The 125204-nt window shown below is 39.3% G+C and overlaps 1 protein-coding gene across 1 annotated transcript; it reads right to left on the bottom strand.

Moving 5' to 3' along the window:
• Positions 1-12401: 12401 nt before the first annotated feature.
• Positions 12402-117602, bottom strand: LOC140241350 (nucleolysin TIAR-like). Its single transcript, XM_072321085.1, has 12 exons — positions 117571-117602; positions 117338-117434; positions 109624-109722; positions 43196-43247; positions 36882-36969; positions 28383-28458; positions 23427-23553; positions 20123-20206; positions 18476-18560; positions 17966-18113; positions 13813-13982; positions 12402-12908 (listed from the first exon to the last, which is right to left on the bottom strand). The coding sequence occupies exons 1-12, from the start codon at positions 117600-117602 to the stop codon at positions 12743-12745; spliced, it is 1224 nt and encodes a 407-aa protein (XP_072177186.1). The 3' UTR covers positions 12402-12742.
• Positions 117603-125204: the final 7602 nt, after the last annotated feature.

Here is a 125204-nt window from a genome sequence, read left to right as displayed (position 1 = left end):
TCTCGCATTCTAGAGTAACACGCGGACAATGGTACACGTATTGATTACCTGGGTACGTTCGCAGTTCGCCGTTACCCAAGCGACGACAAACATATTTCATTACGTCGCGGAGATGAGTTTATAGTGTGCATTTCGCTTTTATTAATATGAGCAATCTAAACGAAGTGGATAACAGTGCACTTAAAATGGAGCTTCCAATGTTGTCATATTACGTCTCCCGACGCACTCAAGTAAATCAACATCAAGCGCATTTTTTTTTTACCTCCACATTATAACCATTTACAGAAACCTTCAGCAGTTTTCATCTTAAGTAGACGAGGATCGATGATGTTTTGGCGAGGAACGAAGAATACACCAAGACGTGCAACGCGTGAAGATGCGCGTTAATATTTCTCCAGTCGGTTAGCTTCCAGTCTTTGAGTTACAATTCATGTGAAATTATTTTTACACACAGACAACACTTTTTCATCCAACAATGCAATTCAATAAGTGTTATGATTTTGACTTAAAAGGGTGTCAGTTTAATAGATTGTAATTCTCATTTGGGTGGGCTTAGGGCCTAAGCAGAAAAAAAAAAAAGCTTTACGGTGTTTTTTTTTTCACAGCACATGTGCACATGCACATTAGTGCGCACGCACACGCACACGCACACACACACACACACATACACACACGCCAATTCCCCCATATACATATATATACATAGGTCTATATGGAATAGATATATTACCAGTGGTTATTGATGTCGATATTAGATTACTAATTGTGACTTTCTTTCCTAAATTGAATTGATTCCCATGTTTTCACCTGATTCTCTTCTATTTCTCTTGTCTTGCTCCTTTTTCTTCATTTGCAATTAAAGCACATAATGGGCAACATTCTGTGGTGATATATCATTTTGATGTATGTATATATATATATATATATATATATATATATATATATACCTTTTGAAGACAGACTTTCATGTCTTTTTTTTTCTTCTGCTTCTTCATCTTCTTCTATTACGATGATGTACTTGTATCTTCAGTCTGTTTGCTCTGATGTACAATTGTAAAGCGCCTTGAGCATGTAATCAAAGTGGAGAACGGCGCTATAGAAATTGTATGTATGTATTATTATTATTATTATATATATATCTCTCACGTATAATTATAAGAAGAATGAGTCTCAAATACGCCATCTGTAGATCCAACAAGAAGGTTTTTATTCACAAAATTTTCAGCATGCCTCGGGCCTTCGTCAGTGTGGTGTATGCTAGGACAATTTATAGTATACACCACACTGACGAAGGCCCGAGGCATGCTGAAAATTTTGTGAATAAAAAACCTTCATGTTGGATCTACAGATGGCGTATTTGAGACTCATTCTTCTTACAGTTATAACATGCGAAGTCCAACATGTGGACAACTTCAACGTTACTGAGTCTTCTCGTCTACTTTCTCTTTTCCATTTTCTGTTCTGATTCTGACGCTGTTCATGGCCGTCAATTCCTCTCGTATTCTGCCACATTTCGTTGGCTGGCTATTTGCTCTTATCATGAATTGATTCATGTCAATCTAGTTTTATATGTAAAGCTGATTCTCATATATACATTTACGCCCCGTATCTCTAATGGCTGATTGCAGTAATGCGCCATTTCATTCCGTTTCAAATGATGACCTCTCTGAACTATTCAGGCATACAATGTCAGAATCTGATTCATTTAGTGGGACAGATAGTACACGAATCACCCCTTATGATAATCTTGTCGCTGATAATTTGAATTCATCTGTTAATGAACTTCCCCATGATTTTAGTTCTGACTTAACTCAGAATGTTTTGTGTAATTATATCACTGTGAACCAATGTAAAGATATGTATAATAATTTTTCTAAAAATACGTTTTCTTTGCTGCATTTGAATATAAGAAGTATAAATAAACATTTTAATGAGTTTAAATTTTTGCTGGAATCTGATATAAATCAGCCATTTTCAGTCATTGGATTAAGTGAAACCTGGCTAACTTCTGATTCTGGAAATTCTTTTGCAATCGATGGGTATAATATGTTTGTCAATAATAAACCAAATAGGAGTGGTGGAGGGGTCGCGTTGTATGTATCACGTACTTTTGAATGTACTATTCTTGATAATATTTCTAGAATGGATGATTTTGTCGAATCACTCTTTCTCGAAATCTGTATTCCAGGAAATAGAAATATTGTGGTAGGCATATTGTACAGACCACCCAACTCAAGCATCAACGATTTTTTTATTCATCTTTCAGATTTGGCGCAATCCCCGGTTCTTCGAAGTAAGGACTGTTTTTTACTCGGTGATTTTAATATTGATTTATTGAAATTAGATAATGATAATATTTCAAATGAGTTTTTCCAAACATTTTTGTCTTCTTCGTTTCTTCCGCTCATTTCAAAACCTACACGTGTTACAGATCACTCTGCTACCCTTACTGATAACTTTTTTTGCAATGTTCTACCCCTCCCCGATTCTTTTATAATTCTTTCAGATATGACTGATCATTTTCCAATTATGACTTATTTTACTCTTAAAGTCTCACCTAATATTGGTAAATCTTCTGTATTTCCTTCATTTAGCCGCAGAGTGTCGAATGAAAATTTAGCTAGTTTGGACGCGGCCCTTGATAATACTGACTGGTCGAGAGTGTTAGACAGTGATGATATTAATTTGTCGTTCGATAATTTTATAATTACCATTTGGACGAAATAATCCCTAAACAAAAGAATAAATCGGATTACAAAAAGATACCTAGGTTACCGTGGATTTCAAAATCTATTCTCCGTTCTATTGATAGAAAAAATCGATTATATTATAAATACAAAATGGATAGAAATGAGTTATCTAAGAATAAATATACATCTTATAAAAATACTTTAACAATGATTTTACGATTTGAAAAGAAAAAATATTACACTAAGTTATTATTGAGATATAAGTTTGATATGAAAAATACTTGGAAGGTTTTAAAACAGGCTATGAATGTTTCTAGTAAAAATTCAGATATTGATAGCATAAAGATGAATGATGAAATAATTCATGACTCTGTTTATATTGCAAATGTTTTTAACTCTTATTTTTCAAAAATAGGTGAAACGTATGCCCAAAATATCCCGGTTACACAGAAGCATTTTACTGAATTCTTAGGTCAGTATAATCCCAACTCTATCTTTTTTTTTACTCCTACTAATAGATATGAGATAATTGACATGGTATCTTCATTAAAGAACAAACGAAGTTCTGGTTATGATGAGATTGATAATGTTATTTTGAAAAGTGTTGTAGCTTGCTCATATATTTAATTTGTCAATGTCTCACGGTGTGTTCCCCGATAAAATGAAATTGGCAAAAGTTATCCCAATACTCAAAAAGGGCGATAAACTTGAAATCAATAATTAACGTCCAATTTCGTTATTATCTTCTTTGTCTAAGGTCCTGGAAAAACTTATTCATAAGAGAATGATTAATTTTTTGAAACAGCATAAATTTTTACAAATTCTCAATTTGGTTTTCGTGAGAGGCACAGTACTACTCATGCTCTCTTAAGTTTCGTTGAAAAAGTAGCTCATGCAATTGATGACCATTCCCATTTCATTAGTATTTTCTTGGACTTCTCCAAGGCCTTCGATACAATTCATCATGATATCTTACTTTACAATTTATCACATTATGGAATATGTGGGAAGGCCTTGGAGTGGTTCAAGAGTTATCTATTTAATAGAAGACAGTTTGTCACAATTAAAAGTGATAAGTCGTTGACTAGAGAAGTCAAATGTGGGGTTCCTCAGGGAAGTCTGTTAGGGCCATTGCTATTCATTATTTATATCAATGATTTTTGTCAAGTATCTGAAACTCTTTCTTTTATTCATTTCGCTGATGATACTAATGTATTTTATTCTCACAGTAATATTGATGTTCTTGTTCGAAAAGTTAACAGTGAATTGAAAAAAGTAACAAATTGGGTTAGAGCTAATAAGCTCTCGTTGAATGTTAAAAAAACGAAATATATGCTTTTTAGTAATACCGTTAGCACTTTAAATACAGACATAGTTCTGGACGATACACATTTAGAGAGAGTTTCATATTTCAAATTCCTTGGTATTATTGTAGATGACAAACTTTCTTGGAAATTGCATATTGATTATATTTGTAATATAATCTCTCGTAATATAGGCGTCATTAATAGACTAAAATTGTGTTTCCCACAAATATCATTACTTATGTTATACTCATCATTGATATTGCCCTACCTTAATTACGGAGTGTTAGTTTGGGGCAACACCCATCAAAATTTGTTGGATAGAGTGTTCCTTTTACAAAAGAAAGCTCTCCGCATCATTTGTTATTCTCCCATACATTCTCATACAGATGTATTGTTTGCTTCTAATAAACTGTTAAAAATCAGAGATTTGTTTTTATTTAATTTAGGACAATTTATGTATATGTATAATAATAACTCTCTTCCTGATATTTTTCATTCCATGTTCCTAAAAAATCAGTCATTTCATGAATATCCAACTCGACGTTCTAATGAGTATCATTTACCTCTTCTTCGTACCATTTTAGCCAAGAACACATTTGTTTATACCGGCCCAAGTTATTGGAATTCATTGCATTCCGATATTAAAAATGCCCCCTCTCTATACTCATTCAAAAGGAAACTGAAATTTGTTCTACTGCAATCTTATAATTCTACTGATTTAAATTAACCAGCTGTAAGAAAAGAACCACGTATTGATTGCTACGTGTATTCTCTTATTGTAATAAAGCTAGGATATTTCTTCGATAATATCTCTAGTAGGCCTACATTGTTCTTTCTCGCGTCACTCCCCCCCCCCCCCTCTCTCTCTCTCTCCCTAGACATACTTCTGACGAGATCGCTGTTTCTGCTAAACGTTTTCGTTTGTTTTGTTTGTTCCGTTCTGTTCTCGTACTGTTATGTTAGTTTTGTCTCATCTCGTAGTCAACTGTCTGTTGTGTACTGCTACTCCTATTCAGTCCCGTTTCATGTTTTTTACGTGTGTACATGTGTCTATTTTGTTGATCTGTTTCTATAGTGGGCTTCCAGACCTTCTCTTTACTTCTAATTGATGTTTTTCATCTGAGGGGCCCACATTCTACAAGACTTGTCTTTTTAGTGGGTCCCTCCATTTTTCGAATTATTCACAATGTTTACTTACTTCAAATCACTTGAGTTTTATGATAATGTGTAATTATTGCAAGGTGCTACAATTATTGTATATTCTTTTCATCCTACATAGTTTTACGCACCTGATTTTCTCACAAAAAAAGAAGTGATGTTTGTATTATGTTCTTGTCGAAAAATGAAATAAAACATTGAACTGAATTGAATTGAATTGAATTGAATTCCAAGATGAACATTATATATGCATACATATATACACACATATAGGCCCGAGATAATATATGTGTATATGTGATACATGTATACATCCAGCTGGCATCGTGCAACATCTATTGTGTTGATTGTCACAATTGTATTATCCTCCCAAATTGACAAGTGTTTGGCAAAAGTATCAGCATTATACCACTATTCTAATACAAGTATATAATACATACATGATTATAATATATATCATATATATTTTATGGGGAGGGTGAGGTAGGGGGTGAGAGAAGAAATGGGGTAACTTACTATATTGTATTACAATCATTTTGATGAACCAACTTTCTAGAGGTCACTGAAATGATTGCAATACATAAACAAAGCCAAAAAGTATCAAAACTTTAAATTTCCTCAATTATATTTAATCACGACTGTGCAAATGCAGAAAGATTAAAGAACATACAGTGAATATTTTAAGGAAAATCAGACACTTCTGATTATAAGGTACAGTACTTTTAAAGATTCCTTAATTTGGGAGCTTTTTGCCAGCCCCCAGTAAGAAAAGGGGTCGGGCATAAGACCTGACCCATTTGAACAAATTGTTGTCATGAACAAGACTGGAACCAGGTGGTCACCGACAGTACGTATTATTATTATGATATCTACAGAAGAACAGAGAGGCTGTAGAGGGCAGCAGAGCAGATTTGTGTAGGCCAGAGTTTGGGGCCAGAGGAAACGACAGCTCGACTCATATGACCAGCTTCACGTTGCATTACGAGGTCCTTAATGGGGCCCCTTGACTTCTCTCTAGGAGGAACCCAGATTCTACGAGAACTTTTGATAAACGTTAAAGGGATGATATAGTTTTGGTTGAGAAGAGGATTCAGCTTTTGATTTTTTTTTTCTTAGATGATGAGAAACCACTCGCAAAATATGAAAGAGCATACAATTCCATGGGAGGAATTTGAAGTTTACATGATGAAAATTGGTTTTGAAATGTGCAAGATATCCACAAAGTAAAACACAACAATCCTTGTAAAAGGTGGATCTCACCTCTCAATTGGGATCCCTTTGTTTTGGATATTTCAGCCATTTCAAAACCAATATTCCTCAATACATGTATAATAAACTTTGAATTCATCTTGGAATGGTATGCTCTTTCATATTTTGTAAGAGGTTTCTCATCATCTCACAAAAAAGGTTGGGAACCTGACACTCCATCTCAACCAGAACTAAAACATCCCTTTAATCCACCTGAGCTGTGTAATGACATTGTTGAGAGAGATTCCTCTACAGAAACACCACACCATGTTCAACTTGACTTTAACAAACAGAAGAACTCCCATCAAAGTCAGAAAAAACTGATGGAAAGCCTTGTATGTTTGTGCCAAAGAGATACTGCTTGCACGTTAGCCAAGGTGAGGGTGTCATCCACTCACAACTCTCCAATTTGTTTGCAAGGGATGCAAGTTTTTTTTTTTTTTTTTTTTGAGCGATTTCAGGCAAAGAAACATGAATGAATGAAAGAATGGATGGATGGATGGATGGATGGGTGGGTGGATGGATGGATGGATGGATGGATGGATGGATGGGTGGATGGATGTATGGATTGATTGATTGATAAATGGATGGATGAATGAATGAATGAATGAATGAAGTGAAGATTTTTGTATATAATCGCACAGCAGCACACCAAAAATCTATTTCTCTCACAGTACATGTAGCTGTATGCACGAGTGAATGCCCATGAATATGCAAATGAGCTGGAGCAGATTTGTTTTCAAACCCCAAATTAACTCAGAAAATCTGTTTAATTAACTAAATATGATCATCTTCAAGGAATCATGTCCAGCTTTCCAGGTAGTGTATATGTCATTATGACCTTGCTGTTTTACAAAGATATCTGAGTGAAGGTTCAAATATGATTGAAATTATGATTAGAAATTTTGAACAGTTGAAAGTGTGGTTAACCCAAATCAGGCTGGGCTTTATTTGGCTATGCTATATGTGGAGCCCCCACCCTAGAAAAAAAAAAAGTGGATTCTTACATAAAAATTCTATGCCCGTCTTATTCAATGTCTGATTCTGTAGAATACACTTTCATTCTGTTTGCATAATTTTACTCTATTCATTAAAGGTAGGGGATACCTTTTACAGACCTCCCAAAATGCAGCAAAACATTAAATATGAACCTCAGGGGACTTGTTTAGGCCACTGCTGAGAAATTTGGAAGTCAACAGTTATCTACAATTTGAATGATGCACAAAACTCAACTACTCAGTAGTTCTGTGTGTCAGCCACACTTAAGCCTTTTTGTTGCAGTCTTCTGTATTTTTTTATCTATAAACACAAATCTAAAAGTATAAGAGCTGATGTAATAACATATAGAGTGTGTGGCAAGAATGTATATAGAAATGTTTGTAAGTTTTGATGAACTTTCTTCACAAAATATACATGATGGACACACATGCAGTGCATGGGTCTGCAAAGGTAGCCTAGTAATGTACTGGAATTTACGGTGAGCCCCGAAAAAAATTCAATTCAAAATCTAACGGTCAATAAAAATGTACTAAACATTACCTTCCACTTTCAATACTTTATGGGAGTTTCTAAAATGATATTCTCTTCAACATACCACTGTATTTATACAACTCTTCATTTAAGGCATGCAAATGGGATTCCCTACCTTTAAAGCAAACTTGAACAAAGTTATGAAATTACAGTTAGAGTTCGCCCCGTCTGGTCATGAGAAGGTCCATTAGATAGTGGATGGGGTGCAGGAATGCGTGAATCTGGAGTGGGACACTCCAGCCTGGCCCTATATGAAGTGCTTGGATGGGATGGTCCATTGGGGTGGGGGGGGGGGGGGCTGGCGTTCATGGTGGGTTTGACTGGTTGCATCCATTAAAGTATAGCTCAGCAGTGCATCCTGGCTGCTATATCTTCCCTTTTTTCTGCCCCCCCCCCCCTTTACTCATACATCAGGCATTTGTCTAAAATGCTCAGAGGCTCATAAAAACAAAACAGATTTGGCCAACAATTTGGGAGTAAATGAAAGAAAGATATTATTCAGAGGGGTGAAGGTTCATGAGCGAGTTTCTTCACTTTGCCTCCCTCTACAAATTAAATTACAGATCAACAGTTGCGATCTTAACAAATTTAATTTGCACAAAGTGAAGAAACTCGCACATGAATTTGGGAGTATTCAGCACAACATCTGGATCTTGCCACATCTTGAGAAAGATGTGGCAAATGCGACCAACTAATTGAGCTACATTGTAAATACAGTGGACGCCCATTATAATGAAGTCCTCGGGACCAGCAGTTTTCTTTCGTTATATCAAAATTGCTTTATCACCAAACAAATAAACACTAAAAAAACATAGAGCGGATAGTGTTGTAGCCTAAATTTTTATTTCGTACGTGTAGTAACTTGAATTTTGCTATAACTGTGTTTGTTATAATGGGAGTGCACTGTAATTGAGCTTTACATATTTTTATGTGACAGGGGTTTTGTAAATGTGTGCAAAACATACATGTACAGCAAACAAATTACAATGACCCGTGGTTACATTTTTACAAATTCATTTTATTATTAGATCTTTTTTTGTTTTTGATTCTCTACAAAATCCCCATATGTCTATAACAGCACATTCCATTTAAACATGGCAATTTTTTTCTTCTTCGTTACACCTAATCACATGGCACTAAAACAAATATCATAACATCATTGGTGTCTACAGTGCTGTGCTACCCACCATGTGAAATACTTTACACATTTTTCATTTTAGTGACTTGATATGAACAGAATAATTTGCAATAGCATCCAGTTTAATATCTTAACTATGTGCTTTACACTGATTATGAACTACAAGTTTCCATAAATCTCTTGCTTTCCTCACACTTCCCATTCACACTATTTTTTTCTACATTTTCTACAAAGCTGTGGATACTTATTGCGCAATTCTACACTACATATTTCAATCTACTATGCTACAAATTACTGGATCCAAGCGCCATATTTACAAACAAATTTGTACAAAAAGGCATCAGCAGTACAACAGACCCTCATATCACGAAGCAATTCACTTTTCTACCGTACCCTTTTCAATTCTTATTTTGGCAACACAATTTATAAATAGGCTAGCAGTAAGCATCAATCGCTCTAGGATACAAAGCACAAACGTTAAATGGTTGATTTTGAATCGCACAGGATGTAGCCACGGACATTTTGTATTGAGTCTGTGTTTCACACACTAGTTCTGATGACAGCTGTATAAAACATTCATAACTTGGGTCACAGAGCCAATCCGTGATGTATCATTACATACAACTACTTTAAGAACACTTTGAAAAAAGTCACAATGTACACACTAAAAGCAGTATTTGTGTCATCACTATTACACAATTCCGTAAGAAAACATCGTCACTTCCTGATATGAGGGGCTTCGCCTGCACTGACTGTGTCATAGTTTTGATACATCAATATCACTGGAAAAAATGTCATGAGAGATTACACTTCTGCGTGCTGCATTGTACTCGACAGATACTACACTCTCTATGCTGTACATAAATTTGCAACTATGAAGCTAAAACTTGCCAACTGCTTCTCTCTCCATAACTGATCAGAATAAATTATTTATAACATCAGCACATTCATGGGGCTGAGCCATATTTGAACTCATCCCTTACAGTACTGCTAACTTTTAAAACAAATGTTCCAAAGTCTGGTTGATCCATATATCTTTGCATTTCAGTCCACATGTCACCTCTGAAGCAGTTTCTCGCGCCGACGCTTGCTTCCGTCACAAAAATATAACATTACACAACTCTTCCAGTCACTCTTTGTTCTATTTGTGTGTCATGAGCTAAAAAGTTCTACATCACAATTTACATGTCATTCACAATTACAGTGTTACTTCTTGTACACAACCAAAAAACAGAACAAAAAAAAAAAAAAAAACCCACACAGCACAGATTCTACTGTAAAAGTGATTATGCAGAAACACATCAATATTATTATCTGCAGATTCTGAGTGTTTTGTGAAAGTGAAAAAAAAAAAAAGTTCATCATCAGATGGGTGTTGTTCTGCCTAAAACATAAAAGAAAAAAAAAAGGAGAAAAAACTTGAAGTGAAAACTAGAACAAGGCACAAAAGTTGAGGAGTCCTGAGAAGTTTTTGTTTTGTTTTCTTCTTTTCTTTTTTCTTGAGTGGTATCGCGAACATGAGCCGGACAATTGTGAGTTGACAACAAACAGATCAGGCTATCTACATCTTACACATGGACCATAAATGGCAAATTTTACAATAAAACATGAAATGAGGCAGCAACACTCTTGACGCTGTTATAAGCTGTTACAAGCAGTATTGTGCCACTCTCATGCCCATACTCACTAAGAAACAGCTCTTACAAATTGAAGAAAAAAAGAAAGAAAATGCAGCAAAAGAAAAAAAAAATAACAAAAGAAAAAAACAGCAAAAGATATGCATATGAAAATATCACCAAAAAATTTATAAACTCGAGTAAAAGGGTAGGGGAAAAGGGCTAGGTTTGGGTTGGTCTGTATCCATGACATGCAAAGATGTACAAATTCTGAATTTTCTCAGTAAAGAAGAGACAATCTACTCACAAATATATTATTTCTCAGGGCTTCCTGTCCCTTCTCATTAAGAACTATTTCTGATGCAGCAGTAGATACCCAAGCTCCTTCAAAACATAGCACAATCAACTATGCATTGCATTCAATATCTGGTATATTCCTAAATCTCCCTTTTTCCTGTGTGTATGTGTGGTCTCGCCATAACACTCATGGCAAATCTATGTGACAAACAGACAGACAGACAGACAAACAAACAAACAAACAAACAAAAACAGAAAGGGACAAGTGAAAATTAATCACCACTCACATAATTGCTCTTTAATGTTTCACAGGACATGGAGGGTAATGCAGTCTTTACTGCACATAGCATCTCGTGATAAAATATCACTATATTAAAATGTTCAGACTATGCTGCACGATTACCACTAGAGAAGTAAATTATGAAAAAAAAAAATGAAAAAAAATAATCAAATATACCCCAGAGTAAGTATTTTGAGAGAATTTATCAATGTGTTTTATGAAACAAAGTTCCACAGTGGACAAAACACACACACACGCATGCACACAAAATGCATATACACTGTATGTATGATGTACACTTTCAATTTTGCTCTGCTTGAAGACACATAATATTCCTTGCCTTATCTCATCTCTTTTGAGCGACATACATACATATGCACGCATGCACACACACACACACACGCACATACACAAAAGAAACTATTACTTCCAGTGTAAAGACATGGAGGCCGGGGTGAACGCCTGACATGTTTTGACAATAACACACACAAGCAACTAACACATGGTTTTACAAGCTAACAATACATTTTGAAATGTAGGAATATTAAATGTTGAATGTATTGGAATTGCATGATATATTCTTGGTTTGATCTAATCTAATAAAGCCACAAAACTTAATTGTTACTGAAGAACATCAGGATGCACAGTTTAAATCTCTGAATACAATGTGGGATTAAGTTTAAAACCCCAAAGGTGAAATAATATTGCCATCACAAGCAGCTGAAATAACGCTTTCAAGAACTCAATATCGTACATAATGTACATTGTATTTCAAATGAAAACTGGAGATTAATATCTGCTTTCTCTCTAAGAGGTTTATACATCCTGAGGTATATTTTTGCTTGTCTAAAATACTTTGTATTTGTACTATTATTCAGTGCACAAGTCAGATCTTTCTGTAGAATGTCTCTCTTCTCTATTTTTCTCTTATTTTTTACACTACAAACATTGCATCAAGCTGTGACCTCAATATGGATCCACTGACAAAATAATTCACTTGGTTGCCCAAATGCAATGTAATTTCTTCCTTATAAATGAAGTCCCTCTTATCTGAACCCCACCCCACCAGAAAATGCTACTTCTTCTTCATCATTTGTTGTCTTTTATGATTAGTAAAAAAAACCAAAAAACTGTCACACTCTGATCCAGCAACATCTCAAAACATTTGTACACAGTACATGCCACACTATAAACCTGGAAAACACAATCCTGCTCTGTAAATCAATCGCTCAACACGTCAACTTAAACAAGCCATTCCTTCCTGGTCTGCCACGGCAACATGCCAATTTTGACAACGTCTCATTCTCTCTTCCATTGGAAAATATCAAATTCCCTTCCATTCTCTGAGACGTTTATTTTATTTTCTCCCTATATATTACATTTTCTCATAGAATATCTGATTTTTGTATCTAGGTACTGTCACTCCCATCTCTCGCTGATGCTGGTGCCGCCACGGCCAGTCTCGACCCTGGGCGGCGTCACTGGTAGCCGGACTGTATGTAGCTGCCGCCTCCCTGCGTCGAGTTGGGGTAGATGGCGCCCGCCGCCGCGCCCTGCTGCATGACGTAGCCGGTCTGTGCCCCCATCTGGCCGGCCCCATTGTAGCCTCCCACGTAGCTCTGCTGCATCACCATGTTGGGATTTCTGCCGTGGGAGAAGTACCCATAAAAGGTTTGTCACGTCAGTGATTTCAAGATAACGTTCAAAGATACCATACGCTGAGAGGCTCTAGTTTGAATCATGGATTCGGAGGTGGCAAGAAAATCAGTATAATTTCTGTCACGAGGAATCCATCACTTACGAGTGCATGATAAAATTTGTGTTTTCTATCACCCCATTGACTCTTATATAAATATATAGTAAATTGTTCAAATGACAATCTTTGCATATTGCAATGCACACGAAATGTCTACCACAGTGGACAGGATTTACACAGTGGTCTATGAGGCAGATAATGGTAGAACTTTAGACATGCCATCGGTGAAACAAACATTGATTGATCGCATATGTATGACTACATACACATCACAGTGCACTATACCATGTCGTCAAGGTTTAGCACATTTTTCTCCACTGACACATTGTTTCAAACACCATCAACATTATAGCAATGTTCTGTTTGGTAACATGGCACTAAGCAGACCAATCACTAAACAGGATTTCTGTAAAGGGGGATTATAAAATGAAACCTAACACATAATTGGTCTAATAAGCATCTCTAATTACGTAAGGGGCCCAGAATTTCACAAATTATAAAGTTTTGAGTGGATTGTCAGATTTTCACCACGCTTCACTAATGTATGCTACTAACATTTCTGCATTTACTGAATCCGTGTGCATACAGGGTATTTGACGTACAGTTTCCTTTTAACCCACGGAGGATGGGCTGATTTTGCTATATAACACGCATTTCCCATGGACACTTGCCATAGTGTACTCGGGACTACTCTTCAATGAGTTAAAAGGTCAACATGAATGCAGAGCGCATTTTTTTTTTTTTACTATGGAGGAGGAGGAGGAGGAGGAGGTACAGAGAAAGCACACTCACTGGAAGTAGCCGAATTGCTGGGGTACATTGCTCATCATGTAGGGCTGGGTGGGTCCCACCTGGTATTGGTAAGGGTACTGGTTGTACTGGTTGAAGGTCTGTTGCTGCTGCTGTTGCTGGGGTGGCTGGTAGAACTGGCCCATGCTCTGCTGCAACTGTAGGTGCTGCGCCTACCGGGGATCAAGCCACAGCAAAATGAACAGACCATAGTGCATTTCTCACGAGCACAAATGAAGAGCTCAGTTGCAAAAGGCACTACATCCATTTTCCATCAAAATCCATTTTTTTGGTCTTGATGTACTCATTTTTAGGACCTCTTTACACCTATACTAACGAAAAGCTGAATTTCCAACCAGAAAGTGTTTAAAAATTACATTTAAAAATCAGTTCGGTTTCAAAAGGTACTACATCCATTTTAGTTGGGTTTCAAAAGGTACTACATCCACTCCAATAACATCATCGGGAAATTGTGCGTTACCGGTAGGGTGTTGAGTTTGAGCCATAAATTGTCCCCAGAATTATTAGTACAAACACTTTGTAGGTATGGACTAAGTGACTATGCCTTTAAATGGCTTCACAGCTAATAAGCGTGTGACAACTAGTCTGAAAGCAAAGTTACTTTGTTAAATGTATACAATGGCATGAAATTCTGACATCCCTACCAACAGTGCTTTACCTCTGGGTATGCTGTGCTATTCTATACGTGCCTAATGTTAAGTACCAGGGCTGGAAAGTACGTAGTGGCATAAAGTTTTGAACACTAGATTTTCATTCTTGTAAATGACATCTTTTACTTATACAATGTCACAAAGGTAATACCAAATGTGTGTTTAGTATAGGTGGTCATATCACTCATAGACAGTCTTCATTGTATCAGCTTTTAGATTACCAGAAATTCATGTAATACATTTAATTACAGCATTGAGAAAATACGGCGCATTCAGATGCTGCTTTTCCACCTTTTCCCTTCGAAGTTCCATTGAAAAAAATGAGGGAAAAAAAAAGAGATAATGAAAACAGTATTCTTGAGACATGTGAAGGGAGAATTCACAGAGAGAAAAATAGCCAAAAAAAAAAATACAAAGAAGAAAAAGAAAAGAAATCATGAGATAAAGCTCGTGAGAGAAAAACGAAAGGAGAAAAGGGAAGAGAGAATCACCCGGTGAGATAATGTGACCCCTCCCCATCTATAACCGTTCACGCATAATGGACCCCCTCCCATATGCTCGATGGATCCAGAACATTCGAAGCATGTGAAGATTGACTGAATGCTTATGACCAATGACAATAATCCATTCAAAATATTGGTCAGCAAGGGAGAACTGGGGCTTAGCTGCGCACATCGGTTTGTTATTCTTGCTGCTAAATAGGGCAGGGCATTGTCAATTACCTAGGCCCCCTTGACCTCGTATCCCATCCCCATCAACACCATTGCTGGAAAAAATGAATCTGCAAAACATGTCATAACATCACACTAAATATATCTCTGGTGTGTGAAATTTCGGTTTCAAAAGGTACTACATCCAGTTTTGGTTTCAAAAGGTACTACATCCACAAAAATATAAGAATGATTAATTCATTAAAAATAAATGTATGGACCTGGATTTTCTTAGAGAGTGGTTTTAGTATTGTATCATTTGGCAGTATAATAGGGGGAAATATCATTCCAGTCTGAGCTTGCTAAATTTGATAATCAAAAATTCACGTTTTTCTCAGAACTTGAAATTATGGGTGTAGTACCTTTTGAAACCGAACTCTTCAAATATCCTTGAATGTACACCAGCAGTGCTGGCCGGTCACTGCAAAGCTCACAAATTGCTTGAATATTTAAATCTCCACTAGCTTATACCAAATGAGATGCCTAAAACATCAGAGGATACCTGCAGCTCAGATGACTCCAATATATCAAAATCTCAAAATTGACAATTTTATAGCAAGCTCTGCCCCAATCACATATTGCGAGATCCACATTACGTAATGTTTGCAATTTTGATTGTCAATATACTCTCATCAGATGTGATTGTGATACATTTATTTCTTTAAAACTGAAAAGATGAACTTTGCACAACAGGGCATGTATACATAATCCCTTCCTGCTGCATACATCAATGGAATCTTATTGACCTCTTATGTGCTCAAGCTAAATTATCATTCCAACACTTTATGACAGCCAGTTGAATAATTACAAGTTGTTTCTTTGAAACTGCCAAACAGCAACCAATAATTACTGCACATGCCAATCGTAACCATGAATTTGTGTGCACTTGTGTGTGTGAGTATGTGTTATGAATGCACACCTGAGGCCTGTTGCATAAATTGTTTTAACTGAGAAAACTCAGGTTATCTTTAACAGAGCTTTTTCCTGTGTTAAAGTCAATGGCAGAGTAAGGCTAACCGGAGTTTTGGATGCTTAACAGAGTTGTTCTCAGGTAAATACTTTAAAGAGGTAGTATAGTACTGGTGGAGATGAGGATTGGGCTTTTACTTTTGTGAGATACCAAGAAACAACTTATTAAATAGTATAGAACATACCATTCTCAGAGGACTTCAAAGTTTATTTGACCGGAAATCAGTTTTGGAATGGCTGAAACAGCCAAAAACAAAGAAAAACAAAGCGATCGTACTACAAGGTGGGACCCACCTTTTATAAGGATCACTCTTTTTGGGTATCTCAGCCATTTCAAAACCAATTTTCATCAAATAAACGTTGAATTCCACTTGAAATTGCATGCTCTTTCATATTTCATAAGAGGTATCCCATCATCTCTACCCAAAAATTACAACAAGAGACCCGGGGGTCACGCGCTCACCCGAGTATCGCAATTTCACCTTCCATGCATTCTTGCACACTCATACCTGAGAACATTGGAAACTTAGGTCTGCATATATGGATCCCCCCTCCTCAACTCCAGGGTGGGAGGGGGGGGGGGGGCAGGCAGCCCTGGATCTGCAATGAACAAACTTGGAACTAAAGTCATCAATGTACAAACTCATGGTATTAACTTTGCTTTATCATTTCTGGTTCTAGAGTAGAAGATTTTAAATATTCCTTAATGTGGGGGGGGGGGGGGGTGGGCCCCCTAGGGGCCCCCAAGAGGGACATGGTGCCCATTTGAAGGAATTGAGATTCAACCCCCTAGGGATGCTACCTGCTAAGTTTGGTCAAAATTTATCATGAGGTTTTCAAAAAGAAGATGAACATGTACAATTCAGGTCCCATTAGGACCCATCCCCATCCCCTCTCCTGGGTCCCAAAAAGGGGGGGGGGGGGGGGGGGGCACCCCTGATTCCGCCAATCCCATGAACAAACTTGAAACTACAGTCATCAATGTACTAATTCATAGTATTATCTAAACCCTGTCACTTCTGGTTCTAGAGAAGATTTTTAAAGATTCCTTAATTTTAGGGGGTTTGGGCCCCCTGGGGGCCCCAAGGTGGGCCATGGTGCCCTATCCCCCTAGGGATGCTACCTACCAAGTTTGGTTAAAATCAGACATGGGGATCTCAAAGTGAAGATGAAAATGTACAATTTAGTCCCCATTAGGACCCCTCCCAATCCCCCTCTCCTGGGTTCCAAGGGGGGCACCCCTGATTCCCCCATGAACAAACTTGAAACTACAGTCATCAATGTATTAACTCATAGTACTAACTAAGCCCTATCACTTCTGGTTCTAGAGAAGAAGATTTTTAAAGATTCCTTAATGTTAGGGGGTTTGGGCCCCCCTTGGGGCCCCCCAAGTGGGCCATGGTGCCCATTTGAACAAATTGAGATCCTATGGGGTTCTCAAGAAGAAGACGAAAATGTAAAAAGTTTACGCACGACAGACGACGGACGACACACGACGTACGCCGGACGCCAGACGCCGGACGAAGGGCGATCGCAATAGCTCACCTGAGCCGAACCAGCTGAGCTAAAAACCTGAAGTTAGATCTCAACCAAAACTATACGATCCCTTTAATGCAATAGGCCCCTGGATGTCTGCTTAATTTACAAAGAACTGAAGTAAGCCATTACATTGCAAAATCCAATATCTACCATTAGCAGGATCCTGTCAGAAGCATCATCTTAGCTATGTCATGACACAGGTGTAATTCCGGAAATGGGACAGCATCCCTTGTTGCCTAGCAACCAACAGTTACTACCATCTCTCACCTGAACATGGGACTGGTGGAGTCCTGCTGAGGATGAAGATGAGGATTCGTTACTCTCCTTCCCCCATGAACACTTGACCGTGTGACCCTCGATCTGGGACCCGTGGACCGATACTATTGCATTGGTGGCACTTTCGTGATTTGAGAATCTGTACATCGTTGAGAAAACAAAAATATCATACCTTTATTTCTGAGATATCTGAACTATCTCAGCCATTTCAAAACCAATTTTCATCAGATAAACCTTGAATTCCTCTTACAATTATATGCTCTTTCATATTTTCATAAGAGGTTTCTCATTATCTACAACAACAAAAAATCATCACCAAAAAACGTTGGAAACCTGTAGCTCCGTCTCAACTGAAACTGTACCATCCCTTTAAAGCCTATTTGTTTCAGTAACTCTCCTGCTTTTCTGGAAGTTGTGGCTCTTTTCAACTGAAGCAATGCAAAGAGACAGATGAGACGCTGTCATCATTTTCAATATTATTACAGCAACTAGATCACTCACCTAACAAATGCGTATGCCTTCTCCGGAAATGTGCGGACCTCCTGGATGGCACCGAATACTTTGAAGACGTTCCGAAGTAAGTCCTCTGTAGCACCCAGGAAGGGAAGGGGAGAGGGGAGGGGGAGGGGAGGGGAAGGGGGGGGGGGGAAATGAGGGGGAGAGAAAAAGCAAACACAATATAGTCAAGCAATCAATAAGCCTTCATCAAACAAGCCATTCTCTGGCGTTTGCAACATCTGGCAGATGTATTACCACCTCCAGATATGACTGATGCTATATCATGTGACATACAATGTAAATTCACTTAAAGGTAACAATTGCTACAGGACATATGTTTCAGTTGTAATTCTCCATTAAGTGCTTTCCTTAGATTCAAGAGGGGAGGGGGGGGGGGGGAGCAATCTATTATGTGGGAACCAACCTTGTGCTGGGCTTACTGATGAATTACTGAAATGCACACACTTTCTGTTTAAAATTGGAGTTGCTTTGTTTTTTTCATGACTCCCAACACCACAATCACTGTATGACCTTTGCAGGAGTAACTGAGCTTATGCAAAGGAAATCTATGGAACATCTCATACAGAATACATGCACCAGCCAAACACATATGGACATACTCCAGAAGCTTACAATCTGGCAACTACAACCATCATGCTATTTACAAACATAATTATGTCTTAGGCACCCCCTGGAATCGGGTAGGCTGGAAATAGACTGTGATGACCCTTAAAGGCATAATTTACTATTTGTAGATGAAACAAAAACCCAGCATTAGTGCTTTAAAATACTTCTAAAATGTGACTTAGGGATAGAAACAACCACTGTAAAAATATGAATCAGTAAAATTGATGTTAAAGGGACTGTACAGTACTGGTTGAGGTAGGGATTCATGTTTTGAACATTCCTAAGTGAGATAATAAAAAGCCTCTTATGAAATATGAAAGAGCATGTAATTTTAAGAAGGATTCAACGTTTATTTGATGAAAATTGGTTTTCAAATGGCTGAGATATCCAAAAAAGTGCTAATAATAAAAGGCGACATGCCCCAACTTTATTAGTATCTCTTTGTTTCACCTTGTTTTTTGATATCTCAGCCATTTCAAAACCGATTTTCACCGAATAAACTTTTGATACCCCTTAGAACCGCATGCTCTTTGACATCTCATAGAGTGGTTTCTGAATATCTCACAAAACGTTAAAAGCTAAATCTTCAACTCGACCAGAACTGTACACACCCTTTAAGTACTGTTTAATATACAAAATATGAACAATAATTATTATAAAAGTGTTTCTCTAGACTAAACTGTCTACAGTTACGGTTTATTGAGAAAAATACACATATCTCCATATATTCTAGGCTTTAGTGTAAAAATTGTATATGATAGGCTGTTTTGTGGTTCAACAGACCTACACATATGCATTAAATGTCATATCTTGAAAATTTTATAAATCACTGTTCCGAAAGGTAAACAGGACCTTAAAGGTTGCTCAAATCACTTGATACCCAAAGTGGTTGTCATAGTAGCATAGTTCACCCAGTAACTTCTTGTGGGTCTCAGCACTCAACATTCCTCAAACAGTGAGTGTCCCCTCTACAATTTTGCCCCTTCAGTCCGGCCGGCCACACACTCGCAAGGGATTTCTCACCTGTGAATTTAAATTGTAGACCCCCGATGTACACTGTGCAGTTGTTCTGGCTGGTCTCATTCAAAACCTTCTCGTATGACTTGGCTAGAGATAACGGGATGGAGAAGAGAAGAGGGGAGAAACAATGAGATGACATCGTCATGACGACAAGATGAAGAATTGTGCTGCAGAGGGCACCACATGCATCTCAGCATTTGGAATTACACAGGTTGCAAATATCCAGATTAAGATGAAGATTAAAGCTGCACTACCAACTAAGCACTACTCGTCACTTATTTACGGATTTGATTGTGTCGCTCGTGACAATAGCATGGGCCTTTAAACTTGTCTCTGACTCCCAGAGACAGTCTAGTGAATGGTCTCACATCTTTACCACCAGAGGGCTCATATTTGTCCCTCCCCCCTCACAAAAGTGGGGGGAGGGGGAGTTCTAACAGGGTTGGTTCACAGGTCTCCATTGTATGGTCAGTCTACAATAGAACAGACTGATGGAAGAAGTGGTCACAATTGACAGGAAAGGATTTTTCCTAAAGTGTTCGCACATAGAAATTTAGATGGAGACATCTTTCATCACAGGATTTTCTCCTAAACTTTAATAGGGGCTAATAAAAAGTTTCTGATTTCTTGATTTGTTGAGGGTATTTGACGAATGGGCGAATGTCTAAGTAGTTCAGTTTCACGACCGCACTTGTCAGATGTCTTATTACAAAGGTTGTCACATCTCCAGTCATATATTATCTATGCTAATTGCCAATTGAATGTCTAATAATGTCTTGATATGAGACTCATGTGACAGATGACTTTATTCATTGGCCACTTAAAAAAAAAAAAAAAAAAATCTGTGAACTGCAATAGGAGATTCAGACTTCTCCCAACCTTTAGTGATTTGCTTGCTAGCTTTCATCCACTCCTGTGGACTTCTTCAGGCCAAGTGATTGCACCATTTTCTCTAGCACTGCCTTCTTTTTCTTGACCAACCTTCGGTCCAATGATCAAGAAAAAAAGCAGGTAGTGCTAGAAAAACGGTGCAATCACTTGGCCTGAAGAAGTCCACAGGAGTGGATGAAAGCTAGCCAACAAATCACTAAAGGTTGGTAGAAGCCCGAATCTCCTATTGTACGATCTCCTCAACCGATGAAAGTTTTCTGCATCTGTGAATCCTCCCTTTCTCTTGATCCTCTCTCTCAGAGGGCAAACCCAACATCCTTGCATTCTGACTTCATCAATGACCCCTTTTTTAGGAGATAAATGCAAGCTAAACTCCACACATTGCAATGACAGGCAATGGGACAAATATCCAAAGCCTGTCTACTGGAGGAGAGAGTGAGGGGGGGGGGGTTAAGTGGACAGACTGGTCAATTCCCAATGCTGTCCTGTCCCACACATCTACACATAGTTGTGAGATGTCAGCACTCACTACCTTCAAGCAGTCACTACACAGAGGGTTCAGGTGGTTAACTGCCTGACTTAAAAGCTCTCAGCAAGGTAATCAGTTGAGAGTACCAATGAGTAGTTCCGAGGGCAGGGTGGTGGGGAGGGGGAGGAGATCCACTTAATGCTACACACCAACTCTTTTTTTTTGTGTCAGAGCCCATTAAATGTAATGACATCTCACATGCACATGATCTGAGCTCTCACGGTGGTACACGACTTGAAGTTCGAGCATGTTGCAAGCACTGAATGTAAGAAATTGTATGTGCGTGCAACGCTCAATATTTCATCATTTATTGCCTGTTGTGCTGCTCACATTTGATTTTCTGTCTAACGTTTTGTGCACAAATTTTTAAAGTACCAATGGTTTCTCAAGTTTTGCACATTTTTGTAAACGTTTTATTACATTTTATTTAGAGCACGTCGCAAATTCTCGAGGATATTGCTGGCTTCTGAGGATGTTGCACAAGAATTTGAGCATGTTGCAGCAACAAGCTCAAACCCCTTGTGGAACATCCTGTAATTACATCATTGTAATTCACTGAACTTGTTTTCTTCCAGTGTTAGCTTGTTGACTCAGAGGTGACGGAAATCTTTACAATTACAATACTGCCTCTAGAGGTCGAAAGTTTACACTTATTACTAATGAATAAGAGAGGCATTTAGGAAGATTACACTGTGAAATGGACAATATACAAATACATCTGCTTTCAGTCCCACTGTTAGTAAAATGACTATGTAATAATGCATCACTGTCCGGTGAAAGTGACAAGACGTTTTTCACCCATTTCTGTTCATGGCCATTTGACTATCTACCGATCTATCAATTCGACAATCAATATCCATGAAAGCTCATTATTAGCATGTAATAACTGTATCATATGGCTAGGAACAGAAATGGGCAATCCCCCCCCCCCCCCCCCCAAATATTAATGCAGCAACTCTGCAAATGCTACAGCAATAGCTACTGATTGTTAGTTTTGCTTGTTTCATATTTCCATCTAAGAAGATGGCTGGATAGTCCATATTACACTGTACTTGGGGTGGGACCACTTTACAGGGTTATGCACCCTGCTCTTTGCGATAAATTAACGAAGCACGATCTTTTTATCTGCACGAATTTTGACTCTCTCACATAAGGGACCTCTATCTTATGTCCTATCCGAGGGAGAGTGTTTTGCCTCTTACTACAGGCGATGTTTTGACTACATACAACATTGATCAGCTAGACTTGGGAATCGAACCCGGGTTCTTTGGATCTGGAGGGAGATGCACTACCGACTGAGCCAGATAACAAAGATACTGCTCTTCACAGTACATGTACTTCGTTTCACTGAATGCCACTTATGTCCTTATACTTTAGGCGGATCTTCATTTTAACACAGCCATATGGGCATTCCATTAACTTCAAGAAATCCCCAAGTTGTGATTGAAACTTGTAGAACTTGTTCTTTTCCAACATTTAGGCACTACTTTTGAGCTATTATCATTTCCCTGTCTCAAGCACCGCTTAAAAATCATTAACAACAACACCATCGTCAGTATGACCGATTACTTATCAAACCGGTCAGGTGCCAGGAAAAATACTTCATTGTGTGTGGACTCTTACCTTGCTGCATGTAATCCTTAGACCCTCAGTCTGCTCACCATGGCGAATACGAAAAAGTCAGATTTTTTACTTACGAATTGTTGCTGCATGTGACATAAGATTACAAACATACAGAAATGGGTTTTTTGTGTGTTCCCTTCATGTTTGTGTCAGTGTAATCAACGGCCAGCAAAGCATCACGTCTATGGCAGGTCCCAATACCAAAGATATTCAAGATGGTTGGAGGGGCTGGGGTGCTGGAAGTAAGAGGGAGGTACTACTTACTACCTTCAATCTGCTGCTGCCTCTGAGAGGTGGGTTTGCGGGTCGCCCAGCCGGTGCGGATGGCTTTCATACCCGGGTACTGCGGCAGGATAGCGCCATTCATCTCCTTGATGGCATACTGAGCGTCCTGGATACGTGGGGGAAAAAAAATCATGTTTAGACAAGTGTGTTGTATAGTATCATAAGTGGGAAGTAATTAATTTTCAATTTTGAAAGTGCAGACCATCTCCACGACTTCAACCACTCTACTATTTGTAAGTTTCACTGAGCATGCTTAAAATTCTGAAACTATTTCTCTAGGGTCAATATCATTGAACAAAGAAGAATTGCATTTTAACAGTTGACAGTGATGTCATATCAAATCTGTAAATGTTGAGCATTATTTCGGACGATCTTATTTAAGTCGATACGGTCACTAGGACCAAACACTGCACTCATCAAAAGCAGCATTTGACCATCACTTGTCCAACATTTGTGGTATCCCATTCCATTGTCAACCAATACAATATGAATTTGATAATCGAAAGCCTATGTGCAGTTGGCTACCTTCTATTAGTTGTTTGACAAATAGTAGCCCCTCTTGTTTGCAATGAAATAATGGCTCTTTAGATGTCAAATGGAAAGTGCACTTGAGATGGGATCTTTAATAGAGAACAATGTTGAATCCACAAGCGATTTTGAAACATCTTGTCCACTGTATGTTGCCTGCACTGATTCCATTTTACTGCACGACCAAGCACTGCAAATAGAAATTGTGGTCCACTATGAGTTCATTCGTACAGACTTGAATTATAGCTCCCTATTTAACTTTCCATAGCTGATTGAAATACCTTCACATGACAAAAATCAACAGATCTAACTAGATATTCTGAAACCTACTGAAATGTAAATGAAACCACAGCACCAATGAGCCGACCCCCAATGATAATTTCTTGTAGTTGCCACGGTAAATTTATGAGCCACGTATAAAAGTACCGCTTTTAATAAGATATCCATAAACAACGAACAATATCGGAGACTTTCAGTTTCTAAGCATGATCAAAAGGTTCTCGTAGAAGCAAGACACAAAGAGACGCCAATTAAAGTGGACCACTCACTAATGTTACTGCTCTCTACCGGCAGTTATGCCCCTGTACAGCCGTGAAGACATAAGAAAATGGCACTAGGTACTGTGTGCAGCTATCTATACATAAAGTGACCAATTCACACAGCAATGTTTCTCCAGGTTGTGTAAATCATAAATAACTTCAAGACGTGTTTGAAATTTTTAGGCCAACACAAAGAGTAGCAGGTGGAGGTCTCTATGTATATTACTTGGAATTCAGCCACTAAGTTTATGTATAAATGTATACATATATAAAACATGGGTTTTTTTATCAAACAGATAAGCCCTCAAAACACATTTCCAATGCCTGACCTTCCACCGCTTGTAATGCTGCTTACTGTTCAATCCGCACGTGCCCTGACTACAATACAATATGTATGTTTATTCATGTCTCTTCCTGAAGCTTGAAGTAGTTGTTACTCTAAGCCTTTTCATATCTTTACAACAACAAAAAATAGATTCTTGACACTTCATTACATTAATTCAGTTTGGAATTTTTGGCCCAAAGAAATGCCAAAGACACAGAAAAGGAAGAAGAAGAAGAAGAAGAACAACAACAACAACACCAACAAAAAGAATATGATATAAAAGAAATTGTAATAATCATAGATAGTGATAAGTAACGAAGTTGATACCATAAACTCATTACAAATTCATGTATAGAGGTACAAAAGATTTATATTTCCTTTATCTAGAAATATGGCATCATTCTAGTTCTCAGCTAATGATTTATATCATGTTTTTTTTTTTGTTGTTGTTGGGTTTTTTTTTCAGCATATACGACATGATGTGGTATAGAGCAATGCTAGCCCATTCTGAGACTGGGCCACAGCACTTGGGCAATTCACAGAAACCAGGAAAAAATAGAACAAATGTTTGCTCCATCGACACATCATTAATTCATATTTATACTGCATACGTTATGATTGATATGTGGCAATGTGTACTCTTTATTTCTGCAAATAGGCGGCACTAAAAACTGCTTTCTCCCAATGCTGCCAGTGTGTGCTTTCAGCAGTTCTGGATGGGAACGCTAGCGGTATGTGGTCAGAGATTTGTACTGTGGCATGTTATATACTTCCACTCATATATCACCAAAAAGACAAGTCATGGAAGCTTCAAAGAGCTTTTTATCAACTGCCATGAAATACTAAGGGCCCTGTTGCATTTGCTGAAACCCCATTTCGATCTCATTTCATACAGTTGCAAAATAATGCTGATCATAGACATTGTACGACAAAATCTTTCAATCAAACTGTCTGACAAAGTCTTCAATCACATTGTCGATCTCATATCATGATTTGATAATATTCCTTATAAAACTCTAAGCCTGATGTTTGTTCTCAAGTCAAACACATAATTTCAAAATAAAATAAAAAAAGGCAGAGAAAAGTGAAATGCAATGATGTGTCTGCAACCCCTCCAAAGTGGAGGCATAAAAATTGAATATGATAATCATTCAAGTGACTAAGAAGTAGACTAACGCCCAATTTCTTTACAACATCATCTATAAGGACTAAGGCACATGTGCTACATGTACATTAAATAGATATCATTAAAAAGTATGGATTTTACAACATGGATCCTACTAAGAGCCTTGTTATAAAGTGTTTTCACAGGGTGTAGATCTTACATGTAGGTATTACAATGCAGGAACAGGACTTTTTATTTTTTACCTCCAATCTATGGCACTCCATCCACCAAGGTACAGACACTTAGTGATACTTTTCACAATGGAGTAAAATTCTATTTTTGTACTTTTGCTTTGTTTATGTCTATGACAGCAATTTCTTCCCTAGTAATCTGGCGATTATGAATAAAAGTGGTGCAGAGATACACCATATAAAATACACTGTATATCTCTGTTAAACAACTTTTTACACAATATATTTAACCTTTCCTTTTTTTAAAAATATATTTATACTTTCTATTGAAATCTACTTTATAACAATATATTTTCTCTGTAAATATTCTATAATATGGCAAAATTCATTATCCTTCATACTGTGCATGTGAGCTGCCTACATCTGAACCTAAGTGTGACTTAAGAATCTACCAGGGCCTCGGGATATGTTGCCATTCATCTCTGCATAATCACATGAAAATATCAAACACATACAACCCCCCCCCCCAAAAAAAAAAAGGAAGGAAAAATAACATGATATACCAATATAGCTCTGAATTGTTGTTGGCCAAACTTCCTACGCCTTTTGACCAGGACCCACACCCACTTTGGCAGAATATGGTTTGCACGAATTTCATTCCAGTCGTAGTGTGGATCTCGGACAGGTTTGAGGAAGGCTATAACGCCTACCTTTAAACGTTAAAACTGGCAAACATTCTGGCAGAGAAACCCCCCCCCCCCCACACACACACACACACACATGCACACATACAACCATTCATAGCACTTTCCACAGCTGTTGATACTACCACACATTCCTGACTGACCTAATTGCATTTTCTCACCACAAATATATTGGACGCCATGGCCCAGTCTCAACGCATACTACACAAATTACTGTAGGCTCTTGCTATACAGCAGATACGGAGAGACCTCCCCACATTTTACCCAGCAACAATATTTGAGACATATCTGGTAACACCGAGTCAAAACATGAAAGTTAAAAATGTTGTAATATCTATTTCCCCCTTTTGATTTCTTGTTCTATTTTGCTTTGTGTGTTTGTTTGTTAGTTGTATTTTTCTTGGGGGTGGGTGGGTCATGCATGGCCCAATAAGCAAAAAAGATGGTGGTAGTGTTTGAAATGGAGCATTCACTGGTCAGCTGACCTTCTGTAGAGCTGCACTGTGCATGAAAGGGTCAAACCATGGAACACAGGTAGCTTCATGGTCAAACTCTCTCTTTGGAAATTACTCAGAAGGGGCAGCGCAAAAGAAAAAAAAACTCTAATTTTTGAAGTCCCCCTTTGGCATTATTCCATTGCACAGGCATGAAAACCTGCAACAGTAGCACAGCTGGTAAAATGTAATATCATCATAAGTTAAGTAATATTACCTGATGTCTTCTTGACATGGTTTAGATACAACACCAAATAATAATGCAGGTTAGATGGGTGCGATATTGGATGATTACTCATCTGTTGGGAATCCATAACAGGAGAGTACCGATATTTACTATATGTGTCACTTTTCCACAGCATTTTCCTTGAAATTTGTGTCAGCAACTACTGCAGAAAACATCCCCCTTCCTTTTCCCATTGTGCATGTTACTCTAGCATATTAACCCTAAATCCTGGTTTCAAAAGCTGCCCTTTGTGATTCTACGGCACTTAAGGCACCCCAAAACAGTAATCTTCTAGCATCATACCACTCACCAGCACAAAATATCCCACTTTCAAAGGGTTAACTCATTCTATAGTAAATTCTGAAATGTCCATAGACTTAATCTACGCAGGCCACCAGGTTCCTGTATGGAACAGGTTAACTCTGCTGTCATTGTTGCAATTAAAAAACATACTGAAGGATTACAACCATTACACTTTGATTAATGCAGGTGAGTTTGAAAAAATTAACTCGCTTGGATTTCCCAGTTACAGTGCTGCAAACCTTTGCAAATCAATAATTTTTATATATTTTTTTCCCCAGTTTTTTGGCATTTTCTTTTGCTTAAAATGACATTCCCATTCTTTTCTACAGCCAGGGGTTGGGGGAATAGAAGGACAAAGAGGGGTTTTACGAAGAGTACTGGGGGGGGGGGGGTCAGTATAACATGGGGTGGAAGAACCAGTGGTGCCTCCCTCAGCAGGTTCTGCACCAGGGCTCAGCACACCACGACCCCCACACCCATGATCCCACGGCCGCGGCCTCAGCTAACGTCTCATCCTCACCTCTTCTCTCTCGAACGACACGAAGCCGTAGCATCGCGACTTCCCCGTCTCCGGATCCCGCACGACTCGAGCATCACTGTAAGAAAAGGGCAGAGCATTCAACATATCAGCACACGAAATTATTGCGGCGGCTACATAGCTGGATTTCTCGTGTTCTCTCTTTCAAAAATATAGAGCAATACAGTTTTTCAAACCATTTCCATTGACCAAAAAAAAAAAAAAAAAAATTGAGGCAGAAGGATTTCTTCTTGGCTTCTTATCAGTGTCTTCCCAAAGCAAAGTTGCAGTCACAGTATGATTTATTACTGACAATTTCCCGTCACCTACGTTGCCTTTCTTGCTGAAAATGCTGGAATCATCTTACCTTTTGAGTCCTTGGAATATTATCGTTGAGACTTGGGATAAATATTTTGGTATATCACTGATTTCATGGAATATTTCATAACTTTGGTAAACATGAAAGTTGTTTGCTGTCTTCAAAACATTCCCTTTTGATCAGTTGCCAATAAATTCTTTTTCTGTAATATCACATCTAATCTCTTTTTGGGTTAGGGATTTGTTTGGATTCTTTTCTTCTTCTTTTCTTTTCTTTTTTTTTTTGGTACGTGTAGGCAATAGTCTGTCATAATGTCTCATGATAGTTTGAGGGGGCATTAATAGCTTGCTTCTATCCTCACAACTGGGATATCCTGAGATATTCATCACTGCAAACGTTCACATACAAGCCCTACGTGCTTTGGACTGCAGCTTTTCTTTTCAACGTCCTCTAGTCATCAAGACCTTTGCAAGAGAGAGACACACACCATCTAAAGTCAGAGAACTTACGATGTTGCATTCAAAAACAGAAACAAACGAGAAAATAATATGTGTATAAGATAGAAACAATAATGGAGAATCATACGTGGCTCGCTTTATTTTTCTCGGAAGGGCCTTTCACTGTCTCCACCAAGCCTGACTGGCTGCACCACTGAAAATTCGGAAACCGACAGAAAACTTTGCTCAGAAGAGATAAAAAAGTACTACTACTTTTACACATCACACTAAAATAAAATAAAGAAAAGGGACAAGCTACAGATAATTTTGGCATATGGATACTAAACTACTTCACAGATGAAGGTGAATAAAAAAGAGGAAAAAATGTATTAGATGATATGTCATTCATTTCTGATTGATTAAAAAAAAGAAAGAAAGAAGTAAATAAATAGTAATAAAGGTCAGATGAAAGAATGCATCTGAGAACACCTTGCATGACGATTGAAGTTCGGAATGCCATAACCTTATCTTGATACACCACGGAATATTGATATTATGTCGATCATGATAATGTGTTACAAGGAAATCTTCAGCTACGGGCGTAAATTCGCCACTGGAGTGGTAACATCGAAGGGTAACAGATAGCTACTACAGTATGTGTGTTACACACGAATACTTGTACACAACACTGCACACAAGAACTTTGCTAGGGACAACCAGGGGCTGTGAGGTATACCATGCAACATGCTTACATGTAACAACTATTTTGACTCGTGTTCAACTCTACACACGGCTAGCCTACAGAGCAGACACATAGAAGCAGGGTATGGGCAGTGTAATATCACACTGGGTAACTCTTTTCACTCATCTTGCTTTCACACAAACATAGCCCTCGTGTCGCATGTAGATATATCAATCTATTTACTCTCTTCTTTTTTCTTCTCTTTTTTTTTTGGGGGGGGGGGGGGAAGGGAGAGGGAGGTAGGGGCTAACTACTATTGAAGCTTTCAAAGCACGTTATTTACAACAAGTATCCAAAAACTAAGGACAACATCATACAGTTGCAGAGAGCTATCACATCCAAGTGTGTACATTTATGGAGGCAGTTCATAATTTTAAATATTCCCATTAATGAATACATTTGTTCACTAAAAGTATTATTTTATAAATACATTATTTCATAATCATTTCATTGAAAAGAAAATAAGTTTGGCGTATTTAGTCCTTCCCCAAAACATCAACAAATACAAGTGCTATTTCCATGCGCTTTCCCTCGTTGACACTGAGCTCCACAAGGAAACTAACAAACTGCAGTACTGCAATAACAATCTAACTTTGTGGGGGAGGGGGAAAATGGCAAAAGAAAAAAAAAAAAGAGGAGAAAATTCTCATTAGCAAGATCAAAGCATTACTATTATTTTTACCCCTGAGGTCATGAAAGCCATAAACAAAACCAATACCTCTACCCACTCACGTGAAGTTTGAACAAACATTTTGTTGTGTATGTCGTTTACCATGAATGCAACAGTAATTTCCCATCTCTATGTGTGTATCAGTGTTCATAATTTGAGTGGTGGTTAAAAATCACGATAATATTATAACGAAAATTAAATAATGAAATGTAAAACCAGCAGGGAAGAGAACTGATTACTTTGATTTCCCATTGACACTTCACTGTAGCAATGCAATATAAATTGCTAACAGCAAACACCTTGCACTAAAAGTTAAATGCATCCATTTCCAATTCATAGCATTCCATTTCTTTGTTTTGATGGTTTTATTTTTCATGCTGAATTCCTATTCTCAAGGATGTTGCATTCTTCAAACTACATTGCAGGCAGTACTAGATGAGAAATTGACTGAAGAGAGACTACAATTTATAGAACAGTAATTGACGAAGAATGGCCAATACATGATTGACATGATCAAGATTATCATTAGTTGATTGCTAGTGCTTGTCACTTTCAAAGATGAGTCCTTACTATCAAAATTTGATAAATTGCCCATAATAATTTAATGGCGCATGCCTTACCCTCTCAGCAAATAAAACATAACGCACACGAGGTGTGGTCATATGGGCAAAGGTTGAACTTCTTATACAAAACGGCTAAACTTGAACCAGTGACCTCCACTAACTCAAAATGCAAAAGGAGATTGTTGCCACTACTTTCTTGGGATTACCTGGGGGGGGGGGGGGGGGGTGTTTCGTTATTTAAAGAAAACTGTTAGATGTTATCTCAAATCTGTCGGTACACACAATGATATTATTTTTTTTTTCCCCCTGCCCAGGGCTGGGATATTCTATGTCATACATTGATATGATAGTCATTTAAACAAACTTTATATGTATCAGCCATTTAGATTTAAATCTGAGTGCAAGACATCTATGGACTTTTTGTTTTGTTTTATGTTCGTTACGTAAATATTACAGATTTACTTGCATCAGACAAAGAAGTAAATCCTGTCTCCATTTTTCCATACTGGTTGTGGTTATACATGTACTACCATCCAACAGCCAACTTCCTACATGCTGAGTTTGGGCAGGGTCTGGTTTTATATGATGATATACCTAAGGTTAAGGCCTCATCTAGAAGTAACAATGCCAATCTCTATTGCTGCACTCTACCAACTGTGGTGTCAATGCAAATGATTTCAATTCAAGGTCCTAGAACTACAAATTTGATTTAAAAAAAAAAAAAAAATATATATATATATATATATATATATATATATATATATATATATATATGAGTGAAAGAAGAACTAACCCCATGACATAAAGAAATCCAAAATAACAGAAAGGATCTGCATAAATTGAAGCTGGCACATCTACTACCATTAATCATCATCATTTTCTTGGTTAGGTACCAAACTACCATGCATCAAACAGAATGGGTAAAATTGATCTTCCCTCTCTTAAATCACCGACATTATGTCTCCTACAAAATGTATGTAGATTTAAGAAATGATATCAATTGAAACAATTACTGTGAAATTTAAATAAAATTGAATTGCACAAAAATGACACTGCATTCAAGTTTGTCTAAGATCCCCACTCTATCTCAATTCCCAAGATCCGTGTGGTAAGGTATTAGAAGACAGGTCAACATTCATACTTTCATACAAACTGAACAGATAACACACAAATTACATGATTTGGCACCCTCCTCACATATCTATATGCCACATACATGGCTTGTACAAGTATGGTATAGAAAAGGTACCGATACTTGTATTAATCAAGCATCCTACCTTTGAACAATTCTGAGGCTTATTCCTATAGATACTACGTGCAAGCCTTCAAATGATCCTTAACTCAAAACAGTATCAGACCACCCCTGCCAAGAAAGAAGTGTTACTTCAGAATATGGAGAGGCACTAACTCTTGCATGCCAAGATGAATGTGGAACATCACCTTGTAATTATTGCAAAATAAAAGATATTTCATCACTTAAGAATAGTTTTGGAGTAGAGATCGCATGATACCAGTAGGAAGCTCAATATATTTCCCATCTCAGTGCAAGACATCCCAGAAGAACAAACTAGAGCGCAGAAATATTGCTTAGCAACTGGTACAATATCTCAACTGTAACGTATTATCTCCCAATAGGTATATATGTGATATGTACAGTACATCTTGCCTGTGTGAGACAACAGTTTCATATGACTGGCATAACAATCACTATCTGGTAGTCACACAATGTATGGACCAATACCAGTTTTTATGACAATACTTTGAGCTTTATTCAAGATATGGAAAAATATTAATATTTTAGTATTTTTACATAACCTTCTTGACTCCATCGATCAAAACTTTTCCTACAGAATTTCTATCTAGTAATACATGTGTACATAAAGTTTTATGAAAATACTTTCAGTAATTGCAGAGATATGGGGAAAATAACTAAAAATGTTTTAAAGACTTCATGTTTTTTCTCTTATTGTCAGTCATTTCTAAATTACAGATCTCACGTGGTATTACATAGACAACACAATTACAAAGTTGCCGTGTGCATCTTAAAATCACAACACATGACAAACAAACAAAATGCACCGAACAAACAGTGAAATTTGCTTCCCCCCCCCCCACAAACTAAACAGAAGCAGCACTAATCCATTTATGAACAACGGCAACACAACAATATTAACCTCTATCTTGGCAACATATTCAATCAACACTAAACATCGTAATTTCAACTTCATTTGCATATTTTTTGCAACTAAATGAACACTGCCCTACGACTTCACGGAAGTATAGTATGCTGCAAGCATATACTACATGTAGCAATCTAGAAAAAGAGTTTGACATTAGATGAAGACTATAACAAAATAAATGGTTGAATAAATAAAATTTGTAGAGAGAGAGGTTTCAGCAAAATTGGACACAAAACTTGTGGAATTTAAGTTCATATGTTTTCACCTAAGTAACAGGAATATAAGTAGCAACCACATTTTTGCCAATCAGCTGAAGCAATGTCACCAACGAAAAGCTTTCCCACAGGTTTTATGGATACAAAATTGTGTTTATTCAGTGGATAATATATGAACTACAACTCTTTCCGCCTGAAAGTCAAAAGTGCTACATGTAGGATAATGCAACATAGCAATAACTGAATGTGGAGTACTTGGTCCTTCCTTATGATTTTGTGTAAGGAAAAGGAATTCAGCAAAGATATGTGTGTATGCGGGTCAATGGTAGACTCCTGAGGCCTATACCTGTCATCCCCACCTTATTTACTTTGTGTACTGGCTTGCTACTAATTTTCTAAAAATCTCTGAAACTTTGATGTTCCATAACTTTCTTACTTTTAAGCCCAATACTGGAGAACCTCACCCACTGTTTGTTTGTTTCTACTCTGATCTTTTCATCCCAGCCAATTTAAACATGTATAGAATTGCACTTGAAAAAAAAAGAAAAAAAGAGGGATTTTTGGCACTTGCGACAGCTGCATTTTTGCAAAGGCTGTTGAGGTGCGTTTGTGCTCACTACTCCACAATTTGTGCAGGGGAAGATCTTCCAGTGCTTGCCTTGTGCTAGCCAAGTTCACATTTGTGGACAAAAAAAAAAGAAGAAGAAAAAATGACTTTCTGTTTGATTTCATGAGCACAGACTTTCATGTCACAGTCAGGTGAGAGGTATTGGGGGGGGGGGGCTGTCATATCATGGGTGGAAAGGTTTGATGTGCTTACAAAAATGGACAAGGTGTTGATTACATTTTTAAAGAAACTACTTCAGAAGCATTTGCAAATTGTTTGTCTACTTGACGCCGGTCACTTCATAGCCTTTACCACTGTATCTATTTCATCTCAATTGCTCATCATGTCTGCTTGTTTGTTTGTTTGTTGTTTTTTTTTTGTAGGCTTGTTTTGAAGGTGACATCAAATTAGAATCTAGGTCATTTCCTTGAAGTCTTTGGTGCACCACAATATACATTAGGGAAGGGGAGCACTTAAGGAGTTTGTATGCATTTTTTAACAAGTTACAGAATGCCAGAGTAACTAATTGCATTGTGGGAATTTCTCAAACAGATTTCCACATGATTACAGTATCGTGATGATAAATGAAAATGCATTTTGTTTACATTCATCTTCTTTTTTCTTTTTTTTTTAATTTGAGCATGGTGTCTTTACCAATGCTTAACTCACAACATGGAATTCATCCTTATATTCCATGCACAAAATTCTTTCAACTAAAGCAGAAATCACACTTGTGGAGAAAAACAAGAGCAATGTTGAGACCATTATTTTTTTTTTTCTCACAACCTCACAATGAAAGGATGATTTGCAGAGCAAATTGACATCAAATAATGCCCAAACCAAATCAAGCAGATATTGATTTGATGCGGCCATATATTGCTCATTATTACTATATTCCCGCATGTGCCGTCGTACTGAGAAAATTCCACTGAGCTGGCTCAGCCCTTAATGCATGAAAGCCTGTCAAATCAGCTGTGAGATGGTGATGGTGATGGTGATGGGTAGTTTTCCAGGGTATTTTCCCTTCCCTTTTTTCATTCCCCCCAGCAGAAAATTTCTATTGTCAGCTGAAGAGTTGGACTGGTGTGCACTTTGAATAGAGTCACTGCAATATAATATTCTTTGTCCTCCCTGACTGACTGACTGAGTGACTGACTATGTATGCACCCTTCTCGTTTTATGTGGACCACTTTCCTTACGACATTACAAAAGTATTGTACTGTAAAAGTGGTTTCTTTTGCGGTGCTTTTATTTTCGCGCTTTTCACGTTTGAGGTTGAACCGCGAATTTAACATCACACGAAAATGTTTTGAAAAGTCGCGCAAAATTAACCACGCAAGGAAATGTTTTGAACTCGCCGCTTGTTACAACGCCGTTGTGCACACACAAATATTCCGCGCATTGCAGGTAATGATGGTATTGATGGTCAACACACACACAGATTTTGCTAACCGCGAATTTAAACACACGCGAAAAAGTCGGCACCAATGGAAAACGCGAAAGTATCTGTACGCGAAAGAAACCACTTTTAGAGTACATCACTCTGAATGAAGAGAAGGCCTCGCCTACAAAGCTTGCCCTCTCTATAAAAAACATTCAAGGACTGATAGCAGGCGACTGTGTGTCAAATTCCAGCTCATGCTATTTACATATTCATAGATCAGTGAGAACAACAGCATTACAAAATTTGGGGTTAAGTTCTGCAAGACTTTTAAAGGGGCTTACGGCATCTTCAGTTGCTATAAGAGAAACAAATTTCATGTAAGTTGGTGGCAGTGTTCTAGGTTTGCAAGTGGCCTACTATTTAAAGTTACTGTAAAAACAGAAATGTGTGAGCAAAATTGATACTTCATACTGGGCCAATTTAGGTTAATCTCTGCTCATTTTTTTTTTTTTTTGGCAGCATTTCTGCTTACATTCTAATGATTTTATAACAATATGGTAGTAGTCATAACTATGACAAACTTTCAAAGTAAAACACTATAGTTTTGTAATTTGTTTTCAAGATTTGCCTAGCATTTTTTTTTTTACCTTTTAATGATATGTATGTGGGGAAAGAGTTTGAATTGTTAGTAACTTACACTATAATGTTTGAACTACATGGCAAAAATATGACACTAGTTTGACTAATCAGAATTTCTCATACAACTTGATGAAAAATAAGTACATTCCATTGATAATAATGAAAAACATATAACTTTCACTTCCCACCACTTCTGATATGTGTAGTTTGGGCTGAAATTGGACACACACTGATAAAATAACAAATGACATCTTTGATAAAACCTGAAAAGGGTTCTGAAGTTGGATGCTGTCTGCAAGACCATACAATTGTAGCTCCACTGTATTGCAAAAGCCAATAATCTGGTTTCATTCATGCAAATCAAGCCTACAGCAATGGCTTGCCTCACATGACACCACTAGGAACATTACTTTATGCCACAACAAAAAATGGGAAACAAGTTGACACTGAAATATATCAATTCAAATTACATCTGGTAAATGAAACATACATGACATCAAAATCAAGAGCAGTTAAAGGGGTTGGTATAATCAGGGAAAAAGAATTTACCAGGAAAAAAAAAAAAATTATTAAATGCTTTCAAAGCGCAACTGGTATCAAAACTTATGTGAATGGGATTTCATCCTATATTTATGCATAGCTGTCCACCCTAACAAAATAAGAGTATTGACCAATCGATGATTGTGTGTAGCTGATTTGGATAAAGCACTCTACGCACAAGAGATCGCCGCAAAAATGAGACTTACGTGACGTTTCCGTATTTGTCAAACAGGGCCTTCAGTTCTGCCGTCTTCATGTCGGGCACCAGGTCTCCCACAAATACATGATGGTGGTCTGTGAGTCGGAAAAGAGCACGACAATGGAGAGAAATCGGTTGCAAAATTGTGAGATTCAGTCGCAAGCAGTAGAACTGATAGAAGAACATACAATCGTGTAATAATACTACCAATACCAAATAATATTACCAAACTACATGACAATATATTTTGGCGGAGACCGGCTGATCATTGGAATCACTGCGTAAATGTGAGATACCAGCAGAAACAAACCTTGATGATAAATCAGTTTGAAAATCTGGCAATGGTATGTACATCCAAAACTGAATCTCGCTGTCTTCAATGGAGCCATGAGGAAAACAAATATGTTATCAGGGTTGTATCAATTAAAAAGACATATTAAATGAGAGATAAACACACACACACACACATACACACACACACATACACACACACATATATATATATATATATATATATATATATATATATATATATATAAGAAAAAGAGGGAAAACTGCCCTTGAAGTACAAGTAAGTTATAATAAAGGAGTCTTAACAAATATGCTGAGATACACTCACAGATCACACACACATACACAGCACACAACCCAATACATTCTTGTAATGGGACGCAATGATCATACGAAAAATCTGTTTGAAGAATACACTAATGTATAAATTTGCATAATAAGCGTCGTCGTACACAAGCGGTGAAAAAGGGGTGGGGTGCGCAAGGCGACGGTGCAACCTGTCTACAAGGAACTGTCGAACTTTCCCGACTGAACATTCACTTTGCTCTGCCATAATATACCTTATGAGTAGAAGTTATTGCCTTCAAAAGATGGGTAAGTCCTTTCTACTAAACAAAGACAAAGACAATTTTCCCCGTTTTAAAGTCTGTTTTACCTTCCTATGATACTAGTGTGCATATGTTGTTGCTACTATCGTGCACGTATCACTCCTTCTCGTTAGACGTACCTCAGCTTTACTACATTTCAACGATAAAATCCTTCTCTAATTCATTGAGTTTGTGGTACATTATGTTCACTCTAGACATACACACATTCTGTAATGAGCACAGCATGGTTTCTCACGATATGTTGATTAATATCACCACTCTGTCCATGTTATTCTTAACTATCACCTAATAGAAACTAGTCATAGCCCACTGAGGGTGAACATCACATATTTCCGGCATATACTGTAAATGTGGATAATTCAGCGTGAGCAACTTTTCGCACTCGACCGGGGAAGATGAATTTCGCATGTTTTTTTCATTTTGCGGAATCAAGACATTAATCACTGGAATATGTGGCATGTAAAAATATTTGCGTGGGGTTTTTTTAATGCTAGTTTTAGGCTGCATGAAATGTGCGAAAATGTCCACTTTTACAGCATTCTACTCTCATGGAACAACTTATCTTTCAAAGCTCAAAATGAAAAACATGTAACATGTGTAAAGTAAACTACTGGAATATACTAGGGCTGTGCGTCCTACATGACAGACCCCTCCTCTTTCGTGTCCGAGCCCTGTTCTACTACCTGGCCCAGATGCTGGGGAGGCAGTGGCCGGGCTGAAAACAGATATTGCAACAAAGACGAGTCAATGATATGCCGACGACACAATTTGTTACGGCCAGCCGCGGCCTGCGACGACAACGAGATCGGGGCCTGATTACTCAAACGTAATTTGTAAATTACATCCCATCAAGAGAAGTGCCATTAAGGACAGCATGCGTCTCTGAGTACAGCGAGTGGCATGCAACCTTCTGCACACACTGACGGCATATAGAAATATATACACCGATATCATAGCCTTTCTTTCAGACCATGGCTGTAATTCTTTTTCACCAAAAAAAACTAACAAAAATTCAAAAAGCAATCTGTCGTACAGACTCCAGTCAGATGTGGTAACAATCTTTGTCTGAGAAGCAGAAAGATAGAGAGAGAGAGGGAGGACAGAAATAAACATCCTGCGTAACATGGTAGGGGATAACTTTAACAACGAAACTAAAATGCAACCGACCACACAGACCTGAAGAGCCTTGAAACTCCACTGCACCAAAGGGAATTATCCCTAAATGACTCGGTCTTAACTGCACTGACAATGCTCCGTCCTCTCCATTTCACAAAACCACAATCATTATCTTTATTTCACACCAGTGTCATTGAAAGGGGGCTACACCCTTTGTGCAGGAGCTTACAGGAAAATGGAAGACAAAAATGGCACCATATCTACAGACAAAACACACATATGAAACAGGCAAGAGTCTCATGATTTCTTGATAAAGACATACAGTATTCATCGCATAATCGGGACAGGTTGGGAGTAGCAAACACGGCCCCTTTAAGCGAGGTGCCCGATTTCGCGATGAGCACTCACCATACACTAATGGCATACGACATGTACATGTAGTGCACACACACACACACACACACACACACATACGCATGCATACTGACGTACTGTACATGTACATGAATACACAACCACGCTACCCCTCGGCGCGACCCTCTAGCTCTCCCTGCATTCTCGCAGTGTTGCAGAGTAATCGCAACTGGTTCTTCTTCTGTCACCTCTCTTCGAACACAAAATATGTGGATGAAAAGCTAGCACTTTCTTAAACATTCGTAAAATTCTTGGACACGTAGGCGTTCTGTATAAATACATATCCACGACCATGGGAAATGATTACCCAGAACTGATGTGGGAACGTCAATGAAAAGTCCTTCAATCATTCAATCATCACGGCTTGATTGTTTTACTTGCCGCGATCTCTGCACTGTACATTGTACATGTGTTGTCAATATGTAGCGATCTAGCTCGCCATAATACACATGTACAGAAAAGCGAAGGCGGGCAGCGAGCTGAAATGTACGTGTACTGGATGCACGGACGGAAGTCAAAACACACCAGTCCGAAGCTTGCTTTGTAAGTTTGATGTAAACAACAACTGATAGGGAATCTTTGAAATATTGTTGTGGTATTTTGGTAGATTTTTTGTGTAAAATATCAACAAAATCAAAGATCGCTTGAAGAAAAATTGTCCCGTTTATCAGAGGTCCCCGCCCGATTATCCAGTGAAAATAACGTGCATTGGAAATGTTTCTGGGAAGCGTATGTCGTTTAAGCGAGGTTCCCGATTATCAGATGCCCGATTATGCGATGAATACTGTACAACATTTCAGATTGGGGGGGGGGGGTATTTGTCAATTCTGTTTGGCAGTGTGCATGCGCTGCTACTAACCTTATGAAGTGTATGTAAAATAATCACTCCTTGCCTATTATATTCTCGATGATTCCAAAGTATCTGTTTCAATGTCTCTGTTGCCTGGGGCATGAGCAATACTAGAATGATAACTACGATACCCTTCAGGGGAGGGAATAAAAATGTTTAGGACTGTGTACCCAGTAGTTTCAGAGTGACCAGGTCAGCTCACAAACTTAGAAAGGATTTCTTCCCCTGTAATCATAATATTTTCTCATCCGAAAGGGCCATATAACTTGTGTGGCTTGAAGGTTTTGGACTTGTAGTGTTGATCTGAATTTTGATTAATCTTGGGTATGGAATAAATGCATGAATTGACAGTTTTTCCTACAATATTTCTTCAACCCCAGTCACATGTGAGGGGGGGGGGGGGAACCTTACTGGAAAACAAGTGAAGCGTTTTTATATATGATATACATGATTATGTTATCTAAACTACACATGTCTAAAAATGACCTGTGCTGATAAAACCAGGCACCCTTACCTCAGCCTTTGTGGGGAAAACTGATTCACGGCATCACTTGCCCACGGCAACGGAAATCTAGCTATAACGGAAGGGCTAACAGAAAGACTTGGCATTTCTCTGTTAGACAGTGCTTGCCCAAAAAGCCATCATGGCAACCAGGAACATGCTTCCTTTTTTACAATGCCCTTACAGACTCTGGGCAAAGTCTTGTCCGCTCACTATCCTTTACTATGTCCTGCTCTGGGATTTAAATCTGAACATACCTGTATAGCATGGCTTTTGTGACCCCTGCTTAATGTTATTAGCACAAAGAGAGAAAAAGCACAAACCGATACACACACACACACACACACACATTTGTACACGTCGCAGATCCAAACTTCCATCCACAGCCAAGTGTTCAAATCCTCCTCACATTTAACAGCTCTTTGTGTTTCATACACATCTACTTGCATGATGCTATGACTAAAACTGAGATTCTAATAAACATCAAAACAAAATGGATAAAAAAACAATATCAAACAAAATCATGCACACACTAACTGCATCTCTAATTCATGATACTCCTGGTGTCCTTCCTGTCCTACGGGAAAACAGCTAAGCCAGGCTTTCTGCCCACTAAGCTGCTTTCTCTAGGGATGGTGTCCACATTTGCTTGATAGAAAATTTGCATGCAGCCACAATTGTTTCTTCTGGTTTCTTGTCTATTCCCCTTGTCTCTCCCCTTCCACTCCCCCCCCCCCCCCCCTTCTCCTTTCCCCTTGCACTCTAAGAATAATGCTGGTACAACCCATATCAAAGTTGGCCACATTGAAGGAAATTCAGTATCTTGTTTCATTCTTTATAAATCTGTGCAGGTATTGATTGCTCTTCAGTCTATAGCCACCCATCCCTCCCTCTTCCCCAGCCTACCATCAAAAGTAATACACAGCACAGATTGGCTGCTTCATGCATTAATTCAAAGGCGACTGGCGCCCGACCAAGAGATACATATTGTACATTTCATTTAAAACAAGCGCTGTGTAAAAAAGCAATGGCTCAGTGACAGACTGATCAATTTCTTACAAATATTCAAAATGTTATGACCATTTGAATGTCAAGTACCATGGTAACCCACATGACATCATATCATATGGACATGATCTGAACCTCTCAGCTGTACAGGCAGACCTGCCAACTTTCAGTCACATCCAAAATGGGAAGGGGCCCAAAGATCAATCACGGAGATAACTGTGTGTTGCATGCATTTCAATAGGCAAGAGTATTTTGTGAATCACGCAGGCTTTTGATGTTCTCTTATGGGACTGAACACCACTGAGAGTTTGCTAACATTTTCTCAAGGGCTACATCTTTAAAAATCTTTCCCATATTTGAAACACGTTTCAATACCCACTATCAAAACATGTTTGCAAAGGCATTTTGGATCGCATTTCTCGAGTTGTTGCCATTTATCATTTCTCCCGCGAGTCGAGTGGAACTCCTTGTCACTGCGCAGCTCCACTGCGCTGTTTGATCCGCGGAGCCAATATTGTGTAGTTTGCAAGGAAAGGCCCAAGATATGTAATGCGTCTCACAATAACTTTGGGTTTATCACCTCTACAGGCACGTATATCTGGCTAAAACACATTTGAGATTGCACTTTTTCGGCATTTCAGAAAGGCTTTTCTAACTCCGTAATCAAATCAACTTTGCGTTTATAAACTGCTCACTTTTAATAAAGTCATTTGGAAACTTTGATTCTAAACCAGAAGTAAGTTAATAAATGCAGACAAATGATTGGGTCTTGTGTTTGGATTTATTTCATGTGGCAACTCAGGAATCAGTCAACTGCTCATTAGTTGTAAGTCCCTTCCAAAGGACCAGTCAATAAGGATAAGGTGCCAAGCCTAGGGGCACATATGCTGCAGCTTGGGGACTTGAACCAAGAACCTCCAAGTTGGGAGTCCGTGGTAATTTATCCAAACTGAGACTGGTCAGCTAGAATTTGCAAATGTCAGGTAGGAGTACTGATTTCACAGCAGCACAAAACAGAAACTTAAAAAAAAAAAAGGGGGGGGGGGGAAAAAGAGTTTTTGTCTTCCTCAGTAAAAATTAGAATGGGAACTGTAACACGAGTGATAAAATTGTCACACACTCAACAAGATGATCCTGGGGTGTCTGAACATTCACTGACAAATGTTTCCTTTCATTTCTTTTACACCACTTAAATACCATAATCACGTGTATGAAACACAAAGGGCTAATGTGAGGAGGATGTGGGCACAATGCCTTCAAAACCTTAATTTACAAGTGTATTCTAAAAATTAATTACTTCCATGTTAATTGTCTCCTACTACCCAGTTTTTTTGTGGTTTTCGTGAAAAAAAAATTTTTTTGCTTTCATTTCAACATAAACTTCATGATCTCATTTTCATCCCCCTTCGAGTCCTTCACATTTCATCGCAACATCTGCAAGATCTACATCCTGTGGATCGTAGCTCAGGAAGACGAAGGCGTGTCTCACTGGATCCACATGGAAGGCATTCATGAGAAGATTGTGTACTTACGTGTTGTGTCTTTCCTCGAGCCTTGTGTCGTAGCCCAGTTTACTTTGATGGGCTAGAAGATGATAGAAAGAAACAGAAAGAGAAATATTGAGAGTCAGCTTCACACAAAGATCAGGCTATGACCAGGAAAAGATGTATTCAAGAAGATATATCCATACAACTTTACCCCCCCCCCCCTTTAATATGATATGAAAAAAATTAGATTGCTATATTATACAATCAATAAAAAGTATTGTCATCAATGAAAAAAAAAAGAGATTAGCTTCTACACGATGTTGTTTACTGGAAATAAACAGAAATTAGCTTGTTCATCTGTGCACAAATTGTATCTATAACTCCAAGTGGTATAAAGAAATAAATGTTTAGTGGCAGGCTTCATAATTCATGAGAAATGAGACTATTATAACACGTTTTAACAACATTTATGATAATTCTGTGAGGAACACCACAAGATCAATAGCATTTTTATCAAAACTGAACTCGGAAGAGTCAGGCTTGGCAAAACACCAACATAAATCAGAGTGCTTGCACAGCAATATGACACAGAAGAAAAGTGTAATATCAAGACTTTAAGCTGAATGCAGTGATAGGTACAAACGTGTCTGGAAGAATGACGGGAAGAGTAGAGGGACAGAGATTGAGGTAAACAGATCATTTCACGTCTACAGTCTCTCTACTCTCTTGACTAGACAATACACTGAATACATGGGGGTGGGGACATTGGGCTCGATGGGGCCCGTTCGGCTGTGGCAAGTGGTCTCATAATCACATAATGAGATGCACATCTCATTTCACTTGCCTACATCACTTACACTGTACAACAGCTTTATTGTCAAGGATATCACTTTGTGAATCCTTCATCGCCCTGCAATAGCATGGCACGGATGACACTTACTCATGCATTCACTTGGAAATGTCACACATTCATGATCACAGATTGTATGAAAACACATGCTCACAAAGTCATACTAGACTCCTCTCCAACATCAAATATCCAGATGACACACTCCCACATACCACAGATACATCTACAGTGTGTAGAGATACAAGTACATACAGTAGTTGTACAATTGTATGCTTAAAGGAAACCAAAGCCCAAACATAAATGTGGATTGAGTGAAAGCAGCAATATCAGTAAAAACACATTGCTCAGTAAAAGTTTGAGGAAAATTGGACAATCAATTTAAAGGTTATGATTTTTGAAGTTTTGGTGATGTCATTTCTGAATAAGGAGACTACTACACTTCATGATGTCATTTTGGACAATACAAAGTAAAAATTTCCACGAAATGTTATTTTTTGTTAAAAATACACATTCCCTTGACTCGTCACTGATTTATGTTAAGGTAATATCATTCTCCTTTAAATACTCTCGAAAGAGGTCAGTCAAGTGCGCTTTCATTATGCTAGAAAAGTGAAATATTGAATTTTCTTTATATTTTTCTCTATTGTTGTCCAAAATGACATCATGAAGTTCAGTAGTCTTCTTATCCAGCAATGACAGCGCTGGAACTTTAAGAATTCGTAACTCTTGAATGGATCATCTGATTTTCCTCAAATTTTCACTGATGTGTTCTATACAGCTGCTTTTTAATACTCGATCCACATTTATAGCTAGGCTTTGGTTTCCTTTAACATACACACTTCATATCATACAAATATAGCAGTACAATGTTCAGTTGTAACATATTGTTCAATGTGATATTGCCATGTTGCTGTTCAAGACCACTCTGAACCCGTTGAGGACGAGTCCTGAGTATACTCGTGTAAATGTCTACTGGAAATTTGTGTTGTAGCAAAATTAGTCCATCCTCAACGGGTTAACAATTTTGAATTTTATAAATAAAATGTATATCAGACAGGTTGCTTGAGGACTGCCTGCAAAAGCAACAACTACTGCATTCAAGCTGGATTCCAATATTTGAAAGCACAGTGTGTGAACAAATGGGTGAAATAAGTGGTTATTGGGTCGTCAGAGGAATTCAAATTCCTGCAACATCATCTTCTATATATCCATATTTCACTAGCCATTCTATATTCATCCTAACTTGGGTCCAGATGCCAGGCAGCTAACCTCAGCTTATAGACAAACTTTATCCACAGTAAGAACAAAAAATATTTGAAAGCAAAGCTCATATTTTGGCCTCAAGATAAAAACTTTGTGTTCACTATACGTGCTTGATCAAATTTCAGAAAAAAAAAAGAAATTTATTTATTTATTTTTTCATGGAAAAATACACTCACTGGCTGTACTGCAGTTGACTCGACCATAGTTCTTCATAAAGTTGCCCCCCCCCCCCCCCATCATCAGGTGGCTTCCATATAGATTAATGTACCTGTATACAGTATATCAGGGAGGTGGCACCTTCCTGATTATATAGTGCACTATTTAGAACCTGTCATACCAGGGCTGGCTCTTCCCCAAGGTCAAGCCCTAGACACCCGATTTCTGCTCCCCCCATGCGCGCCTGGCAAGGCTCCCCATTCAAGACAACCACTGGTGCTTGAACGTGAATTAGCACTAGTTGCTTCTTGCACGGCTGGCTGTGTGCGTTGTGCATATGCTCTTCCCTGGTTTGATTTCACACATGATTCACTTACAGAGTTAACACAAAGCGCTGCAGTTCTATCTCCCCCCCAAATATGGCTGTTTATAGTCATGACTCTATTGCTTATAAACTCACTGCTCAGTCTCCGGTTGTTGGCATGCCACAACTCATCCCATGCAAAGTTTAGCTTTACTTGCAGTTCTTGTTACATTTCCTGATATCAAAATCCTACAAACCACCAAGGTGATCCTGGTTCTTTCCAGTCAACAAGTTATTTGGGGGTGGGGGTGGGGGCAGGAGAGATAAACCATTCATGACCACCATTTAGGACCATAATATGTAGGAATTAATTTATGCTTTTCTGCCAGCTCCCACTCTAGACCAAATTCAGACTACAGTATGTCCAGGCTGGTAGGCTTGGGCATCGGTGGCAGAGGTACTATTTTCTCGTGCAACACATACAATACGCAAGGTACTACGAGCTGCTATTGAATTCAGTGTCTCTCATTTCCATGTTATGTTATCCAGTATGATGTCGTGAATACATGAATGAATGAAATCATGAACAAATGAAAGAGTGACTGACAGCATACCTAAATGAAGAGTGAAATTTGACTTCAATTATCACAGTGCGCGTAAAGAGATGATCACTTCACTGCAACGCCATGGGTACAACTCTACATATGCTCACCGGTTCAAGGCCATAAATACTTGCTGTTGGGCAAGTAACATGCCAGTGCAATGTGCAACATGTTAACAAGGTGACGACCATGTTATTTGCCTTTTTTCCCTATTTCCCAGGTCACAATGCACTCTCCAGGAATACACCGAGATCATCCAACCATGGAATGCAAGGAAAGGACATCCGTTTCATCACCCAAACACCTTGAACCGCAACAATGCTCTTGCTGAGCAGAACCAGTATACCTGTCTTCCCCGATATACCATTTGAATTCCTGTACTTTTATTTTTCTTTTAAGTAGGTTCCATTCCTAGAAGCCTGTTGATGCATGGTTTGTGGAAACATTCTATCTCATCCAAAAAGAAAGAGAAGACTCAGATTCCCACAATAAATCAGAATGGGGATAAGCCAGGATGCAGCCCATGAAATCTACTTGAAATGGGTCTCAGCAATGTCAAATGTCCTCTAACCGGAAATTACCCCCAAAACAGAGAATCTTTTCAAAAATTGAAGCAATGAAGTTTGGGATGAAATCAGACAGGCATGAAGTTAGATGGTCATGGCAGTAAATATGTCTGATTGTACCATCTAACATGGTGTTTTATTAAGAACTCTGGTGCATTTTTAAACTGGTATTCCTTTCATAAATAAAGCATAATTTACATAGCAAGCGAAAACCCGGTTTTGTTTTGTTTTTAACCTGCATCTCAGTCCTCCTACATTTGGTAAAATACCTGCGTTAAACAAGAGACCCGCGGGTCTTGCGCTCACCTGAGTCTTGCAAGTTTACCGTCCACACATTCTTGCAGACTATTACCCAAGAAGAGGATAGCAAACTCGGGACAACAACAAGAAGAACAATAATAATAATTTTGTACACTTATATAAAAAAAGATGCTTATGGTGCCTTAAGGCTTTAAAGGGATAGTATAGTTGTGGTTGAGACCTTACTTGATGTTTCTAACATTTTTTTTTTTTTTTTTTGGCGAGATAATGAGAAACCTGTTATGAAATATGGAAAAGAATGTAATTCCAAGAGGTATTCAATGTTTATTTGATGAAAATTGGTTTTGAAATGCCTGAGATATCCAAAACAGAGCAATCCTAATAAAAGGTGGAACCCACCTTTTATTAGGATCGCTTTGTATTACTTTGCTTTTAGATGTCTCTGCAGTTCCAAAACCGATTTTAATCTAATTAACATTGAATTCCACTTAGAATGGTATGCTCTGTATCATTTCATTAGTGGTGTTTTTGGTATTTCGCAAAAAAGTTATACACAAAATCTTTATCTCCACTAATACTATACCATCCTTTAAGGTTATGAGAAAAGGAAGATCTGTCTGGAACAAGCTGAAAGTACACTCACTAATGTACATTTTGTTTACTCAGATTATTTCTGGTTTTGTAGCGGATTTCTTTTTTTAAAGATTCTGATAATTTGGATGTTCTGGGCCACCTCCCAGAGTCCCCAGAGTGGGGCATGCTGTCCATTTGTATGAATATTTATTTTATCCTTCTAGCGACCCTACCTGCCAAGTTTGCTGAAAATCGGACCATGCATTTTCAAGAAGAACTTGATAATGTGAAAATCTGGCCCCAACCTGAAAATCCTCCAATCTTCTGCCATTCTTTACGACATGAAAAGGGTCACGTGATAATACCCACTTTGGTTCATGCAAGGTTACAAGAACGGTTCCTTCGGTATACATCCTGCACCGACACATGGAATTGAGGGTTCCACGCACCCTATCACATGAGCAAGTGGTGAAGAGCATAGCATGTTACTTATGCACTATATACGTTGTACCAAGCAAAAGGGACAAAAGAAAATTGACAGAAAACAAGCCCAAAATGGTTTATGTTTTTCTGCCAGTGTAAACTACAGATCCAAAGATCGAATTGTCATCTTTTTTTCTTTTTTTTTGGGGGGGGGGGATCATATTTTTTGCATTTTTTGCCAGTGCAAATGGGCATCCTGTTGCATATTGTAGGAGGTAGGAGATGGGCAATCACACAGATACGTTTTCAACCGCCACGGACAATTCCTTTGCAGTAATTCCTTTAATTCATTACGCTCTGAATTATTGATGAGAAAGAACAATAACGTGACAGCCACTGGAGTCCTATTATCACTCTCTCCTGGAGAGCACCAACCCCGACAAAGCACGTAATTTATTAAAAATGACTAAGTGCTGATATCCATTATTCCTGCCTCATCGCCATGCATGGCTTTCTGACTTGACTACCAGCAGTTTGCACCTCCTCCACCAGCGTTGCCGTTCCTGGCGCACTGAGGATAACTTGGGGGGGGGGGGGGGAGGGCATTCTCACAAAAAGTGTACCAACAAAAGTGATGAACATATCTGATATCACACACATACCCTCTACACACAAAGAGCCCAGACATTCATATAATATTTTTCCTTTTTCTTGTCATGATTGTTTATACAAGACTATCACCATACACTTTACCAAATAGGGCATTCACCATCAGCATAGAAACTGCAGGGGTACAAGCTGAATCATTAGATTGGTGGTGTATTGATGTCTTTCTGATTCTTAGCTAATGATTCATCAACATCCCATGCTACAATTTCTCACATTTCTGGCACCATGTCCATAAATTGGTCAACTACTTTAATAATGACACACTCTTGCATGTATGTATAAAATGTACATATTCATGCATGTGTTATCTGTTCTGAGCCTAATTGAAAGTCAAGAATCTTTATATATTCGTAGAACTACTTCTATGAATCTGCACAGCTAAACAATACATCCTTGTGTGTATACGGTGTGCATACATGCATGCACCCATACTACCATATACATGTATACAAATATAGGTAATGGTATACATTCATGCATGCACTCTCCAGTCTTTGCCAATGTCAGTCAAAAGGACTTGATGGCCTTTAGTTCTTCGCCGTACTACTGATTGTGCAGGTATCAAGATTTTTACAGTGACAGTTCATTTTCACGCTTCGTTGGACAGATTCTCGCTCAGGCAGCAGGGGAGGCACACAAAAACTTGCATCATGGAAATATCGATCATCCACGGAGTACTGGAAGCAAATAGCCCCAGATGACTGGAATTGCTTGCAAACACATCTCAAAGCAAAATGATCAGCCCGACCCATAAATTCTCCATTGATTTCTTCTCTTTTTTTCTGTGAAAGATAAAATGGGGAAACCACCATGGAGGGAGCCATCCATCCTACTTCACCTACATTAAAAAACTAAAGCCTAAGACAAGAACGAAAATCAAACAAATGGGTCGGGAGCTGGATGCAACAACCATGACACCAACAACCATGACACCCTCATGGTCGCAAAGATATCGACCTTCGCATTTGAGCTGTTCTCTACTGAAGGCCATGCATATATACTGCATATGGAGAGATAGAAAGATGACAGATATCTACAAATAAACAGTTTTGCTGACATAAATTCATATGTTAGCATTGGCTTTCAACTTGGAAAATATCTGCACTGACATGAAATATGTTTCCAGATATGTCTACAATAAAGTTCCTTGCTAGAGTGGAAAGGCATACCACCCAATCATCACAACACCTGAGTTTCCACAATACTATAAAGGCCTACACATTTACTGACTATCAACACTAGTAAAACGTGGCAGTGTGATGTGGCAATGTAAATTTAATGGCAAATGTGAAGTTCTGTCAAATTTTCCATAAACTTGAGGTGAATACAAAAATGCTGGTATGCAGGACTACTATGAATTTCGAACACTTTTTCATAGAAAGCTCAAGGTCAAAAGTGGAAAGCCTAATTGAAATATTTACAGAATGAGGTACAAATGTACAATGATTTACTTGTGGTTATTTACATGTACATAGTGTATTCATAATACTTCTGTAAAATATATTCTAAATTTTCAGTCAACTTGTAAAAACATATTATATTGTAAAACTGGGCAATCGTGTTTGTAAGCAATATCTCCCATGAAAATGACCTACAGTTCGACCTCGATTATCAGAGACTCCAACCCCCAGCACCTTCTGATCTGGAGATTCTCCCGCCTGAAACTCCTAGCAAACGGGAGACTCTAAGTTGATGTGGGCGGTCTTGCGGTCGGGGTCCAGTCTAGGGTTCTAGATGCTCTCTCGTGCTATTAAAACGAGGAATGTTCGCGTGCATTTTAATTTCGCGAATTTCGCGAGCGCCAAGATTCGCAAAATTGAAATGCACGCGAAAGTTCTTGTCTTCACTATGTGCATTAATGCCAGTGGCAGTTCGCGAAAATTTCATGCCGCAAAAAAGGCAGAGACTCCAACCCAAAGCACCTTTTGATCTGGAGATTCTCCCGCCTGAAACCCCTAGCAAACGGGAGACTCCAAGTTGATGTGTGCGAAGCACAAAGTTCCTAGGGTTCTAGATGCTCTCTGGTGCTATCTGAGGCTTATTTTTTTCAGCATACAATAGCAATAAGTAAGAAATCCTTTCCAACGGGAGACACAGAGCCAGGGCGGGAGAAGTTAAATCTCAAACGGGAGAACGGGAGATTTTGCAAAAATGGGTTTTCGGCGAGAGATCTCCAGTCGAAAACGGGAGAGTTAGAGTCTCTGAAAAGGCCGTCGGCTCCAATTCGCGAAAAATTCATGCCGCGAATATATCATGTTTTACAGTATCTAAGGCTTATTTTTCAACATACGATATGGCAATAAGTAAGAAACCCTTTCCAACGGGAGACACAGAGCCAGGGCGGGAGAAATCAAATCTCAAGCGGGAGAACGGGAGATTTTGCAAAAATGGGCTTTCGGCGGGAGATCTCCCGTCGAAGGCGGGAGAGTTGGAGTCTCTGGATTATCCGGCCTCCTTTTATCCGGAAATCTCTACTATCCCGACGCGTTCACGCAGTGAAGGACTTTTTTTCTTATCCAAAAATTGAGAAAAAACAGTGACTTTAACATCTTTTCATGGATCTATTTCACTAATTTCATAAGATGTGCATGATAGGTTTCTCAACGTCTAATGAGGTAAAACATGTATGATTTTCACATAAAGATATACTTTATTTTTGTGAAGAAGGTACTACAATTTTGCGCAGGATAGCATAGATTACACCACCGTTGCAGGGTACGCTACCTGCCTAGCTGCCAGAGCACTGGGACGGCAGCTTGGACGGCAGCTATACATTAACATTGTGTCTCCCATATCCGGCCACTTTGCTTATCCGGATGAGCGCCAGTCCCGACATGGCCGGATAATCGAGGTCGAACTGTATTTACATACTGACTTTTCCTTTTTGATTTGATAAAAATGATATCTATAGAATATGATTATCATAGACAATAGAATGTAAAGAGCATTATTCAGGAATGTCAGCCACATTAGGTCACAGAAACTTCCAAAAGTTCATTATCACAATTAATGTATCTTGTTCTTCATTCTCATCACACGATGCTTTTATTTGATATGCTCTCATCTGAGAACAAATGCACTGACTGAGATTGATCCAAGCATAGATCTTAACAAACAAAAGCTCCTTTCTCAGTAAAACTCATCTAATGGAAATTTGAAGTAGAGTCAAGTGTACACAGGTACAGTCTGTTTAATTCCATGCAGACTTATCCATATGGTGGCAATGACATACAGACTATTTGTACCATGTGCCTTAAAATGACGAAAGTGTCAGATTTATACCATGGAAGAATCTATGATGCAATACTTCAGTGTCGGTAATGGTGATGACAAAACTCCCCAAAGCCATCGCCTCATTTCTACCAACACTGCAAGCTCTACTACAATTCAGTTACATACATTTCAAAAGCAATTAAGAACAAAGAAATTGCCTTCAATAGTGACTTGCCTTGATTCAACATCTCTTATTTCACTTGGGTTCCCCCCCCCAAAAAAAAAAAAAAATCAATAAATAAAATAATAATAATAACAATAATAATCATGGGATGCCTTTTCTCCTCATTGGTGTTAATGTGCAGCTAACAAAAAAAAAAAAAAAAAAGAATAATTTGACAGGATTGGATTGTAGGAAAGTGAAAACTGTTCCAGAGGAAGGAAAAGAAAAGTACGGGAGAATGCTGCCAGATACATACTCTCACGCTGTTAACATTGCGCTGGACTTGGTAATTATCATAAGAACAACTGGAGCTGCAAACTGATGAGGATGTCACAAATGGACAAGGACTTTCTCCACCCGATGCAATATGAGGTGATTGTGCCTGTGATGCCGTGACATCACCTTGCAAACAGATATTGATGGGCATGAAAAGCAATAATGAGAAATTTCCCATCAAGTATTGATGCGTTTATCTGTTCGTATATATTTGCTTGCTTTTGCAGGCAAAGCTGAACCATGGGTATTTTCACTCTAATCTTAAAAAAAAAGCTTAATGCCAAATTTGAAACCTGGCCTGTGAAACACAAGGTTTGGGTTTGTGTTTGAACTGAAATAAATGAATAAGACAAATGACTGAGTACATAAATATAAACTCATGCATGAAATATAAATAAAGCAGAGAAATAAAGAATATCAATGTCATTATGAAACTAGAAATGTCGCTACGGCGACTGATGCCTCCGCCATAATGCATGATTCTCCCAATAGGCGTATAGTACAATGTCTTCACAATGTGTGATCCATGACAGTTTCACATAACTGGCAAAATATTGAAATGACAGGTTTGTCAGAAATGTCTTGAACTGGGTTTGCTATAATTTTCTAAGAGTGCAGGTACACATATTTGGGGAATTTTGGGAAAGTTTATGCAATGAGTAATTTCCAAGGTACGAAGAAAGAGTGTGATGATGGTACAAAAGAGATTTTTTTTTTTTTTTGGGGGGGGGCATTGAAACCTGGCCTTTGACCCTTAACCTTTGACCTTCTGGCTGGAAATTTCCCGGAGAATCTCCATTAGGTAATGCATGTATTAAGTTTTGAAAGTAATAATGCAAGCATTGCATATACTAGATATATGAGGGAAATAGTAAAATTTTGAGGAGTTGACCTTGACCTTTGACCCCTGACTATTGACCCATGACCCCTAAATTCCCTAGATAATCCCTGCCAGACAGTACATGCATATGTACCAAGTTCCACGAAGATACATTGAAGCATTTGAGAGAAAAGTAATATTGCAACATTTTCACCTAACCTTTGACCTTTTGACCTTTGACCTTATGACATGAAACTCTCTCTGGAGAATCTTTACGCAGTAGTACATGTCCACACCAAGTTTCAAGAAAATACCTTTGGGCATTGCATAGATATGGGGGAAATTGCAACATTTGCAGCATTTGACCTTGACCTTTTGACCTTTGACCTCTTGCCAATGTCACTAAAATCTACTCAACTAATTGTCCCATCATACATCATCCTTGGACCAAGTTTGGTGAAAGCTGCTTCATCCAGTTTTGAGTTATCACGTAAACAGATAAATTTTAGGATTTGACCTTGATTTTTGACCTTTGACCTCTGTCCGATTTCACTGAAAAACTAATCAAGTAATTGTCCCATCATACATCATCCTCCAACAAAGTTTGGTGAAATTTGCTCCATCCAGTCTTGAGTTATCGCGTAAACGGATACAATTTCATGATTTGACCTTGACCTTTGACCTTTGACCTTCAGCCGATTTCACCCAAAATCTAATCAAATAATTGCCCCATCATACTTCATACTTGGACCAAGTTTGGTAAAATTCCAGTAAATATTACTCAAGTTATCGCGTAAACGAAAGCGGACGGACGTACGTACGGACGGACGGACGTACAGACGTACGGACGTACGGACGGACGGACGGACAACCCGAAAACATAATGCCTCCGGCACCACTTCGTGGCGGAGGCATAAAAATGCAAGCTTGATTCAGAAAGAAAATATGACTATTACCTTAAGAATATAAAGAAATATCAAGGCCTGCCACCCACACAAAATTCCTCATCAATACACCTTTGACACTAGGAACAGATGACATAGAGAGGAATGTTCACCTCCCATGTGCATTATCTGGATAACTCACATCCACCAACACTGATAATAACACACTGGACTACAGCTCATCAACCTGTGTATTTACTACAGTGGAAGGCTATACCTTTAAAGGTCCTGTTTACCTTTGGGGGTAGTGATTTTAAAAAATGTTTAAGATATCACATTTGATGCACATGTGTAGGTCTATTGCTTCACAAAACATCCAAACATATAAAATTTTCACAATAAAGCCTAAAATATAAGGAGATATCAGTATTTTTCTCAATAAACCATAACGGTAGATGGTTTAGCCTGGAAACATTTTTATTATATTACTATTGTTCACATTTTGTGTATTCAACAATACTTAACATCGATAATACGGATTCAAATTTTTACAGTGGTTGTTTCTATCCCTAACTCACATTCTAGGACTATTTTAAAGCACTAATCCTGGGTTTTTGTTTCATCTGCAAATGGTAAATTATGCCTTTGACATTTTTGTATTTCTTGTTGTTTTTATGTAGTTGTTGGGTGGATGCTGTTGTATTTTCTTTTGAGGAGGGGGGTGCTTTTTTTAGGAGGGAAATCCAGTAAGAATCCTGCATACTATGACACAGATTACCCCATTGTGTCTTTTACTCCCATTACCATACTCTTTCTTGCAAAAACTGTAAAGAAGTATCCATGTCTGATATGGGTGAGAACAGGGCCATGTGTCCACTATTGACTCTGCATGATAAAAACAAATGGCCGACGCAAACAAAGACAGCACACAAGAATGCATATCATGGGCCGTTGTGTGTTGTGTGTAGACCTGTACATTGTAGCACCTCTCTGTATGCTGCACAAAAAGTTCAAATCCTACTAAACAAACATGGGGGAAAGCTCCATATCAAGGTTCTATCCTGCAAAATGTGTGTTTGGTTAATGGCATTTGATAGGTGTAATGTTGCATGCTGCTTCAATGTTCATTCATAATATGATACACTCATACATGTAGTATAAAAATACTTTTGAATGTCATCAAGTGTCCGCTTCCTGTGAGGTTGGGCATTTTTTTTTCGCTTCCCCGTTTGGGTACACTGGATGTGAAACCACACGCTCTTTCATATCTGTTACACCAACTACCCTTCTGCACTGAGATATTGCAGCTCCCTCCCTTCTTACTTAGAGGGAAGTAGTGCTCTAGTCTCATTCTTTAATAGTGGGAAATACAATTTGTATCACAGCATTAAAATCTGTGATACTGACTGGCCCATTCAGGTTTCAAAAGACAAACAAACAAATCTGCCGCAATTATGCACACAAGCAACTTGCTCACCAATCTACTGCATGCAACTTCAGCTTTCACATAAACAAAAGAACCCGGCAGGCTCACAGCACATATCCTGTGCGGCCTCCGAGAGTATTTCAAACATAATGGAGAGAAATTGCATGACAAAAATCATGACATCTTTACAGTGAGGACCAACTTTCATCAGAGTTAGAAAACTTGTATTCCCGTTTGCAAGTTTTTACAGTGGTGTTTTTTTAATACTGGAGGTTTCCGGCACAGTCGTCCAGCAACTTACACCACAATGTCAGGATTTTTGATTGTCTTGTATGAATGGCTGCACTGAAGCTTTCAGATTTCAAAGTCTGCTTGTTTGTTTGTTTGTTTGTTTATTTGTTTCAATAGGGAGAAGGGGACTACCTTGTAAAATATGTTTTGTGCAGAGTATTGTCTCCTGATCTTCCTCGAGGAGCTCTGCTAAAGTTTAGGATCATGGTTTGAAACATCTGATGGCAGCACGATGGCTGTGACAAGTATTAACCTCATAAGTATTAAATTGAATTAATCCTGAACTGCCCCTGAGCTTTTGTCATTGTCAATCTACTGTTAAAAACTCTTTGTGGTTTGAACGTCAATAAGCAGTGCTAATTTGAAGAAGAAAAAAAGACTCGCCTTGAATGTTCGATATACCAGCACATGTTGAAAACTCACCTCCAACACCACTCTGAAAGCAATCGAAGCAATTTGCAACACAAAACATCTATGCAGTTGCAAAACGGGATTTACCAAAAGAATGCAATGCATTATAGGACAAATCTATACCAGTTAAAACGTACAAAAAAAAAAAATAATAATATGTACGTGTATGTCTAAGATGAACAGGACTCAATAAATTCCTTCCCCAAATAATGTAGCAATCATTAAAGATCCAGTTTACCTTTGGGAACAGTGATTTAAAAAATTTTCAAGATACAACATTTAATGCATATGTGTAGGTCTGTTGTGCCACAAAACATCCTATCATATAAAATTTTTCGCGATAAAGCATAAAATATAAGGAGATTTCTGTATTTTTCTTAATAAACCATAACTGTAGACGGTTTAGTCTGGAAACATTTTTATTATAACTATTGTTCACGTTTTGTATATTTAACAATACTTAATATCAATTTTACGGATTCATATTTTTACAGTGGTTGTTTCTATCCCCAAACCACATTTTAGAACTATTCTAAAGCACTAATGCTGGGTTTTTGTTTCATCTGCAAATGGTAAATTATGCCTTTAAAGACTTACTGACTGTGTTGTCATATGGGAATGAGGCACACTGAAACAACGTAACTGGAATCAAATCTTGTCACATCACGTTTAGCACAAATACTGACCCATTTACACAAACATGAAACAAAACGAATGGGGCTAAGCCAGTGAAATATCGGCAGGTTCACACAGACATTGTCTGTAATGGATTGCACTGTCTCATCGATGGCAAAAGCTTGTGATGAAGTGATGACCGTCGAAGCGAATTTGCAACACAAAACATCTATGCAGTTGCAAAACGGGATTTACCAAAAGAATGCAATGCATTATAGGACAAATCTATACCAGTTAAAACGTACAAAAAAAAAAAAAATAATATGTACGTGTATGTCTAAGATGAACAGGACTCAATAAATTCCTTCCCCAAATAATGTAGCAATCATTAAAGGGAAGATAAACCCCAAGAACAATGTGGATTGAGTGAAAGCAGCAACATTAGTAGAACACATAAGTGAAAGTTTGAAGAAAATCGGACAATCGATGCAAAAGTTATGAATTTTTAAAGTTTTGGTGTTGGAACCGCTGGATGAGGAGACTACTAGAGGTTATGACGTATGAGTGGACTACAATATCAAGAAAATATAAAGAAAATACTACAAAAATCCATTTTTCATGAAAATTACAAATTCCATCAACTTGATATTGACATATGTTAAGGGTAGCAATTATTCCCCCTGCTTTCTGAAAGCGGTTGGTCCACTGCTCTTTCATAATTCTAGAAAAGTGAACTTTTGTTGAATATCCTTTATATTTTCTTTGTATTGTTGTCCACTCATCTGTACGTCATATCCTCTAGTAGTCTCCTCATCCAGCGGTTCCAACACCAAAACTTTAAAAATTCATAACTTTTGCATCGATTGTCCGATTTTTCTCAAACTTTCACTGATGTGTTCTACTATTGTTGCTGCTTTCACTCAATCCACATTGCTCTTTGGGTTTACCTTCCCTTTAAAGACTTACTGACTGTGTTGTCATATGGAAATGAGGCACACTGAAACAACGTAACTGGAATCAAATCTTGTCACATCACGTTTAGCACAAATACTGACCCATTTACACAAACATGAAACAAAACGAATGGGGCTAAGCCAGTGAAATATCGGCAGGTTCACACAGACATTGTCTGTAATGGATTGCACTGTCTCATCGATGGCAAATGCTTGTGATGAAGTGATGACCGTCAATGTGTCACTTCTGCCCAACATGGCGGTGAATGAGAGCTCCAACAGCAGCTGTGGTCATGCAATTGTCACATTCAAATATAGGACGGTGGTGCTCATACCTCTATAATGGCTTCAGATATGAAGTTTGGGATACACTGGAAACAACACAGCATCACAAACACTACTTCTCATTGTTTGTTTATTTGTTTGTTTTTGTTTTGTTTTTGATTTGTTTTTTTACAACTTACATCAATCAGCACTCAGGAAGGTGATCACCCAACTTTTCAGGCAAGGGCCCCTCCATGATACAATGTACTCTCTGTACAGCAAGCTTCGACTTTTGTGTGCGAAAGAGAATGCACACACTGCTGGGCCTTGTGAGCATTTCCATTCTGTTTTGTAGCACGCAAACACCCATTGATATAAGTCTTTCACACTGGCCTTTCTTCTCAGAGCCTTGGACTGGACAGTCATATATTCCTTAACATCTTTATCAGATATATCAGAAAGGTACTGAAAGGGTTATAACTGTAATCATAAAATCAGTAAATATGTGCATGCATAGATGTATACATTATATACTCCATATATCCACAAATATATCAAAAAATTAAAAACTTAAGTTTCATCTGAAGGATAGTTTTTTCGCTCTCTCTAGTCATATCTCTTACACATTTACAATTCAGATACCGGAAATATATACCTTTAGACCCTTTACCTTCCATCATCTTTAAAGCGTGGAAGATGCCATGCCTTCAGCATTTCTTAAACGTGAACGTCTTGATTACACTCTCGATCGCATCTCGAAGAGAGATGGCTACATGATTTGGGAATGCGAAATCTTACGACACTGCTGCCACTTACCGTCTGTGGCAAGGGGGGCTGAACCATGAGGGGAACGGAGGAGTTGAGGGGGTAAGGCACCATGAAGAGTCCAGCATCCATGTTTCCCGGTGGGATACCAAGCATGCGAGGGACGGAGGATGAAGGGGTCCCCGCTGGCAGGTGGGAGGGGACACCGGTGGTGGTAAGGGGGGAGAGAAGCGCACTGTCCTTTCCCACAGACTGAATGGAGTGGATGGGGATGAGATCTGTGTGGTAGAAGGCAGGGTCTGCAGACTGCCACATGGCCGGGGCTACTAGCAGCAGGAAAAGACAGAGAGAGAGAGGGCGAGCAAGCTACGCGGGGGAGGGGTGTCCAGCGCAGGCAGAGTAGTAGGCAGGAGCTGGTTGATGCACCGCTGACGATGCGACTGCTGCTGGCTGGCGAGTGCTGGGGTACAATCAACACACGTGTGTACGCCGCTTCTCTCTTCGTGTCCAACCCCCCTTGCCTACATATTCATGTGGCTATGCAGATAAACAAGACAGACTCACACAAACACACACACACACACACTCATCCACATGGCCAATCAAATCTTCCACGCCTCATTGGTCCTCGCCACTCATCCATCCACATGGCCTTTCTAACACTCATTTGCATATCAGAGCTCATCTGAATACCAATCAAGCACAACCTGTAGCCTGGCTCCACTTCACTGCACACAGCAGCGGGGCATATCCTGTTGTACAAACCCCCCCCCCCCCCCCCCCCCCCCCCCGTGCGAGGGAAGGGAGGGGCATTAATCATTCATCATGACAAGAGAGAGACATCCAATATCCTACTACTCAACATACTAATATGAGTGAAAGCTTGGAGACAGGCATCAACTGACTACTTTGTGGCTTTTAATATGTTGCAGTAAAACTTTAGTGGGGGGGGGGGACCAAAAAGAACATATAACCTCTGGCCCCCTGGGGGAGTGTCTGTTAATCCCTGTCTACCATCAGCACATGGGGCACAGAGCATCTGTTGCCACTATATGAATATTTGATAACAGAAACTCTATGCCTGCATAAATACCTGAGTGCAGGGACAAAGGACCAAAGTCGGCAAATAACATCCTCTTCAGTTTCACATCCATGCCAATTCTCCACATGGTTCCATCACAAATCTGCTGTGCACTCTGGCGTCAAGCTGATAGAAACTCAATGAGTGTGTGTGTGTGTGTGTGTTAATTGTGTGTGTGGTCAAATAAGGTATACAGTACTACATGCTGGTCCATAGTATCACAAAGGTAACCCCAACTAAAGCATGGGAATATATCCATATGGTTCAGGTTTGCCAAGAACAATATGTATCATATTCATGCCATTTTGCTTCCAACACATGACTCAAAATACGGTGAACTTTAAAAACAAAAACAAAAACAAAAAATCCACACACAAAAACTACTAAAAAAGCAAAAACCAAATGCACACATTTCCAGAAGCAAATATCATCATGGCATAGTGAATAAAAAGTAAAGAAGTTTATTAGAAAAAGAATTAGTTCTGGAGATTATGGAGCCAACAGCATACCTTGCTTGAATATACCAAGAAACGTTTCTGACAATTTTCCATTGAGGTAACCTTCTTTCAAACAGGAATACCAGTTCAGAGTGTGTAACACAAACTTTCTCCACAACCACATCGTCCTTGGGTTGACAAGCCCTCATATCTTACTTGGCATACACTGTAAAAGATGTTATTTCCGCCAGGGTTGAATTTGTGCTAACTTTGCAAACCACTGTTGGAAGCAAATTCAACATCACACTAAAATGTCAGTACCGGACAGGCATTAGCGCACTTACATTAGCCTCGGGGTCAAATCGCAAAAACTCATGAAAGTATCTGTGACCTCCTCATTTGCGAAAATATCTGTACATGAAAAAAAAAAAATTAAAGTATTCACAAACCTCCTAACTCAATTTTGAATATATCTGAAATACCGATTCAATTTTTTACACACTGCAATCATTTGTCATCCAAAACAATGAATCTACTGTATTTTTTTTGACATCAACACTGATCTTATTTTGTGACAGTGTTGCAAAAATGAAAAGTCTTTTAGCTCTACTAAAACTCAATGATTTTTGAAGTGCAAAGTCTTTTCAAGGGAAGGACGATTCACCAATCTTTTCTAGAGTTCCATTTGGTCATTAAAGGCATAATTTACCATTTGCAGATGAAAGCATTAGTGCTTTAAAATAGTTCTAAATGTGAGTTAGGGATAGAAACAACCACTGTCGAAATTTGAATCCGTATAATCGATGTTAAGTGTTGTTAAATACACAAAATGTGAACAATAGTTATAATAAAAATGTTTCCAGACTAAACCGTATACAGTTACGGTTTATTGAGAAAAACCCTGATATCTCCTTATATTTTAGGTTTTATTGCAAATATTTCATATGGTAGGATGTTTTATGATACAACAGACCTACACATATGCATCAAATGTGATATCTGGAACATTTTTGAAATCACTGCTCCCAAAGGTAAACTGGACCTTTAAAATAGAGCTTGTACTCAATACTATTGAATAATGCAAGATGGACTCTTCAGTTGTGGAGATATTGGTGAAAATTATAGATTAATTGCCATATTCATGACCTTCACAAAACCCAAAGCACCTCTTCTATGTAATGACCTTTGGTTGTCACAACAATCTCTGAGGCTTTGGTTGTCTTGCGCCAGTAAGTTTGACCTTGACCTTGCCCACTTGACCTTTGACCACTACTCTTTAACATGTTATTGATACTCTAAATCAAGTTCTGCTCATGTACAGTGTTGGGAGATAATTCATGCATGAAGTATAATCATTCACATCAGAGATATGTGAATTTTTCAATTCGTCCTGCTACTTCATGCTGACAACTAAAATTTCAAGTCATAATCTCTGCTGACACCGAGTTTGACGTACAATATATTCACCCCCATTTCTAATTTGATTGCCTTCAATGTGAAAATTGAGCTATAATTGCACCAATGAATGAGTTGCAACTTTGGCATTTACCTTCAGAAGAAAATCTAACCAACATCAATCAGCCCTGTATGTATCAATAGTGTAAAGCACGGGGGTAATACCAAACTATAGAAGACAAGGCAGCATAAAAGTCCTCACGACACTGAAATGACCTCTGCACTCTTCTTCTATTAAAAGCAGTGATTCTTGTACAACTGAACTCACAATGGGCATTTTTTTGTGGTTGTTGCAAGCCAACACTCTGCATGCAGGTGTTGTAGTAGCTCTAAATGGATTAGTGCCTTCTTGAAGTCATCATGTCACCTCTATGTCATGTAGACTTTCATGGAGAAAAATTAAACAGATCAGAAAAAGCTTTACTGTAACCTGACATCAAAGAGAAAATTTTGGAATTTTGAAATTTCATTGGCTTTCACAAAGAGTAAAATTAGCTAAAACCACTAATGAGCTCTTAAAATTGACATTATTATAAAAAAAAAATACTGCATTCATGTAAATTTAAGTCACACATATCAATAAGCTAACAAACTGGTAACATAACCTAACTTCCACCTTGGCATTAGATGTGAAGGTATCCCATTTTTCACTTCATCCCTCTCTAAATTTGTGCTCTCCTCCTATCAAAAGAAAACCTTGTCTTTTAAGGAGAAATCTTGAACAGTTTAACAATATTCATAATAATATTACTACTACTACTACTGCTACTGATAATAATAATAATAATAATAACAATAATAACAACAATAATTTATGATTTATATTTAGAGTTAAGTCTGAAAAGGAAGTGTACAATTTTTATTTCATAAGCAAAATGTTGAAAATCAGATAAAAATCAATGGAGTTCTATAATTTGGAAGTTTCATTAATTTTTGCAGAAAAGATATCCATTAATCATGATCAAAACACTAACGAAAATTAAATTCTCCTACATACAAAAGTGTAACACATAATGTTATTCCTGGTTGAATAACTTCAAAATAATGATTTCTCTGATATATTAGGATTTAAGACTAGGGTATAATTTCATCTAACAAAAAACAAATCATAATTAATAAAGTGAGATTTTGTGTGCAAACTATATGGAAAGTTGTGAGGCAATGACATAACTCACTCATTTGCATATATTTGTAACAGTATGGTTTTTGCTAAAACAAAAGGAAAGAAAGATTTCCAAGAATGAAAATTAAAACAAAAAGTAACATAAAAATACATTTTCTGGAAAATGAGTCACCCTGCGTCATTCAGGAAGTCCAATCCTTCCGGTCACATTCTCCACTTTTACTTGCCAAATTTGGGCATAATGTCCACTCTCTGCCCTCCTTGGGTCAAGCTATGACCTCATAGCCAGACATGGCCCTCCACCCAAACAAAGTGGCAGTAAAAGTGACGTAGAACTGTGCGTCGGTGGATTGGAATTTAAAGTTAAAATATATCTTTGGGAAGGGTCCTAAACCCAATAAATAGCGACGTTTTCCTCTCCTCACTTCATATTGGAATCTTTGACAACGAAGAAACAGCAAGATATTGTGAAGCAGAGCGAGTGATCGGGAGTCAGCTATCTTTGTCTCCGGCAGGGGTAAGTTATCTTCTTTGTCAAGCTTAAACTGTGAAGTCTAGTTCGAGTCTAGTATGTTGTCCAGATAGTGTTAGGATTATCTATGAGCTGCTACTTGCGCTATAGATCAGTGATAACATTGTTGCTATTTCAAATAGAGTTGAAATAGGGATCCTCTGTTATGTTGAACAGAGTGATGCGAATGTGCATGGGCACATCATGAGATTTCATTGTCGTTCATATATATCTGACTTCTGAAATGTATGGCTCAAACCTGCCTCAGACTCAGATTGGTTGATATGACATTGTTTATCGGTTATCGAGCTCCTACATTATGTGAGTGGACGTTGAGTTGAGTTGAGTTGACAAATCGGAAGAACTTGTTAGAAAGCTGGTTAAAAGATAGACTTGACAATTTGGAGATATATGTTCATTCCTGCTTTCACAACATCTTGTTAGCTGACATTGTGTGTGTGACGACATTGTGGAGTAAACACTTGTGAATGTAATGTTCTAGTCATATTGGAGTATGCACTGGCTAGGAACCCCCCCCCCCCTCTCTCTCTCCTTCTTCCCCTTCTTCTTTATTCTTCCTCCTAATTCCTTTCCCTATTTCCATATCTTGCCTATTGAAGATGATAGGAGTGTTTAACGGTATAAGGCCCGGTATTGAATGTATACTGATGGTTCTTTGAGCAAACAGAATCTTGCTTTATTGTGTCGAGTTGCATGAGAGAATATTTGGATATCAATATCTATACTTTGAAGTTTGATTCATGTTGATTCTTTGATGTCTGTTAATTACATTTTTGCTAATCATTCTGCTTTAGATGCATTATTCTGATATATGTGACTACTTGCCCAGTTAGTGAGACATCTATGAATTCGAGAGCAGCGTAGAACAATTCATTCGAGCAAGAAACACTGTGACGTCAAAATTCTAGAAAACAGAGCAAATTCACTTTAACCTAGTGAGCGGACTTCAGACAAGGTCATTCAATCCTCTCTGGTCAGCGAGAGAGCATTCTTGACACATTTACGACCTAGGAGCTTTCACATGAAACACCTGTTGCAGAACAGTAGAGCTACAGTTAAGCCAACATAAACTTAACTCTGTATAGAGAAACCTAATGCGAATTAGAGATTTACTATTGTAAATATGGAAGCATAATGGAATAGCTATAATCATGCAGTTGAAACAAATACTCAATGAGCATAGCATGAATTATCAGAATTAACCATTCACTGTGAAATGTCAATAATCAATGACTATGTGCCAATTACAAGTTGCAGAAATTATGCTAATGAATGTCGATACAGAGTGTGAACGATGCAATGATGCAACAAAGCATCACGATTAAGAATGAACACATCTGAGCTATAAGACTGTGTATGCTATATTAATGAACTTCGTTCATTCATGTATTCAATGACAATACAATGTACTCATTGTCCCTTGTACATAATGTTTATATATTTCAGGGCTTGTTTGGGTTCAGTTGATGATCAGAACCTGCGAATAATAAAGAACACCCGTAACCAACATAGCGAGTCCCAGCTCCATTTGTTGTCGTTACAAAAAATTGGCGTCACGGACAGGATTCGCAGATCACTGTTCACCTACCTGCCCCTTTGCTGGAGAAAATGGAGAAATCGGAGATTGACGCCCTGAAGGAGAAGGTGGCGGAGCTGGAAGCCAAGCTTGAGGGAGAACGGGATGACACCAAGGCCCAAGCCTCAGCAAGCACAACTACCGGCATCCAGCCCATCTTCTTGACACAAGGAAGGCGGCTGGAAGTCTTCAAAGGGAAACCGGTGAAACCAGGAGATCCAACCGTCCAGGACTGGATCATAGACATGAAAAGCCAGCTTGCTGTCCGGAACTTGGGTACTTCAGAGCAGGCTGCTTTCGTCCGTGATCACCTAGGAGGGAACGCCCGGAGGGAGATCCTTGGTCGTGGTGATGCTGTAGCCGAGGACGTGAAGGAGATCTTCGCTACTCTGGAGAAGGTCTTCGGGAGTGGGGACTCTCTTCCGGTTCTACTCCAGAAGTTCTTCAGCTACCAGCAGGCTCCAGCAGAGGGACTGCTGGAATGCTCACTCCAACTGGTGACCCTCTATGACCGTATATGCTTCCTGGACAGCTCCTACAAGGGCAGCAAGACGGAAACTCTAAAGGGACGGCTGGCGGAGACTGTTTGTGATGAGGGGTTGCGGCGAGAGCTCAGACGACTGAACACCGAGTCTCCCGACCTCGACTTCTTTGAACTCCGAGACCGTGCCCTAAATTGGTTTGGGCTGTCGAGGAAACCAAAGGCAGCCACCTTGCAGGAGACCTCGACGAGCGAAAAGGCAAGCATCCTGGATATCCTGAAGAGGCAGGGTGACCTTCTGGAAAAGCAGCAACGTCAGATTGAGACGTTGACTGCTGAACGTTCCAGCCGACCAAGGATCACCTGTTACTACTGTGGGAAGACTGGCCACATTCAACGTCAGTGCAAGAAGAGGATGGCAGACTTGAATCGGGCCAATGAGGGTCAAGCTATCACCAAGCAACCGGCGTCACAAGCCCCAGCTGAGGCGCCAAAAGAGTAAGGCCCACCGTTGAGAGCCAAACGGTGGGTAAGGAATGTCATGGCTCAGCAGTTTTCGAGAAGGCGGTGGGAAGCTGTCCGGAGGTGTCGGTGGATCTTGGAGGGGTGAAGGACGTCAGATGTTTGCTGGACACTGGTGCGCAGGTGTCTACGATTACAGAGTCCTTCTTCAATGAGCACCTCGCTCATGAAGAAATTGTTGACGTTTCAGAGTTCATCTCTATTACAGGTGCACAAGGTCTGGCAGTTCCTTATCGCGGCTATGTTGAGTTGTCACTGGAGGTCATGGGAAAGAGGTTTCCGGAGATGGGTTTCCTCGTCGTGCGTGATCCTGTTCACCCGCCCATGGCCGAGCGTAAGAAGCTTGTTCCTGCTGTCATCGGATCTAACGTCCTTCGAGATGTCAACAAGGCACTGAAGTCCACGTCAGAGAGCCGGTTTCAGCAGACACTAGCAGAGTCCATTGAGGGAACTGCGTGGGTCCATGTCCTTGCCCTGTATGAAGAGGTGATGGCCCGGAAACCCCAAACGACTACGGAAAAACGTTATCAAGTTCGGTCTGGTGGAAAGAAGCCCATTCTTCTACCAGCAAGGTGTAGTATTGCGGTAGACTGCACTACGCATATGCCTGGACAACCTTGTGTCGCAGTTGTTGAGGAGAGGGATACCTCAACACTACCAAATGGACTCGTTCTCCTACCTACTCTCGTAAGGGTGCCCTCCTCGGGAAGAGTTCCTGTCCAGATGGTAAACTTCAGCAACAGCGACATCTATCTTCATCCTAGGACGCCAGTTGGTTTGCTGGAGCTGTCACCAGGCAATCTAGAGTCATCATATGAAGAGCATACTGTTGGTCTGGAGGAAGCATACAGTTCGCCCTCCTCGACTGGAGATATCAAGGAGATGATGGCGAGGATGGAGGTAGACGAGGAGATAAAGACATCCCCAGAGCAGCTTCAGGCAGTTGAAAAGCTAATCCAGAAGCACTTTGACAGGTTTAGCAGAGATGACATGGACATTGGGTACTGCGACAAGGTGGAGCACAAGATCATCCTCGATGACGACCGTCCTGTACGCCTACCCCACAGGAGGATTCCCCCACATCAATGGAACGAGGTGAGGGAGTACCTTGAAAAGTCCCTAAAGCAAGGCATCATCAAAAGGTCATCGAGTCCATATGCATCTGCAGTGGTTCTTGTTCGGAAACGTGATGGTAAGCTACGACTTTGTATTGACTACAGGTCCCTGAATGCCAAGACTCATAGAGATGCCTATCCCCTCCCCCGCATCGAGGAAGCCCTGGATGCTCTGAAAGGTGCTAAGTACTTCTGCAGTCTAGACTTGGCACATGGCTTCCACCAAGTTCCCATGGCAAAAGAAGACAGGGAGAAGACAGCATTCCGAGTGGGGACAGGAGGTTTGTATGAGTTCTTACGAATGCCGTTTGGACTCTGCAACGCTCCCGCAACCTTCATGCGGCTGATGGACCTGGCATTCGGCGATCAGAACTTCCAGTCTGTCCTCATCTACATGGACGACATCCTCGTGTTCGGATCAACGTTTGAGGAGACCCTTCAACGTCTTGACATGGTGCTAGGGAGGCTGGCTGACTTCAATCTCAAGGTAAAGCCAGAGAAATGCAACCTCTTCAAGAAGGAGCTGCGTTACCTGGGCCATGTAGTTTCTGCAGGAGGAATATCACCCGATCCGGAGAAGGTCAGAGCAGTACAGGAGTGGAACACCCCTCAAACTGAGACTGAGCTTCGCGGATTCCTTGGTCTATGCAGTTACTACCGGCGCTTTGTACCAAAGTATGCTGAAGTGGCGGCACCCCTGCATGCCCTACTGGGGTCAACATCAAAGAAGAAAAGGTCAAAGAGGACTGCAGAGGTCAAGGCTAGGACTCCACTGTCTGAGGCGTGGAATGCGGACTGTTCTAAGGCAATGGAGGACATGAAGCGTCATTTGACGTCAGCACCAATACTGGGGTATCCAGACTTCAGGGAGCCGTTCATCCTGGAGATAGATGCCAGCCATCTTGGACTGGGAGCTGTGCTGTCCCAGCAGAAGGATGGTAAGAAGGTGGTCATTGCTTATGCGAGTAGAGCACTGAGGCCGAATGAGAGGAACATGCAGAACTACAGCTCGATGAAGCTGGAGTTGCTGGCATTGAAGTGGGCCGTAACCGAAAAGTTTAGGGACTACCTGATTGGAGCTAGCTTTACGGTGTACACGGACAATAATCCACTTAGTTACCTCAACTCTACTGCAAAGCTGGGGGCCACAGAGATGCGCTGGCAGGCAGAACTAGCTCAATTCCAGTTCCAGATAAAGTACAGGCCAGGGAGGATCAACACCAATGCTGATTCTCTCAGCCGGAAGACTGACCATGGACGTCAACGTGGGAGACTGGAAGAGATGGAATGCTGCCCTGAGACCACGATCCCGGAAAGAGGCACCATTTTGCCGGCTGCACTGAGAACGACAATCGAAGAGGTGGCAGAGTTGCAGTGCCATGATCAAGTTCCTGACAAGGAGGTGGGTTCAACATTCACCCTACCGTCCATCCCCATGGAAGATCTTGTAAGGATGCAACATGGCGACGCAACTCTCTCTAAGGTCTTGGCTTACAAATCCAAAGAAGTTCAACCTTCACCGCGGCAGTTGATGGCCGAATCAAAAGCTGTCCGAAAGATTCTCCGCGAGTGGGATCGCCTTACCTTCAGAGACGACATCCTTTATCGCAAAGTCCTGATTGCTGATTCAGAATGTTACCAGTTGTTTGTTCCAGAGACCTTGAAAGGACGGGTGCTTCAGGCTGTCCATGACCAAGTTGGACATCCAGCCTCGGAGAAGACAACTGCTCTTGCCCGTCAAAGATGCTACTGGCCCTCCATGGCTGATGACGTCAAGAAATACTGTGAAAACTGTCAAAGGTGCCTGCTGTCAAAGTCCAGTAACCCCAGAGTGAAGACTACAATGGGAGCGCTCATTGCCAAGAAGCCACTCGAGATCCTGGCGATTGACTTCACCACGTTAGAGCCGAGTGGGAAGATCGAGAGCGTCCTGGTGATGACAGACGTCTTCACTAAATTCACCCAGGCTGTACCATCTCGGGACCAGAAAGCCTCAACTGTGGCCAAGCTCCTTGTCAACCACTGGTTTGTCCGATTCGGGGTGCCAAAGAGGATCCACAGTGATCAAGGAAGGAACTTCGAAAGTCACCTCATTCGAGAACTCTGTGCCCTTTATGGTATCCAGAAGACCAGGACAACACCATATCACCCAGAAGGTAATGGTCAGTGTGAGCGATTCAATCGCACGCTCCAACCACGGCAGAAGAAGAAGTGGACCGAATTCTTGCCGGAGATTGTGTACTCGTACAACTGTACACCGCACTCTAGCACGGGGTACTCGCCCTTCTATCTTTTCTATGGTCGGGAGCCGACATTACCAATTGACCATGTGTTAGGAGCAGCCACGCAGCAAGATGAGGATACAGAAGACTGGTTGTCCTCACACCACCACCGTTTGCAGACTGCTTTCAATTCTGCTGCTAAGATGACGGAGAAGCAAGCTCTACGACGACAGGCACGGGCGAACGCCAAAGCGACTGATGAGGGCCTGCGTATAGGAGCCAGAGTCTTCCTTAGGAACCGAGTGTTGGGAAGAAACAAGATCCAAGATGTTTGGAGCGACATCCCCTACAAGGTTGTCGCTAGGCCAGATCCGACAGGCAATGTCTACATTGTGGCTCCCCTACATGGTGATAAGGCACACGAGGGAAAGGCTATACACCGCCGTAACATCCTGGACAGTCGGCAACTCGTCCCCGACATTGCACCTGACGTCCCAACGGAGGCAGAGGCATCTCTAGCTAAAAGTCCTGATGTGCCACAACAGGAGAGCGACGACAGCACACCGATGGTAGTCCATGTGAAATTGACAGCGGGACCAGAAACGACAGTCGACGCTACACAGGTGCAGCATGAAGGAGGCGAGAACGATCATGACGACACCAGTAACGACAGGGACGACAATCAACAAGGTGACAGCGACATCGTGCCTGTGGCGGATGACGGCGAAGCAGTCATCATGAGGGAGGACGACCTCCCTGCTTTGGAAAAAGCAGGGGAGCGCCCAGAGGATGGACCAGAGTCAGCTCCACCCCCAAGGCGCTCGGCTAGGCTGCAGGGAAAGCCGCCGCCAACCGTCACTGAGGAGATTCTCGCAGATGTCAGCAAGTCGCACTTGCTACTACTTACTCTACTTTCGGGTAGAAATTAAGAGTCTCATTAATTGACATTAAATGATTTTGTTTATTGGTATGTTGTCAGGGATGCCAACATGAAGCAGGGGAGAGTGTAACAGTATGGTTTTTGCTAAAACAAAAGGAAAGAAAGATTTCCAAGAATGAAAATTAAAACAAAAAGTAACATAAAAATACATTTTCTGGAAAATGAGTCACCCTGCGTCATTCAGGAAGTCCAATCCTTCCGGTCACATTCTCCACTTTTACTTGCCAAATTTGGGCATAATGTCCACTCTCTGCCCTCCTTGGGTCAAGCTATGACCTCATAGCCAGACATGGCCCTCCACCCAAACAAAGTGGCAGTAAAAGTGACGTAGAACTGTGCGTCGGTGGATTGGAATTTAAAGTTAAAATATATCTTTGGGAAGGGTCCTAAACCCAATAAATAGCGACGTTTTCCTCTCCTCACTTCATATTGGAATCTTTGACAACGAAGAAACAGCAAGATATTGTGAAGCAGAGCGAGTGATCGGGAGTCAGCTATCTTTGTCTCCGGCAGGGGTAAGTTATCTTCTTTGTCAAGCTTAAACTGTGAAGTCTAGTTCGAGTCTAGTATGTTGTCCAGATAGTGTTAGGATTATCTATGAGCTGCTACTTGCGCTATAGATCAGTGATAACATTGTTGCTATTTCAAATAGAGTTGAAATAGGGATCCTCTGTTATGTTGAACAGAGTGATGCGAATGTGCATGGGCACATCATGAGATTTCATTGTCGTTCATATATATCTGACTTCTGAAATGTATGGCTCAAACCTGCCTCAGACTCAGATTGGTTGATATGACATTGTTTATCGGTTATCGAGCTCCTACATTATGTGAGTGGACGTTGAGTTGAGTTGAGTTGACAAATCGGAAGAACTTGTTAGAAAGCTGGTTAAAAGATAGACTTGACAATTTGGAGATATATGTTCATTCCTGCTTTCACAACATCTTGTTAGCTGACATTGTGTGTGTGACGACATTGTGGAGTAAACACTTGTGAATGTAATGTTCTAGTCATATTGGAGTATGCACTGGCTAGGAACCCCCCCCCCCTCTCTCTCTCCTTCTTCCCCTTCTTCTTTATTCTTCCTCCTAATTCCTTTCCCTATTTCCATATCTTGCCTATTGAAGATGATAGGAGTGTTTAACGGTATAAGGCCCGGTATTGAATGTATACTGATGGTTCTTTGAGCAAACAGAATCTTGCTTTATTGTGTCGAGTTGCATGAGAGAATATTTGGATATCAATATCTATACTTTGAAGTTTGATTCATGTTGATTCTTTGATGTCTGTTAATTACATTTTTGCTAATCATTCTGCTTTAGATGCATTATTCTGATATATGTGACTACTTGCCCAGTTAGTGAGACATCTATGAATTCGAGAGCAGCGTAGAACAATTCATTCGAGCAAGAAACACTGTGACGTCAAAATTCTAGAAAACAGAGCAAATTCACTTTAACCTAGTGAGCGGACTTCAGACAAGGTCATTCAATCCTCTCTGGTCAGCGAGAGAGCATTCTTGACACATTTACGACCTAGGAGCTTTCACATGAAACACCTGTTGCAGAACAGTAGAGCTACAGTTAAGCCAACATAAACTTAACTCTGTATAGAGAAACCTAATGCGAATTAGAGATTTACTATTGTAAATATGGAAGCATAATGGAATAGCTATAATCATGCAGTTGAAACAAATACTCAATGAGCATAGCATGAATTATCAGAATTAACCATTCACTGTGAAATGTCAATAATCAATGACTATGTGCCAATTACAAGTTGCAGAAATTATGCTAATGAATGTCGATACAGAGTGTGAACGATGCAATGATGCAACAAAGCATCACGATTAAGAATGAACACATCTGAGCTATAAGACTGTGTATGCTATATTAATGAACTTCGTTCATTCATGTATTCAATGACAATACAATGTACTCATTGTCCCTTGTACATAATGTTTATATATTTCAGGGCTTGTTTGGGTTCAGTTGATGATCAGAACCTGCGAATAATAAAGAACACCCGTAACCAACATAGCGAGTCCCAGCTCCATTTGTTGTCGTTACATATTCATATCATTTGTTCAAGAGCTGTTTTATGACAATAAGCAAAAATTCACAATTTTGCGAATTTCCCTAATTTCCATCCCATTTTGGTTAAATTTTTACTGCTGTGCTTGCAAAATTTGCTCTTTCTTCCCACATAAAGTTATTCCTGGCTGAATAACTTAAAAATAATAATCTGTCAGATATATTAGGATTTAAGACTAGGGTATACTTTCATCTGAACAAAAAAAAAAAAAAAAATCAAAATTTTACAATTTTTGTGTGTAAACTATATGGCAAGTTGTGAAGCAATGACATCGTCAACTCACTCATTTGCGTATGAATATCATTTGTTCAAGAACTGATTTGTGACAATTAACAAAACTTTGCAATTTCCTCACTTCCCTAATTTCCATCCCATTTTGATCAAATTTTCACTGCTGTGCTTATAAAATTCACTCTTTCTTTCCAGACAACAAACTTCTAAATGGTCAAGATTCCTTGATAAACATACATTTAAAGATTTGTATGCCTTACAAGCTTTTAAATAAGAACAAACAAAATCATATTTGAACACTGCCATCAAAGTTGGATTAATGAAAATATCCTTTCCACAAAGGATTATGGTGAAAAAGGTATGATAAAGAGACAGTAAGGAAGAGAGAGAGACGGGAAGGGAGGGGGGAGAGGAGAGAATCAACTATAGGGCGGGGCAAATGACTCCAGGAGGTATGTGATTGGTTTTTAATAGGTGCTGGCACATGCATCGTGCATTGCAGAGAAAGAATGGGGTCATGAGCCTGATGCACACATATGACGACGTGTGGTAGATGAACAACTTTGGTCCCCCATACAACAGCAACCTCATGAGAAATGCACTTGAATTTTCAAAATGAATTCAAATTTACAAGGTTGTGTCCACTCAAAGAGGGCCAGTGACAATAAACCCTGCGGAGTGAGGCAAAAACGGTAAAATCCTTTACACAACAGCATATGAGTACAAGTCCTTGTAGTTGTATCTATATCATGACTGCCATAGATAACAGGAAAGATTTATCAATGGACAAAGAGCTCTTCCCCACTATCAGCCAGGTTTTGTCGGTATCATGGCGCACGCAGAAAGGTCTGCTACCACGGACTGGGCACCTCTTGTGTGCAGAAGAAACTCGGACTGCACCATGTGTTTGGATTCACATGCACTCAACAAAGCCATCTGATTAAAATCTGATTACCAATCAAACCTGGATTGTTTGTTTCAATGCTGAAGGCTCAGTTGCCCTCAAGTTTTTGCCCATCTGCATTGAAATTTGAGAGCTCAAGTACCTCTTTCTGAAAGCTAGGAGTAAGAAACTTGAGCAACACTTTGCTATTGTTTAACAGGCATTAGAGAGAAGATGATATTGTACATGGGGATAAGATATGAAAAAAATTGCATACAACACACAAGTCTTACCTGTATACAATCATTCATAGATCAAACTAATATTTTGCTGTGTACCCTCATATACCTTAGTTGTTTGTTTTGTGAGGGAGATATATACATGTACATCATCTATTTTGTTGCATATAATGGAAATGTGCATAATTATCCACACATTACCAAAATATTCCCCGGTTTTCTCTCTTGGCTGCTAGAAGCATGGTTGTACATTCTCCCAGAGCACCAGCTAAGTACATTTTAATTTTCTGAATTTCGCGAGAGCCAAGATTTGCAAAATTAGCATACATAATGGGGAAGTTCTTACCTACCCTATGTGCATTGAATGCCAGTGGAAATTCATGAAAATTTCATGCCATGAAAAAGGCCCGCGGCTCCATTTTGCGAAAATTTCATGCCGCAAAAATATCTTGTTTTACAGTATCTTCTGAGCGCCCAAGGTGTAACCTTTTCTTTCATGCAATATCCCCTCCATATATTCAAGTTGACATCTATTAGATAAACATAAACGTATTAAAATCAAACACACAGACCGGTACAAGTTTTACCTTTTACATTCACATTTTATACCTTTTGCAGGTTTTCATGAAACTGTGATTGAGTCACAGCCACACTATGGAAAATTTCTCATTAACCTGCATGCAACAAATTTACAAGAAACTTCCTTTTCTGTTTTTCACCTACAGACATGATGAACAGAAAATGTGCATCCTCTACTACATTCACAATTAATTGTTGTAAAAAATTCAAGGCAGTGACGACTTATAAATTAAGGGTTGGTAGATGATTATTATCAACTTAAAATATGTCTTTAAAAAAAGAAATGCAATTCATGCACATCTCATTACGGCCAACATCATTATTTTGATGAACATGCAACAATATAAAAGTCAGTAACCTTTAAATGACACCTTTACAATTTCACTTACTGACTTAATCTATTTTAGTCAACAAAGTTGGAATGGCATGGCACTTCCGGATAAATATTTCCAAACCAAAAATTTGCATTCGCTCCTCTATTGTCATTTGATAGAGCGTGTAAAATCTACTCATTGGAAATTGAAACACAACAATTGCAACGTCTTCCTGATGGACAAAAATAAAGAAAGTGCTCACTATTTCAGATTGAGATGCAATTGGCGATATGTTCAGGGTGGAGTTGATGATTGCACCTAGTTGCTTCTTCATTCTGTCCAAACAAATCTTTCTTGTACGGGCCAATGTCTAAGTGTGGCCGAGTTTTGTGTAGATAGGAATATTGTTTACACTTCTGCCACAACAGCTGTTACATGAAAAAAAAAAAAAAAAAAGCAAGTACTAACTAATCCTGCTAGTTCTTCTCTAAGAGAAGTCTTTGTTTTCAAAGCAAAATCAACCAATGTGAAGGAAACAGGTTCTGTTTAGTGCCCCATAGTATTAAATATCACAGTAATTTGCACGCATTGTTCCAACTAGCAAAATACCGTGAACAGTACCGCTGCGAAAAGCATTTCGGATCAGCATTCCATCACGCTGATTCTGCTTCCAAAAGCAAACTGGAGTATTAATGCATCTTTGATGTTTCAACTGAATTCAGTCAGAAAGATCTGCTCAGTGTAGTATTAACTTCTCTTTCAATCATCTCCCACAAGATTACTTTCTCTCAGACCGCGTATGTAATCTTTTCCATGTTTGAAACACGTTTCAATACACCCTATCAAAAGGCGTTTGCATAGGCCCAGGCCTTGAAATAGGATTTTGGAGGGGCAAGGCCATTTAGAAAAGGGCACTTTTTCCAAGAGGCCAGCCATTAAAGGGCACTTAGGTCAGTCAGAGGGCAGGGCTCGACCTTAACTTTTTTTCTAGGAAGCCAGCCGGGCTCCTCAGGGACCTTTTTAGGGAGCCAAATTGAGTTTTAGAGAGCCACGTTTCCCTCAGTCACAATCAGCAGTAGAGGTCTATTACATGTACATGTATTAACCTGGTGGAGAAGATTTCGTTTAGATATAACATGCATTTCTCCAGACACAAGCCGGAGGTACCTGGTTCTTAGTATCTAACGGGTTTTAGCACAGTCACAGTGTGTGTGTGTGTGTGTGTGTGTGTGTGCCTGAGCCTGCCGTGCACCTGCGTGTGTGTGTGTAGGTGTTATGTGTGGTCCCTCTCCCATTCCCTTGTGTAATTTCTTACCCTGGTCTGTTCATAATTATTGTCTTTCTTTATCGGTTCTTCTTTTTTTAGCTGCAAGGTGTGGGTTAGAAACAATTATGTAACGCCACATGTTGATTGATCAGCAGAGCTGCCAACCTTTGGAAGCACAAATCCGTATACTCAGCAGCTCCAAAATCCGTATTTTCCACCAGAATCTGTATTTTTTCCATCTCCCTCTTTTTTGCCATTTTGAATTAAACTTGTCGACTTATAAGGCCTACAACATTACGACACATACCGAAGTATCGAGCTGGTCACTAGCACGATAAAGGATCCAAACTACGCAATGTTCAGCGTTGATTGATTGCTTTCTCTCAATGCATGTGTACAAGACTACAAGTGCATGTATGTACCTCCGGAGGTATAGCTCCAGAAACTTGCTGGGCTGGTTATGGAAGCTTCCACTATCTAGCAGGGAAGGGGGGATGCTTTCATCTTCTCAAGAAAGCTTCTGTGTGAGTGAATGCAAAACTCTGTTCGGTGTTCCCAACTATTGTTTACTATAAAACATAATCATGCGCTGTTTTCAGGCTTTTTAATTTTACTGGATTTTAAACATCAGTATTTTCCGAAAGTACCGGTATTCCAATTTCTTTTACCCTGACTGGAATCGGAAAGTCTGCTATAACGATGATCGCAAAATGCCGCGCTGTGTGTGGTTGCGCCAATGTGCAAACACGTGGTTGTACCCCACTTTCAAGTTTAAAGGAATGCGCCATGTGCTCCTGCCTATTAAGAGGTTACTGCAAGTTCGATGGATCGAATTTGCCATAGTAGCTGAGCTGATGGCTTGTTTAGTAGGCTTGCTAAGGGCGAAAAAAGGGGTGATCGCTGCATTTTATAGTACAAATGTCCTATTTGGCACACATGTTCCTCTGTACAATTGGAATTTTTTCATCTAAAGAGACAATCTGTATCTATGCAAATAAGCCTTAATTTGCATAATTTATGCAAAAATACATATAAAAATTATCTAAAAATATATGTACATCTAGTGGAAATACCTAATTTGGTAGAAGTCTTTTATAGAGTATGTGGAAACAATTCCTGCAAAAATTGATTTCATACCTATGTAAATAAACATAAAATTTGCATAATTACGCAAGTTATTGTGCAAAAATCTGCATTTTTGAATGAATTTCTAAACTATTAAGCACTGGATCTTGTAGTACAAAGTTTGGACCTGGGATGGATGTTCCTTGGGTCAAAAGTAAATGATTCATCTGAAGAGACAAACTGTCTCTATGCAGACAACCTGTTATTTGCATAATATGCATATCAATACCTACATATCTATAGATAATCAGAACAAACAACAAGCCTTAATGAAGCCTTAATGAAACTCCTCTTAAATCTCATCCTAGATAGATATAACCCGTTAGAAAGACTTTATGAAACAAAATGAGAAAAGAATTTGAATAATTGAACCATCGTTACCAGCTAATTTGCATAATTAATAAAGAAAGTAAAGTAAAATATTATTGTTAAAGTTTTTTTACAGTCTAAAAACTGCATTTTATGATAAAAACTATGGAAGTAGTATGCATTTCCTTTAGTCAAAAGGAAATGGTTTGTAATATCAAAACACTATTTGTCTATGCAAATACCACCTAATTAGCATATTGTGCATATTAATACCCGAATGTACCAGAAGTCAATGGTCAAGGTCGACTTAAGAACTCCATATTGTATCAGTTTACGCGATAACTCAAGACTGGATTATGCAAATTTCACCAAACCTGGTCCAAAGGTGACGTATAATGGGGCAAGTGATTAAGCAGTTTTTAAGTGAAATCGGCAAGAGGTCAAAGGTCAAAAAGTTCAAGGTCAATGCTAAAATTTCATTATTTTCCCCATATCTATGCAATGTCTGAAGGTACTTTCTTCAAACTTAGTGACTGAATACAATGTACTACCAAAATAAGATTCTCCAGAGAGTTTCAGGTCAAGAGGTCAAAGGTCAAAGTTCAGGTGAAAATGTTAAAATTTCACTTTTTTTTCTCTGTATCTCGCAAATGGTTCAAGGTGTCTTCATGGAACTTGGTGCTGACAAGGATTTTGTAGGGAATTTAGGGGTCATTTGTCAAAGGTCAGGGGTCAAAGATCAAGGTAAATTGGGCCCTCAAAATTTCACTATTTCCCTCATGTTTTTGCAATGCTTGTAGGATTTTTGAAACTTAATATATACATGTATTACCTAATGGATATTCTCTGGGAAATTTCCTGCCAAAATGTCAAAGCGCTGATGAAAGTGCTGTATTTCACTTTTTCCTTCATATCTTGAATGTGAATCAAGATATCATGAAACTTAGTAAGTACATATTTGCGATGTTCTACCTGACAGTGATACCTTTGTTGATTATCGAAAAAATGTTAAGCCCTCCCCTCTCAGGTGTTTTTGTTTCTTCTTGATAAGTAGGAAAGGACATGGAATTCAGTGACATGGTACAGTCATTACCATCATTACATTTTAATGTATGGGTCGCATGAAAAGTTAATTTTGATGCACACATGTCACCTCTGACATTCTTACCTTTTACATTTCTACCTGTGTATTTCTTTTAATTTAACCTCTGACATTTTTACACTAAACCAGTTAACATAATTATTTTTTGGGAAAAAGCTTCAAGATCATGTAGGTCATGATCATCTAAACAGGTATTAGCTGATATGTGGTGGAATATAACATTCTTTGGACCGCCAGGGAGTTACATTATTTCGAGGGAAAACAATCACAACCAGGGAGAATATGACATTTACGATTCTCGTAAACAGTAGCCTGTGACGATCTGTTGACAAATCACATCCTAGTAATTGTAAAAGCCATCGAATATACTCTTTTATGGCTATGAACATGTTATTTCTGCTTTGATTTATGGTGGAAATTGACTGATTTTAAGACAGAGACTGAGATTATTTGATTTAAAGTATAATATCTCCTATATTGTTCACAAGACAATTTTTGCATATTATTGCCTTATCAAAATGTTATTGTGTATAAATTTCCTAGCATAGTTTCCATGCCATAGCAGCTCAAAGTATTCTGAGTTAACATTTTTTTTTTCCAGAAACAGACTTTGTTTCTAACTCAAGCTTGTAAGTTCTTAATGTGTGCAGACACCCTTGCATCCACATAATTTGCACAAGTTTATGATCAGTTTGATGTAAAAAGCCTCTTATTCGCTTGATTGCCTACAAAATACAATGGAAATCAGAATTTACACTTTCACTATGGTAGTATATTTTGTAATGATTTTCTAAACATGACCTCAGTTGTGTACTGTTTGGAAGGGAAAAACAGTCCTTTTGTAAGCAATATTCCGATTTGCATCTGTTCATAATTATGTAGGCCCTACTCTTAGATTTGCATAATCATATTTAAAGAGTGTCACTATCGATTGCTATTTTTTCCCACACTGCAAAGCATTTATGCAATGAGGGAAAATTGATAGCAAAAATTATTTCAAAGATCAATATGTTTCGAAATTTCACGTCTGGTGTACTTATTCACATAATTTATGCATAAAATGCCTAAGTTAATTAAATAATATGGAAACAATTTAAGCAACTGAAAAGTGTTGTTGTGAGAATATTGTCTTATTCTATTAGCTTTTGGATGTTAAGTTCAAAGCGATTTAAGACATGTCACATTAAGGCTTTTTGTTTGTTCTGATTATCTACAGATGCGTAGGTATTGATATGCATATTATGCAAATAACAGGTTGTTTGCGTAGAGACAGTTTGTCTCTTCAGATGAATCATTTACTTTTGACCCAAGGAACATCCATCCCAGGTTCAAACTTTGTACTACAAGATCCAGTGCTTAATAGTTTAGAACTTCTCTCAAAAATGCAGATTTTTGCACAATAACTTGCGTATTTATGCAAATTTTATGTTTATTTACATAGGTATGAAATCAATTTTTGCAGGAATTGTTTTCACTTACTCTATAGAATAATTCTAACAAATTAGGTATTTCTGCTGGATGCACATATATTTTTAAATAATTTTTTAATGTATTTTTGCATAAATTATGCAAATTAAGGCTTATTTGCATAGATACAGATTGTCTCTTTAGATGAAAAATTTTCAATTGCCCTAGGGAACATCTGTACCAAGTAGGACATTTGTACTATAAAATGCAGCGTTTACCCCCTTAGCAAGTCTACTAGTTTACGGTATTTAACATGCAGTTTACATTCGATACGAAGAAGTCATTACGTCTTTCACGAGGAAAAACATACAAAACAAAAAAAAAAAAAAACACCTACGAACGAATGTTGATAGCCAAAACTTTGAAAAGTAATAAGCAGTTATGATGAGCATGAACTGAAATTAATTGTCATGATTTTGCTGTCTAACCATGCGATGACTGCATCTCATTGGACCTACTTCATAGTGAATTTGTCTGGGCATACGAGACCTTTTAAGTATTTCTGTGATTGCCTTTTTAATTGACTGATTAATCGATCCTTTTTTATTGTTCAGGGAACATAAGATATTCGATTAAGTACACCATATTCGACTGATGTTTCCTGCTATGCGCCAAAAGAAAAGCTATAAAATTGTAGAATCACGGTATCTTTGCAATGATTCCTTTAATTCAACTGAGCTGGTTCTTCTCGAGATCGATATTTTCAGGATATTTACACGCTGTTTATTCCAGTGCGCGCATTCTTTCGTCTGGCACGCACCTGGGTGTGGCACCTGCTTTTGTGGAAATTTCCACAAGGGGAGAGGGGTGGGTGTCAAGTTTCTTCGAGCCGAAGAGACTGCGCGCACGTATTCAGTATTTCACAATCTCTTCGCTCTAATTTATTGTAATTCATGACATGCTTTCTCCTTATTCTGTGCTGATATTGAACATTTAGATTTAACTTTACGAAGGTTGGTAGATCGTGGATCTTTTTGTTGTGAGGTGTATGTAATTTCTTTTTTTTATCATTCTTTGGAGGGGAAAGAAGAGTAAGGGGGAAGAAGAATAAGAGGGAAAGTGAAATAAAACGAACGGCACGTACGCTCAGCATTTGCAGTAAGCCGTCTTTTTATACCAGCGTAGTTTTCATCATCACCATCAGACATCACTCAGATCATTTTAGCCTTTTCCTATCAACATTAAGAAACACGCACAGTCCCTCGAGATAAAAACCGAGGAAAATAAATAACAAATACAAAGTATCAACACCTCCCAACAACACAAATATTTAGAAAAGACAACACACGTCGCTTCGATTCGAAAAAGTATTGCAGCAAAGCGGAGAAATCGCTGTTACGAAAATAACAGTGCGAGACACTTGAAAGAATTGTTTAAATATTTCAAAGTATAAAGGGAACGGATAAAGTGATATAAAATGGAAGAAATCGTACCAAACGAGGTGTGAGAAACGACAGAAATAGAACGATAAGTTTAGTAGTAGGATTAGGCCCTAGCAAAAGTTTGCAGCACCGAAAGCTACGCGAAAATTAATACACATTGGAAACTCTGTATTGCGACGAGATCCTTGGGATCGTCAATAAACGATACAAAACAAAGGAAATTAATTCATTTTGACCGGAAAATAGTTTGTTATAATTAAGTATTCTGTTATATGAGATCTCCTTTCATAGGCCTAGAAATACATCGAGTTTCCACGATACTCGGGAAAGAAAGTTCGAACGCTTTTCACCTGCACATTTACTGCAGTGCTCATCAATAGTAATACACGAACAGAAACTCACCTCTTCCTTGCAGAAAAATGATGCAATAACGTTACAAAACACACACACAACATTCTAATAATCATTTCGTACTTGGGAGGCAAGGGAAAAGCGGAAGAAGTAGAGAAAAAGAAGCAGACCAGGGCTCGACCTTAACTTTTTTTCTAGGAAGCCAGCCGGGCTCCTCAGGGACCTTTTTAGGGAGCCAAATTGAGTTTTAGAGAGCCACGTTTCCCTCAGTCACAATCAGCAGTAGAGGTCTATTACATGTACATGTATTAACCTGGTGGAGAAGATTTCGTTTAGATATAACATGCATTTCTCCAGACACAAGCCGGAGATACCTGGGCCCCGTTGCTAGAAACTTTGCGTTTAAACGCAACTTGCAACTGATTGTCACTGGCCAATCAAAATCATTGTTGCATGCATGTCTTCTTGATAGGGCAGACCCTGAGCCAATCAGAATGGTCAGTGACAATCAGTTGCAAGTTGCGTTTAAACGCAAAGTTTCTAGCAACGGGGCCCTGGTTCTTAGTATCTAACAGGTTTTAGCACAGTCACAGTGTGTGTGTGTGTGTGTGTGTGTGTGTGCGCCTGTGCCTGCCGTGCACCTGCGTGTGTGTGTGTAGGTGTTTTGTGTGGTCCCTCTCCCATTCCCTTGTGTAATTTCTTACCCTGGTCTGTTCATAATTATTATCTTTCTTTCTCGGTTCTTCTTTTTTTAGCTGCAAGGTGTGGGTTAGAAACAATTATGTAACGCCACATGTTGATTGATCAGCAGAGCTGCCAACCTTTGGAAGCACAAATCCGTACTCAGCAGCTCCAAAATCCGTATTTTCCACCAGAATCTGTATTTTTTCCACCTCCCTCTTTTTTGCCATTTTGATTTAAACTTGTCGACTTATAAGGCCTACAAGCTCTTTAACATAACATTACGACACATGCCGAAGTATCGAGCTGGTCACTAGCACGATAAAGAATCCAAACTACGCAGTGTTCAGCGGTGATTGATTGCTTTCTCTCAATGCATGTGTACAAGACTACAAGTGCATGTATGTACCTCCAGAAACTTGCTGGGCTGGTTATGGAAGCTTCCACTATCTAGCAGGGAAGGGGGATGCTTTCATCTTCTCAAGAAAGCTTCTGTGTGAGTGAATGCAAAACTCTGTTCGGTGTTTCCAACTATTGTTTACTATAAAACATAATCATGCGCTGTTTTCAAGCTTTTTAATTTTACTGGATTTTAAACATCAGTATTTTCCGAAAGTACCGGTATTCCAATTTCTTTTACCCTGACTGGAATCGGAAAGTCTGCTATAACGATGATCGCAAAATGCCGCGCTGTGTGTGGTTGCGCCAATGTGCAAACACGTGGTTGTACTTTCAAGTTAAAGGAATGCGCCATGTGCTCCTGCCTATAGAGGTTACTGCAAGTTCGATGGATCGAATGTGCCATAGCTGAGCTGATGGCTTGTTTACGGTATTTAACATGCAGTTTACATTCAATACGAAGAAGTCATTACGTCTTTCACGAGGAAAAACATGCAAAACAAAAAAAAAAACACCTACGAACGAATGTTGATAGCCAAAACTTTGAAAAGTAATAAGCAGTTATGATGAGCATGAACTGAAATTAATTGTCATGATTTTGCTGTCTAACCATTTGATGACTGCATCTCATTGGACCTACTTCATAGTGAATTTGTCTGGGCATACGAGACCTTTTAAGTATTTCTGTGATTGCCTTTTTAATTGACTGATTAATCGATTCTTTTTTTATTGTTCAGGGAACATAAGATATTCGATTAAGTACACCATATTCGACTGATGTTTCCTGCTATGCACCAAAAGAAAGGCTATAAAATTGTAGAATCACGGTATCTTTGCAATGATTCCTTTAATTCAACTGAGCTGGTTCTTCTCGAGATCGATATTTTCAAGATATTTACACGCTGTTTATTCCAGTGCGCGCATTCTTTCGTCTGGCACCCACCTGGGTATGGCACCTGCTTTTGTGGAAATTTCCACAAGGGGAGCAGGGTGGGTGTCAAGTTTCTTCGAGCCGAAGAGACTGCGCGCACGTATTCAGTATTTCACAATCTCTTCGCTCTAATTTATTGTAATTCATGACATGCTTTCTCCTTATTCTGTGCTGATATTGAACATTTAGATTTAACTTTACGAAGGTTGGTAGATCGTGGATCTTTTTGTTGTGAGGTGTATGTAATTTCTTTTTTTTTTTATCATTCTTTGGAGGGGAAAGAAGAGTAAGGGGGAAGAAGAATAAGAGGGAAAGTGAAATAAAACGAACAGCAAGTACGCTCAGCATTTGCAGTAAGCCGTCTTTTTATACCAGCGTAGTTTTCATCATCACCATCAGACATCACTCAGATCATTTTAGCCTTTTCCTATGAACATTAAGAAACACGCACAGTCCCTCGAGATAAAAACCGAGGAAAATAAATAACAAATACAAAGTATCAACACCTCCCAACAACACAAATATTTAGAAAAGACAACACACGTCGCTTCGATTCGAAAAAGTATTGCAGCAAAGCGGAGAAATCGCTGTTACGAAAATAACAGTGCGAGACACTTGAAAGAATTGTTTAAATATTTCAAAGTATAAAGGGAACGGATAAAGTGATATAAAATGGAAGAAATCGTACCAAACGAGGTGTGAGAAACGACAGAAATAGAACGATAAGTTTAGTAGTAGGATTAGGCCCTAGCAAAAGTATTGCTGCAAAGCGGAGAAATCGCTGTTACGAAAATAACAGTGCGAGACACTTGAAAGAATTGTTTAAATATTTCAAAGTATAAAGGGAACGGATAAAGTGATATAAAATGGAAGAAATCGTACCAAACGAGGTGTGAGAAACGACAGAAATAGAACGATAAGTTTAGTAGTAGGATTAGGCCCTAGCAAAAGTTTGCAGCACCGAAAGCTACGCGAAAATTAATACACATTGGAAACTCTGTATTGCGACGAGATCCTTGGGATCGTCAATAAGCGATACAAAACAAAGGAAATTAATTCATTTTGATCGGAAAATAGTTTGTTATAAGTATTCTGTTATATGAGATCTCCTTTAATAGGCCTAGAAATACATCGAGTTTCCACGATACTCGGGAAAGAAAGTTCGAACGCTTTTCACCTGCACATTTACTGCAGTGCTCATCAATACACGAACAGAAACTCACCTCTTCCTTGCAGAAAAATGATGCAATAACGTTACAAAACACACACACAACATTCTAAAAATCATTTCGTACTTGGGAGGCAAGGGAAAAGCGGAAGAAGAAGAGAAAAAGAAGCAGACATTGCACAACGGAGTGCTTCTACCCCGACTCAAAACAAAATAGGGTACTGTTTATAGTGGCAGCTGGCTACAGTGTGTGATAGCTAAGCTACTATACTCACGCTCCCCAGCCGGCCACACATGGGGATACCACGGCGATCGATGTAAACATCCACGGTCCGTAGGCGACAGGAATTCAGGCGCGCGAAGTTCCATTCGGCGTACACAGTACGCAAGCAGCGAATTGCAAGTGCGCACACTACTAGTATTCTATAATAGAAGATAGGAACACACACACGTCGGGTACACACAGACACACACACATGCGGGCAACGTGGGCCGGCTGGAGAATGAAATATGTTCAGTGTGTAGTCTAAATTGCAATTGCAGGGATAATAACTTCGAGCGTCAGGGCTCGCTGCGCGCACCGGGGCCGCTCGCGCTCGTCAATAGTGTGATTGTGTACATAAACTATGATTCTGTCTTGAAACGTGTGGCTATACGGCAAAAAAACTTTAAGGAGCCAGCCGGGCTTTTTTCATACATTTCTGGGGAGCCCGTAGCGATTCTGGGGAGCCAATGGTCCCCGGGCTCCCGCTAAGGTCGAGCCCTGCAGACATTGCACAACGGAGTGCTTCTACCCCGACTCAAAACGAAATAGGGTACTGTTTTATAGTGGCAGCTGGCTACAGTGTGTGATAGCTAAGCTACTATACTCGCGCTCCCCAGCCAGCCGGCCACACATGGGGATACCACGGCGATCGATGTAAACATCCGGCCACGGTCCGTAGGCGACAGGGATTCAGGCGCGCGAAGTTCCACTCGGCGTACACAGTACGCAAGCAGCGAATTGCATGTGCGCACACTACTACTAGTATTCTATAATAGAAGATAGGAACACACACACGTCGGGTACACACAGACACACACACATGCGGGCAACGTGGGCCGGCTGGAGAATGAAATACTGTATGTTCAGTGTGTAGTCTATATTGCAATTGCAGGGATAATAACTTCGAGCGTCAGGGCTCGCTGCGCGCGCCGGGGCCGCTCGCGCTCGTCAATAGTGTGATTGTGTACATAAACTATGATTCTGTCTTGAAACGTGAGGCTATACGGCAAAAAAACTTAAGGAGCCAGCCGGGCTTTTTTCATACATTTCTGGGGAGCCCGTAGCGATTCTGGGGAGCCAATGGTCCCCGGGCTCCCGCTAAGGTCGAGCCCTGGAGGGGCACCAAGGCCACATTGGAAAGGGCATGTTGGGTGTTTATACGTGATGTGAATGCCCCATAGAGCTGTATGCTATCGACCGTGCTGCTACACTCCAGGAGCGCACGCACGCATAAGATCTCTCCGCAGCAGATGACGTTAGACAGTAGGCCATATGCAATACGATGTAGGTTCTGTAATATAGTACGTTCTCAACGCATACACCGCACTCGCTTTGGAGCACTTCCGGCGCCATTTTGCTTTGAGCATGCGGGCATGAATGCAGAGCGAGAGAGATGGCAATGCTCGCAGCCGTCCGACAGGCCTGGCATTTTTTAGCATGGCTTGCGACCACTTGCTCCGGCCCGCCGCTACCTAGCTAGTAACTCTATGGCCACTGCGCTGCGGAGGCAGTCGGGACAGTAAAGCCAGTCGGGCATACATGTACGTACACGTCGTCTCATATCTCGGAAAGATACTTGAGTTTGAATCAGATATATTGGGACGAGAGTGAACTGAAGGTATGATATTTGAGATCAGGAAAGTTGTTCAAGCTTATTAAAGTGTAGACTTTGAGAAAGGGCATATTATACGTCATAAATAATAACTTTCATTCTAAAAGGGCACCACGGCCACAAGAAAAAGGGCACATTTTTTTTTTGGCCGTAACTTTGATCAAGGAAAAAAAGGCATTGCGGCCAACGAGAGGGGCACCGACGGCCATGGCCGTCGGTGGCCGTCGGTTAATTTGAGGCCTGTAGGCCTTTCGGATCGTGTTTATCTGTTTGTTGTGATTAACATCTCTATCGTAAGTCGAAGGGGGGTGGGTTGTCAGTGCACAGCTCCATTCCACAGTTTGACCTGTGGAGCGGAGAAGTGTAGTTAGCAGTGGTTGGCATGGCCAGGTCTAAGCTATAAATGCGTTTCAAAATGTCTTTGTGCTTATCATCTCCACAGAAATGCATTCGGACTGGCTCAAACGCATTTGAGACCAACCTTTTTTCAGCATTTCAAACCCCACAATCAAAACAGCTTTGCATTTATCACGTGCCGAAATCTCCTTGAAAGTTGTTTGGAAATCTTAATTCTACCTCATAAGTCGGGCGATACACACACCTTCTGTTACTCACTCTACACTCTCTTTCTCTCTCTCTCCCTGTTAGTGTTACCCGCAATACTATCTGGGAGTTGCGTCGAACGCACAAAGTTCTGCTCCCAATAAACCTTGTCACCCACTGCAACCAGCGTCTCACGATCTTAGTCCAGACCCTTGCAACTATATGGTACCTATAATACGGTACCAGCATATTGTGGAGCACCATATGCTTACATTTGCATATATCATGTATAAATCCTGGAGTATAGTTAGAGAACAAACACCTAAGGGGCAGCATGTACCTTAAAAAAGCACAGATGAGGACAAGTTTAGGTTACGTCAATACCTCGGCTACACTCATGTTCTAATCCAGTTTTAAAGCAAGCTTTTATGAGTTGACAAATGAATATTAATTTGTGCTAGAAACATTAAAGGTACAGTTTACCTTTGGGAACAGTGATTTAAACAATTTTCAAGATATGACATATAATGCATATGTGTTATACCACAAAACATCCTATCATATACAATTTTCGCGAAAAAGCCTAAAATATAAGAAGATACCTGTATTTTTCTCAATAAACCGTAACTGTTGACGGTTTAGTCTTGAAACATTTTCATTATAACTATTGCTCACATTTTGTATATCAAACAATACTTAACATAGATTTTACCGATTCAAATTTTTACAGTGGTTGTTTCTGTCCCTAACTCACATTTAAGAAACATTTTAAAGCACTAATGCTGGGTTTTTGTTTCATCTACAAATGGTAAATTACGCCTTTAACCTCACAGTACATTGAAAGGAAGAAATAATTAGCTAGTTTAAAAAGCTTTCCTTTGAAATATCTATAGCATGGCTATGACTTCTGTATAGACAAAATATTGTTGGGCATTTGTGGAATTTACAAATTACGCATGCGACTTTCGCCCATTTGTGCGCCTAATTATCGGCAAACACTCTTCCTTTTTTTTTTTTCAATACAACCTCCTGAACCATCAGGTCCACTGTATCAACATTTACTGGCCTCACTCAGGCACATAAACTAGATATAGATTTGCTATATTATCACACATTCACTCAATGGTTGTGACTGGGTGCACATAGGGGAAACAACATATTGCTCTAAAATACATTGACTGCATTGAGTAATCTCTCCCTACAGAGCCCCAACCCACGCAAATACACATAAATCCACAAGACTGTGTAAGTACTATTCTTCTGTGGAGCTACAAAGTTGCTTAGGTCCATACATATGACTTTAAAATGTCAATTTAAATATCATGCACTACTACTGCCAGTGAAAAAGAATAACAATACCATATTGGGCATTTGCATTTCACACATGATCAGTTATTAAGATAACTAATATTTAGTATCTACACATCAGATCGTAATCACGGTGCCATTTCTCCATGTGAACCATGTACAAGATCTGTCTTCTCCAGTATTCACTATCCTGCCCCCCCCCCCCAACAAAAAAAAAAAAATGATAATAATCTCTCAATACTCAATAGAAAAACTTCACTTTATATAGGGCATGAAGTTAATTATTTCTGGATCATTTCCCTACTTGCAGTTATAACAGTACAAAGGCCTTAGCATCCTCTAAACATAGTTTGCATAGTGTTCCCTTTACATGCCTTGGGGCAGCATAGACTTGGCTTTGTGCTGATTGGTGCTTTCATGACTCTACATAATAATGCCACGCAGGATGCCAGAGTGAACCGAATCATGCAGTGCATTGTGGGATGAAAGTCACTGATGCATGTATGTCATTACAAAATCAAATCACAGGTTGATTCATACAGCTCAAGCTTCAGATTAAAGGACAAGTTCACCTACATTAACATAAGAATTGAGAGAATGCAGCAAACACATCAGTGAAAGTTTGAGGAAAATTGGACAATCGATGCAAAAGTTATGAATTTTTAAAACTTTTGTGTTGGAACCGCTGGATGAGGAGACTACTAAGGCTCGTGATGTCATAGGAGTACAACAGTATAAAGAAAATTCAACATATTTTCACTTTTTTCGCATAATAAAAGAGCACTTGACTTGTCTCTTTCTAAAGGCAATGGGAATAATATTACCCATAGCATTCTATGTCAGTAACGAGTCAAGGGAATGTGTACTTTTTTCAAAAGATGAAATTTTGTGAAATTCTCTTTATATTTTCCCTATATTGTTGTACGCATGTGACATCATACACTGCAGTAGTCTTCTCATCCAGCGGTGACTGCACAAAAACTTCAAAAATTCATAACTTCTGAACGGATTGTCCGATTTTCCTCAAACTTTTAATGATGTGTTCTACTAATATTGCTACATTTTCTCAATCCTTATGTTAATGAAGGTGAACTTGTCCTTTAAGAGAACCGTTGCATGAAGCATGATTGCATGATGGAACTTCTACTTGCCCAGTGTACTGCAATACATGGTTCTTCCTAATTGCTATAATACACTGAACAGCAATTCTCCAAAGATATTATATCTATTCAACTGGTAAGTGCTTAAATGACACGTCATTACATTATGTAGCTTATCCTTGCATTTTAGTTGCCTGGGGCTAGCAGGATGTTAGTGGGGACAATCTGGTTAACTTTTACTGTGCTTCATTTGCCCACGGTAACAAAAGCTAGAGTGCTTTCTTCAGTGATTGGCTCAGATGTCTGGAAACCAACTGTCAATGAATAGAGATTACCAAATCCCCCCTAATCCCTTATAAATGTGTCTTCATGGACTTCCCGTTGGACTGAGGCACATTATTTCACCAGAGTGGGTCTGCTGAACTTGACAACAATGTCAAGTTTGGGTGAATTACTGAATGCAAATGTAAAAAGCATTAGTGGCAAGTAAAGCCTTGGCACTCAAAGGGCATGGTAGCCCAACCTACAGCAACATACACACATGGCACGGAGCTTCAGTCCCACTTGCCCATTTGCCTAGCCCACCCAGGGCAACATACACTCACTGCTAGACTAGTAAAATGGATGTGCCCTTGCCCACTATTACAAGCATGAGACTCTCGTCCAAATAACAGCTGGGGCAAAGTGGATGTTATCTCTTGAAATGCCCTGCACAGTGTAGTTTCACCATATCTTTGTACCGTATTTATTTTTTCCATCTTTCCTAGATGTCTGAGCAAATAGTCTAAGTGTCAGCTAAGAACATCAGAAGTATGTTTGCAATTACTGTTCTGTCACACTACGTATTGCAAAGCCATCGTGCCATGCACTTAGTGGCATATTTCCACAGTGCCTTGTGTGATCAAAGACAATCTTAAATATCTCTACATCCACATGTACTTGTCATACTACATGTACTTCCTCTGCATTACCACTCCTGATCTATTTTATCTATGTAATGCACTTAACTTTGCCAATTTGGTAATCTTTGTTTTCAAATAATGCAAGCTCAAGCCTATAAACAGAGATCATACCCACTGTCAAACAGTTGTCAAACTACCCATGCTTGCTCATGGTATAGGCCTACAGCTAGTAGTACCTGGTACTGCAACTGAGAACTGTTTGTGTACGTGTGAGTGAGTGTTTTGCAGGTCATTTGGGTGGATATCTTCAACAACTACTAAATAGAATAAAAATGAATAAGAGAGCAATCATTAGGCAATGCACACCCTGAAAGGTTAAGAGTGAACTCTTTATATTTCACATTTGGCCTCCTCTATAAACGCAGGCTTCCAGATTCATATTTACAGACATGTCTTCAAAAGCAAACACCATCTCACAGAGTTTCAGTACACCAGCCAGCCAGCATACCAGCTATGTACACGTGTCCGTACAGGCAATGGCAAATTGTTTCGGCAGGGGGGGTCAAAGTTTCCTCTACACCATCATGACAATAGATGGCGCTATTCACATCTACCTTCTTTTCAACATGAGAGTGCTGGTGACTGACAACACAGACATATTTCAGGAAAGTGCACTTGCCTGGTATTTCATGAGTCATGTTATTTACAATGAAGTCCTAACAACTGTCCAGAAAGATACATTCCCTTCAATATGTTGGGAAAGTGAAATAATAATGGGACATCTACTCCTACCCTCAGTATTGTAGAATTGGCAAGGTATAATGAATAAAATCATCTGTTAAAGCCAAAACATAGTTCTGGTACGCCTGCAAAAGTTGTCAAATTTCACTCCCAAATGTGCACGTATGCCTAAGAAATGTGTGGAATAACGCTGTAATAACAAGATATTCGATGGTTAACGACGAAAATGCGAAATAATAACCAAAAAAGGTTCGCCGGAGTCACAGTCTCAGGACTTACCCAGTTGGGGTCAGGCTAAACTCGGACTCGAGGACAACTCGGCCTCTCTTTGACAGTGGGACGAGTTGTCCCTCTGGATTGTACAGCGTTCATGTACTATGGGAGCAGCCTGTAGCGCTTCGCGTTCTGGCTGGTCACAGTTATGGTCCGAGTTGATACCAAGGACGCTTAACTGAAAAGACAGGAAAGTGAGCGCTAATCTTGTACAAAACAAATACAGCTAGGGCGCGGTCCTCAAGCGTATTACGCACATTACCTGAGACACGCTGTCTTTGAAGTTTTTTTTGCTGTTTATCAAGCGTCTTTGATTGCCTTTTCAGTATGGCGATCACGAACTGCGTGTAAATTGCCTGAAATAGGGCCGAGTTTTCCCTGACACTGAGTTAGTCTGGGTCCTTCTGGAATAAAAGTCGGTATACCGACTCTTATTTTTGATCTTGAAATACTCCAAAACAACTGCTCATCCCAGCAAATCGCATCAGCCAGGTAAGTTTCTTGGTAGACTCTTTCGATATATTGCAAGCAAATATGAAATGGTGCCAGACGGGTTCTCAAACCCGTACCAAAACCATGTTTTCACTTTAATTACATGGTAACAGGGAAAACATACAGCAACACTAAGACCAGTAATGTGGAATCTATTCTGAGTGTAGGCAAGTATGGCGAGTGTAGGCAAGTGGTTAAATTCATGATCAGAAATGTACGTCACATTCATATCAAGATCAGAGCCAATTTTTTCATGTGTCTTTAATTTTGCGAATAGCACCTGACTCACGAAATTCATGAAATAAAAACATCGCGAAATATTTGGCATACAGTAAGCAGAATCAAATGTTCATAGCACCCAAGTCATTGATATTTACTCAATAGATGTTACTAAATGTATGTCATTGAAGAATAAAATGCAGCATTGGTTTTCCGAAGGTAGTAAATCATACAGTTGATGTCAATTATGACAGCTGTCTTTAGACTGCCAGAAGTAACCATGTATTTTCTCATCTAGGGGGTACAAGTTCTCAAGAACATTCTGCTAAGCAAATCAATAATCCTCTACAAACATGCATGCATCGATATAATTCACAAGAGTAATATGATCTCTGCACGAGTATGCAACAATTACAACCATGCTCTTTCACTTTTGTTATATATGTATTGACATTTTGCTTCGATAATAATTAACTAGAAATGTCGCTACAGCGACTGGTTATACCCCCGCAAAACAACATTTCATAAGCTTTGGTCAAAACAACATTTCATAAGCTTTGGTCAAAAAACTGAGGAAGTAGTTAAATCCGCAAGATCTTTCCTTGATCTTCTGCCATTAATATGCCGTTACCATGGCAACGTACTTTCGGGTACTGTCGAAAAATGCGTCTTGCACATCTACAACCAAAGGCACACATCTGTACCAAGTTTCATGGAAATTGGGCAAAAACTGAGGAAGTAGTTTGCAACACAAAATTTTCCATCATTTTGGCTCATAATATGTGAGCTGTTACCATGGCAACATACTTTTTGTCACTGTCAAGAAATGTGTCATGCTGACCTATATCCTAAGACAAACATTCAATATGAATTCCATGAGAATTGGAAGAACACTGATGAAGCAGTTTTGCCATGAAGCATTTTGCCCTACATTTTACCAATAACATGCCGTTACCATGGCAACGCACTTTTTGCCACTGCGGAAATATGTGTCTTGCACATTAACATATTCAGATGAACATCTGTACCTAATTTCATAAAAATTGATCAAAAACTGTGGGAGGAGTTCGCGACGCAAGATTTGTACCCATTTTTGCCCATAATATGCCGTTACCATGGCAACGTACTTTTGGGTACTGTCAAAAAATACGTCTTGCACATCTACAACCCAAGGCACACATCTGTGCCAAGTTTTATGGGAATCGGTTGAAAACTGAGGAAGTAGTTCGCGACGCAAGATTTGCAACGGACCGACCGCCCGACCGCCCGACCGCCCGACCGACCGCCCGACCGACCGCCCGACCGACCGACCGCCCGACCGTCCGCTGATTCCTATATACCCCCTTCAAACTTCGTTTGGCGGGGGTATAATGAAGCAGTATTTGTTCACCTGCTAAATGCGACTTGAGTTGCACTGCCCACACCTTCCTCATCACATACCGCAATTCTTTCTAGCTGCCATGCCAGGTCAGGCACCAGCAATGGATGGGACAGACAGGGTAACTGTGATTATGGTCTGTCTCTCCATAATTTGAACACCAAGCCAGCGAGTATTAAGAATGAAGCAGTTGGTATTACTTGGGACCCTCCCAATTTGTTACAGAACTGCCATGACGGAACATGTCTGATTCACTCATATACTGGACATGATTTTCACATTGCTCTGCCTTCAGCAAGAACATTCAAAAACTGACACTTGCTGCACATTTAGGTTGAAAGCAAGGATTCTTCCTCGGTATTCTTGTTCATGTATCATTACAGGATATTCACTGGCATACATGACTGATACTGCTTGATGTCTAGTACATGTACTTCAATTCAGTCATCCCGGGGGGAAAACCCCACAATGGTTAGATGCAATTCTTTGGTTTTCAAGCAGGCATGCAAAATTATCTACTTCACTTGAGTTTCACCCCACTCTTTATGTCAAGAGGGACCTTTCTGTACACAATGTGTATTTTGTGTGCAAGGAACATACATGTATTGCATATTCGTGCACACAGTATTTATACAGGTTATGCAACATACTGGTTTCTCTTGAAAATATGAAGGTGTACATGTACCAGTAGTAGTAGTAGTAGTAGTAGTAGTAGTAGTAGTAGTAGTAGTAGTAGTAGTAGTAGTAGTAGTAGTAGTAGTAGTAGTAGTAGTAGTAGTAGTAGTAGCAGTAGCAGTAGTAGTAGTAGTAGTAGCAGTAGTAGTAGTAGTAGTAGTAGTAGTAGTAGTAGTAGCAGTAGCAGCAGCAGCAGTAGTAGTAGTACTTCGTAGTAGAAGTAGTAGTAGGAGGAGGAGGAGGAGGAATAGTAAAAAATGAATTCTAAAAGCTTGAATGATAGTGATAATTGTCAGATCAATGATGACAAATAGATAAATGTAACTTTGTAAGGTTTTGAGTGCCAACTATGAACATACACACTGGTACACTGTACTTGCAAGGTAAGCCTTTGAACATTTGAGAAGGCAAAATACCCCCCCCCCCATTGTTTGAATACCTGTACATGTTTGAGTACAATGTACACATCATCTACATGAGCCCCGAGATAAACACAATATAAATGTGCAGTATAGCGCCACACAGAGACAGTGAAGTCACATGCATGAGATTGCACGCTTTTACAAATCCTCCTCAGAAGCTTGAATCAGTCTGAAATATGGCATTCTTATGTACGTGCACAAAAATTTACAAACATTTCTGTAAAGAAATTAAATAATAAAAAATCTCACTCTGCTATAAATGAAATATTAACAGTTTGCACTCATATCATCAAGCGAATATACATTAGGCTTCGTGCATCGCAAGTTTTATGCAGCTAAATGTAATTAAAGGTATAATCTTTAACTTTGTACTTCCCCATCCATCCCCCCCCCCCCCCCATCATAGAAAAAAAAAATGGGTGATCTTGTTGAAACTGAGCTACGAAAACCCACTATGAATACATTATCATGATCACTCTGGCATGGTTCACAGCTAGTCAAGGTTAAAACCAGTGCAGCAAATCCTGCTGATCATCTGCCATTCCTCTCTGCATGAAAGAAAGTGAGGACAAAATACAGTGGGTCCATGCTGTACAATGACAGATCAGGGAGACAAAAATTTCCTGCTAACCAACCAAGCGGGGATTTGTTTGGGGGAATTTGTTTTTGTGGGACAGAGCCATGCACAGACTGTAACAGACAAAATCCAGTATTTTTGTTAAACGCAACCCACTTTTGTGTGAACGGGTACATGACCAACTGGCAATGCATTGAGTTGGCCTGTATGCCCACCATATGACTTCACATGTATAATTGCAGTCCATTTCCATAAATTTGTGATACCCTTTTAGAGTACCTCTTGCAATAAAATAATACGGAGGAGGGCTTCCTTTGGATCTAAAACCAATACCCTGTCCTGTAAGTTAAAATGTGTACTCAAAGTAACTTTATACTGGCCGTAACCATTGTTCCTGTTTGCCCAGAAGAGCAACAATTACTGTTCCTTCTCAACACCTGTAATTTGGTTACCCAGTTTATTCTGCATTATAGAATGGGTAGCGAGAATCCTGCGATCTGATTGGTCGAGAGCTATGTGTTCATTTTTACTGGCCGCACGCTGAGTCACACTGGTAAACATGTTATTGCGCACTTAGCAATAGTACGCGTACTTGTAACAAAGGTTCGCGCACTAAAGCAAGCGTTCGCGCACTCAGCTTGGCCATGCATCCAGTAAAAACTGATGCATGGCTGGCCATGCATCCAGTAAAAACGGTAAGTACGGGTATGCATGCCCTTTACGGCAAGCCAAAAGGAAATGCATCCAGTAATTTTGTCATCGGGTAACACAATAGAAAACTGGGTTTTTGACAAGAAAATTACCCATTCTATAAATCAAATGACGCACATGTCTTTTCGTGCGTCAGTCGGAATATAGTGTGCATGCAGTAACTATGGAATTTAGCCTAAACCCACTCGGCTTCGCCTCGTGGGTTAAGCATTCCATAGTTACCTTATGCACACAATTCCGACTGACGCACTCAAACCTGTGCGTCATTTGTATATTGTCATACTTGTTTTATGTTCCTCCAAGAAAAACAGTTTGACTGCAGTGATGAATAAGGCTACCCTGGAACTAAAATAGTTCATAAACACATTAATAAACACACACACATACACACACACACACACACACACACAAACACACACACATGAAATCAAAAGATATTTGCTGCTCTATGTAAGCAGGTAAATTGAAAAAGCTCGTACATGTATGATATCTGGCCCATCCAACAAAAATTCTGGACCTGGGCCAGATGGGTATGTTCTTGGTATGTAGATTTGGCAGTCCTCTTTGTGTTGTAGTCTGCTATTTCCCCATCAGAGCTCTTCGGCCCGAGAGAGACGAGACATTTTCCGACAACGGGCCCCAGGCCCGCCCAAGTCTTTGCTGGACACAACAAAGGGCAGATGACATGAAGATGAGCAGCAAAGGAGAGGTCGAGCCATCTTGGCTGAAGGCAGTTTCACCACGCCTACCTACTGACATACACTATATCAACTACATCTGCAAAAGTCTCAATTAAAAACATCCTGTGATGTTTGCACCACAGATGTCTAGAGATCTTCGGCTGGGATTTCACCCTCAAATTACAGAGGGTCTGGCTGTGGTTTGTGGAGAATCACTTATTCTACAATGCACAGAATCATATGATATGGCTATGTGTGTTCAAGGCATGTATGTTTTTTGGTAACAGTCATCTGTTACAGGACCTCACAAAGCATACTAGTGATAATTAATAATGAACATACACAAGAAACTAGAAATCTGGATTCTCTATACTTATCAATATCTAAGAATCAAGTCTGCATATTAGTGAGTGTGCGACACTGATATTTGTTGTTGTTTTTAGAGCCCTGCAACAAAACCAGCAATGTGCGGGTATCATGAATCGAGACTATCATAGAAGTGTGATGACTCTATCTCCTGCCGATGTGGCAGCCTTCATAATCCTACAGAGATGTGTCACACAGCTGGCACGCTGACCTGCGCACGACCTCCACGGCTTCAGGTCAGTATATGCCTAGGTATTCATCGGGATACCTGACTTCATTTACGCCCAAGCTTTACACTGCTGTGACGCCATTTTAAGAACAAGTTCAACTTCATAAACATAAGGATTGAGAGAATGCAGCAATATTAGTAGAACACATCAGTGAAACTTTGAGGAAAATGTGACAATCGATGCAAAAGTTATGAATTTTAAAAATTTTTGTGTTGGAACCGCTGGATGAGGAGACTACTAAGGCTCGTGATGTCATATGAATACAACAGTATAAAGAAAATGTAAAGAAAATTCAGCATATTTTCACTTTTTTCGCATAATAAAAGAGCACTTGACTTGCCTCTTTCAGAAGGCAATGGGAATAATATTACCCATAACATATGTCAGTAACGAGTCAAGGGAATATGTACTTTTTTCAAAAGATGAAATTTTGTGAAATTCTCTTTATATTTTCCTCATATTGTTGTACGCATGTGACATCATACACTGCAGTAGTCTTCTCATCCAGCGGTGACTGCACGAAAACTTCAAAAATTCATAACTTTTGAACGGATTGTCCGATTTTCCTCAAACTTTAATGATGTGTTCTACTAATAATAGTAATATTGCTACATTCTCTCGATCCTTATGTTAATGAAGGTGAACTTGTCCTTTAAGACAGATTAATACTGTTGTACCGTACAATGTGCTGTTACAGTCACCAGCTCTGATACAATCAATCAATCTAAAAATGCCAAAGGATAGAATGTCATATTTTGAAACCTGTTTCCAAAGGTATTTCTTGCTCAGACTGTGCATAGTTTACTAGTAATTATGCAGGTTTCGACCCCATGTTCAAAGAGAGTGGTTTGCACCCCACAACAGGCTTTAAAAAGTCTCTTTACCTTGTTACTGATGACCTGGCCCCTGTTGCATAAAACTATGGTAACTCTATAATCACTGATAACTTTGCAACCAATGGTAACCATTAGCGATTTCTTGGCTTTGACTGACTTTTGACTACAAAATTAGTGTTGCTATAGAAAAGTTACCATGCATACCACTGACTGCAGAGTTACAGTGTACTATCAATAATTCATTAAGTTACCATAATCTAATTCCTTTTAATGCAATGGGGCCCTGCACACACTGAAAATGCAGGTGAAACAATTCCATTGATATCACACACAAATAGGCGAGTGCCTGCACACACACATGTACACAAACAAGTAGACACACGTTGTTAACAGCTTAGAAATATTTTTGGCTAAATCCCCCACAGTTGGGAAAAAAGCATCTGATGGCCTGACAGAGCCAGCTGCTTGATTGTATTACTCATATGAGCCTGGTCCTTTGTACACTCGCACAGCAGTAGGTCTGCCAAGTAGGGTACAGTACTAGTACTATCCACCACTCAGTACACAACTGAACACATGGGTACCACTTCACTTTTCACACATGCCAACACGTCCACTCCTTTTGTGTGCACTAATGCACAGAAGGGGAAGAACCATGCAAAACATATCCCTGCCTTTTTCTGGCATAGCTGGACTCAATCCATATGGGAACCCTACCCAACAAAAACAAAACAAAAACAAAAAAGAACATCATCTTAAATCAGAGCAAAAAAGGTTGGCCCTATCTGGACCTTAAAGGGATTGTATAGTTTTTGTTGAGACCTAATTTCAGGTTTGTAACATTTTTTGGCGAGATAACGAGAAACCTCTTATGAAATATGAAAGGGCATGTAATTCTATGAGGAATTCAACATTTATTTGATGAAAATTGGTTTGGAAATGGCCGAGATATCCAAAAAAGAGCCATTCAAAAAAGTGTGGGACCCACACTTTATTACGATCGCTTTGTTTTACTTTGTTTTTGGATGTTTCAGTCATTCCAAACCCGATTTTCATCAAATAAACTTTGAATTCCTCTTAAAATGGTATGCTCTGTACTATATCATAAGTGTTTTCTTGGTATCTCGCAAAAAGTTAAAAGCCCAATTCTCATCTCCACCAATACTGTACTATCCCTTTAAAAAAAGGAGAAAACAAAATCTATATGATAATTGTTTCAATAACAAATGTTCTATAGCATTTACCATGGGCAACTCACTTTGAGCCTGCATGTCACTTGTAAAATAAAACATTTGTACTTTTTTTTCTACATATTGAAAAAGAAAACTTCTTTTTTTTATAACTTCTTTGCAGGAACAAGTCTTACTCTGTCTTTGATAGTGGATCTAAAGATAGCAAGTATCTTTGACTCAAAGGCATAATTTACCATTTGCAGATGAAACAAAAATCCAGCATTAGTGCTTTAAAATAGTTCTAAAATAAGAGTTTGGGATAGAAACAACCAATGTAAAAATCTGAATCAGTAAAATCAATGTTAACTATTGTTAGATATACAAAATGTGAACAATAGTTATAATAAAAATGTTTACAGACTAAACCATCTACAGTTACAGTTTACTGAGAAAAATACAAATTTATCTCCTTATATTTTAGGCTTTTTTGCCAAAATTTTATATGATACGATGTTTTGTGGTACAACAGACCTACACATTAAATGTCATATCTTGAAAATTTTTTTGAATCACTGTTCCCAAAGGTAAATAGGACCTTTAACATCGTAACTATACAGGCCGATGCAAACCAACGTGATTGGATCAAAATTTGTCCTTTCACTCAGTTCTCATTCCTACTCATCGCATGGTACAGTTTATCATTATCATTACTTTTGTTACTACAGTGTATTATCATCATGATCATTGTTTATATTCATATTGTTATTACTTGACAGGAGTAGAAGTGTTCTTTGTCACTGTGTTTAGCTACACTGGGCAGTCACAAAGGATGGCAGAAACACTGCTCCCCCCCCCCCCCTCTCACCGCACACAGCACTTTACAGCGCAAAAAGGACAATACATCCAAACCAACAGAACAATAAAAACTGTAAGACTCTATCATGATCTAGAGGTTGGTCACCCATTAGTCAGCGGGCATTAGCAAGGAAGGCAAAAACTATCATTCATTAGTTGCCATAGCAATACAGCTACATATAACGCTTTCATTGCCCCCGGAATATAAAGAGATCTAGAGGTGGTCACCCATTAGTCAGCGGGCATTAGCAAGGAAGGCAAAAACTATCATTCATTAGTTGCCATAGCAATACAGCTACATATAACGCTTCCATTGCTCCCGGAATATAAAGAGATCTAGAGGTTGGTCACCCATCAGTCAGCGGGCATTAGCAAGGAAGGCAAAAACTATCATTCATTAGTTGCCATAGCAATACAGAGCCCTACATATAACGCTTCCATTGCTCCCGGAATATAAAGAGATCTAGAGGTTGGTCACCCATTAGTCAGCAGGCATTAGCAAGGAAGGCAAAAACTATCATTCTTTAGTTGCCATAGCAATACAGCTACATATAACGCTTCCATTGCTCCCGGAATATAAAACGAACATAAATACAACGTAATCACTCAAAGGCTCAACATCCGCTTCTTTCTCATTAACCATGCATTGTATGTTCTTCTATTCCAGGAATAACCAGGAAATGGCAAGGTCTGTTTACTACCTAGAGAGCCATCCCTAGAAAATATGAAAATGAAACCAATAAATTTGCCCATTCTTTGGGGGATATACAACATGTACAAGACACAATGTTCTGACTATCATGGAAAATTCCATTCACTTGCCCAAAGACTATGCCTGGTAATGTGATTAAATACCAAAGTCCTACAAGTTTCACTTTAACCTGTGTTTTCAATACACTCACAGGGTATGTGAAATAAAAGTTGAAGTTTCGAAGTCAAATAACCTGGCTTCCTTGTACCCAATGACAAAACTATGTCATCATTTAAAGCTCTTGCCAAAGCAGCAGCGACACATTCTCTTTTCATGTGGATTGATAGAATGCAGCAATGTAGAACAGCATCAGTAAAAGTCTGAGGAAAATCAGGCAATCTGTTCAAAAGTTTAGTAGTATTCACATCATTTTGTGTGTGTGTTCAGTACTCGTAGTTTCTGTACAGTGAGGCCGTACATTGTATAAACGGATTGGGCAGCACAACATTTCTGTGAATGGATGAAAACATACCATATAAAGCAACTGCCCATCGTGAATTCAAGAATCTGTGAATATGTTTTGGAGCTGTTCAGCGTGCAAATTAATAGCATGAACATTGACATTTACAGAAGTGACTCTTATGTCACTTGGTCCTTTTGATACAACTAATGTAAGTACATATATCAAAGACTGCTGAATCACATTGAGCTCTGCCACAGACATGAGCATTGAACACACTACCTAGAAAATGATCATTTGCTTTTTATGTGAGCCAGAGATAGACAGATCTTACACGAGTCTTTCAATTCTACAACTATGTAGACCGTTCTCTGCTACAAAAATACAATTTTCATCTGTGCCTCATATCTCAAACCTCGATGAGGTGATCCTTCATACAGTTTGTACGCTTATCTAGACTGGGATGGTTGGTTCAGTCAAGTCATTGTCCAACAATGAATGGGACTGAGGGAATGGCAGGTACACGTACCAGATGATTTTGTTGCTGTTGTTTTTCAGACCAAAAGACAGAGATATAGATGCAAGTAAAATGGGGCCCCCAGAATGACAACATTATGGACTTTGCTGGGGCTGTTTCGCCCAACTGCTGGTAGAGCAGCTCTCTGAAACATGTGGGTAGCCAGTGCAGGGACAGCAGTTGAGAGTCAATGTATCCAGACCCTCAAGGTTTATGGAAAAGCTGAAACCACTATCATTTATCATGGGTCCTTTGAAGCCTGAGGAACCTCAAATAGTCAAGATAATAATTGTTGTTGACTAAATTATATATTCATGGAGCTTGAGAGATGAACCCCCTGTTCAGATGCAAGCCAGTTTATACCACAACTCCATAAATAAAAGATGTATAAAGAATAATCATATAGCCGACAGACCATTCAGACGCAAATCTCGACTGTTGTGGAAAATGCCGTATAGATGTGCAGTTTCCCACGGCGCTTGCTGTTGTGGTCAGTGAGTGACAGCTATGGGACCACCTTCCGTGCGTGCTCTCATTAAAGGACAAGTCCACCTTCATATACATAAGGATTAAGAGAATGCAGCAATATTAGTAGAATACATCAGTGAAAGTTTGAGGAAAATCTGACAATCCGTTCAAAAGTTATTAATTTTGTAAGTAATCACGCAGTCACTGCTGGATGAGAAGACTTTCTTTCTTTTATCGTTGTACACATGTGACATCACAAGCTATAGTAGTCTTCTCATCCAGTTGTGAATGTGCAGAAACTTCAAAAGTTCATAACTTTTGAACGGATAGTCTGATTTTCCTCAAACTCTCACTGATGTGTTCTACTAACATTGCTGCATTCACTAAACCCACATGTCTATGAAGGCGAACTTGCCCTTTAAGCCCCGCCCAGTTATACCGTTCTATGGTCGCCGTACTTCAGACGTATTATGGACATGATGGAATGCTGATTCGTTATCAAGTTCTAGTTCAAAACGATGCTCTGACTGTCGTTTCGTTATACGTTGTTTCGTTAGTCAGCGTTCTGACATATAAATTCATCATATAGCTATACCATTCTAGCATAATATTCTTTTTGCCTCTGAACACCCTGAAGGAGTGGTTACTCCGTGTCCACCATGCTGAACAAAGTAGACTGTGCTAGGAGTCAGTGTGTGTGTGTGTGTGTGTGTGTGTGTGTGTGAAGGGTGGCCCATCCCAGTCTGGATACAAATGTAACTAGAAATGTCGCTATGGCGACTGGTATGCCTCTGCCATAATGCATGATTCTCCTAATAGGTCTGCAGTACATGTGGACAATGTGTGATTACATTTTCACAAAATTGGCAAAATATCAAAATGACATGTCTGTCACAAATGTGTTGAATGTTCACCTTCCTTGACCTCGGTTTAATTGGATGAATGGGAGAGCATGTATTTGGGGACTTTAGGACTTTTACTTGACTTTGACCCTTTCATAAGTTGATGCATTGAGCAATTTTCAAGGTACGGAGAAAAAGTGCAATTTCTGTATTGAAATGGTAAATTGTTACTATTTTCATTTGGCCTTCGACCCTTGACCTTTGAGCCTTAAATTCTAAGAGAATCACTGTCAGGCAGAACATGCAGAAATATGTACTAAGTTTCAAGATAACTTGAGCCACTTCCGAGATAAGGAGGAAGAAGTAAAGTTCAGCACTTTCACTTGACCTTTGACCTTTGACCTTTTTGGCAAAAAAAAAAACACCTTCCCAGAGAATCACTGTTGGGTTATACATGCATACACCAAGTTTAAAAAAAAAAAAGAATAATCCTGCAGGCAGTCCATAAATATGAGGGAAATAGTAAAATTTTGAAGTGTTGCCCTTGACCTTTGACCCCTGACCTTTGACCCCATGAACCCAAAATTCCCTAGATAATCACTGCCAGTCAGTACATGCATATATAGTATGTTCCATGAAGATACCTTGAACCATTTCCAAGATATGGAGAAAAAAGTGAAATTTTAACATTTTTACTGGACCTTTTGACCTTTCACCTTTGACCTCATGACCCTAAACTTTCACCAGAGAATCTTAATTGGGTAATACATGTATACACTAAGTTTCGAGAAAATATCTTCAGGCATTGCATAGATATAGGGGAAATAGTGAAATTTTGAGCATTTGACCTTGACCTTTGACCTTGAGCATGTGCAGTAGCACCCAAAAGTTGATAGGCACAACTTCACCCCCTCATACATATACATGCCAAGTTTCATGAGAGTACCTCCAAGGTTTTTTAGCTATGCTGTCCACAAAATTCATTACAGACAGACGGACGGACAACCCGAAAACATAATGCCTCCGGCACCACTTCGTGGCGGAGGCATAAAAACTAACCAACCCAACCTATAGCCTTTGTGCAAGACAAGCAGTCCTTGAATCGGTCCTCGCAACACCGTAGCACTACAGGGGCTCCAGGCCACAGAACCACACTCAAACACTGGATGAATTTAAGGGCTTCATATGCTCCACACCAACCTACTGGAAGAACATGGCATTGTAGCCAGTTCAAGAATTAGTGACATACCGGTACCCAATGACATGAAAAAGTTTCTACAGAGAGGAGTTCCAAGACTTGGCGCAACAATTCATTACCAGATTAACCCTATATATGGCATAGTGTTGTTGTGTGAGTGGCACAGTGTTAACAGGTTATTAATAATATGACAGTTCTATTTTGACAGAAAACATATGAAGTTATACATCAATGTAATCAGAATAAGATGTTCTTTATTTCTAGCTAAAAATTGTGGCAATATAGTGCCCATGTTCAAGGTCACTCTCATGCAAATCAAGGTCACATCGACAATTTCAATCAAATTCAGATCTTACCACCAGCAGAACTCACAAACCAAACACAGAAGTAAGGAGATCTATATATCAAAACGTAGGAAATTTATTCAGCTTTTAGAAAATAGAGGTAAAAGAATTATGCTAAGGCACTAAAAACATAATCACAAACATATGTTCTTTTGGCAAAAAAAACATGCATGGGACAATCCATGTGAAAAACATGTTACTGTTAGAAATTCAGGTTTTGTGTAACTTTATATTGCATATTATAACCATGATGATGAACAATGATTGTAACACTATTTATTATGAATGTTTTATGTTTTCAGGCTATTTTTCAGTATTATCAGTTATTACATGCACCTAATTGTCACTTCTGTACACCCTTGCCTGCAACTACGCATTTCTTGGGAATACAGTATAAATGTATGTAAACTAACGTGTCTCTTTTTTACCTGAGCTTGAATTTTAAAAGTGGGTTAAAACATGACATTATATTCTTGAGTGTGAATTATTAATTTTTGCTTTTGCTATGAATGAAAAGTGAATTCTGCATGTTTACCTGTAGCTGAACATACAATTTCATAATACAGACATGTACATTTACTTTCTTAGATTCAGGAAAAATAGTGATGGCTAGTAAGCGACATTGAAAATATATTTCTTTATACAGGTACAGTACTCTACATACGCACATACATGAAATGCTGACATTGCTGTGGCATAATTTGGAATAAAAAATAATATAGACCCTGCATATTGATAAATTCATACTCAAAGAAGATACTAATCACAGAGAGAGAGAGAATGAGATGAAATATCAGAGTAATGTGCAATCACAATCTGATGATGCTTTGCAAGGTGCATGAAGGTTCTGTTTTGACTGTTGATGTGTGTGGTGTACCTTTTGCACACAAACTGGTAATTATGTATGTTCACATAAGGCCCGTGCACACACAACGCGAAATTACAATCGCGATCCAAATTTCGATTTTTTTTTTTCGACTGTTCATACACAAGGAAAAATCGCACTTCGCACCAAGGAAAGAACGATCAGTGGCCAAATTGCGCATGCGCGAAACTTGTATGACCGAAGACTGACACCGCGGTCCCAATAATGTTGACGTTCACGCGCTACGAACGATGGGTTTAAAAATACTGATTTCTGAATCTCGATCGCGCTCACACACACGACGCTTGGCAAAATAATTGCGATTATTCTGAAAAATCGCACTAATAGTGCGAGTTGGATCGCGAAAATTAATGAAATTTTTCTGTCCACACAGGAAAAAATTTCGAAATTTTGATCGTGATAAGAAAATCGATTTTTAAATCGCACTTTTTCCCTTGTGTGTGAACGGGCCTATAGTCAAAGTAGCAGATTGGGTCAGAATTCCGTGCTGGTGCATTCTGAGGGCCTTGGTTTCGAACACGAAAGTCGGGCAAAGTTCAAATTCACGTTCTCCGGAGGCTGCACGATAGTCCAGCCGTCGGCAGTGGCCTGGGCTGCAGCTCCACCCGGTGGATCGGCATCACTGTCACTGCTGCTATCGCTAACTACACTACTAGCTGTGCTGCTCGCGACCGATGTCACCGTCTGATTTCCAGATCAAAATCAGAATCATCACTGTTCATCATGTCCATTGCGATGTCATTGTCAAAGTCACTGTCACTGTCATCGAAAATCTCGAACAATCCCGGTCGGGAAGAGCTCTCTCTCGAAGTTGACGGTCGATCCATCATCAAAACAATCACAGCGACATTGTACATCCACACTAAAATACCACTGCACACTATATACACACACGCAACGACAAATGCATATTAAAAGAAGTACCTGATTGGTCGATCAGTTGCATACATATGTATGGCATGGGGCACTAGTATAATAGATAACATGCAAACGCTTGGTAAACACCGTACAAACGTTTGCCAAACAATAATCGCTGATTGGTCAATTAGCAAACGTTTGCTAAAGGGAGATGCATACGTATGCCCGTTGCCATACGTATGCCCCAAACAAATTATGTCCACAATGGCCTTCCATATCCGTCGCCTCTCCCTCCCTTCTTCTACCACTGTCATCATCGGTGTCATTGTCACTGTCATCACTCAAGTCACTCTCGTACTTTCCGTACAACTTTCCGTACAATATAAGGTAAAAACTGGACGTTTTAATGTCTCAGCCAAGAAAGCAGATGCGACTACAGACAGGCCAGATATTGCATCCGCTCACCAAGAAATACGTGCTTTATGAATGGCGGCCTCGATGTCCCGCTGCACTCGTAAAGGGTTTTGTTCATTTCATGACGTCATATTTTAGGGCTCAAAAAAGACGGCTGTTCCCGAGTGAAAATCGGTGAAGTAAATCAGTCAGTTTTAACTCGCGATTTATCAGTGACGCGAATATCTTTTAATAAGTTACATTAAAAATCTGTTTTAGGAGACATTTCCCTCTGCTTTGACACCTTCTTTTATATGATTTTCTTGATTTTAATGTCTCGTTCACCATACTTTAAACATGTCAGACAGATAGGTGCACATTTCGTGTGGCATCTGTGATGTGAATGAAACATGATCTTTGTTTGATCGGGTATACTGCTTAATCAGGTAAGAAATGCTCTACCCAACAGTACCTGATTATCTAGTAGTACAATTGTACTATATCAGGGCTCGACACTAACGGTGGCCCGGGGCCACCAAAAACGCACGTCGGGCCACCAAAATTTCAGAAATGAAGAATTTGGTGGCCTTATCGGGCCACCAAAAAAGGTCGGATGTTTGCCTTTGGGCCACCAAAAATAAAAGTTAGTGTGGAGCCCTGACTATATGCAAATGATGCACAGGTCTGAGTGCATCAGTTGGAATTGTGTGCATTTAAGGTAACTCTGGAATGCTTAACCCAAGAGGCAGAGCCGATGGGGGTTTAGGCTAAATTCCACCGTTACCACAAGCACACTTTTCCTACTGATGAACGAAAAGGCATGTCATCTGTCATCTGTAAAACGGGGGACAATTTTCTTGCCAGAAATCCATTTTTACCTCCGCCAAGGGGGGAGGTTATGTTTTCGTTACCGTTGGTTTGTTCGGTGTTAGTTCGTTAGTTAGTTCGTTTGTCTGTGTGCAAAATAACTCAAAAAGTAGTTAACGGATTTGGATGAAACTTGCAGGAAAGGTTGAGAATGACAAGAGTAACAAATAATTAACTTTTGGTAGTGATCCGAGAATTTTGGGGAATTAATGAAGATTTTGATATTTTGGAAGGTAGGGTCAATGAACTTGGGAGTTCAGGCTGCGCTGAGGGTTTATGACGTAACAAAGGCTTCTATATTGGGAAATCGGGCGACCCTCAGCACACAATACTGTAAGTATGTATGGGTGAAAAGCACTGTATCTCTAAGGAAGAACATAACAAAATCAGTGGTGGAAATGAGCAGCATACTTGGTGGAGGTCTGCGCTCTCAGAGTGCTTCTCTAGTTTGATCATGTAACCTTGATGAAAAATTTACTGAATGCTTTCATTTTGGCTTGCCATAGATGAAAGCCATGCATCCAGTAATTACTGGATGCACAGTAATTTAGTGGATGCATGGTTTGCTACCCAATAGATGTCTCTTACCGAGAGCGCAAACCTTTTCTACAAGTGTGTGATTTTGTTCAGAGTAGCTGTCCTCCTTGGGGCAGCATGCCAGCAGATAAACATCAATACACAGCTCTCAACCAATGATATCACAGGCTTTTCACTCCCTGTTCTATGACAACTATTGAATCATTACGACAGCACTTTCACCCCGTCATGACCATTGATCAGTGACCTATATGAACATGAACTTATCAGCATGCTAAATCTAGGTTGCACACTGGCACTGCCCCGATGGTCCAGGACCAGTAACAATCACTGTTGGACCAGCAACATTTTCAGGCATGGACCAGTAAAAAATGGAAAACTGGTTACCTACTGGTCCGACAGCCAGGTTGGACCAGTAGAGAAAGGGGTTAGTGTGCAGCCCTGGCTAAATATTTGTCCTCCGAGGGTTGACTTGTCCTGTGGAAATCGGTCTCACCAGGTCTTCATATGACTTCAGCTCGAGGGTGCTGGCAAGGTCCCTTTAATTGACCCTGAAGCATACTTGGTGCATGCTCATTATCGGGAACAGAGTTTCGGTTTCATCCAATCACACAGGAGGGATTCAACCTCTAAATGACAATTTGTACTGTAATCAGAGATATTTCATTTTTACTTTCATCAGACATTGCTATAACACACGAGGATGCAGCAGTGTGACGACCATTCATTTTTAATTTTTTTTTTTCTAAACTTGCATCTTCCTTGCTGTTAACACTTCCCAAGTTTCCCATCCTGATCTGTGCATGTTTTCCTTCATCATTGAAGCCTCCAGCTAGATTTGGTGTTTATGAGTATGTTGCTTACAGTGATCAGAACATGATCACTCACAGGATTTTGTTTTTAAATGTCCTTGTATGTGTTCTGGAAATATTTTTCAGGGTAAATGTTGCCAATTTTGCGGCCAGAGGAGGCTAAATTTCTAGGCTTTATGAGGACTATTGAATCAATCAAATCAAAACAAATCCATTCAAATTCAATTCAATCCATCCACCATGTCATTATCATTCTCACGAACATGGATGTTTATGACTTCTGTCACTACACACACACACACACATACACATACACACGCACACAGACACTATGCAACAATTACAAAATGTACATGCCGTTTCTCAAACCACACTGACCACTTGCCAACAATCTGTGTTCCCTCCTCCTCCAGACGATGGACACTCACCTTGTCAAAAACCCGTCTCCCGTTCATGGCCCCTAGAGCTGTATTGGCGGAGATGTTATCGTAGAATTCAACGAAGCAGTATGGGTCGCTGTTCCCATGCTGATAAAAAGAAGGGAGAGTCAAGAGTAACATGAAATCACCATCGTGGTAAAAGTCACAACTAAGCCACCAAATTAATCATAACAAATTCCAGTAAAACACTCTTAGCATATACCCGGTATTTATCACTCAGTACGACTTCAAACATAAAAGGCATTACTACATCCAGTGTACTTCACAAAAGTATACACATTGTGAGAATCACTAAACTTCCTTTCTTCTTTTTGCTAAGTTTTTTCTCTCTTCTCTTTTGATAATGTGGCTTGGAGATATAGTGTGTGTGAAAACAGGTTAAGGTACAAGGGGTTTGTGTGTGGGTGTGGGGGGGGGGGGGTTCTTCCAACTAATGTATTAAATGCATTTCTAAGTCACTGATTGTCGTTGTGTCTGTTTCAGTAAATATCTGAATATTTCCAAGTTAAAATGCTTTTTTTTTTTTTTTCTTGTAAAAAAGGGTTCCAGTTCTCACATGCTGCTGTTTCAGGACTTTACGAGTCTAGGGACCCATTTCATAAAATGCTGATATGATTGCAACACTTGCTGAAATGGCAATTGTCATAGTAATGAAAAGAATCCAGCTTCCTGATTGGCTGTTGCTATTGGAAGTTGCCATTCCAGCAAGAGTTGCCATTCTAAGATCTTTTATGAAACGGGCCCCTGGTCTTGATGTTTCATGCTCCTCTGTCTTGATTTGTACTGTTCGAGATTAGACAAATAAATGAACAAATGAATAGATGAATGAATGAATGGATGACTGACTGAATGAATGAATGACTGACTGAATGAATGACTGACTGACTGAATGAATGAATGAATGACTGACTGACAGCACAGTCACTTCAGTACATTAAAGGCACTCAGTCGTCGTAGGCGATTTTGCAGCTCAGTAGAAAAGCACGACACGCTGCTTCTCCTGTTACCGTACCCCTCGTACGTACCGAATGCCGAACACAACGCTACGCAACGCATCAGCGAACACCCAGCTAGACTACGAGAGCCGTGCAAGCCGTCCACCCTAATTTCAACATGGACGCCCAAATACCTACCGAATGGGGCCGAATGGGTGCACGCACAAAACCGCATAACAGCCATGCGCATGAAAATCTCTCCTACGGGCTCCGACCGGTCATAACACAACTGAGAGAGCTGTGTGTGTACATACATACCTGGACCAGTCTCTGTTTATTTGCACTGTGGTGCCAATTTCAGCAATCTAAGCAATAATATTCTAAAATTTCTGGAAATATCCTATACAATATTATAGAGTATTTATATATTACGTAATTAAATATTTAGTTTTATAAATATGGTTTAATGAAGAAATATTAAAACTCTAAGCCCCATTACTATAGCAAGTTGCAATGCATATGGCAGGTTGTTTTGTTGTTTTGATCATTGTGCATTATCTGCTGCATATCCCATGTCAGCTGTGATACGTTCGGCCGGATCGTAACATACAAAGTCAATATAAAGTCATCGGTATGTCAATATCAATGTGTGTGGTGTGCGTGTACTGTTTGCAATAAAGAGTACTGCTTCAGTTCAGTTCAGTTCGGCTTAGTCTTTTTTAGTAATGAAACTTCACAATGGAGATCAAACAGCCGTCCAAGACTGCAAACATATTTACTTGTATGATGCTATCGACGAGTGGAGAACACAGAGAGCCGTGTTCTTAGCATGCTTACTAGGACAAGTAAGAGACCAGAAGGGGAAGCTTCAGCGTCAGCGTGCCGATGAAAAATTTGCTTTCCACTTGCTGGAGTTGCATGAACAGTTTTGTAGGATTTTAGAACGTGCAAATTCGTGTTACAGCATGCACGGTCGGTGGAATTGTAACTCAGCCTGAGACGTCGGCCCAGCTGCCTGCATGTCCAATGCCACAGCTTACGCCAATCAAGCAACCCCAGGCCAAGTCAACAACTTCAAGGAATCCAGATCCAGATGATGTGTAAATACCGGTACACGAATGATTGAAGTGTATGTAGGGCCTATAACGTTACAGCGCCTCTCTAACTCCCATAAAATTATAAATTTCTACTTGTACTGCCTATACTAAAAGACTAATAGTCTAGCACGGTTAGACTCTACTGTCTGAGGTAGAGCTTAGTAATCTACAAGTACAAACTGTAATACCGTCTTGGTCTAACGTTAGATCTATAAAAAAAAAAAAAGGTCATAAATTTACTCGTAACGGTTAGATCTAAAGTTTATCTAGACACTGATATTTAATTTTACTTGAGTACTTTGAACTACAGCTGTAGGTAGTAGATTTCTATACACAGCCCAGTCGCTGTTATAAATAAGGTTAGATGCTGTGCTTCGCGTCTGGTCGGGCTAGGGTAGTTTCAAATCATACGTGTGTTTATTACGCAAATTCCCCAAGAATATAATTTAGGATTTGCGAATAAATTTTAAATAATTGAACAGATCTTTCTCAAGCTACATCATACATGTAGTCAAGACAAATTACTAATTAACAGATAGAGCTATTGCCAATGTTATTGTAATTTGATCCTGGTGTTGATTAGATATAGATCTATTTACAGAAGATGATGAAATGGTGTGTCGGTTGGTGCACGGCCCCCTTTTGCCACGGCCACAGGTACACTGTGCAGTGCAACTGTGGCTGTTGGCCCTGCACGGCCACAGCCGCTTCCCCGTAAATGCCCTAGCAAGTACATGATACAGGGTCTCCGACCCAATCGTCCATGTTCAAAATAGACAGCTCAGCGGTCATGTCCGCAACCCATGACGATGTGTCATCGTCCATGATGGCCATCCTCACATTTACCTGCACACATGCATCTATTGTCAACTGATTGTGGTCTGTAGTTGTACTCTAGTCTGATCTGATCTGACGAGTATAGTTGACGAGTGACGACGATCAACGATGCGATGATGTATAGACTCTACTATACTATAGAAGGTGCGTATACATACCGTATGTACAAAGGCAGCTCAGGCGCTGTAACTACGGCCAGCGATATTGCGATCGCTACCGTATACCATGCATGCAATTCACATGTACAGTACGTACACATCTCAGCTGAGCTCAGCGCTCAAGCGAGGAATCGAGATACTATAGCGCGATATATTGCAGCAGGGATGTCTTGCGCACACACACATTTCGCTTCGTAGTAACTTCGGAAGCGAGTTTATGTGCGGCTGAAATATTTCCATGTACCCTCCCGACTGAGTGTCTTTAATATCACTACAAACTGCTGAATGCCAAACAGCAGCAGTCAGCTCTCCAACATCAACTAGAATTAAAGGAGAAGTCCGGACGATTTTGAATAAATTTCACCATAATCTACATAAATCAAGGACCATAATGACTAAGTTTCATTGAAAAAATACCCTCCCAACTCATCACAATCGATTTTTTAGCATCACTAATTTTGAATCTCAACTGTTCAATTTCTGTACGCCGGCGAGAAAGATCACGTGACGGCATGACGTATTAGAATCACATTGCTTTTTGTTTGGAGCGTCAGCTGGCTCGGGGAGCCCTGCTTGAGCAACGGCGACACGGGCCGAGCAAGCGGTAGCGTTCCGCGTGGTTCCGGCCACACAGGGGATGCACGCAGCATGATCGAAAATGTCGATGTGTGAGCGTTTGGGTGTTCTAATAAACCGGGCGATGGCCAGAAGAAGAGTATTTTGCCATTCCAAACTCAGAAAATGAGCGGGAAAGGTGTGCAAGATGGCTCTCCAATATTTTAATTGACAAGTTTGTCGTCAAAACTTACAAATACTACTCGATGCAGCCTCGTCATACTCCCCATCGGCGGCGTAACTGCAACCAGCAGTCCCATACGCATAACGTAATGGAGCTGCGCACTGTAGCATTCAGGATCATGATAAGGTAGTATCGCGGATAAATATCAACTTAAAATCGAAAAATTTCTTCAATTTGAAGACTTACCAGTGAAGTCGAAGTATTGACAACAGGCTTCGGGCAACGCTTGGTTCTGCCAATAGTCCCTTTCTGTTCAAATTAATGACTTAATGTGACTCGGTCGAGAGGAACCTGGGAGAGCTACACTGAATTGACGGCCAGCGCATAACCGGAGATGTGTGCGCACAGAGACGTCTCTTTGTGTGTGCGCCTGTGCTGGCCGTCAATAATTCAGTGTAGCTCTCCAAGGTTCCTCTCGACCGAGTCACATTAAGTCATCAATTTGAACAGAAAAGGACTATTGGCAGAACCAAACGTTGCCCAAAGTCTGTTGTCAATACTTTAACTTTACTGTTAAGTCTTCAAATTGAAGAAATATTTTGATTTTAAGTTGATATTTACCCGCGATGCTACCCGATCATGATCCTGAATGCTACAGTACGCAGTCCCATTACGCTATGTGTATGGGGCTGCTAGTCGCAGTTACCGGCGGCGGTACTATGATGAAGCTGGCGCTGGCGTTTCTTCCGCGGTTCAAGTTATACGTCGTAATTTACCACCGTCAGACATACTCAACAGTCTCGGACAACAAGAGAGGCAATAATTCTGAAATTGACAGACTGATTTCAGATTGTTTACACTCAGAAGTTGAAAAAAACGATCGCCGATTGTGATAGCATTTGGCAGCAGCAGACGTACATGTGTGCCTGATCACTCTGATGACAACAATAGCCAATGAAATGTAATTGATGGGGTGGACACTAATAAGTAAGGCAGTATTACAATACATATGATATTTCAATAAAATGAAAATGTTATAACATTGCAATTATTTTACATTAATCTTTGACGGATTTTATATAGATATATACCGAAGATCATTTGAATAAAGGAATACAGCATTTGGCAACAGCACTCCTAAAACAGTGTACAGACTCCTGCGGTAGCGCCAACTAGGCAGACCTCAGTAGGCATGCAGATACCGCGCCGCAGTCAGCAGTGCAATGAGAGATCGATGCGTAGCTGGGCTGCGCTCGCGGTGCTCCGCTGAGGAAAGTGAGTCTGTGACGTCACGCGCAATGCATACTGGGACAGATAGTACGAAGGGCTGCTCACGACGGATTCGAACATGAAGAATTACCTTATTTTTCAAAAAAATCATAGTAAATGTATCTGATGGTCTTTTCTCGTCGGGAAAAGGGTAATAGGTTCATGAAATATTCTTTACACGGGAAACGGCTAATAATTGTCCGGACTTCCCCTTTAAAGTGAAATGTAAGGGTAGTGGCCTGTAACAAACCAACTTGATCCTTATTTACTCAGGGAAGAATTATATCCCATTCTTACTTTGCTTAATTTTGTGTGTGCATGTGTGTGTAAGTACATTTGTCAGTGTTTTAGATTCGTTTCTTTTCCCTTTTTTTTTTTTTTTTGGTGGGGGGGGGGGGGTGTGTGTGAGTGATATAAATACATACACCTGCATCAATTTCAATTCAGTTCAGACTCAATGCTGACAAGGGCCTACTGCTATTCACGCTGGGTAAACCACATATCATATGGGGTCTGTCTCATTTATCAATTTTAAGGGTCAGGGTGAGATGGCCAAAATGGTTTGCACAATGTTTTTTAGGTAGAACTAGAAGGGAATATGCTCAGTGTCCTACTACTATCTAACACGGAACCTGGAGTCATTCCTAGAATCCTAGGTCAGGTAATAGCGCTACTGCTAGTGGATGGAGGTGTCTCAAAGTTGAAACTCGTCATGCGCATGGCAGATTGTCGTTACATAATACAGCGCTTCAAAGCGCATGGCAGATAGTTGTTACGGTGTTACTGTGTGGGGTGCTCATAGGGTTAACAACATTCTGCCATGCGCAGGGAAGTGCGCTAACAACAATCTGCCATGGCGACAAACTCTTTCCTGGAACACAAGCTAACATGATTAACAATGTACAACTACATCCTTACTCCTCGACACCAAAGCAAAGGCAAAGGCTGAATTCTAATGTACAGTCAACCTCACGTAAGTCAACATAATCGGGACTGAGCAAAACATGTTGACTTGCGCGAAAGTCGACTTACGCATAAGTCCACATTTTGTCGACTTATAAATGAAAACTAATTTCCACTGTAAAGAGTAAGATTTGGATCACAATGCGGATCACTATCCAAATCCTACTCCTTTTGCCGCCAAAACATGCCTCCTGACATTAGCAACAATAATGTTTTAGTTCATGCATAAATCTCGCGCGGACTTGAAGGACAACGTACAATTCCCAAACCTCTCGAGAGATTTTGAGACAGCGGGATCGGAAACCTGGGCCCGTTTCTAGACACTATTACATTTTAAACTTGATTTGAAAAATCAAATGCAAATTCCCCAAATTGCATGCAACTTTGAAAAAACTTAAATTTCTATGGCCTGAAATCAGGTCTGTAAACGTCCTTATCGCTTCACTCCTCATCTGCGTGTTATTATGAATGGCATTCACTCTCGTATACTACAACGTAAAACGTAGTCGGAGAGGAGCCCTCTAGCTCTCCGACTACCTACGTTGTACGTTGTAGTATACGAGAGTGAATGCCATTCAAATAACACGCAGATGAGGAGTGAAGCAATAAGGACGTTTACAGACCTGATTTCAGCCACAGATTTCGGTGAGTTTTTGACGTAAAGTAACCAAAAAACGCATACCAATTATTGAATGATTATCATAGGTTACGTTAATTCCTTGTATTTTAGTTTTCCATGATTAATAAAGATATTCATGAAGGAGTCGCACAACCATACTGAAAAATGACAACGTCTGCGAAGGAATACAGGTGCAGCCGCGTCGCTTCGCGACAGCGGCTGCGTGTAGTTAACCTGCACCAGACGATACACACAGACACAATAACACCTGTAACTACGTACAGTACTCCAGTGTCAATGAGTGTATACCGATACCAGTACCCTTTCTATTCAAGCGTACAAGACAATTATGGATGCATGGCGTGAACGCTACCCCCTAACCGCGCCGTACACTAGCGATTTAGCGAGAAGAAATGCTGCGAATTGGAGCAGGAAAACAATTCTGCGATAAGAATTTGAGCGAAAAATTGTCGACTTAGACGAGGGAATTAACACGTATTTCAGCTCAGTTGGCACTGAAAATCACGTCGACTTATAAATGTCGACTAATACGAGGAAATTTTCAAGGAATAACAAAGGCAAAAATCGGGACTTTTTTATCGTGTCGACTTAAGCGAGTTGTCGACTTATGTGATGTCGACTTAAGCGAGTTGTCGACTTATGTGATGTCGACTTAAGCGAGGTTTACTGTACATATAGGGCCTAAATAAGGTAGCATTTCCAAGTCACAATATAATCATAAAACGTTTATTAAGTTAGTTTTAAGGTACCAGTAACCAATGGTAACTGGAAAGTCTGCCAAGGTTTTTTATATCACACAACGATGAACAAATAGCCGCTGGCCTGGCTTGGTGCACTCTACACCACAGTGGCGGTGCTGCACTGTTGATGGAGTTTGAAGCCATAACGAACGTACACGTGGACCATCGGTTAACGCAGGGTGGCGTTGTAGCAATTTATCTACTCGCGGCCTGTAACGTTAGCGTGCCATTGCATGCACTGTGTGTCGCACCTATGCATTACGTACAGTCATGCATGTATGAGAGTGGTAGGAAAGCTACAAAAATGGAAAGCGATATACTCACATCAGAGATCATCTTACAACTCTTGCATGGTGCAATTTGACTAAAAAGTTGATATACGAGTTCCTCTGTAATTTGGCGATCCAAGTTTCCAACATATCTGTCGAAGAAATACAGATGAGACAGACATTATTCATATTTAATTGATAATCGAGCTGGTTGATCAATCCGAACTTCGGCATGTTTGGTAAACAAGTTCGTCATTTCAAACTACACATACGCACAGTCATACTTACAGTGTCCTTTGCTGGCCGTCATTTTCATACATCTGAAAGAACAAGAAAGGGATATCACATTAGTTCAGGAAGCATTTCTCTTAAACCACTAAGAAAACGACAAATGGAATCGAACTTACCATCTGCATGTATGGATACATAGCGTCCATATTTCCTGATTCGTTTGCCATCTTGGCTATCGTCGTATGCGACTGCGAATCACCGCGCGATGTGCGTGATTATGACTGTATTTTTCCAAGCTTCTAACGCGTTAGGGCGGCACAAGGCCATCGCAACCCGCGGGCAGGACTTGAAAAGTAGCCCAACTACAAATTTGTAATTGTTCGTGTGAACGTAGGACATACAGCGTTTTCAGTCGGGCACAATACGAGTAAACGGAACTGAAAAATCCCACAATTCAATAGGCCTACATGACATCTTTGTACTGTAAGTGTATGAGTCCATGCAAGGAAATAAATAGTATAATCATCGATAAATCAAACGCCGAAATTCAAATGCTTAGGCCTTTTGCAAACTAATATCGATTTTGTAATTGCTCATCGCACTTAAAACTAATCATATTAATTATACTAATTATGTATAGGTCTAATGCGATTCCATGATAAGGTCACTTTATTTTTCTCTTTTTATGATGTCTGGCTTTTGACCAGGAACGGAAGATTTTCTTTTACAGTTCATAGTACTCTGCTCGACCAAATGTTGTGAAAATGTCGAAACTGCAGTGGTTTCAAAATGTTAACCTGATCTGGATTCTGGTGTCTCTGTAGGTGTAATATTCATTGTATGCTAGCTAGGCTGGTGTTATTTTCAGTTGTTGTTGTTGTTTTGTTTTGGGTTTGTTTTTGTTTTAATTCACTGTTGTTTATATTATACATAAATGATATTGTAAATGTTTCTAATTCCGATACCTCATCGTACATATTATATGCTGATGACACTAATATATTGTTCAGTGGTAAGGATCTTCCTTCTTTGCAAGATCAAGTAAATACATGTAGTAACCTTTCAAAATTGTGTACATGGTTTCAGGCAAATCGATTATCTGTTAACCCCCGCAAATGTAACTTTATTGTTTTTAGTAATCGTAACAAATCATATGACACTGATTTTGTCAAAGTGGAATTGAATGATGTTCAAATTCCCAGAGTAGAGAAAACAAAATTTCTTGGTGTTATTTTAGATTCAAAATTAACATGGAAGCCTCATATACAAGAGACATAGAAAAAAATATCAAAGAACATTGGTATTCTAAGCTACATGTTACCTACTGATGTATTACGGATGTTACTCCACTCTTGTTTTGCCCTATTTGTCTTATTGCAACATGGTGTGGGGAAGTACTTTTCAGTCCAGTCTAAAGAAATTGACTTCAAAGCAAAATAAAATAGTAAGAGTTACACATGGAGCGAACCCGAAATCTAAAGCAGGCCCGTTATACTCAAAACTAAAATTGCTTACTTTGAAAAATATCACCACCTATCAGCAATGTATTTTTGTATATCAGTGTGTCAACAAACTTATGCCTGACCATTTTGTTCAATTTTTTGATATCAATCAGAATGTGCATATACATGCTCCTCGTCATTAATGCATTTGCCCAGACCCAGAACCTTTTCGTTTTATGGGCCCCAAGAAATGGAACAATTTATCTAAAGACATAAGAAATGCACAATCTCAAAATTGTTTTAAGATAAGACTCAAGAAAAAGTTGTATTCATCCATATAAGGTAGTTTATAGTGAGGGCTGCTAAATTTATCTTGATTTATTAAAATGCATTATACATGTACATGTATGTACAATGTTGCCTTGTTTGTTTTAGTATTACAAGTGTATTTATTTTTGGGTTCTCTTTACCTCTCCTTAATGTATTTTTTTCCTCTCTTTCTTCTCTTTTCTTTTCTTTCTCTTTTTCCTTCTTCCTATCTGTTTTCCTCCTGCATCCTTAGCTTTAGTCTCTTGTGTATCTGTATTTCGTCTTGTAAATGTATATTAATGTCTTTTTAGCTATGTTTCAATCAGATTCAACTACGTTTTCAAATGTTAAAGGTGCACTCACTTCAAGCTGTGCTTACCGAGTTGTCACCTCCAGTTTGTTATTACTGAATTGTTACTGTTGTTACACGAAGTGATCTGCAAATAAATGTTCTATTGAATTGAATTGAATTGAATTGAATTGAATTGAATTGAATTGAATTAATTCGTGATGTAGAACCTATTAGGCAGAGCTCACCCGGTGGCCTTTGGCCACTTAAAAATTGGTGTCGAGCCATCAAATCTATCTTTTCACTGGGACCCGATTCAAAATGGATTGTTACAATTGCTTTTTTTTCGGGCCACCAACACTTTAGATTTAAAGATTTTTTTTTTTTACTGGCCCGAGAGGGCCACCAGACAAAAAAAAAAAAGAAAAAGAAAAAAAAAAGTGTTGAGCCCTCCTATAGGCCTGTAGGTCCTTTTACATTGTACCGGCTACTTTACCAATGTTTGCCACGTATAACTGCTGAGGATGTAATAACTGTTAGACCTTACTTGTTCGTTGGGCCTAGGCTTCCAATCCCCCCCCCCCCCCCCGTGGCACCATTCAATAATGAAATTCATCGTCACTTTCATGTCATTGTCATTGTCATTGTCATTGTCATTGTCATTGTCATTGTCATTGTCATTGTCATTGTCATTGTCATTATTTCAATCCATATTACAAAAAAAGAAAGGAGAGCCTTCATTGTAATGAAGGTTTTATTGACTCAAAGGTAGATTGGCCGATATTGCCCACAATTCCCATGCTTTAGCAGTCCTCCCCATTTCCATACTGTATGCGAAAAGTCCGGTGTTTAATAAGAAGCACCGAGCTGGTGATAAATTTTCGGTGCTCATTTGTGGTGTTAGATCAACACCTCCGGGTGTCACTTCAAAATATAAAATTGTTTTTGAGTAGTTTCTCAGTAACTTTTTTTTCTTGTTGATTTTAAACTTCAACAAGACGATCAAGAATAAGTTCCGATAAAGTACTTGATTTTTGAAAAAAGGGTGTGAACACACTTAAACCACAATAACACCAGTTGGTGTGGTCTCTTATTGAAGCTGGGCGGGTGTTATACCATTGTCATTAACACCAGCAATATCAAATCAACACCATGCGGTGTCATTGTTGAATTAACACCAGAGCAGTGTCAAAAATATCACCAGCTGCAGTGTCAAATTAACACCATGAAGTAACACTTTTCAACACCATCACAACATACTTTCTACATCTGTGGGTGTGGTCCTCCATTGACACTTGATCGGTGTTAGATTTAGCACCCGCAGTGTTAAATCTAACACCGATGTTTTTGCAGTGCAGCATTTCCGTCTTCCGTACGATGTAATATGTATTAAATGATTTGTAATGAAGTATTATAAGCCATATAGGCCCAATGCTTTTCCAGAGGCCGTCGTCAAACTAAAGCTTCAACTTAAGATGACGGTCTCCTGCATTTTGTAGGTAATCAATTTGATTTAATCAATGATTTTCCAACTGTTTTTGTATGATTATAATTCACCTACACAACATTCCATGATTGGCACATTATTTTTATATTCATTTTGTTGGATATTTAATGTGATTAGTATTGGTAAATTGTTGTATTAGCCTATATAGGAATATAATGTATTATAGGGGCCTATATACCTTGTGAAAATGCGGAAATAAATCAAATCAAATCAAAATCAAAGAAATCAATTCTTACTTTCTTTGAACTTATCTTTAATTGTGTATTGTGATGTAATTTATGTATTCAATTTCTGTAAAATATCTATATTACGAATTCTGTGCCAACTGTTTCTTGGAAATGGAAAAATAAATGAATGAAAATGAAAATTAAAGTACGAAAAGACCGCAACGTCGAAATAGGAATTGAGCAAGATAGGCTTATGATGCAGCTTTAACTGATTCATAACAAGATATCAAAATGCAAATAATAATTATGTCATCTTTAGGTGTAGGCCTACATGACTGTTTTCGGGTTGATTGATTTTCAGAGTTAGTCTGTTCTTGCTATTATGTTTTTGTTTGTTTGTTTGTTTGTTTTTTTTTGGGGGGGGGGGGTACAAAATTGTATGGATTGAATAATTATAAACTTATTACCACATATCTGGACTAATTTATAATTCCCGAATCTTCACAACTCTATATCAAATAATTTCATGTAAATTGATATGGATGAATGTTCCCATCCATAGCAACGTGCCCATTAAGAAGACGAATGTACTTAAGAATCGTCCGGAAATTCTGAATGTTCATAAGACGACGGTTTTTAACACACACACACACACACACACACACACACACACACACACACACACACACACACACACACACACGCACGCACACACACACACATAATACGTGCTGCGCATATTATGGTGACTGCGCAGCTGCTTACCACCACCACACCACCCTACCTTGATCTGTATATTTTTTTACAAAGTTTGCTATTGCTTAAAAGGACAAGTTCACCTTCATAGACATGTGGATTGAGTGAATGCTGCAATAGAACATATCAATGAGAGTTTGAGGAAAATCGGACAATCCGTTGAAAAGTTATGAATTTTTGAAGTTTCTGCTCAGTCACTGCTTGATGAGAAGACTACTACAGCTGATGATGTCACATGCGTACAACGATATAAGGAAAATAAAATGAGAATTTCACAAAACTTTACCTTTGAGTAAAGTGCACATTTCTTTGACTTGTTACTGACGTATGTTAAGGATAATATTATTCCCCCTGCCTGTCTGAAAGAGAGAAGTTGAGTATTCTTTTGTTATGCAAGAAAAGTGAAAATATGTTGAATTTTCTTTATTCTTTCTTTATATTGTTGTACACATGTGACATCACAAGCTATAGTAGTCTTCTCATCCAACCGTGACTGAGCAGAAACTTAAAACTTCATAACTTTAGAACGGATTGTCAGATTTCCTCAAACTCTCACTAAATGTGTTCTAATTATTGCTGCATTCTCTCGACTCACATATCTATATATGAAGGTGAACTTGTCCTTCAACTCGACAACACCCTTTTCATTCATTTATTCAAAGGGTTAGAGCCCATCAAGCATTAAATAAAGGTTTCTGCACTTTATTGGACAAAAATGACTCGACAATATGTACGAAGGACCTAAACAATATGATGATTGTATAGGCCTATACTTGTATGTTTTTGCTTTTTTTATTACTTTTTTTGTTTGTGAACGAATGAAATGAAAATGAATCTCAACTGAACTGAACTGAAATTGAATTGACGTGTGACCACCTCCCTGATTCATGTCAATACCCATAATTTTGTATAAAACGTATAAGGCGATGACATCATAACCCCCTTAAATAGGATCGCAACTAAGATTAATCGTTCGTGAAAAACTTGACATCCCTGATATTCTAACTATAAACGTATTTCTTCGTATTCATAAAACTCTTACTGTTTATTTCATTCGACTTTACCCTTCATTAAAGGTCAATATTGCTCGAATACGTGATGGCGTTAAGTGCAATTAGATTAATGATTTTAAAAAGGCCAGTACGCGTTTGACATCCAAACTAGGTTTTACTACATTGGCTGCCAGATGGGTTGAGACTTAATGAATGTCGATATCTCTGAATGTTTTCAGATTGCCCCTACAGGGGCAATATTTTTGGACTTGGAAAAAGCGTTCGATGTAATTCCCCATATAGTAAGATTCTTGAAAAAATGACATATTATGGTTTTTCAAGTCGAGAGTATGATTGGTTTAGATGTTATTTTCATGAAAGATCGCAGTGTGAATCTGTAAATGAATATACAAGTGATTATGTAGTTATGAAATCGGGCGTACCCCAGGGGTCCATCCTTGGTCCTCTGATTTTTTGTTTGTATATTAATGATATTTGCAGTTTGAAATTTAATGCTTCTACTATAATTGTCCTTATATGCGGACGATACTGCAGTGTTTACTAATGGACTCAATTTTTTTACAAATTCAAAAAATTCTTCAAAAGGATTTTGATTTAATTACACGATGGTTGAAATGTAATGATTTGATATTGCATTCTGAGAAAACTAAGATAATGTTTTTTCGTCCGAAAAGAAAATTGAGAAATAAAGCACCTGTAATCATGTATAATGATATTGTATTAGAAATCACTGATACTGTTAAATATTTGGGAGTTATATTAGATTCCCAATTATTGTGAAATGATCATATACTGCATGCAGTTACGTGGAAAGATATCTCGAGCAATAGGATGCATCCATCGTATAAAAAATCTGTTACCCCAAAAAATGTTGATTAATTTATATTTTGCTTTTATATTGCCACATATTGATTATTGTTGTACGGCATGGGGTAGTTGTTCTAAGACTAATGGGCAAAAATTACAAAGAATGCAGAATAAATATGCGCGCTTACTTAGTGTTGATTGTTATACTCCTCAGTGTTCTCTGCTCACCACTTTAAACTGGCTCTCGGTTGAAGAAAGAATCAAGTTACAATATTGCATTTATACTTACCTGCAAAATCCGTCATAATCTGGTACCTACTTATTCAAATCCTCTAATCACTTCTTATTCAGCTAATTATTACAAAACACGATAATTGCACTCTATCAATACCTTACCCGAAAACCGAATATAAGAAACATTCCTTTTCGTACACCGGTAGCTCTCTTTTCAACAAACTCCCCATTGAAGTACAACTGTCTTCGTCACTGACTATATTCAAAACAAATTGTTTAAGATTTATCCGCATGCTTTAATTTTTGTCTTCCAATGAATCCAATAAGACCTCTTTTTTTTTTTTTTTTTACATTGTCACACCCACTAGACTTTTTCTTTGTTTTGTTTGTGGTTATACTCTTCCCTTTTCTAAATTGTTAAGACCTTATTTTTTATGTATACAATATGTAACAGAAGTGTAGTTAAGTTGATTTCTTTTGTTTGTTTATGTCATTGATCTGTAATTGTGTGAATCATGTTACTATACAAATGTATTTGTTGTTTTATTTTGTGTATACAGGGCGCCATTGTAAAGCAGTTAGCAAACTGAATGTGCCTACCCTGTATTATTTTTTAAAAGAAAACATGAATAAATAAATAATAATAATTATATGTTGGTGAATGCAATAATGTCCTTTAGAGAAGAAGTGTGTCGAAGTATTGATATAAAAGTAGAGAAAATAATCGAATGCATAATCAATTATAGTTTTAGTTACTTACTAACTTTTCGATTTCGTTTCCCCCTCCCCCGTTTAGTTGCGTTCATAGGCCCTGAAAGCATGTCTAAAATACAGGTTGTAATTGTCAGCGCGTGTAATAGAGTGTGTGTGCGTGTGTGTCACCGCAAAGTTGCATTTGTTTTGTTGATATACTCAGAGAAAAACCGTTTATACACATAGTTCTAAACTGCAAAACTATAAGGACCTATATAGTTTTCAAATGAAATCATCCCTAACAACCACTGCTATTTCTGGTCATTATCAAACCATTTTTCAAAAGTTTTAATCAGAATTCAATTAGTTTAATATTCAGTATCTTGTCATAAACACGACTATGATGACCACTGATCATAGAGGAAAGGTCCATTGTCCGTTACATCATGTCAGGCACTCGGGTCAGGCTGGGCC

The sequence above is a fragment of the Diadema setosum genome, chromosome 18 (genome assembly GCF_964275005.1).
Source record: "Diadema setosum chromosome 18, eeDiaSeto1, whole genome shotgun sequence".
Classification (NCBI taxonomy): domain Eukaryota; kingdom Metazoa; phylum Echinodermata; class Echinoidea; order Diadematoida; family Diadematidae; genus Diadema; species Diadema setosum.
The sequence above is the reverse complement of the archived record's forward strand: the minus strand, read 5'-3'. Positions and strand labels throughout refer to the sequence as shown.

Excerpts from the sequence above, each read along its gene's own strand:
- LOC140241350 (XM_072321085.1), bottom strand. The coding sequence starts at position 117,602 with ATGTATGAAAATGACGGCCAGCAAAGGACACT. Across the intron at positions 20,207-23,426 it reads GCAGCAGCAGATTGAAGGTA|CCAAGTCATACGAGAAGGTT; the intron begins GTAAGTAGTACC and ends CGTTATCTCTAG. Across the intron at positions 18,114-18,475 it reads AAGGCATACGCATTTGTTAG|ATTCTCAAATCACGAAAGTG; the intron begins GTGAGTGATCTA and ends AACGATGTACAG.